At 34.2% G+C, this 144179-nt stretch overlaps 3 protein-coding genes across 4 annotated transcripts; 2 read left to right on the top strand and 1 right to left on the bottom strand.

The window, feature by feature from the left end:
* Positions 1-36074: 36074 nt before the first annotated feature.
* Positions 36075-108185, bottom strand: LOC131039498 (disease resistance-like protein DSC2). Of its 2 annotated transcripts, XM_059209909.1 has the most exons (10): positions 107716-108185; positions 107262-107333; positions 96541-96664; positions 94735-94810; positions 94089-94650; positions 93748-94002; positions 92979-93623; positions 91247-92876; positions 37055-37476; positions 36075-36968 (listed from the first exon to the last, which is right to left on the bottom strand). In XM_059209909.1, the coding sequence occupies exons 2-10, from the start codon at positions 107292-107294 to the stop codon at positions 36273-36275; spliced, it is 4443 nt and encodes a 1480-aa protein (XP_059065892.1). In that variant the 5' UTR covers positions 107295-107333; positions 107716-108185; the 3' UTR covers positions 36075-36272. The 2 variants fall into 2 exon arrangements, with proteins under 2 accessions (XP_059065892.1, XP_059065893.1); XM_059209910.1 differs by lacking the exon at positions 96541-96664 and having other exon boundaries at positions 107716-108184.
* Positions 108186-109790: 1605 nt separating this feature from the next.
* On the top strand, positions 109791-110447 carry LOC131857806 (uncharacterized). The gene is made up of 2 exons (XM_059210531.1): positions 109791-110126; positions 110253-110447. The coding sequence occupies exons 1-2, from the start codon at positions 109791-109793 to the stop codon at positions 110445-110447; spliced, it is 531 nt and encodes a 176-aa protein (XP_059066514.1).
* A 2652-nt stretch (positions 110448-113099) lies between these two features.
* On the top strand, positions 113100-114503 carry LOC131857805 (uncharacterized). The gene is made up of 3 exons (XM_059210530.1): positions 113100-113489; positions 113642-113758; positions 113901-114503. The coding sequence occupies exons 1-3, from the start codon at positions 113100-113102 to the stop codon at positions 114501-114503; spliced, it is 1110 nt and encodes a 369-aa protein (XP_059066513.1).
* Positions 114504-144179: the final 29676 nt, after the last annotated feature.

Below are 144179 nucleotides of genomic sequence, written 5' to 3'. Positions count from 1 at the left end.
GTCTTCATGGAAGACCCCTCTAAAAGAGGGGAGATGATAGGAGAAAATTAAAAAGGTATTTCAAACCCCATATAATATCGAGCCCAAGATGGAACATCCTCATCTCCAACAATAAGCACAGAGAAACACCACAAAGGTTAAAACACCGAAGCATACCCCTCAAAATATTCATTACACATAAGGGCCTGAACAAAAAAAATATGTATCACACATAGCAAGTGTCACAACCCTCAATTGATTATATTTTATTTTGTCGAGTTTCTCTTATTTAATAAATTTTAAATACACCTTTTTTTTTGAAAATGGATAAATTAATACTAATTATGTCGAGAGACATCTTCAATGACATCAAAATGTCCGTAAACAAAAATCCATTTTTGAAACAATTTGACATGCAAATGACGGGGAAATGCATGAAATATGCCATGTTTCAGCTTTTGTGGAGGTGTTATTTTGTTACTCCAAATAAAATAGAACCTTGGCCACTTGTCTCCAGCTAGATTCACAGCTTTTTGCATGCATGAATTTAATGGATTTGTATTCTTCCCTCCGCATATTTTACATATATTTTTAAAATATAAATATACTAGTAATATATATGACTTGTTTGATTTTAAAGTGTACAAAAGGAGAGTCTTCCATAAAGAAGTCAGTTACCAATTAGCGAGATGCTGGAGGTAGTTGGAGTTAATTATAACACATTCTTAGTGAAGAAGTCGATGCATAAATGTAGGCATATGTGTAGATGGGTCGGTGAGAATTAAACCAGAAAGCTAAATTTAGATTTGCATGCTAGCCACACCCATAGTAAAACTGCTCCTTTTTTTCAACCTTTTCGGCGTAACTAGAAATTGGAGTAAAAATGAGATACAAAGTCTACTCATCACACCCAAAAAGGTCAGTTAATTTAGGGGAATATAAAGTTGAGCCTCTCAAAAAACTGGAGTAATCTTTGCATGGAAAGGAGAAGCATGCAATCAGATCATGGAGAGGTATAAGGAAGGATTGCTGAGAGAAGAAGCTCGTGGATTTAGCCAACGAGAGAAGAGTGGCTGAGATTCTCAATTGGAAGGAACAATAAGAATAGAGGTGCGTTGGGTTGACACTGCATTGTGTGGTTGAGTTGAGGAGCGTACAGGTTGCATGATATATTAATTAGGCCACATTTTGAGACAAATTCCAAGTAAGTACCAATGAGTTTATGTTTTTTTTTCAATATCGATTTCCTTATGTTGGATTCAGATCACTGTCCATGCTCCTTGCATCGACCATTTAGAGGCCCAAAATCTTCATTTTATTCTATTTGCAAAGTTAAGGAAATAGACTTCCAAAATTTCACGTTATAACCAATCAAGAGAATATTGTGCCTTTTCCATAGTGGGTTCTTCATCCGGGGTATCATCCAAAATGAGATTCTTTGCATCTTCTAATTCTGTAAAAACTAGAAAGATCTTGTGAGAAAAATAACAAGTGCAAAAAATTTGCAAAGAAGAATAATAGCATATAACACACAGATTTACGTGGAAAAACCTGATAAAAATATATCAGTAAAAAACAACGGGTAAATTTTGTCTTTCTAAAGTCTCAAAAAAATTTGCGCACAATCTATTACGACACAACCACTGCTAGCTAAGATAGACATGATGACTCAACCAGTGCTAGCTAAGAGTCCAATTTGAATTTCACATTCCAACACATATAACATGAACAAAAGACTTTTCATTTATTTTAGTTGTAGTCATGCTCTTACTCCAATACATACTATATTAAAATTTAGGAATGCATCCCTAGTCATAGCAACAACCTAATTGTAGTCCTTCTGGTTAGTATTTGGAGCGATATGCGTTTGTAATTAGCCACCATCTGTACTAACTTTGGCAATCCATTCTTTCATTATCTTGCTTATTTATGGACTCATTGTTTCAATGTGGGCTGAAACCTCTATTGCAAAACTAGCGTGATTATACCATGCAATGTATGATCAGAATTTCTCTATATATATTTGCTTGAAGCTTTCTTAGCCTTCTGAACAAATCTGAAATCTGTGTTGTGCTTATCTTGCAAGCATTTGGCTACATAAATCTTTGAGGCATTCTATTAAACTGTCCACATTCCTTGTCTATGCTTGCACTTTGCATCTATATCTACCAGTGCATTTTTAACTCTAATATTTGACAAAAATTCCCTTCTATCATCTTTTGGTGATGTCCCTTGGTTTTAGTAATTCAAGATATCTAAAACAATGCTCATTAATGTCCACTAAGTGGAGGAGATCTTTTAAGGCATCAATGTGCTTTAACTTATTCTGAAATTAAATGCCCAAATGGAACACAATTCTCAATACAAACAGTAAAAGTGTTGAAAATATGGACTATGATAGATATTCCTACTATATCTCTAAATCGGCGCGCATTACTGTAGCTTTTAGATTGTTTCAATTTAGCATCACTTGTAGGGAAACATGAAATAGTTTTTTCCACATTCTTTAAATTTGTTTTGTTGAGACCATTACTTTAATGAAATATATACCAATACTTTCCATAGGATAAACATCTTATATGAATGGTGATATTCATGTTAGTAAATGTTTTTAGAGCCTACTTATTTAATTAGATGGATAGGTGGAGATTGATGTCATGGAAATGGGGACAAGGCAACAACAAAGTTCAATGTTAATAAGTTAGTTTCAACCATAAAAACAAAACAAAGAACTAAAAACCATTCCAAACATATCAAAAGAGATTTCAAAAAAGTATGAAAGAAGTTTAACAAAATAAAAGAAAGGAGAAGAGCCTCCCTAAGATGCTTCCATGATGCCTTTTGATGCTTCTCCCTTGTTTCTCCCCTCTCCAAGTCCCAAATGAGTGTAGCTCTCAGCTTTTAGCACTATCCATGGATGCCATATGGAGATTCAAGATAGTTGAATATGATAAACAAATGTTATGCAAGTGTAGATAGTGATGCTATGAAAAAGCTCTATGCTAATGCCAGTATAACAACAATACTCTAATGCTTCTTTTTTGCTTGAGGAGAAGGGTTCTATTTATAGAAGAAATGAGAAATGAAGGGTTAAGATTGAGTAATCTTAACAAGGGTTAGGATTGAAAGATATTCAATCCATGTGAGACTTTCAATCCAATCCCATGTTGACAAGTGTCACCATGAGGAGGCTTGAGAGGAGAGATAAGGAGCATTAAATGCTTGAGGGGACATGATGGTTACCCTAGTCAAAGAAATAAATGCTTTGAAGAGACACATGGGTTACATGAGGGTTAAGTTAGGGGTCAAAGTCCTTAACCATGTGTGCAAGTGGAATTAACCAATAATGGTCATGTAAGAGCCATAAGTGGTTTGGAAGACTTTATAGGCTAATTTGTTGAACACACAAAGCATTAATTGCTTTTCAAAGACTTTGGAGTCTTTGAGAAGTGACTCCAATTTGCTTAGGAATGTGACAATATTTAGGGGATGGATTAGGTTAATTAGGAAGGGTTTAGAAGAATCTAGAAGGAGTTTAGGCATGCAAGTGGATTTTGTAGGAAAATGCAAGTGGGAGGAATTTTGGTATTTTCAATTAAAATAAAATCATTTATTTCAATTAAATGGTGTAATTTGCATTTGGATAAATATTCAAATAAATATTAATTTATTTAAATGAGAAAAAGGAAGATAAAGCATTAAAATGCTTGAAGACTTTGAGGGAAACCATTAAAGGCTTGAAGACTTTAAGGGAAGCAATTAAAGTCTTAAGAAAACTTTTAAGGGAAGCCATTAAGTTTGAAGACTTTAAGGGAAACCATTAAAGGTTTGAGAAGACTCTAGAAGGAAGCCATTAAGTTTGAAGACTTTAAGGGAAACTATTAAAGGTTTCAAGTGGGTGAGGATAAATAGGATTTTAAATAAATAATTTATTTAAAATAGTTGTGCAACTTGCATTTGTAGGAAAATGCAAGTGGGTGGAGGATAAAGGTGATTTAAATAAATGATTTATTTAAAATAGTTGTGCAACTTGCATTTGTAGGAAAATGCAAGTGGGTAGAGGATAAAGGTGATTTAAATAAATAATTTATTTAAAATAATTGTGCAACTTGCATTTGTAGGAAAATGCAAGTGGGTAGAGGATAAAGGTGATTTAAATAAATGTTAATTTATTTAAATGTGAGAGGTGGGATTTTAGGGGATTTAAATAAATATTAATTTATTTAAATGTGAGAGAATATTTAATGGTCTGAATTTGTTAAGTGAATTAAATCAAATAAATTGAATAATTTATTTAATTAATAAGAGAAGAGGGTTAAGATGAATTAATTAAATATTAATTAAATTAATTATTAATTGATGGTTAAATAATCAAATAAATATTAAATATTCATTTAATTAAGTGGACAGATTTATGTGATTACAGGGACCACTCAAACTTTCATAAGAAAGGGAATCTACTTTACACAAAACTTAGCTTTTACTTAGCTTTTACTTAGCTTTTACATAAATGAGTATGAAGGATTAATATTTATGGGTTGGAAAAAAAAAACATTCTTTCAATTATAAAGAGATTTTGTTATTATTAGATGTGGAAGATTTAATTGTGTTTCCTTAAATTTCAAATATATATATAGATATATATGTGAGATTATTAATATGTATCTTTGATTTGGGAATTTTGGGAAATAATATAGAATGATAGAAACATGTTTTTCTTTAGTTATTAGACAACTAAAAATATATAATATTTTTTTATGTTGAACAAAACCATGGAATTGTAAAGTATTGGATTATTAAGATGATTTAAACGTAGTAATGAAGATGGTTAGCTCTTGTGTAGATTTTCAACACTATTGTCTTTTAGGGTATTCGAAGAAAATTTTAGAATAAAATTTAAGGAGACTCATTAGGAGTTTTATGCATATTATTGAACCTTGTATAAGCCTATCAGTAGAAAGGTTTGTTCTTAGAACTCACATTATATTATTGAATGTAGAGGGAATAGTGTTGATCTTATATGTAATCATGACAGATTTTTAAAAAATGAATCATCATAGAGTGTACCACCTATATCTTAGATGATTATTCTTTATATATTTTTGGAATATTCAAAAACTAATAATCAAGAGATGTATAATAAGTAGACTATCTTACGTAGAACCTCCGAAATTGGATAAATAATTACCTTAAATCCATGTAAGTAGGATGTCTTGTAAAGGAAAGAGCCTTTTAAAAATTAAAGCAAATATGAACAACTATAACTGGAGTTGTTTTCTAATCTTGACAAGCAAGAAAGTGGAATTACTTTGACCAATGGTATTGTATGCTTGTGGAAGTTCATGTAAACATATGAGTGATTTTATTGACTTGTAGATAAGCTTAGTCTAGTGCACTTGAATGCACTTATGTGATCTTGTTTTCTTTTGTATGCTCTTTTATTCTCTATGCATCATATGATTCTTATACATTGTGAATGCCTATGTATTTGCAAGTAACCTTGTGTAAGCTCTTGTAACCTTTATATGCTCCTAAATGTATTTGTGTTCTCTCATGTGCTATTGAATGCAGTTAAGCATTCTTGTAGATTTATGTGCTCATCTATGTTTGTCCAAGCCATTAAATTCATGGTTGTGTGCTCATTGTATAAACCTCAACACCTAGTTTACCTGCTGGTATTCGACAAAATCTTTGGCCAAAGTAATTACAATAATTTACTATTGTTGTCTTCATGCTATTTTTTCTTTTAAATGTGAAGAACTAGCATAATGTTTTGAACTATTAGGTCACTAATACATTTGGCGTAAAACTCTGATGGAGGTTTCCGACAGAGGAGATATATTGTGACCAAATTTGAATCAAAATTCCGACGATAATTCAACATTTGGTTTCGACGGAGAAGGAATTGGCAATGAAATTTGTGTTTTTATAGAAAAAGTGCCCCCATTTGTTGAAATTACGACGACCGCAAACATTACTTAAAAAAAAAAAGACCAAGTCATTTGATAAACATTAATCCCGCCTCTTCATCCCATCGACCTCTACCATATTAAAAAAAAATTGGGCATTACAAGGAGGGAAACAGTTCTGGATTGGGGCGCCCCCAATATCCTGTTGAAGAAAAAATCGTTATGTTTGTGACAATGTGTTGAATTCGCTTGACATAGTGATGAATTTTTTTGAATTTTACATAGGAGGTTGCATTTTTCTTGGATCATGATCAAGTTGTATCCTTCTTATAATGAATTTTACTGCTCATAGTTTTTTTTTTCCCTAGCTCATATTCATTATCTGGTAGAAAAAGAGATAAATAAGATTGAATTGGATGGTTGATCAAATGAAATGATCAATTATCCTCTTTATAGGTATAACCTCTTAGGGTGGACCCTAATTAAGAAGCGGAATGACCTAAACCTACGTGATCAAATAGGGAAGAACCATAGATTGTGCCACTCTTGTATCTGACATCTATTGGAAGTGGCTTGAACATAGGCTCTAGCTGAGGAGTTTACCTTGGGTATGGATGCTGGTATATATGGCTGTGATAGAAACTCCTTGTCGTAGGACCATGAGACCGCTATGTAGTGATCGAGTGCCATCTTTTGTCACTGTTTTGGAAGGGAGGATAAGTGTACCGTGATAGGAAGGTGGTATAAAATGGAAGCTGAGAGGTATAAGGGTATGAGGTGTGGGTTAGGATAAGATAGGGAGGTAAGTGATGAAGGATGTAATGGTGAAAGAGCAAGTTAGGATATGTTAGGGGTTTGGAAGGTAGGAAAGTGAATGGGGGGAATCAAAAGGATGTGAAGGATGGAATGAGGCTAGGTAGGTGAAGTAAAAGTAAATATGTATGAGGTTAAGGTTTAGGATAGGACGTAGGAAAGTGAAGGAGGTTAAGAGAGGGGATATGAAAGGTAGATGGAAGGTAATAATGATAGGAAGTGAGGTAAAGGTTATGAGGTGTGGATTAGAAAATAGGGTGTAGGAAATGGAAGGAAGGGTCATCCATGCCGTAGTGCTTCAAGAGGAGCACATTCACATGAGGAACAAAGAAGAGTCATATCACTTTGAGAGTTTTCACCAAGATGAGTAGCCCGAGTATGGACCTCAAATCTTACAAGCCTTATAGAATTTGATAGGTGTGATACAGGATAGGTTTTCACCCACAACAGAGACACCTCATGAGCATCCACTTGTAGTAGAGGAGCATATACTTGCATCTTGGGAGCTTATTAGGAGTTCGCCTTGAATTTGGGAAATACACATAGAGGAGATAGAAGATTAATCAATACACATTACCTAGCCTCATCATGCATAAATACAAGAGGTATCTACTATAGCAAGCACATATCATGAGCCAAAGGATCATATTCGAGAGTTGCTTCATCTCCAATCCTCTATAGTTTTAAGATCCACAAATGGGGTTGAGGCTAAGTCTTGGTTACTTAGCTTGGACTTATGCTTTGGGTTGCATCTATATGTGAGCAACCTAAAGGCATAATTTGCAATGCAATTTTTGAGAGGACTTGCTTCCACCTTATGGTATAGGGAGAATAAAATGCACCAAATCACATTGGAAACCCTCTCATGGGATACCATTTTGGAGTGCTTCAAAGTGTGTTCTATTTCAAAATATTTTTCACAGAGATGCATAGATGAGTTTCATAATTTACATAATGAGGTTTCATAGTGGCTCAACATGAGAGTTAGTTTTTGGAGTTCTTGTAGTTTGTAGATTACATTCAAGACAAGTTACTTGTCAATTATTTCATTAGGGGTGGAAAGCCCAAAATTTTAGTTTTCCTACACATGGCCAATCCAAATGACTTTAGGGTTGCTATGGCAAAGTCTCTTATGGAAAAGGAGGTACATGGGAGGACATAAGAGGCATGAGAGAAGTTTATAACCTTGATCAAGGGACTAAAGTGTCCATAGGCCTCCACATCCTTCAAAGGAGAATTTAGACTTACTCTAGGATTTCAAAGAAAAAACCAATAGTATCAATATTAGGGACAAAGGTCTAGAGCATAGTAGGGGCCATAGGGTAGTCACATGTGACCATCATCGACACAAGGATATTTTATGTATGAGAGACTATAGGACTATCGAGCTAGGCCTTCTATGACTCAACAACCTTTTAGGGGAGAATCTAGTGTTTTTAGTAGTTAGAATCTTCTAATTATGGTGGGGCCTAGCCTACATAGGTTTATATGAGAGGCCCATGTTATGTATATGTTAGTATTAGACAAAGAGTGCCCACAAGGTTTTAGAGTAGGTGGACACTATCCTAGGATGTCAAAGTAGATAGTTGATATGTGGGTATTTACCCTCCCAACCACTCAACATATACCACCATGGGTCTTTACCTTCCCAAACACCCAAAGGTCAAAGGAAGATTCACTGCTGCAACACTCACTTTTGGTGACAGTCTCAAGCACTTAGGACAATCACTCCTTTCATGGCCATTATTCTTCACACAAAACTCTCTAACATTAATTATGATGATAGTGTACCTCCTTAAGCCTTCCACCAACACCAAACTCAATATCAAAATCTTTCCCAATCTCACTAATGGAATAACTCAACTCACTGTCAAATTGTGATAGTCAATGCAAGGTTTAGGACAGTAGTTAGGATCTTCTAATTATGGTGGGGCCTAGCCAACATAGGGTTATATGAGACAAGGTTAAGTTCAATAGTGATGTGTATTAGATTGTCATCAAAGTTTCCTGTTAGTGTTACTTTGTATCAGCATTAACCACTTATTGTCATTTCATTATAATCAGTTTGTTATTCCTTATAAGAATTTGCAGTATTACCATAATTTGCATAACTTGAATCTGATTGTATTATGTATTCTTGAGATTATGTGCAGATATATATATTTATATGTTATGTCTGGCAGTAACGTTATGTTATTTTAATGTTGTTTGAATAAATAGATAAAATTTACCTTCTTAACTTAATATGATATTAACTATCATTGACTTGATTAAGAACATCTTAATTTATATTTAATGATGCATAAATCTGAATTTAAATATGTATATCATACTGGCTGATATATAGTCTAATGCTAACTTAAGAAATTCATGCTTATATGTACCTAGCACTGAACTTACCCCTGTCATTATCCTTGCTGGCAGACTATCATTATTCATCTTGTATGCTCTCTGAACTTGGGCATTAAGGTTGTCCTATGCATTATCACATGACTATTTTTTCTTGTTCTTAGGGCTGCCTATTGCTCTAAACATGATTAGGATTTTTCACTATGTTGACTACCACCTTTAATGGACTTCCATCATGAAGACTTATTACTATGGCCCTCTTTGATTGTCAGAAGATGACTAAAATGTTTGCATAGGTGACTAGATCTATTCATGTGAGTTCTCTTCATAATATTGGTAATTGCCATACTTTAATCTCTATGTTTGGCTGCTATAAAACTTCTATTTGGATTGTAACATTTGATGCTCCATCTATTTTTCATCATCTTCCCATTGTTCTACTCGTTGTCTTCTACCCAATGGATGACATCTATGTGGTTTCTATGACTATTAACCCTTGGGGGTTGTCATCATATCTCTGCAAACATCTTATTTTGGCCCTCCTTATGTAATATTCATAAATTACGATCTCTCCTAATTAATTGATAACGATTATATATTTATCAATAAACAATCTAAATTGAATGCAAATACTTTTTCCTTTGCAATGTAAGGTGTTGGATTTGGGTTGAAATCCTACCTCAATCTCTGATCTTGGTTGAAAACTCTTCTTAACTTGCTCTTTGACTGCTCGTTGAATCTTTGGGACTGCCCTTCATATGCATGATTCTTCATGTGGTTCAGATTATTGCCATTTTTGTGGCTTCTTTGGTGGTGCAGTAGGCGTATAAGGGTTTACACACAACATTTTTTAGTAGTTAAACTCATTTTCACAATGAAGGAGCCCAAACAGGAAGAAAAGTTGACATGAACACAAAGATATCTTGAATGCCATGTGAAATGATGATGATGATGGATTTTAATAACGTCCAGGAGGCCAAAGCAGTCCATGGGACCCACAAACAACACACACCCTATAAATTCAGGGCATTATGACTTTAAACAACATTTAACCTCTTCTCAATATCTGCTCTTCTTCAATGAATTTTAATTAGCAAACTTGTCATTTTTTTGAGTTTTGTTTCCTCAAAAAGCGTGTTTAAATTATTTATTTTCAAAATGTCTTTGTAAATGGCACAAATGTCACTATATGTTGAGCATTTCATGACAAAATGGTGCTCCATCTCTAAGTGTTACAGAATAGGCACATTCTTTTATCCCAATCTTCTTTAGGCACATAAGGGATATAAATGATGGAAGAAGGAGATACGTGGGGGGGAAAGAGGTTTAGGATGTGGGCAGTAGAAGGGGTTGGAGTTAGGATATGTTGGGGAATAAAGTGGAGTGGGAGGTATAAGGGGGTAATGAAAGGGTAAAGGGGATGTAGGTTATAATGCGAGTTATAAGGGGCAAGGAAAAAGGGTAAGGGGGTAGGGTTGTAGGTTAGGATAGGGATAGGATATGGGTAGGCTAGGATGGGGGTAGGTGATAATATGGAAAGGGTAGGTAAGCTTAGGGAAATAAAGGAAGTAGGAATTATGGGATATGGGTTAGAATAGGTGATTTTAGGGGAATAAAGGGGTAAAGGGGTAGGTATTCTGGAGGGGAGCGTGAGATATATGTTAGGTCCAACCAGGAAAGATAATGTACTGAGAGGGGAGGGGTGAATCAGTACTTCAAAACTTTTCTTCAACAATAATTTTACTGATAAACATAAACTAAATACTGTAGATCTCATAATATATAATGCTGAAACATAGTCATAGAAATAACATTCATACACATTTCACTCCATAACACAAATATTTTGATTACGCAGAAACTCTTTGTTAGAGAGAAAAACTGCGGTGGGGATGGCACCCACAACTTCACTACTGCATTAATAAAGGTTGCTCGGTTAGAGCTACATGTTTAACTATTTCTGATAGCTTACCCTATTAGGAGTATCAAGATCACTAGATCTACCTTGCTAAAGGATTTTACAAACACTTTTACAAAATGTTGCACCTGGTTAAAGGCTTTACAATTTATAGACTTTGTTAGAGTCTTTTACCTTGTTAAGGTTTCTATTACAACTCAAATAATACAATCAAAATCTTTACAAGTATCTGCAACTTTACATCTGAAATGTTATAGTAGACTCTATGTGCTCAATATGACATTACCTTGTTCATAGCATACCTCGATAATTGATAAATCAACTCGGTAAACCCTACTATGTACTCTGTCCCATAAACTGTTCTCTGAAGACTTTCTCAGTGACCTCTGAATATCTCTGTCAGTCTTAGCAGTCACAACACATTGTCTCTTCACCATTTTAGATACTCAAATCATTCTGTATAAATAGATCTCTGGGATGGTGATTTGTTCATGCTTCGATCTTACAAACAAGATTCATCGAATGAATAAACATAGAAATTATTTCATTGGATAAACTTCCTCAAAATCATACAAAATCTTGAAGTGCAATTTCCTATGTGATAACGGTTAGATGTTCTCAAGTTTTGTAACACATTTCACATATGTGTCCAGGTTCATTGAATCTGGTAACACGTTTCTACTCGGTTAAGATTACTCGATATACCTTCTTTGCTGCTCGGTAGACATAGAACTTTACTCGGTACACAGCTCGGTGTATACTTAACTTTGTGACTCCTTTCTTTTGTAACCGACTGCATTAGTGCTTACAGACTAAATATTTCGGTAGTATAAACCGACTAGAGTATATAGGATGACTTTGGACATAAAACTAATGACAACTTAGTAAATAATAACAATCTCCCCTTTTGACATTAGTTTGGTATGTTTGACAAAACTCCTTTCAAAGTCATAACTCAAAATCTATATACTTACAAAATTTGACTAAAATGACAGTATATACAATTGTCAATAAATAGTAACATACTCAAATATATACTCCCCTTATCAATATACTGTACATAACTTAGTTTGCATGCTCCTGTGATCAATGCTTGGTGTTCACTGCTCTGTGTTCTATGCTCCCCCTGTCAAATTCATCTGTACATTCGGATACTCTGTTATCCTCGATACACTCCCTCTTATACTCAGTACACTCCCCCTTTTTGACAAACATCAAAACTAGTTACCACTTGGTGGGGGCAGCTGATCAAAAATAGATTTATACTTAGTGCGAGCATCATTGAGAGCATTGGTAAGTGCACCCTTGACACTTTCCATTAAAGAATTCTGAGTTGTAATATCAGCTAATAGTGAGATCAGACCATCTAATGTGCTTCCCTCGGCTTGAGTGGGTAGTTGAGTAGCTCAGTTGATCTGCTCTTGTACTGATGACAGATGGGGAAAAAATAAAGTCTGAAGAGTCATGATATCCATCCTGATTTTGTGCTCTTCATTCCGAAGTTCTAACTGTTGAGCCATAAGAATTTGCAGCTTGGTATAGAAATTCTGAACAAAATTTGGCTCGGTGGTCAATTTATTGGAGAGATCGGTAATCTCTTTTTCAATGACTTCGGTCTTATGCTTGATATCCTTAATATATAATGAAAATGTACATAATTTCTGGAATAAATAAAGAATGTGCTTGAGTTGAGGGGACAACTCAGTAATGAATCCAATAAGCTTGACTTCGCCTATAGCAATGGCTTTCTGCACTTCTTCAATCATTTTGGCAGTAAGCTCTTTGTCCTTTCATTTGCTAAGGTATTCTGATGTGTCTACTCCTGATGCTTCTAATTTAGTGAGTAGTTCATCCAGTTGTATATGGATGGCAGCATCTTTATTCACGGTAGCTTCAGGTAGCATGTCTATCAATAATGCTTTAACCTTCTAAAGTACTCGGTTCTTCTTCTGAATAGCCATTTGTCTTTCTTATTCTGCTTTGGCTTTACATAGTTCTCCGAATTCAATAAGTGCTTGCCCTTTCAGTTTTGAAATGTCAACATTTGGCAACACAATAGGCTTAGACAGATCTACCTTGAAACTATGCTTCTTCACTTTCTTTTCTTTGGACGATGAGGATTTCACCGGTTGAACAAGTACAATAGCTTTGGAGGCTTGTTCATCCTTGGTAGGTTGCTTGGTAGAGGCAACGCTTTTGTCGGTTCCCTTAGCCTCTGATGTGTCCTTCGGTGTTTCCTTGCTTGGGGTCTCGGCGTTAATAGTTTCAATGCTTGTAGGTGCTTGAGAAGTTTGTTCCCCGGTGGCCTGAGAAGTAGATTCACCTTGTGTAGCTGACTGATCCTCTTTGCCTTGTTCGGTGTCCTGAGGTTTCTCAATTGAAACTTACTGAGTTAGCGGAGGATAGGACTTGACTTGTTCCAAAACTGATTCACTTGAAACCAGTTTGGCATATGCATTCCTTCTATCATCTCTTGTTCCTATGCCTCAGTGTCCATGACATCCTCATCTTGTTGAATAGTTAAAGCAGGATCTTGCTTGGTGATGTCAACAATTTCCACTTCCCCTTGAGGCTCTTTAGTCTGAATGCGGAAAATTTCTTTCCATTTTTATTTTGTCTCCTTTTCTACTTCAAGGTAGAGTCCATTCATCATTTTCAGGGCTCTTTGTTTCACCGGAATGTTTGTCTGGTAGTTTTTCAAATGTTTTCTTATATTTTCTACCGACATGTCTAGAAAGAGATGTACCAAAACTCTTTCTCTTATTTGCTTCTCCGAGTCCATAGCATATTTCCATTTGTTGTCAATATGAGAGTATAATGCTTTTGGAAGAAAGTCAGTTACTTCCAATGGAACTACTCAGAATTTAAGAAGTGTACATACAACTGACTCTTCTATTTGCCTCTTTTCTTCTTCTGTCTGGGAGTCATATTTAACATACCTGAATGACCCGAATCCTCCATATTGTTTCAATTTGGCACAAAAGTTGTCAACACTGTGTACATCTTCCTTTGTGCTCTTAACAATCTGAAATTTATTTTTGTCTTCAGATTCTGTGTCACTTGACTCCTTATTCAAAATGAGTCTCTTGGTTGACTTCCTATAAGTCTTTGTAACTTTAGGCAATTCAACATTTTTCTGCCTCTTCCCGGGTGACATTGTAGATGATCTAGTGTTAGGTCGTTTCACTGGTGGAGTCGGTGATACGTTAGGTGTATCTTGTTTCTTCCTTTTCAATATTTTGCCCTTTGGCAACTCGGTGCTCAGAGTAATTGCTGCTTCTTGAGCTTCAAATTCTTCCTCAATTGAGAGTATATCATTTGTCCTACCTGTTGACTTAGTATGTGTGGAGGTAGAACCTTCTTTAAATTTCTCAGTTAAGTCTTTTATCATTTTAGTGGCTTTTCTTGTAGCCTTCGGTACTACTATGCTCATTTTTACCTTCTATTTTACCTCTTCATATGTACCATATCTGAGCTTGGTAGAGTGCCTTGGAAGTGCCAGAAAGGCATCTATCTGTTGTTGAGAAATATCAGAATCAATCTCATAACCCATAGGTGGTAAGGATTGAGTTCTGGGTTCTACTGCATTGACATAGCAGTAGTCGGTGTCTACTTCAAAACATATATCATCCTTATATTTCTCCACTAGCTGAGGTGGGATTCTATACCTGTTATGCATCTTTTCTTGAAATTTGCTGAAGTAATCATCCATTATATCATTGAAATGATCACCTACCTGTTTGATAAAATCATTTATTTGATGGGTGATTGGTCGGTGTAACTCCCAGACAACATTATCGACTGATGGGAAGAATTTTTGAAAATAGAAAAACATGCACATGAAGAGTGACCCAAACTTTAGTGTGTTACCTGAGTTATTCTTCTTAGGTTTTCTTATGGTGTTGAGATTTTCAAATAGGTTTTTCAACAACACTTCACATAGATCAATCTTCATGCCTTTCTTCACAATCTTGTAGGCCAAATCTACAGCTGCACATGGTACACTGTTTTCCCTTGCCGATTGAAAGAAACAATAACCAATGACTAATAGAAAATTTTAGCTCTGCATCTGTAACATTATTCAACTTAAGACCTCTGCAATCAGACTCAACTCCGATTAAAGTTATCAATTCCTTTTGCGAAATCATCTTCTGTGCTCGGGCATGGTCGAATATAGGATATCCGGTTATTAAGTGAATAATCTCCTCGGTGATTTTGAACGATTGCTCTTCTAACCACATAAAGTCATCATGAACTCTGCTCAAAACAAATTTAACCCACTGGGGTTTGAAAACTCGAGGGTAGGTTAGGGCTTCGGTCAATCCCTTTACTTTGATATGCTCATACTTACTATCTAGGTTTCCATCAGTGCATAGCTCATCATACATGACCTTTATTTCGGTATGACCTAGTTCTTCAACACGACACTTAGTGTAGAATCTAACATCCTCAACTAATAGAACCCTATTCAGAATGAGAGAAAATGCAGTTTTATCGTCGGGTTCAGATGCTACCTTAGGAGGTAAGGAATACTTTACTGACGGCTTCTCAATGGTCTTAACTACAACAACATTCTGCAACTTATGAGCCATTGCAAACTTGGATTTCTACTAACGAAAGAGCTTAGGGTTTTAACTAACTAGAAGACGCTTTATACTTAGTAAATATAATGCAGATGTTTACAACTGATAGAGACCGGTTAACGGACTTAAAAATGCATTTGAGATTCCTGTATAAATACCTTGAAATTCGCTTGGGAGATTGTTTGATTGCCTTTGAATCACTTAGCTCTGCTCTTTGATAACTGGTAAGTGTAAAATGACCGCGCAAAGGACTTTAAGTACACATTTTACCTTATCAGGCTTCGTGCAGTTAGGTAAGAAAGCATTAAATGCACTCGGTTCCACTAAACCAATTACCTTCCTTTTCTGCTATTACTGACTAAACAGGTTTCCTGCATTTACCGACTACTCTGGTTTTCCAAAAGACTAGATAGAATTTCAAACTTGCTATTGCATCTTAGCTATGTAGATCTTGAAATTAAGTACATGATTAAATAGGAACTATTAAAATATAATCCTTGAAAGAATGTAGTCCCTTTATACCTTTACTGATTAAGTCAAGGTAGATGCACCTAACTCGGTAGGTAAGGTGCTTTCTTCATTAGTTGACACATTTTCTTTCTTTTTCCAAAATTTCTAAAATGTGCTTCTTATCTCCTCAGTATCTCCTCTGGGTTGATTTCTGCAATCTTTAGCCAAGTGTCCAACTTTGTGACAATGAAAACATGCCATTCCAGGATTTCTCCATGATCTCTGGTTGTTCCTTCCAAACCTTATCATACAGTTAGCACTTATATGTCCATATCTTCCACAACATTCACACCATATCCTTATATTGTAATCCCATGGTATTGCAGTATATTGATGATTAAGATCTGTGAGAGTTCGGTAGCTTCTGGCATTTGCTCGGTGTGGAGACCACATATAGTTATTCTGCTTAAACCAACACTGCTTTGTATTGTGTCCATATTTATTGTAGTTTTTGCAAAACCCCTTGAATTTTGCCTTCTGATAATTGTTAACCAACTTAGTCCTACATTGATTAGATGTGTGACCATACTTATTGCAATTGTAACAATAACTATCAAAACCTAGTGACATTCGGTTGCTTACCTTTTCTGATCCGGCAAATGTTGGCAATATGACCTTGTTTTCCACAGTAGTTGCAAATAGGCTTCTTATCCTTCATCTTGTCTTTGTTTCCAGCTTGCTTTGATGATTCTCCTCTCTCGGTGGTGTTGATCCCTTTCTCAGTGGAGTTCTTTCCTTTGTAACCGAGTCCTGCATCTTTGTTGGGTCTTCTTGTATTTAGTTGCTCATCCAACATCCTTGATGCTTCATAACTTTTCTTTAGTGTTTCTTTTGACTTCTTTTCTGTTTCAAGTTCATTGGTCAATCTTGATAATTCAAGTTTCAATGTTTGGTTCTCATTTTCTTTTAGAGTTGCCTCATGATGTGCATAACCCAATTCATCAGACATATTACTTTGAATTCCAGTCATCCTTGTGATTTCATCATTCTTTTCAGACACCAATGCTTCTAGCTGTTGTTTTTCTCTTTCTATATCTCTTATGTTATCCTCAGCTGTTCTCAATGCATCAAGATTTTCAATCATTTGTGTGCTGAAGTACTCATGTTCTCTTTTCATTGCTTTTAGCTATTCATTCAGTGCTTTGTTCTTTTCTTTCAGTTCTCCAATCATTTCTTCAGTCTCTTCTGATATACTGTTATCTGATGATGTCTCAATTTGTTCCACCAACTCTTGTGAATCCTGTAAATCATCAGATAACCTTCTTCTGACTTTCAGTTATCTTTGCATTTGTCTCTGCATATCTGCAATCACATGATTAGCATGATCTAATTCTTCTTGAAGATTCACAATTCTCTGAGATTGTGTGTGGCCTTCCATTGATAAGATCTTTCTCTTTAGGCTGTTAAACCCTTTTACAAGAGAGAAGCTCTGATACCAATTGTTAGGTCCAACTAGGAAAGCTAATGTACTGAGAGGGGAGGGGTGAATTAGTACTTCAAAACTTTTCTTCAACAATAATTTTACTGATAAACATAAACTAAATATTGTAGATCTCATAATATCTAATGCTGAAACATAGTCATAGAAATAACATTCATACACATTTCACTCCATAACACAAATATTTTGATTACGCAGAAACTCTGTGTTAGAGAGAAAAACTGCGGTGGGGATGGCACCCACAACTTCACTAGTGCAATAATAAAGGTTGCTCGGTTAGAGCTACATGTTTAACTATTTCTGATAGCTTACCCTATTAGGAGTATCAAGATCATTAGATCTACCTTGCTAAAGGATTTTACAAACACTTTTACAGAATGCTGCACCTAGTTAAAGGCTTTACAATTTATAGACTTTGTTAGAGTCTTTTACCTTGTTAAGGTTTCTATTACAACTCAAATAATACAATCAAAATCTTTACAAATATTTGCAACTTTACATCTGAAATGTTATAGCAGACTCTATGTGCTCAATATGACATTAACTTGCTCATAGCATACCTCGGTAATTGATAAATCAACTCGGTAAACTCTTCTGTTTACTCTGTCCCATAAACTGTTCTCTGAAGACTTTCTCTGTGACCTCTGAATATCTCTGCCAGTCTTAGCAGTCACAACACATTGTCTCTTCACCATTTTAGATACTCAAATCATTCTATATAAATAGATCTCCGGGACGCTGATCTGTTCATGCTTCGATCTTACAAACAAGATTCATCAAATGAATAAACATAGAAATTATTTCATTGGATAAACTTCCTCAAAATCATACAAAATCTTGAAGTGCAATTTCCTATGTGATAATGGTTAGATCTTCTCGAGTTTTGTAACACATTTCACATATGTGTCCAGGTTCATTGAATCTAGTAACACATTTCTACTCGGTTCAGATTACTCGGTATACCTTCTTTGCTACTCGGTAGACATAGAACTTTACTCGGTAGACAGCTTGGTGTATACTTAACTTTGTGACTCCTTTCTTCTGTAACCGACTGCATTAGCGCTTATCGACTGAATATTTCGGTAGTATAAACCGACTAGAGTATATAGGATGACTTTGGACATAAAACTAATGACAACTTAGTAAATAATAACAATATAAGGTATGAGGGGAAGGGAGATGCTAGGATAGAATAGGGGTATGGGTAAGGTGGAAAGGAAGTTAGTGGAGGGAGGTGAGGGTGTAAGATGGAAGGGTAGGTTTAAGTTAAGATGTGAAGGAGGTTAAGGCATGGGGTATGAAAGGTGGTTAAAGGATATAGGATAGGAAGGTAGGTGAGTTAGAAGGTATGGTAAATAGAAGTGAAGAGTGTCAGGGGAGGTGGAAATAGGAGTGATTGGGTTTGGGCACCCACTGACAGGATTGACAGAAGTGGAAGGGATTATGCCTTGGCTGGGCAAAGGGAATGTTAAACCTCACTTCATTTCAAAGAGAAAGAGTTGGCCAACCCCTGAGCAACTATGAACAAAAGGTTAACAACAAAGACTCGACAACAACCAACTAAGCTAAGACAACTAACCTAGAAAGCAAAAACATGTGTTTTGGTGAAGAAATATGATGTGAGAAGTTTGGTACAGAGGCAAGGGTAGAACTCAATATTTCATATTAGGACAACAACCACATTGATTAGGCAAGTCAAATAAGGTCTCTCCAATGTTTAGGATACACATGGGCAACATTAGTCATGTAAGTATGCATGAGCATGCAAATGGATAGTTACTTCCCTTTTAGAATAACTTGTGTCTATGACTCTCTATAACTTGGGTCTATGACTAACTTGGGTCTATGACTCTCAATGGGCATATTAACTACTCTAAATCACCACAAAGCCATTAGATATGTTTTGAGATGAAAAATAAGAGTTAAATGGTTTTGGTTAAATTTGCATAATTTCTATGTTCAAGTAATTTTATTTGGTATATTATATTGAAACATGATTTCATAACTAACATTTCAACTTCTATATAACTAGTTCTCTAGTCCAATTTTTTTGCCTGTGAAGAAAGGCCATGTCAGACAATATCAACGAACAACAAAATAAGGAGACAATCGCTAGATTGTGGTCTAACTTGAAAAGAAAAGGTGATGGAAAATGTTATTGTCCCTGAAAAATTTGTAAGGGGTTAAAGACTAGAAGACTTATAATAAAAAAATCTAAGAAACATTGTAGGTTGCATGGTCACATTGAAGGTGGACATGATTATCATCCATTGGTAAGTTTTTCATTATATCATTTTAACAATTTATATACATAAGAAATCACTTGATGATGATATCATGATCATAGTTTTTTTATGTTTATCAATTTTATATAGGTCGAGCACCCCAGAGCACATGATATGGATCAACACAACCCGAAGAATATGGTTTTCGAAGTGGAGGAACATGGAGGTGTGAATATTGAAGCTGAAGATAATGATCCCATGGAAGATGACAATCATGAGTCACAAAACATAATTGAAGATGATGGTACAAATACATTGATCCATGACACATTTAGTACTATTGCAACTGATCATGATGATGAAGATGACCTTGATGTTGTTCATGATGCCCCTCTACTTGAGAAGGCATCTGAGGCCCTTTACGAAGGCTACCAGACAACTCTTCTCTCCACTGTATTGTTGTTGGTGAACTTGAAGGTTATGAATGGTTTATCCAACATAACAATCTCACGTATGTTGTATGTCATATATGTCATAATAAATGGTGAATCATGTTGTACCATTAATATTCTTTATATTAAAAAATTATATTTTTTTGTTGTAGATTGATAGGTGATTTTTTGTTACCACCATCAAATATTCTACCTCGCTCATATTGAGAATTATCTACCATTATGAAAGATATTGGAATGGAGTATTAAGCAATAGATGCTTGTCCCAATGATCATATTCTATATCACAAACAAAATGAATTTTGAACTGAATACCCTGAATGTCATATCAGTAGATATTGAACAGATCAAATAACAATGCATAAAGATTACACATTGAGAGCAGTGAACAGGCTGCCAATAAAGTCTTATTTATTAGGGTTGGCTGGTTCGCATGTTGTTGTTTAGAGAAACAAATTTGAGGGACACCAAATTAGATGATATCATCTCATTTCCAAGTTAAATCAAAATAATCTAAATTTTCCCGCGCCTCTATAATAAGGGAATGTAACTGCCCTGGTGTGTCCCTAGTCACTCTCACATGGTTGCTTCCTCGGCCAAGGAATCAAGTAGTGGGCCAATTATAACCAAAAACCTGCCTGCTTCTTTGGCCAAGGAACCATTTATTCCACACCAAACCAAAGACCTTTGAATTCCCACACCACTCATCATGTTAACTTGGATAGTATTTGGGGCTGGACTTTTGGTGGGATTGATAGCCGGCCTCAATGCTTATGGCCTTCTCGCATATAATATTAATACTTCTCCTCTGCAATCACAACAGGAGAGTTGGGATTCATTTGAATCCATGTTAACAAGGGCAAAGATAGGGACTTCTCTGCAACACAATATGACGGATACAGAGTTATTTTGCCGGGCTTTGGCGGTTTCGTCTGGTGAAGAAAATGTGTAATCTTTATGCATTGTTTATTATTATGTGTACTGACAAGTTAAACCACTGAACTTAAATGCAATATCTCTATCAGAATAAAACTGTCAAGATAAACCGGTTGACTGTTACAACAGTTAATAGTAAACAACTTGAAACTTCTCAATCATCCAGATACTTTTACTTGACATAATTAAAACATTATTTTAGATTAATATGGGTTAACATAACTTATCAAAGTGATTTAAGTAGTTAAGAAATTCAATCATAGAAACATAACCATAAAAACATTCACCACTTGACACAATATTTTTGATGTGGAAATCCAAATGGGAAAAACCACGGTGAGATGAGACTCACAAGATAACTATCTGAACACTTCTGAAGTTCTCCCTGGTAGGAGCCAAGCCTGTTAAAGCTTTTACAAAAAGTTATGTTAAGAGCAGATCCTGTTAGGGACCACCCAGTTAAGGGATTGACTATAATGCCTTGTTAGAAGCAATACTTTGTGAGGAGTAACCTTTGTAAAGGATTTAGAATCCAAGCTAATGGATCACCTGGTTAGAGGATTTGAATAACACAAAGCTTGTTAGAGCTTACTCGATTAAGGGATTTTACTTCTGTAATTGTTAGAAAATAACAGGGGTTTTCTGATCTGTTAAACTAGCACTTCACTTGCTTGTTCAGATCCTTTTCATGCTCTTATTTGATTTTACACAAACTGTAGATATATCATTTGGTTCGGTAACCTCACACTCAATTCAACTTTTCCAACACACTAAACAAAAACAACTCATCGACCTTATAAACAAATCAATTAGGTCGGTAACACAACAAAAACCTAATTCTCTCATAGAGATTACAAACAAGTCGGTTCAGGTATGATTGTTGGATTACATAACAATCTCTACATATCATTCAAGAAAGCCTTGACCGCTCCTTGATTACTGCTTCATCGAACTCAGTAACTCATCAAGCATTTTGCATTACATGCAAAATATTTGCACATTCCCAAGATAAAAAAACATTAACTCAACGTGCCAAAACTCTCCTCATACAATATGCATACATATCATAATCATTACCGCTAATCATCAGATCATAAACCAATATAACCAATTCACCAAACTTAATTGGTTAGGGTTTATCAAAACAACATGTAGGGTTTACCGGTTCAACTCTCCAATTCTTAGCAATACAGGTTCACTCCACAAACTTACCTACTGGTTACAGTTCCTTTCACTTAGCTCTTCCTACCAGTTACAAAACAACATTATATCAATAACATTACCGATTTATTAACGTCAATGACAACATAAAAAATCATTAATGCAATCTTCATGCAAATGCCAATAATCTCCCCCTTTGGCATTAATGGCAATACAACTATCAATACCATTGATTTGTAGGATTGTGAATAGGAATCTCGGTTTACATTACAATTCTTCACCTTCAAAAATCACATAATTCTTCTCCCCCTTTGACAATAATGCAAAATTGAAAGTAAAACACGCAATATCAAACTCACTGATTAACATCAACAACTTGATGCCCCCCCTATGGAATAACTCCATTTCTACACCAATCCTCCTCCAAAAATTCTGCAAGTAGCTCCGGGACTGATGTAATCTACATCATCCTTAATTGACCTCATGAAGGGGTACAACCTCTAGCTGACTTCTAAGATACTCAAAAGTAGTCTTAGGCAGAGGTTTAGTAAAGATATCTGCAAGCTACTCCTTGGTATAAACATGCTCTAAGATCACATCTTTACTCTACACTTTTTCCCTCAAGAAATGATACTTCAATTCAATGTGCTTGGTTTGTGCGTGCAAGACAATGTTCTTTGAAATATTTATGACACTGGTATTGTCACAAAAGATCTTTATAGGTTCTGTAAACTTCATCTTAAGACCTTCCAAAATGTGCCTCATCTAGATAGCCTGGTACAATTCATATAAGCAGCAATGTACTCAAGATCAACAACAGACTGTGAAATACAACTCTTCTTCGTGCTACTCCATGAAACAAGTCTTCCTCCCAGAAAGAATGCTCCACCGGTTGTGCTTTTCTGGTCATCAACATTACTTGCCCAATCTGCATCTGTGTACACCTTCAAGTCAAATTTTCCTTCATATGGATACCATAATCCATAGTCAACAATACCTTTGAAATATATGAATGTCCTCTTGGTTGCTACCAAATGTGTTTCCTTAGGATTCTTCTAAAATATAGCAACTACACCAACTGCATGAGCTATATCTGGTATGTTGTGAATAACATAGTGCAATTTACCAATCATTGACCTATACTCTTTTTCGTCAACAGATGTGGCATCATCTTCCTTAGACAAATTACAACCTGTAACCATTGGTGTCCCAACTAGTTTACAGTCACTCATACTAAATGTCTTTAACACCTCTTTCACATACTTAGACTGTGTAATGAAAATACCACTCTTCATTTGCTGTATTTGCAAACCTATAAAAAATATTATCTCTCCCACTAGAGACATTTCAAACTCACTTTTCATTTCATGTGCAAAGTCATTTCTCATGTCATCGTTTCCTCCAAATATGATATGATCCACAAACACTTCACTAATCAGTATCTTTTCTCTTTCAGATTTGAGGTATATGTTGCTATCTTCACTCGTTCTCTGAAAACCTATCTTCATCGAGTGTGAATGAAGCCTTTCATACCATGCTCTCGATGCTTGCTTTAATCCACATAGTCCCTTATGCAACTTACATACCATGTCCTTTTTATCAGTTAAAGCATACCATCTGGTTGCTCAATGTATACCTCTTCTTCTAGTATTCCATTCAAAAATACAGATTTCACATCCATCTGATATACTTTGAATCCCTTATGATCTACAAAAGCCAATAAAGTTTTAACACCTTCCAGTCTAACAATTGGTTCAAAAGTCTCACCATAATCTTCTCCTTCTTCTTGTGCATAACCTTTTCAAGCCAATCTATCTTTGTTTCAAACTACTACACCATCTTCATTCAGCTTGCTTCTGAAAACCTGCTTAGTACCTATTACATTTTTATTCACCAGTCAAGGTAGTAAAGTCCACGTATTGTTCTTCTCAATTTGATCAAGCTCCTCCTCCATAGCTTTGACCCAATGATAATCTACAAATGCTTCCTCAACAGTTCTAGGCTCAATAGTGGAGATCATGCAAGAGTTATCTCTAATTCTTCTCCTGGTTAGTACTCCAACATCCTTATCTCCAATAATCTGGTCAGGATTGTGATTGAGTCTTACATACCTTGGAATAACATGATAATTTTCTTTAGGTTCATCTTCTTCGTTTGAGTCTACCTATTCAGGTTGAACTGGTACATCAGTATTTTCTTTACTGGTTTCAGGTTTCATAGGTTTTAGTTCCAAAACCAAAACGCAAGGATCTTCATCGGTTTTCTCCACACTGGTTTCCCCTGAGACTTCAGGATACTCATCCACTCAAACATTAGCGCTCTCAATGATTTTTTCTATCAGGTTGTTGTAGCATTTGTAGGCTTTACTCTTGGTGGAATAACCAAGAAATATACCTTCATCACTTTTAGCCTCAAACTTGCTAATATAGTCACCTCTCTTAATAAAATATTTGCTACCAAATATCTTGAAATAACCAACATTAGGTGATCTACCATACCAGTATTCATAAGGAGTCTTATCCTTACCTCTTTTAACCAAAAGCATATTGATTGTGTAGATAGATGTACTGACAACTTCTCTCCAGAAGGTTTTAGCAACACCTCCTTGTATCGACATCCTCCTAGCAACTTCAACAACTGATCATTTGTTCCTCTCTGCAATACCATTATGTTGTTGTGTCCTTGGTGTAGAAAGCTTCCATTTGATACCATTATCTTCATAATATCTAGTAAATTCTTTAGAAGTAAATTCACCGCCTTGATTAGTCCTTAGACACATTATCTTCTTACCACTCTCCTTTTCAGCTAAGGCCCTGAATGTCTTGAATTTACCAAATCCCTCTTTTTTATCTTTCAAGAATGTGACCCACATTATCCTTGAGCAATAATCAGTGAAGATCATAGAATATCTAACCTTGAATACTTTTAGTCCTAATTGGTCCACATAGGTTTGTATGAACCAAATCTAATAGATGCTTCATTGAAAAAGACTTTCTCTTGAAAGTTGAGGATGTCATCTTTCCTAACTAACATTCCTTACATAGAGCATTAACTGGTTTGTCCAATTGTGGCAAACCTCTCACTGTCTTGGACTTACTCACTTTAACAATGTTATCAAAATTCAAATGACAAAATCTCCTATGGCAAAGCCAACAATCATCCATTTTAGCAATTAAACAGTTGCCGACATTAGGATTCGAGTGAAACAAGTTACCTTTAGTTTGCTTGTCGATTGCAATCAGTTCACCTTTGCTCCCATAGATTTTGCACACACCGTTCTTAAACTCCAATGGGTATCCTCTGTCATTGAGTTGAGAAAAACTTAAAAGATTTTGTTTTAGACCTTCAACCCAGTAGACATCATCTGCATTGCTCTTCCCATTAAGAGAAATGGTTCCTTTACCTTTAACCATGCAGGGTGAGTCATTACCAAATCTTACATCTCCACCATCAAATTCCTTCAAAGAAAGAAAGTTGCTCCGGTCACCGGTCAAGTGATGTGAGCAACCACTATCAATAATCCAATCATCAGAATTATCCATGCGATAAACTAAAGCTTTCTTATTAGATGTCTCCTCTTTAATGGCTACAAAGACAATGTCTTCATTAGTATCACCTTCATATTCCTCATCAGTGATACCACCATCAACTGCAATAAGACAATCTCTTTTTCCTTTTCCCTTTTACTTCTTGAACTTCTCTCGCTTGTGCTCATTATCACCATTAAGACAGTTAGTGGCTATGTGTCGAATCTTGTTGCATGCAAAACATTTTAAAGGTAATTTACCTCTATATTTACCGGTACCTCTGGGCAATCTCTTGGCCAACAATGCTTCAAGCTCAACCAAACTGTCTTCATCAACAATTTCTCTATTGGATCTAGATTATGATAGTGACTAACATCTCTACTTTTCCTCATAGATGGGTTAGAAACAAATACTCTAAATGTTGATTCAAATTTCTGAATACTACCATCATAACCATTTAATTCAAAATCAGTAAGCTTACCAATGATGGAGTCAAGGGTTACCTTGGTTTTGTCAATTGACTTTAGCTCCTAAATGGCTGCAACTCGAATAGTGTAGACTGGTAGCAGGGTTCTCAAAACCTTACTAAATTTACTGTGGCATCATCCATTTTACCACTAGCGCTCTTGATCTATCCAAGTATCTCCTTTATTCTTTGAGCATATTGTTGGATATTCTCACCTTCACCCATCCGCATGTCATAAAAATTCCCTCTTAGACTCTCTTCCTTGGCAATCTTCACATGTTCATCACTGCTATAAATCTCTTCAAGTTTCTTCCATACCTCATGTGTAGTCTCTAAACCATGAACATCAACATATTATGCGTCAGACAAAGAACTGATAATAGCTTCCAGTGCTTGGTTGTTTTCTTGTTGCTCTTTCTTCTGAGCATCACTCATAATCCTAGTAGGTGCAACATATTAAGTATTAACATGTTCCCATTATTGATTTCCAAGACTCTTGATATAAATTTTGATTTTGTCACTCCATATCCTGTAGTTCTCTTTGTTAAACTTCAGACCTTCCTTCTTCATCATGTTCAACAAGGTCTTTACCTCAAGGCATTAGGCTTAGACCTTAGAGGACCTGGGAAGTGCTCTGATACCAATTGATGATATGATGATATAATAAGGATCTGGTCAACTACTCAGAGGGGGGGTGGGTGAATCAGTAGATGGAAAAACTGATAAACTTTCACCTTACTCAGAAATAACCTCTCAAGTAAACTTTGAAACTGACAAGTTAAACCACTGAACTTAAATGCAATATCTCTGTCAGAATAAAACTGTCAAGATAAACTGGTTGATTGTTATAATAATTAACAGTAAACAACTTGAAACTTCTCAATCATCCAAATACTTTTACTTGACATAAGTAAAACCTTATTTAAGATTGATACCAATTAACATATCTTATCAAAGTGATTTAAGTAGTTAAGCAATTCAATCATAGAAACATAACCACAAAAACATTCACCACTTGACACAATATTTTTGACGTAGAAACCCAAATGGGAAAAACCACGGTGAGATGAGACTCACAAGATAACTATCTGAACTCTTTTGAAGTTCACCCTGTTAGGAGCCAAGCCTGTTAAAACTTTTACAAAAAGTTACGTTAAGAACATATCCTATTAGGGACCACCTGGTTAAGGGATTGACTATAATGCCTTGTTAGAAGCAATACCTTGTGAGGAGTAACCTTTGTAAAGGATTTAGAATCCACACTAATGGATCACCTGGTTAGAGGATTTGAATAACACAAAGCTTGATAGATCTTACCCGGTTAGGGGATTTTACTACTGTAATTGTTAGAGAACAACAAGGGTTTTCTGATCTCTTAAAATAGCACTTCACTTGCTTGTTCAGATCCTTTTCATGCTCTTATCTGCTTTTACACAAACTGCAGATACATCATCTGGTTCGGCAACCTCACACTCAATTCAACTTTGCCAACACACTAAACAAAAACAACTCATCGACCTTATAAACAAATCAATTAGGTCGGTAACACAACAAAAACCTAATTCTCTCATAGATATTACAAAAAAGTCAGTTCAGGTATGATTGTTGGGTTACATAGCAATCTTTGTACATCATTCAAGAAATCCTCGACCGCTCCTTGATCACTGCTTCATCGAACTTGGTAACTCATCATGCGTTTTGTATTACATGCAATATACTTGCTCATTCCCAAGATAAAAAACATTAACTCAACGTGCCAAAACTCTCCTCATACAATATGCATACATGTCATAATCATTACCACTCATCATTAGATCATGAACTAATATAAAAAATTCACCAGACTTAATCGGTTAGGGTTTATCAAAACAACAGGTAGGGTTTACTGGTTCAACTCTCCAAATCTTACCAATACCGGTTTACTCCACAAACTTACCTATCAGTTACAGTTCCTTTCACTTGGCTCTTCCTACTAGTTACAAAACAACATTATATTAATAACATTACCGATTTATTGACATCAATGACAACATAACAAATCATTAATGCTATCTTCATACAAATGCCAACAATAAGATCTTCCCTCATGGTAGGCAAACTCTTAAAAACACTAGTGATAGTGACAGAAAAGGTAAATCAAAACCAAATTAGGAAAATGACAAAAAAAATAGTTTTAAGAAAGGAATTTCTTTTTTCAAATAGAATAGACTATCTCCTCATCATGTAATGATTATAGTAGATGACAGGAAAGGCCATAATGAATATGGCTATTATTAGATCTTTAAACCACATTAAATCTTATGTCATCTTGGATGATGACATTAGATCTTATGTCATCTTAGATCTTGGACTTAGTGAATGGACCCAAATTTGAAATCCTATTAGAAAATTATTCCTCTCTCTAAGGGTGTAAAAGAGTCTAACATGTTCAAAATTTGAAATAATACACTATCATTTCTGAATGAGGTCTTTCACTATGCAACCTAGGGTAGCTTCTCCATGAAGCATCATAATTAAATTGTTAGTGTCCCCTTTAATGATGATATTTTGCAATCCTTTGTCTTTATTGATAAATATTCAATAGAAGGTCGATGCCAATTCAATAAGATTTGAAGTCTAAATGCCAATATTTTTCACATAAACTACCAACATCTTAACTTTTTTTATCCCTAATGATTCCACCCCACTCGCTTGACCCAAGTTACCCTTAGAAGAAGCACCAAAATCTAATTTTAACCAATCGACGTATAGGGGACCATGTATTTTATGTATTATTAGCATAAGTGTGCATTACATATTAAATATGAATTAAATTAAATATGGTAATTACAAAACTCCATTGCTAATAAACATAATACACATATGGAAACTGATAGTTAGAATCTGTTAGGATTCCCAAAGATACTGAGGGGGGGGTGAATCAATATCTGACCGGTAAAAGAATTTTCTTGAATTATAACATGAAAAGCATTTCAAAACTGTGTACCGGTAAACCAAAATTAATGCAGTAAATAAGAACAACAACCACAACATGAAAAGCACACCATAACACAATATTTTTAACGAGGAAACCCGGTGTGGGAAAAACCTCAGTGAGATTTGTGACCCACAATATTCACTTACTGGCCAATAAGAGAATATTACTGTTTACAATAGGGGGTCTGCACATGCAGGAAGGCCAAGTGCCTAGAGCTCACTGCTCAGTTACAAAAGAAGTCTCACCGACTTACAGAAATGGATTATACAAATCCAATGATATGTACTGCTTCAGATCAACATCTACTATGCCTGGTTCAGTACCGGTTTAAGCTCTGCAATATACATAAACCCTTATCCAATATATGCCTTACAATTCGCATGTTAGGTCTGCATTAATCCTTTCATCCATCTCCCATAAATGTTCTACAATGATCTCATACTTATATGAGTCATATTACAATCCGCCAAGTTGGCTTCCAAAAGATTTTTTCAATTAAATACAAAATATAATTACACAAAATTCCTGTCGGCCAGGGTGTCGGTAATCTTCCTTTTCGGTGCCGGTAATCTTTCTATTCGGTTTAGTGTCTGCTGGTGCCGGTACCTGCCGGTATCACATGATTGTAAGGTTGCCATCAATGACAATACCTTCAACCACCTACAATTTCTCATTGGAGTGTGCATTTCCCAACAAAATCTATATACATGTATTTTATATGCTGTTAGCATAAGATTGCACTAACTATCTGATCTGAATTGAATTAAATATTGGGACTACAAAATTACCTCACAAATAAACATAAATAAGAAATAGTAAATGATAATTAGAATCTATATACAAGTTCTATTGCCAATAATATAATTTTGGAAATTACTAAGAGAACAATGCTACAATGATCTTGTGTATGATTAATATGGTACACATTTGACCTAATGGTAAAATATTTCAATTGTAAAACTTGATGATACAATCACATGAGCTAAGAATTATTTTCGAGAAAAACACCTATCACACAAAAGAGATCAAGAAAAAAAATATGTTCTATAAAAATCTAAGTATTCCTATTATTGCACATTCGAATTATAAGAGATACATTATTGGAGATACACAAGTACATTGAATGAATGACTTTCTTTATAGAAAGAAAGAGATTCCCTAATCTTAAAATTAGGAGAACTAAAGTAATGCAAAGTACGAGCTAAATTAACCTCAACTACAGCTAGAACTAAAGCTAGAAAAGAAAACTCTACATAATAAAAAGAAATTAAAGTGAAAAAGTAATTAAAGGACCTAATTAATTTATATAATTAGATCATTGTCCTAATTACTCCAACACGCCCCCTTAAGATTGACTTAGGGGTAAGATAAAGTAATATTGAATGTAAAGTGCATGCATGCATGAGTCTCAACAACTAAGCCTGATTAGGTACCCATGTACAAACCAATACAAAGCAATGCAACTCTCACAAACAAAAAAAAAGAGAAAAAACCAGTGGGAAAAAATCCTATAATAAAAGAGAGAAAATAAATAATTATACTAGAGAAAGAATGAAGGACTCAATGTGACTACCCCAAGGAGTGCTTCTTTCATGATACTACAATGAATATGCCCCATAAGAGAAAGAAAATGATAATAAGAATCTCCCCATTGAAGAAGTAGCTCTTGTGCCAATGAAAAATTCTTGAGAACAAAACATCATCCATTGCCTACAAACAATATTTATCACCTTAGGGAAAAACAATTCCATTAGAGATAGGAAAAACCACTCCCATAAACTTGAAGATTTAGGAATCCAAATCCATATATATATGATGTCTCTGAAAACTTCTCATGTGCCATCAAGTCCTTGGATAAAGAAGATGCCACAAACCAATCAAGTACATGCCCAATTGTAATAGAAAGTGACAAAAAAGGAACCAATGGAAACTAATTTTCAGCTAACTCCAAAGAAAAACATGATATGACAATAGTTGTTCTATGGTTGTCATCAAATTGGAGAGATAAACCCTCAAATGTGCACTCCAATTTTGAAATGTGAGACACCACAAATAATGATGTAATCTCTATCAAAAAGAAATTCTAATTAGAAAGACAAATAGATGAATTATCCTTCTTAACAGGACTAAGAGTCTCAATCAATGGAGGTACAACAAGTGTCTCTACAAGTGGAGAAGGAGCAACTAGATATTTTAATGCACTCTTAAGAAGGATTTGAAAAGAATTATGTGAGAAATTATGACACAATTGAAGACCATGTTAATTTCTCCCATAATTTTAACATCTAGAACCCTTATACATGATTCACTACTTAAGATAGCCCTAACATGATACAAAAACGCACATACTCAGTAGAGACTTGATTTGCATGTATTCTAAGAAAGGAGCCCAAAAGGACAAGATTGAGACCTCTGAGTACTTGATGAATATTCTACAAAAAGGACCCGAGATTAGTATGGAGAACTTTGAGGGCTTTTTAATGATATTTGGTTGTTAGAGAACAAAGTCTAAATGTACAAGATATGGCCCTAGAAGTGTAAAACTAAAGGCTTACTTTAGAGCCCAGGTGAAGAAAATTGATTTATATTCTGACAAAAGACTCACAAATTTGGATTGTCATTGGAACTAGCTTTCCAAAGATATCTTGTTTAAATATTTTCAAGCCTATATGCTCAAGTTATGACCAAAAAACCAATTGCATGTCAACTGGGGCATGGAAAGCTAGGAAGGTTTTTTAAAATAGAAACTATTCAAAAATAGAAACTTTTTGAAAATAGAAAGTTATTGAAAATAGAAATTTTTTAAAAATAGAATGTTTCTAAAAATGAAAAAAAATCAAGAATTTTTTTAAACCCATTTTACTTCAAAGTGCCCAAATTTTTCATCTATCCTAGGATTTTGCCTCGATTTTCCATGCCCTCAACCAAATTAACTCAAAAATTCAACTACTCAAATTTTGATGAAATGACAATCAATCATAGGTATTTGGGATGTTGCAAATGCAATAGCAACCTTTGTTTGAGCCTAGCATGTATTGAAAAATCATCCCAAATAAGATCTCTCGAGCATGTTGAGTAGAATTTGACAAGTCTGCTCTGATATCATATGGAAGTAAATATTGCACTTTGGTACCATGTAGAAGTTGATGATACAACCACAAGAGCTAAGAATCATCTGCAAGCAAAACACTAGTCACACAAAAGAGATCAAGCAAATATTATATGCTTTATAACAACATGATAATTTTATATTATTACACATTCAAATTATTAGAGATGCACTATTAGAGACACATAATTACAATGAATGAATACCTTTCTTTATAGAAAGCAAGATATTTCCTAATCCTAAACTTAGGAGAACTAAAGAAATGCAAAGTAAGAGCTAGAAATTAATCTCAACTATAGCTAGAACTAAAACTATAAAAGAAAACTCTAGATAACAAAAAGAATCTAAATTTAACTTAAGTGAAAAATAAATTAAAGGACCTAATTAATAAAAACATAGATAATTGTCCTAATTACTCCAACATCAACTACTACCAAGGAAAGTTCAAAGAAAAATTAATAGTTAATCAAACATATTGCATGGCCATCAAATGGCCAAAACAAAAACAAGCATAAACATGACAAATGAATACCTTACCAATGCATAGAAGACAATGTTCTCTAATCCCCCTTTTCAAATATTATATAATCTAATAGCTCTCCTCAATAAGAGAATAATTCTAATCACAATAATCACTTGTAAATATTAATAATAAAATAATCCAATGAACTTCAATTTTATTTATATATATATATATATATATATAATACTTCCAAATTTTATATTTACATACTATATAAATAATTAATTATATTGACCATAACCAAATTATTATTATTAAATTCATTATAACTTTTTTTTCAATAACAGTAAAATAACGACTTATTACTTTTAAACTTGGATGTGATTAAATATTTAATCTAGAACCACTTGATATTGAAATAAAGTCATAGCTAAGAAAGGAGACAATACACACCCATTAAAAATCTAACAAAAAAAAATTATATACCTATTATCAACAATATTTTAAACTTCAAAGAGATTTGTTTGTAAAACGTTTGTAAAAGCATGGAATATTAACACAATAATAACCAAACATTCAACTTACATGAATATAAACAAAATCATATTTCAAGAAAAATAACAAATCTATACAATTCCATCCATATTTCATAATAAAAAACAAGCATTCAACTTACATATTGACTTGTATACAAACAAAAACATATTTAAAAAATAAAAATTTATACAATTCCATGCACACTTCAACTTGCGTCTAGATGTCCGAAAGTTTTTATTGCAAAACTCTACGAGGAAAATTTCAGAGACATGTAAAAGGAGTGCTTTGTATCATTATGCCAAAGGCATATCACACTCATATAATGGGTGTACAAATATGTGTTAATAAAAATTAGAAGAATTAAATTTGATGTGTTTGTGACACTTAAATACATAAAAAGAAAAAATATATATATTTTTTATTTATTTTCCTCTAAACTACCACTCACTTTGAGTTTAGCTATTAATCAATTTTGTCTAATTATTAATCTTTTTTTTTCTTTTTCTTTTAAAGATAAATCATTAAGTTTAATATTTATTTTAATTATTTATGTTTTTTGAGAAATTATAAATAATAATTAAAAATATTCACTTAATTTAATTATGTCAAAGATTTATTATACTCACATAATGGATGCACAAATATGAGTTAATAAAAACTAGAAACTTTTCAAATATATAAACTTTTTAGAAAAAGAAAGTTATTGAAAATAGAAAGTTTTCAAAAATTGAATGTTTTTAAAAGTGAAAAAATTTCGAGAATTTTTTTAAGCCCATTTTGCTCCGAAGTTCCCAAATTTTTAGTCCAAATTTTTCAACCAAATTAACTCAAAACTTCAACTATTCAAATTTTGATGAAATGAAAATCAATCATAGGTATTTGGGATGCTGCAAATGCAATAGAAACCTCCATTTGAGCCTGAATTGTATTGAAAAATGCAATAGAAACCTCCATTTGAGCACAAATTGTATTGAAAAATGCAATAGAAACCTCCATTTGAGTCCAAATTGTATTGAAAAATCACCCCAAATTACATCTCTTAAGCATGTGGAGTAGAATTTGACAAGTCTTCTCTGATACCATATAGAAGCAAAGATTGCACTTTGGTACCAGGCAACATTTGATGATACAACCATAAGAAATAAGAATCATCTACAAGAAAAACACTTGTCACACAAAAAAGTTCAAACAAAAATTAAATGATTTATAACAACATGAGAATTTGGTATTATTGCACACTCAAATGATTAGAGATGCACTATTAGAGATGCATAATTACAATGAATGAATGACTTGCTTTATAGAAAGCAAGATATTCCCTAATCTAAAACTTAGAATAACTAAAAAAATGCAAAGTAAAAGCTAAATTAATCTCAATTACAACTAGAACTAAAACTATACAAAAAAACTCTAGAGAACAAAAAGAACCTAAATTTAGCTTAATTGAAATTTCAATTAAAGGACCTAATTAATAAAGAAATAGATAATTGTCCTAAATAGTCCAACATCAACTACTACCAAGAAAATTCAAAGAAAACTTAATGGTTAATCAAACCTATTGCATGACCATCAAATGGCCAAAACAAAAACAAGCATAAACATGACAAATGAGTACCTCACCAATGCATAGAAGACAACGTTCTCTAATCCCCATTTTTCAAATATTATATAATCTCCTAACTCTCCTCAAAAAGAGAATAATTCTAATCACAATAATCACCTATAAATATTAATAATAAAATAATACAATTAACCTCAATTTTATATATATATATATATATATATATATATATATATATATATATATATATATATACTTCTAAATTTTATATTTACATATTATTAAAAAATTAATTATATTGAGGATGACCAAATTATTATTATTATTTTGATTATAATTTTTTTTTCCAATAACAGTAAAATAGCTACTTATTACTTTTAAACTTAGATGTGATTAAATATTTAGTTTGGAACCACTTGACATTGAAATAAAACCATAGCTAAGCAAGGAAACAATAAACACCCATTCAAAATCTAACAAAAATAATTATAAACCTATTACTAACAAAATCTTAGACTTCAAAGAGATTTGTTTGCAATAGCATGGAATATTATCACAATAATAACCAAACATTCAAATTACATGATTTTGTTGAATACAAACAAAATCATATTTTAAGAAAAATCGAAAATCTATACAATTCCATTCATATTTTCCAAATAAAAAATAAGCATTCAACTTACATCAATGACTTGTATATAAATAAAAATATATTTAAAAAATAAAAAACAAAAGCGAAGACGTATTACACTCACATAATGGATGTACAAATTAAGAAGAATTAAATTTGATGTGTTTGTGACACTTAAATGCATAGAAAGCAATATATATATTATTTATTTTCCTTTCAACATGTTTGTAACACATAAATGCATGAAAAGTATAAAAAAATTATTTTATTTACTTGCCTCTCAACTACCACTCACTTTGAGTTTAACTATTAAGCAATTTTGTCTAACTATTAATCAATCTATCTATCTCATCATACTATCATACTATCAGTTAACTTCATAATTATGTCAATCTAATATCCTAATAATAATATAAAGATATGATAATAATATAATTATTATTATTATTATTCTTAATAGATTTTTTTGCTTTGGTGAAGAGTTTAATAGAAATATACAAATATAAAAGTAGAATAAAGAACAAATATAATATCAACATACTTATATATCTCTAAGGATAGATATACTAGTTAGTTCATTACCACTTCTGTCTTTACTACAATTACACAATTTGTAAGTTAAATTTGAAATTTGAATATTTTTCAGCCTTTCTTGTAGCAAATTAGAGTACTTGGTTTTTCTCCGGCGCAACCGGTGAAACACCACAATGTTCTAGTTTTATCCACTATTCGGTCAGCAACAATAGGATAGCACTCAGCTTGTTGAGTCTCATCAGCTGCACTGTAAAGTTTGTAAAAGAGCGGAGAGGAACCACAAATCTAAAAACGGCCATGATCTTCCCACATATGTAATACAGTGCAGTATCCGCCGTACGATTCGTATAATCATATATGAATGACCACGAGATCATAAATGAATGACCATAAATGAAAGGAAAGCATATCCACAAAGTGTAAACGACGAGCAATGCGGTCCATGCGGACAATTCGGACAATTCGGACACTGGAACGGACCGTGCGGGCATTGGAACGAGAAATGCGAACAATGCGTACACGAAAACGAACAATGCGTACAATGCGGGCATGTGCAATGCGGGCATGTGCAATGCGGACAATGCGGACACCTTACCGAGCAATGTGGACACGCAAACGAGCAATACGGACCCCAAAGCACTAGATAACAAAGTGTAAACGACGAGTGCGGAAACGTAAATGAGCAATGCGGACACGTAAATGAGCAATGCGCTCAAAGCACTAGATAACAAAAGCACTAACAACAAAAGCGCTAACATTGGGCTCGCTGACTCTAGGTAGCTTTTGTGGTCTTTCATGTTTTCTCTTGCAATGTCGAGGGCTGTTAAGCCTTTTTCGTTAACTGCACCTCTGTTTATGCCATGTATATGCAGGAGCGAACGCACCATCTATAAAACGCATATTTCTAGTAAGTTAGTATTTTATGATAATGATCTGACAAGGACAATAGAAGCATGTAATAGGAATAACTTACACAAGAGTTTTCGTTGCTGGCTGCAATATGCAGAGGTGTGTCTCCACTTTGAAGACCCTGGTTCACCAGGTCTGAGAGGCCTACCATTTCTCTCAAATAATCAACAACTTCCACTTGGCCAACTTGGGCAGCTAAATGTAGCACGTTCATTCCACGATGATTCCGTATTGTGACAGCGTCTGGCCTCGACTCTATCAACTGTTTTACTGCTTCTAGATGCCCTAGTTTCACCGCAATACAAAGCGGCGTTTTTCCTTTGTCATTAACAGAACAACACAGTTCCGGTTGAAACTCTATTAGCTGCCTCATTTTATTCAAGCAGTTTTCCCTAGCAGCCATGTGCAAAGCTGTATCACCATTTTCGTACTTTTCTTGAGTTGATTCTTTTGCGTCTACTGAACCTAACACATTCTTCACCGGACCTGTAAAATAAAAGTCCAAACTTATTGTCAAGTGACATTTTCCTCTGTACAGAACAAATAATTAGTTAAGACACTGAAGTTAGTCTTGGATTAAATATGATATCATTCAAGAAGGCTATTTTATCTTTGTTAAACAGATACAAAGTTCAACCGAAATAAGAACATAATACAGTCTAATCTCATAAAAACAAAAGATAAAAGAAAATTATAAAGAAAAAATGCTGTTCTGTCATGGTGTAGTGGTGCAATGAATTTTGTTTTATTAGAAATGTCATTTAAGGAGACAATTAGTTCAAATTTAATTTTATTGAGGTCAATAGTAATTTACTTTGTCATATAAAAAATGACTATAATGGTGTCTATAATAGTGACCTTGTCATTAGAATTCTTAGTAGACTTGAAATTTGATTAAAAATAGGCTAAATTACTAAAAATAGCAACTGATTTTTTGACCTTTTCAAACTTCTATTTGTCCTATACCTTGTAAGTGTTATCATATGGGCTCCAAAACAATAAACGAGACCTATAAAACAAAAAGAAAATATAATTATTTTTGGTGATGCAAGATTTCTCTTATAACACTAGATGCTCCTACATGAGACACCTAGGATGATTTGAGAAGTGACCTTGTCGCATCTCTAATCCTAGAAAAAATCCCTGATGGTAAACCTCTTCCTTAGACAATCAAGATGACTCTTCAACAAGCCTTCCTTTCCACTTAATGAGATATTCTTCATTTTTTTTTGTAATTCTATTTCGACAACTATTCAAGATTTTTTTAACCCCTTCCTTCTTAGCAGTAGATGCCATAATACTCCACTATGCTTCTACTAATCCCTCTTCACTAACTCCATGATATTCTATCAAAACCACACTATTCAATACATATGATATGTTGATTCAACTAGGTAACCCCACATCATATACATTTTTTGGATCACATTTATTTACAATCTTGCATGGTCCAAGATTTTTCATTTTTAACTTATTATATGTTCTCACAAGGAACATTTCTTTCTTCAGATGAACCATAACACCATCACCAACATTGAATTTTCTAAACTTTCACTTTTAATTTTCCTTTGTCTGTATGAAAATTCATCTTAGTAAAAAAAATTGTGGTAGAAACAAATCCCATCACTTGTGCTTATCTCCTACTAAACATCTCAATAGGTTCTCCAAACTCCTATTTGCCATTTTTGTTTTTCCATCAATTTTTAGATGATGTTTATAACTAAACTATCATTACCTATGTTCTATGTCGCATAATGTTCCACCATGGTCCCTATCAGAGTTCATTACCTAGGTATTATCATGGTGTTCCACCATTACTGTTTTCATGTCATGTCAAAGTACATGAGCGAGAACAATGAGTGATTGTAAATAAGAAAAACATGACATTAAAGAGAGAAAAAAATGAGCATATGGACCATTGAAGAAGCTAACTAAACATTCCTAGGAAATATCGTAGCATGCAGAGACTAGCTTTTGGACCTTCTTTGTGTACTTGTCTGTAGTCTAACACAAATTTCTTCTTACATTCATTGTATTCAACTTCTTCCATAAGGTCCTCTACATGTACCCAATAAATTTGGTACCTCTTTTGAAACTATGCACTTTCCTAGACCATGTAATCTTACTACTACTATAAAAAGAACAACTCTACAATGTGAACAACATGATAAGTCTTCTATCATGGAATGGAATGTTATATCTTATAAAATCTCTCAATCACCACAAATATTGATTAATTCCCTATTTATGATCATGGTAGAATAAGAACAAAATATATATTGATATCTTTGTATGACATCTCTAGTACACATAATTATTGATATAGCTCAATGTTTTGACTTACTTCATTGGCCATCCGCTTGTTTGGTGTGGAGCTTGATCAATCTCCAAGTGTGAGATTGTTTAAATTTGGCGATTGATCGGGAAAGCACTATACACTCGTCATGTATCTTCATCGGGGTTTGGGGGCGTAGCCCTCGATTTAGCGGGGATTCGAGGGTGCAGCCCCTGAGGAAATTTTTTTTGGTGCTTTTTGCTGAAAAATAAAATAATGACATTGTAAGAAACCCCTAAAAATAACTAACTTTGAGTGTTTCCCTAAAAATCGCTTATTATAAGCAGTTGGAATGTGAAGGCATTGTTGGTATGTTGTACTGATTTACTGGATAATAAGAAAAGATTGGATGACTGTGTACTGTGGATGTAGCCCATCTTTGGTGAACCACGTTAAATCTCTGTGTTATCTGTGTTATGCATTCTTCTTCATCTTTTGTGTTTATATCTGCAAATAATTGTTAATTTATGTTGCTCCAGATCTGTCTTAACCCTAACAATTGGTATTAGAGCATTGTATTTCTGTAAATTGGCAGGGACTTTTCAGTTTTGAGTGGAAGCAATGGATGAAACCAAACTCAAGGTTGAGAAGTTCAATGGCCAAAATTATTAGTTATGGAAAATGCAGATGGAGGATTACCTATATCAAAAGGATCTGTGGTGACCACTGGAAGGAAAGTCAAAGAAACTGACCACGATGCTAGTTGAAGAATGGGATATTCTAGATAGAAAGGCACTAGGAACCATCCGATTGTGCCTTGCGCCATTTATAGCATTCAATATATCACAAGCAAAAACAACTTCAGAGCTCATGGCGACACTGGCTAAACTATATAAACAACTTCGAATAAGGTATTTCTTATGAATAGTTTGTTTCATATGAAAATAAGTGAGGGAGGATCTGTAGCAAATCATTTAAAAAAAATTAATACAAGTACCAGCCAATTGACTTCTGTAAAAGTTAACTTTGATGAAGAAGTTAGGGGTCTCTTAATTTTATATTCTTTGCCAAAAAGATGGAATAGCTTGGTTATGGCTGTAAGTAACTCTGTCTCTGGTTCAAATACTCTGAAATTTGATCATGTTGTTGGTGTTATCCTAAGCGAGGAAATATGACAGAAAAACATAGGTGAGACTTCAACATCATCAGGAACTGTTTTGAATATTGATAATAAGGGAAGATCAAAGGAAAGAGGAAAAGGCCCTGGGTATGAGAAGTCATGAGGGAAGTCAAAGAAAGGTTTCTCTCAATCTAGAGGAAGCTAGGATGGCTAGTACTACAGAAAGCTAGGAAATTTAAAGAAAGATTGCTGGTCTCAAAAAAAGAAACAAGGAGATGGAAATGAAGATGACAGTAAGGAAGCTAATGTTGCAAGTAATACTTTACAAGATGCCTTCATCATATATTTAGATAATGTTAATGATTCTTGGGTAATAGATTCAGGGGCTTTATTTCATGCTACACCCCATAGAAAATATTTTCTAGATTATGTTCAAGGTGATTTTGGACAGGTACATCTGGGTGATGATGAGCCCTGTCAGATTGTTGGAAAAGGCAGGATAAAAATAAAATTGCAAAATGGAAATGTCTGGTTGTTGCAGGAGGTCAGATATGTTCCTAATTTAAGAAGAAATTTAATTTCTACAGGTCAACTGGGCAGTGAAGGCTGCATAGTTACGTTCACAGACAATGTCTGGAAGGTCACTAAAGGTGCATTAGTAGTAGCTAAAGGTGCAAAGGTAGGCACATTGTATTTGTGTACTAGTAATACTTATTCTACGTTAGCTTCTATACAGAAAGTTGTTGCAGGGATAGCTCCAATAGATGTTGCAAGGACAAATTCAAAACTTTGGCACCATAGACTCGAGCACATGAGTGAGAAAGGGATGAAAATCCTTCACTCTTAAAATTTGTTGCCAGGATTGAAGCAAATTGATTTAGAATTCTATGAAAATTGTGTTTATGATAAACAAAAAAGAGTCAGATTTCTCAAGGTTGGAAAAGAGAAGAAGAGTGAGAAATTAGAGCTTGTGCATTCAGACGTATATGGACCGATTTAGGTATCATCTCTCGGTGGCTCTTGTTATTGTGTTATTTTTATAGATGATGCAACTCGAAAAACATGGGTATATTTCCTAAAATAGAAATCAGATGTTTTTGAAACGTTTAAGAAATGGAAATCTTTGGTTGAGAATGAGACAGGAAAAAGGTTGAAGTGTCTCAAATCTGATAATGGAGGTGAGTATTGTAGAAAATAATTTAAAGATTATTGTTCTTTCAATGGAATCTGAAGGAAAAAGATGGTTCTAGGAACCCCACAAGAAAATGGTGTGTCTGAGAGAATGAATAGGAAAATCATGGAGCCTGCTAGAAGCATGAGATTGCATGCTAGACTACCCCTACATTTATGGGTAGATGTTGTATATACTATTAATTATTTGATAAATAGAGGGCCTTCAAAGCCTTTGGATGGTGAAATTATAGAGGAGGCATGGATTGGTAAAAAGGTAAATTACTCTTTTCTGAAAACCTTTGGTTGTGAAGCTTTGTCCATGTTGATAAAGAGAATAGAAGCAAGCTTGATGCTAAATCTCAAAAATACACCTTCATTGGATGTGGAATGGATGACTTCGGTTATCAGTTATGGTATTTTGAAAATCAAAAAATAATTAGAAGTAGAGATGTTATATTCAATGAGAAGGTCACATATAAAGAAAAAATGCAGGAAAAGAAGCATGAACAGGTCAAAAAGGAATATGTGTTGCTGGATGAGATTCTTGAAAATAAAATGCCATTGGTACTTGATGCTTAGCAATAACAAAATATCCCACAAACTATTCCAAGTGTTAGATGTTCTACGAGGTTAAGTAGACCTCCTGAAAGATTTTCTCCTTCTTTGTATTCTATTTTATTAACTGATTTTAGTGAACCAAAAGGATATGAAGAATCAATGTAGGTGGACGCCAAACAATAGTGGGAGCTAGGCATGAAAGAGGAAATGGATTCCTTAATGAAGAATCAGACATGGGTCTTAGTCGCATTACCTATAGGAAAAAGAGCCTTGCCAAATAAATGGGTTTATAGGCTAAAGGAGGAGAATGGAGGACAAAAAAGATATAAGGCCAGACTCGTGGTTAAAAATTTGCATAGAAAAAGGGTATAGATTTTGATGAAATATTTTCTGCAGTTGTAAAAATGACTTCAACTAGAACTGTTCTAAGTCTTGTGGCTATAGAAGACTTGCACCTTGAACAACTATCTATGTTAAAACAACTTTTCTCCATGGGGATTTGGAAGAGGAAATCTACATGCACCAACCACAGGGATATGAGGTCAAAGGTAAGGAGGAATTAGTGTGCAGGTTGAAGAAGAGTTTGTATGGCCTGAAGCAAGCACCCCGACAATGGTATTTTAAATTTGATAGTTTCATGGTTGAACAAGGTTACCACTTCATACAACCTGTTTTGGAGGGTGGCCAGTTAGAGCTTGAGAAGAATCATACAATTGATAATCCTGCAGATACGTTCACAAAGGTAGTCCCATGAGAGAAGCTAATTTCCTCAATTTCTCTTGGCCTTCTTGACTGAAAACTGTGGAATTAAGGAACAACCAAGTCCCGGAGTTTTGTCTAGTGGGAGCTGCAAATTTAGTAGTGTCGTCCAAGATCAGTCTCCAAGTGAGAAATTGTTTGGTGTGGAGCGTGATCAATCTCCAAGTGGGAGATTGTTGATATGTGGTGACTGATCAGGAAAGTAATCTACACTCATCATGTATCCTCGCCAGGGTTTGGGGCCAGGCCGGGCCAGGCCCTAAGAGTAGGGGTTCAGTGGTGTAGTCACCGAATAAGCGAGGGTTCAGGTGCACAACCCCTGAGGAAAAAAAAATTTGTGTTTTTTGTTGAAAAAAAAGACTTTGTAAGAAAACCCTAAAAATTACCGGTTTTGAGTGTTGCCCTAAAAATCGCTTATTATAAGTAGATGGAATGTAAGGGCATTGTTGGTGTGTTGTACTGATTTACTAGATAATAAGAAAATATTGGACAACTATGTTCTGTGGATGTAACCCATCTTGGGTGAACCACGTTAAATCTTTGTGTTATCTGTGTTATGCATTTTTCTTCATCTTTTGTGTTTGTATCTACATATAATTGTTAATTTGTGTTTGATCTAGAACTGTCTAAACCCTAACACCACCATACTCTACAATTGTACATAAACTTCTTCACATATTTTTGTGACTATGGCCAATAATAATTCTCACTAACAAGAGAATTGGTATTATCTTGACCAATGTATCCAACCAACCCTTGAAAATTTTCTTTTGATTGATTAGGTTCTCTCTCATGAAATTCCTAAAAATGCACAATTGGATTCCTCTTAAAAAAATCACATCTTGGATTAAGTAATCCAGCCACTTCATACTATCTAGAGTAATAGGCTCCAAGAAATCTCTCCAATCCTTTATAAACACTTGATCTTCAAGATATTAACTCTTGAACTCATCAAAACCTAAAACCTTTATCTTCATCTCTCTCAACAAATTTTTCCTTCCACTTAAGACATCTACAATGTTGTTCGACCTTCCACTCTTGTGCTTTGAAACAAAATTATCTCTCCAATTTTTTTTTTTTATTATAAGTGCCTTTGATTTAACTTTTCTTGACTATTAAGATACTAGAAATCCTGATGATCAATATTTAAAATAAACTCCTTTGGAAACAAATGATGTCTCTATTTTTAAATAAATTATATCATAAAACTCCAAATATTATACATAATATATTTTCTTGGAATCATTAAGCTTCTTGATAAAATAGGCAAGTAGATTACCTTCCTAACTCAAAATAGGTCCTATAGGACTACCACTAGTAACACAATCTACCTAAAATACCCTACTATAATTTGAAAATTCAAAAATGGTCTGCTCCTCCTTCAACATATCAAAACCCTTGTCTCCTCCTATAGTCCACATAAAATCCTTCCTATCGCCTATGATTGTCTCTATTAGGGATACACAAATACTACTAAAATTCATAATAAGCTTTTTACAAAATTTCTCTATACCATGAAATGATCTTACCCCTATAATACTCCTTGGTGTATGCCATTTTATGATAGCCCTCTTAAGACACTCAACTAAAATAGCAAACCCTAGATACGCCAAATCCGTCACGAAATTGCATTTGTTTATATTAATCAAAACAATCTCTTCCCTCATCCTCTCAAAAATTATTTTAAAAATGAATAATGTGTTCCTCTGGTGTCTAATTGAAAATAAAAATTTCATCTAATTTTTCCAAAATTCTATCAATACCTCATTCACAAGTCACATAAATATACTCATTGAATTGGTTGGCCCAAAGGGTATGACTAACCAATTGTACAAGCTCTCTTTAGTCTTGAAGGTTGTCTTCTACTCATCCCTTTCTCATGTATAGGTCTAATTGTACCCACCTCTTCAGTTTAATCTTCATAAAGTATTGGGATCTACTCAAACAATCCATAAGGTCATCCATCCTTAGAAATCAAAATTTGTATTTGATTGTAATCTTGTGAATTTCTCAAGAGTCTATACACATTCTCCATTGTCCATCTTTATTTTTTGCTAGTACTATAGATGCTACACATGGAAACAAACTCTCTTAAATCAATCCCTTCTTTAGTATCTCTTAGACTTATCTATTCAATTAATCATTCTTCGTAAGAGTCATTTAATGGGATTCCTTATTTAGGAAACCAACTTTTAGTTTCAAATTCATCTAATGACTAATCTTCATCATGGATGGAAAGCCATCTAGTAAATTATCTAATACAATGTCATAAAAATTCTTTGATAGATCTGATACTTCTATTGGTATATCTTGATCTTATTCTTTATGAACTCTAGGAATCAATACACAACACATATTCTTGTGCTTCATTACATCCAAAAAAATTCTAAGAATGAATAAACAAATTCTTTCACTTCTAAAACCTTTTCTTCCACTTCCTTTAGAGGCTTCAATTAGTGGCAAAATTCATCATTTTGTAAATAAATAAGAGGTGGCATGTCCATCATGTACTGCAAATTGATCAAATTGTCACATCATCCCCAATAAAACACGAGAAGAACCCATAGGCATGATGTCACATAGTACCTCATCATGCTAATTCTCAATCTAAAACTTCACTAAACAATTCTCATTGACCAAAGATCTATGATTATTTGCAACCATTCAATTTGATATGGATGTGAATATCTCATACTCTCCAAATTTAATTTATTAAACATCTTCATCTAAAACAATATTATTAGTGATACCACTACCAATGATAACATTACAAACTCTATTTTCACATTTGCACCTTATGTGAAATAAAAAATTTCTTTGAAATGGATCTTTAACCTTATTTAGTAAGAATTTTTTTATAATGAGAACTTCTCTTCTTTCTACATGTTAATATCAATGTTCAAATTAAACATCTTCATCTACATGTACAACTCATGCATTACCTTCAAGTCTTCTATTAGTCCTTCCTTGATGATGTGGACACTTGTATGATTTATTTCCTTCTTCCCCACTCTGGAAATAGGTTCCATAAAAGCCTACTCTTCTACGTCCTCATCTAGACCTTCCTTTACTTCTTAGGTCACTATTATTTTTCTCACAAGGATAGTACAAATTATCTCCTTTCTATTTCTGATTGTTGTTATCTTCATCATTTTTTGTCCTCCATATGATACTTTTCTAGTCTTTCCATCATGACCTCTTCATCTCTACTTTTTTTCATCTCTTCTATTTATCTTCTCTTTTACCTATAGGAAAAACTAATAAGCATCCTCAATAGTAGTCACTCTAGAAAAATTCACCTCCTCTTGAATACTTGGCTTTATTACTTTATGTAATGGGCTAATTTCTGCTTGTTTATCTTAGAGTGACCTCTTCTAATCAATACCCTATACAAATCTTATGTGTATTCTTTACAAAATTACCTATGTCCTTCAAACCCCACATCTTATTGAACAACTCTAACACATAATCAATAACAATGAAGTATCTCTTCAAATTTTCTAGAAGATGATCTCATCTTGTTATCTTTTCTTTTACTCCTTTATTTATTTCTACTTTCACTTATTTCTATCAAATACTAGCATGAACTTTCAACTTGATCTTTGTAATTTTTGTTGGATCAATCCTCTCAAGTTGTTAGGAAAGTGAACACATGCTTCTTCCACAAAGAGAGAAAGAGAAAAATAGATGCACGAAGAAAAAATGATGCATTGAGATATTTAACAATATACAAATGCCTTTCTTATATAGGAAAGAGAAAGAAAAATGGAGAGCACACAAAGAGACAAGTATCTTAATAAGGCATGAGTACATAAAGTAGGTAGAAACACCCTAATGTAAATACCAATGAACATAGGAAATGCTAAATAATAACAACTATATCTAGGTAAGTGGAACTTAAGAAAGAGTAAATAATTAACACCCCCCTTAATTTCAACTTGGGGAGAAAAATTACAATGCAATACTAAAATGAGAATGCAATATGGGTATTGGTAACTATGTCATGGGAGGTACCCATGCATATTGTAAATGCAATTAATCTATTAAAAAGAAAAAAAAGGAGAAAACCTCATGGGATAAAACTCCTCTCCACAAAAGAGCTAATGCAAATAAAGATAAGTGACAAGATGAGTGATGTATCGAGGTCTCCCCAATATGCTCCAAGAACTACATATATGATGAAAATACAAGAAATATCCCCCCTATAGGATGGAAGTCTAGAGCCTATGTAGCCACCATAATGAATAATAACCTACAAGAATGGTACATATATTAAGACAAAGAAAGATTCACTGCTTACAAACAACTTGTCTCCACTTAGGAAGAAACAAAACTATGTATAGATATAGGTATGCTTCCCATTCTAGATAGGAATTGATAGGAAGCAGAATCCAAATGTATAATCATATCTCTAAAAGCTACTCATGTGTCTCCTTGTTCAATAAATATGACGATGCCACACTCCAATCAGGTGCATGCCCAAACAAAGAAGAAAGTGACAAAATGGAACTATGTAGCAATTGATATGGACAAAGATCCAAAGATAAAGATGATGTGATAGTATAAAGAAGTACCCTCAAGTGTCTCCTCCAAATTTAAAATGTTAGACTCCATAAACAATGAACCAATGTCTGTCAAATAGGAATCCCAATCAAGAAGACAATGATAATCCTATAGATTAAGGATGATGAACATCTTATGTGAAGCTAGATGAAATACATCTAACAAAGAATCAAGAAGCTCTAAATCAATTGCAACCTCATCATAAGTCTCAAAAACCTCCAAAGGTTCATAAATATGGGTTATCTTCTCTAAAAAATGAGGCACATTATTATCACAAATAGGATCATCCAGGAATGACTAATAATTAAGATCACCATATAAGTCATGAATACTGTGAAATGTATGAGGGCACTTAGAAGGAACTAGTGACTCCGAAGTGCATAAAAATAACTCTGAAGACTTGAGTGTTGTTGTATTTCCAAACAAGATTTTGATGAGGTCTACTAGGAAGAGAGAAAAATTATATAAATATGATAATAATTAAAGCTCATAAAGTTGAGTGATTATAAAATAAATCCAAATACACAAAGATAGAGCTAGCCCATATCTATAAAAACTCCCAATATAATAAAAAATAGTCTATGAGACTAAAAACCAAGCAAAAAACCTATTTCACAAATAATATTGGTTGGGCTTAGATAGGGCATGGTGATATAATGATAATTCCAACATCAGGGACCCTAAAGTTGTTGTGAATACAATCTCCAACAAGACTAATGTGATTCGTAGTTGGTAGACTCAACAAGGGCTCACAAAAGATGATAGGTCCTCATAATGGTCAACCTTTTAAAGAGCTTGATGCAATGTCTTAATGACTAGGCCACAAATTAAAAGTAAAACCTCACAGATTAATATGTGTAGTGTCATAAATTGTAGCCAATTAAATTTACACCTCATGTTGGTGCTCCTAATTTAGTGTGTCCTATCTCCATCCCCTCTCTAGGTCTGATTTAACCCTATTCTCCAGCTTCGATGTCATTAAAAACACTTGGTAGGCCCCATCTTCAAGGTCCCTCTATCATTTCTATTTGTATTAGTCCTATTTGCTAGAGGACTAGGGCATGGAGCACCCTAGTCTAGACCAAGGCGCCCCAAAATGCCTTGGTCAACCTTAAGAAGTCCTTAATTTGAAATGGGGTAGGCCCTATATCTCCTTTATGTCTTCTAGTCCCCATGGCTACACATGAGCATTAGAGGTAAGCCTAATCAATAATTTAGGTCAAGAACCCTATATAAACATCTTATCAATTCATTTTAGATCTAGGGCTCGAACAACAACCTATATATAATTTTCATGCATCCGTGAAGCATTCATCATCCAATATTTTCAGACATATAACGATGCATAATCATCCTTCAAGCATTATGGAGAAAAATTACATCGATCTTCATGCAAAAATGTGTAAGTGATTAGCTTTTTTCATGTTCATGTCTTTGTCATACCAGTACATTCAACATTTATCATTACATTCAAAAAGCATTGCATTGCCATCAACTAAATTGTATATCTAAGGTATATCTTCGTAACAATTATTTTAGTATTTGCATTATTTCATTCGAGGTTAATTCCTAAATTGGGTCTTGACCTAGGTAAATCCCTATCCATAACATCTTTCCTTTTCTTTCTATGTGTAGTAAATAGGTGTAAGATATGTACTCATAAATTCTAGAAAAGTTGACAGTGATGAACATGTTTAACTTTTGACAGAGGAAAATTCAAAGGACCAGGGTGGATCTATAATACCTAGTCCTGAAAAATTAGGCCAAACTTCTGAGATTATATTCTGAATCTATTATTTTACTCAGATCCCATTTTGTGACTCCATGGGACATCTGTAGCATTTCATATTCATTAATTTACTTCAATTATCACCTATTTTACCCTAATTTTACAATTGCAAATCCATTTCAACTTAGAAAGAGGGCAACTTAAAAACTAATGAATCTAATCATTTTCCTTATTTGGATTGTGGCTATATCATTGGATTCACCCATCTTCCAATGTATGGTTAATTTGGCTGGTTAGTGGTTTATTATCTTAATTGGTGAAACCCTAAATATCTAAGTTACACTATTACATTTTGGTAAACCCAACTTCTTACATGCTTATTGTGTATTCCTTGTCTTAGATATGATTTGTATGGACTCTAATATTCATATTTGTATCTATAGATCATATTTTCAATTAAATGACATAAAATTAGAGGTTAATTCATAAAAACCCTAATTGATAACTCTAAAATTGACTTGTGGGTTGCATAATTTTTCAAATACATTTTCAGATTTGATTTTTATGACATGTTATGTTAAGATTTAGATGCATTCAATCATTTTTTATGCACTTTTACAAGTGAAAAATTATAGAAATTACACATGTTTATCTCTTTTTATCATGCATTTTGCATATGTTATCATTTGAAAAAACAAATTGTTGTCTTTTTGTTTTGATTTAGTTAGTTTCATGATGCATGTATTTTATGGATGTGATAATGGATTAGCTTCTCTTGTTTCACTTTTTCCCTCTCCTAAAGATCTTACTACTCATGAGTACATTTTAGTGCAGAAGGATACCATTAACAATTCTTTTAAAACTCTCCCAGATAAGGATAAAGTTTGGAAGAATGATGTTGATATTTCTCCTAAAATGTGACTATCCCATTAGAGTACCTTAGAGGAAGAGGATGATATCATAAAAACCTTCCATACGTGGAACCTATCCTAGAGAAAAAGTGTTGATGGACATTAATTTATCCTCTCCCAAATTGGTCCTACCAATGAGAGCACATTGGTGCACGAAGAGGTTATGAATACTTCTTTCAAAACTCCCCCTTCTAAGGATGAATCTTTGAATAATGATGTTTATATTTGTTCTAAAATGTATCTCCCCCATTAGGCTTATTGGGTGCAAGTGGATGATAGTTCCACTACCTCTCCTAATGATACTATAGCATCCTAAATTATACTCACCTATAAACTTGTCCTTGTATAGGCCTCACTTTGGTGTTCTATCTTCCCAGGCCTAATTGCAATGTCGAATCTTCTCACACCACTTACCTATTCATCATTTTTATCAATTTCCTAGTTCATCCCCAAATTTGGACTCCTAATTTCCAAGACCGAGACATACCACGCCCTAGGCCTCTTAATTGGGCCCCAGATTTCACCCTCCTAACAATCATCATTGATGGAGAAGAATTTGGTTCCTATGTCAGCTTCTTGTGAAAATTCAATTTGATTTTCGATGGTCAATTATAAAAGGAGGTTTACCCCTCTTGTTTTAACCCCTAACAAATTGAAATCAAGATCTACACTCTAGAAAATTCAAGTGGTCAAGCTATCATTCATTCATCAAGCATTCAATCAAAAGTGAAGTCAAATTCAAGCATTGAAGAAGACATCCATGATCTATGTTTCATGAGGATAACATAAATTAAACCCTAATTCCTTTGTGAAGACAAACAAAACATTGTTAAGGTATACATTATTGTTTTAAGAATTTCTATTATTTGCCTCAAAAGAGGAAAATATTTCATTAGAGTCTTTCATAACACTTATCAATTCAATTTCATGGTTAATTCCAAAATTGGGCTTTGACCTAAGGAAAACCCCTATTCCCAACATATTTCCCTTTAATTTTGTGTGCAGGAAACATGTGCAGAGTTGTACTCAAGAGGATAAATAGAGTTTATAGAGAGGAAGAGGTTCAGTTTTTTATGATGACAAAATCAAAGGACCGGGGAGAATCTATGCTACCTGGTCTTGAAAAATTACATTGAATTTCTAGGAATGGGTCTTACACATCTTCTTTTACCTAGGTCCATTTTTTTGTCTCAATAGGATATCTATAGCTTACTGTTTATGTCAAATTGCTTCAATAATTTATTTATTTTCCCTAATCATCAATAATCAATTCAAGTCAATTTTGGATTTAAGAAGAGTTTAGAATTAGTCATATCAGAAGAGCGAAGTCATATCTCCTCGAAAAGATCCATTCTAGAAGGGATCATAAGAGAAATCCCTCTCCCAAAGAGGTTGAATCTGATCTAAATCTCACTCTTTTGAGGCTAGATCTATTAAATTAATTCTCCTTCCAAATGTAATGGTTAATTAGTTCATTTAGTGGTTTTATAAATCTTAATTTAAACTTAACCCTAATTTTCACCACATTATAGATACCATACATTCTTTTCACGTTAATGAATTTCTCATTATAGATGAATCATTAATGAATTATGTTTGTCATTCTCCTTATGCTTGTGTTACCCATAAAGATACCTTGGAGAAAGAAAATGAAATCATTACCAATTTCCTTGATTCTCTCCCTCCTAAAGATGTATCCTTGGAGATTAAACAACCTCATCAAGTCAATGTCATTCTTGTTTTTAGTTATGAGAATTCTAATCCCAAAAAAACCCCCCAATATCCTAAAAGTTATAAAATGCATATGTGAAAGAGGTGATATGGCTAGGCAACTAGAACAAAAATAAGGTTTTGAAATAAATCACACATTTAATGCTTGTGCCAAAAAGAAAGATACCAATGTTGTTCTCACTTCCCTTCCTTCCCCTCCTCATCCTAAGAAACATGTTGATAAGGAACCTAATCTTGTTTAGAATCTCCACAATATCTTAGCTAAGATTTCCCATTGGGATTTTATTCATACTTCACTTTCAGATCATTAGTTGATTCAAGAAGCCTTATAAAGGGTGGTTTCTTAACCTTCTAAACCAAATGATATTACATTCTCATTGATAAATTTCCTTCTATAGATGTTAAAAATACAGATGATCCCCTTATGATTACTCCATGCATTTATGAACAAAAGATAAGAGGTACTTTAATTTATAATTGGTTAGCACTTAACATTTTTTGTGTTGACTTAATAGATAAGATAAATTGGGATTATTCTTCTATCCAACATGATCCTCTTTGTGTTTGTGGCTTTGATAATGTTCCTAGAGAGTCACTTGGTATAGTCATATTACCTATCAAAGTAGCACTTGTAACTTTTAGGTACTCCTATTCATGTCATGCCCAACCATGTTAATTATAACCTTATTCTAGATAGAGCGTGTATTCATGCTATGGAAGAAGTTCCTTCTACCCTTCATTGTATGATCAAATTCATATATAATAATAAAATTTACACAATAAAGGTTGATCATAATCCTTATAATTTCATTCATGATGAAGTGGGATGTATTCCCCCCTTTAATACTATGATTCCTTAAACAACACAATATCCTACCAATAGTGCTTCCTTAGCAAGGAATTTGACTACATTATACTTTATACCCTCCTTTGATGCCTAAAAGTCTTCAAATATTTAAGCCTTCACATATTCTTGGCATCACTCCTCATTTGAATCCTGATAATTTTCTTCATCCTATAATTCTTGTAGCTTCCTTGAATACCTCCAACACACTTTTAAAACTCTTCTTTATTCCTTCTATCTTTCTCCTCTTCATAAGATAATTGCCTACACTCTTCCCTATGCAATTCTCTGGAGCAACTTGCAAGTCCTTTCCCTAACCTTGCTTCTATTTATTGATGATTAATAAAACCATTTTATGTTACAATTTTTAGAGATTCTAACCCTTGTGAGGCATGACAAATAGGCACATGAATCTACCCTTTCATTTCCCTCCAATTATCTTTTGAACTTCCTATGTACATGTTTGAAATTATTCATCAAATGCTTCCAAATATGGCACCCAATCTTCCTGAACTATATCAAACAAATTTATTTTGTAAGTTACTTCAAAAATTTAATAGAAACAAGAACTATTGAAGAGTATATAATTATTTCCTAAAAAGTCACTAGCTTTTCCCTCCACTTTAGGCACCTGAAATGAAAGAATAAAACAATCTAATGGAATGTCAATGGCCGCTTGCCTTACAGAAAAATTCCCTAAGCATCCAAATCAATTAATTTTAATTTATTTTCCTATACAAGTTTCCTCTACCATGCCAATGGACTCCTTCCAAACCTTGAAATTGTGAAATATAGTCACATTAAACAACTTAGTTTCCTTTGATTTTTGACATGGAAGCCGTCCCTTGATGACTAAAGATTTTATCCTTTCAAAAATTCCCAAGATGCTCTTGAAGATCCAAGCTACACAAAAAAAAAAAAATTGGATATCAAAATAAAATATTATTTTTTGTTCATACAAGATTGCTTGTGAGCCTAGATTCTCGTGCATGAGTGTCATATGAAAACTTTTGAGACTTCAACTAGACCTCTTTGGCTGAATTTGGAAGATGAAGACCATTACTTTCTCTAGACACTCATGAATATTGAATGAAGCCAAATGGTGAGCATTAATAATGAGGATTAAATTTTGGCTAGCATTATACATAACTCTTATGGAATGGATTCATAATAAGACCAATGTCTAACATGTTTGAATTTCCCAATGCATAATATTTACCTACATCAACCTTAGAATCTACATCAAATTAATTCCATCAATTACTCCCACACAATTCTAACCTTAATCTATAAATATTGTATGTTTATTTTGGCACGACGTTTGCAACACCAATATAATTATCATCTAACAAAACTTTTACTGTCAATAATCAGTTGACAATATTCCAACAATCTGAACTATTGAGGATGTTGAAATCTCACACAATAACCTATGATTCAGATTATCATGACATAAATGGAATATATCCAATTCTTTGTGTGCATAGAATATACATCAATGATGGGTACAAACCAATAAGACAACACCAATGAAGGATGAATTCAACTATCAAAGATATAGTAGAAAATAAATCAAGAAAATTGTTGGATGTATAATTTATATATCCAATATGATATATTCCATGGGTGTCCCTAGTAGTAATAGTACCCATGAAAGGAGTTAAATGGTGAGTATGTGTTGACTACAAATAATTAAATTCAGCCACTAGGAAGGATCATTTCTCTCTCCCCTTCATTGATAAAGAATTAGATTCATTGTCAGGGAAGAAATAATTTTCATTTCTATATGGGTTCAATGGCTACAATCAATTTAAAATATCTCCTAAATACCATAATAAAACAACCCTCACATGCTCATTGAGTACCTATTCCTACATAGTCCTACCATTCAGAATATGTAATGTCCCTACAACATTATAAAGGGTTATTTTGAGTATATTTTCATATTTTCCCATGATTAAATATGGAAGTATATATGGATGATTATACCACCTACATATTATTATTAAGAAGAACTAATAAACTTCAAGAAATTCCTTCAAAGGTGCCAAAATTACAATCTCTCTTATAGTCATGAGAAATATTTCATCATGATGGAGGACAGACTGGTTTTAGGACATTTTGTGCAAGAAGTAGAATTCAAATGGATCCTCATAAAAAAGAAGTAACCTCAAACCTATGTGTACCGTAGAATCAGAATAATATAACAAGGAGATATTTTTACAAAACAAGTCAAATTATGATATTGCTATCAGGATTTAACTATGCAGTTTTGAGTCAAACTCATTGATGCATATTTCATGAGTAGTAGTTCACAAGAACTCATCTCTCATGAGAATGAATGGTAAATTTAACAATCATTTCATGTTGGTGGTTCTCACAATGGTGAAGCATTGGGCCTTCCTAGGAGGTCACCCATCCCAATACTACTTCAACTCAAGTGCACTTAACCATAGAGTTTCCTCCAAGGTTAAACCAACTTATCTTGAAACCCCATTTGCAAAAGATTTAGTAAGTGTTGCAGCCTTATGAACAATTCATTATAGAGCCCTTTTAGCTCATCAATTGACAAGTAGGAGATATTTTTACACAACAAGTCAAATTATGAAATTGCTATCAAGATTCAACTATGTAACTTTGAGTCAAACGCATTGACCCATGTTTCATGAGTAGTGGTTCACAAGAACCCATCTCTCATGAGAATGAGTAGTCCATTTAACGCTCATTACATCTAGGTGATTCTCACAGAGGTGAATCATTGGGACTTCCCCGAAGTTCACCCATCCTAGTACTACTCTAAGTCAAGTACGCTTAACCATATAGTTTCCTCCAAGGTTAAACTGACTTAGCTTGCACCCTCATTTGCAAAAACTTCAACAAGTTTTGTGCCTATAGCAATATCATATTTGACTTGTTGTGTAAAAATATCTCCTACTTATCAATTGATGAGCTAAAGGGGATCTATAATGAATGGTTCATAAAGCACAACACTTGCTGAAGGTTTTGCAAATGGGGTTGCAAGATAAGTGAGTTTATCCTTGGAGGAAACTCTATGGTTTAGCATGCTTGAATTGGAGTAGTACTAGGATGGGTGAACTACATAGAAGGCCCAATTATTCACCTTTGTGAACATCATTAAATGCAATGAGTGCTAAATGGACCATCCATTCTCATGAGATATGGGTTCTAGTGAACTACTCCTCATGAAACATGAGTCAATGAATTTGACTAAAAACTACACAATTGAATCCTGATAGCAATATCATAATTTGACTTCTTGTGTAAAAATATCTCTACTTATCAATTGATGAGATAAAGGGTCTCTGTAATGAATGGTTCAGAAGGCACAACACTTTCTGAAGGTTTTGCAACTGAGGTTGCAAGCTAAGTGGATTTAATCTTGGAGGATACTTTGTGGCTAATTTTGCTTGAGTTGGAGTAGTACTGGGATGAGTGACCTCCTAGGAAGGCCCAATGCTTCACCTCTATGAGGATCACCTAGATCTAATTGTTGAGACATGGAATAGCTAGGACTCAAACCTAGGACCTTCCATACACTATTGGAGTGCTCTACCACTGAGCTACTGGCCCCTCTTGGACCAGTCCATCGTTGGTCCAAGTGTGGCTTATTTCCAACACCAACACCCCCCCTTAAGCCACACCTCTCGTGTTCTTGGGGCTCCTAGCTTGAACCTGGCTCTGATACCATGTTGAGACATGGACCAACTAGGACTCAAACCTAAGACCTTCCATATGCTATTGGAGTGCTCTACCACTAAGCTACTAGCCCCTCTTGGACCAGTCCATCATCGATCTAGGTGTGGCTTATTTCCAACACCAACATGTTAATTTTGTAACATCGGTCATGCTATTTCATGATTCCGATGTATTAATCTAATTACATATTAACATATATACTAATAGATTAACTATTAGTATATACGTTAATAAATGATGAATAAAACAAGATTAAATTATTGCATTTAACCAACGGTCACACCATTCATGTTATTGGGTTGTTAGCGATTCTTAACAAATCGCACTCCTTTGAATCGAGTATGTAAATGATGGTAGTTAATGTGCTATGGTGAGAGGTACGTAGGGAAGAGTTGTGTCTTCCCATGTGGGAAGACACATCCCTTCACTACATAACCCCTCGTCCACTTATATAACATGCATATGTTAAGAAGGATGAATACACTGAAATCGATAAGTGTACTGCATCCTTTCAAATCACACTTTAGCAGATAAAATACAACCTTAAGATCATATCAGGAGTATTGTAGATCGTGCCATATAAACATATTGCATATCATGGCACATTCATATAGAATATCGTGAGATATATAATAAGAAAAGAATCTACATACAGTAGGTTATAATATTTGGTGAATACAAAGGTCACACAGCAGATTGGTGACATATACAACAAGCAGATTGAATTATCCAAATTTGATCAAAACTTAACATGGTATCAAAGCTAAGTTAAGGAAGATCATATTATAATTTTGTAACAATCTCATAGACTTTCACCTGGCTCTTACTAGATCACATTCCTATAATCCTAATGGAAACCAGAGTTAGGTTTGAAGATCGATTAGATGGAGCATCAAATTTTGTATCTTGGAAATTCAAGATCATGCTTGTTTTGAAAGAAAATAAAATTGACTCCCATGTCAAAAGTGAAATTCTTGAACCCTCTGATGATATAGAGAAAATTCAGTGGAGCAAGGACAGTGAGAATGCTCATAAGATAATTGTGGATTCAGTGAGAGACAACATTGTGCTAGTGATTTCTAAATATGATACGACCTTTTAGATGTTCAAAGCACTACCTGACATTTATGAAATCAAGAACTCTAGTAGGGCTCTCACCCTAAAGAATCAACTACACCATATAAAGATGAATAAAGGAGAAACAATTACATCCTATTTCTTGAGGATTAGTGAGCTTAGGGATCAACTATCCACTATTGGACATCTAGTAGACAATAAATAACTTGCTATGATGGCCCTAAATAGACTTCCTAGCTCATGGGAATCGTTCATTCAAGGAATCAGTGCTCGGTATAAATTTCCTAAGTTTGATAGATTGAAAACCAATTGCATTCAAGAGGAATCTTGGCTTGTCACAAGAGGAATAAAAAAAAACAATGGGAATGAAGACATTCAAGTTCTAAACTACAATTCTCACAAGAAAGGAAAGAAGAAGAACTTAAAGAGAAAGAGGGACAAAAGATCAAATGGAAAGAGGTCTTCAAAGAAGAAAAGAGACATCTCTGAAGTACAATGTTTTGGATGTGACCAATATGGCCACTGTGCAATGAAGTGACCAAAAAGGATCAAGCAACAAGATTCAATGGCAGAAATTAAGAAAGGGAGTGATTCCGAAAAGCTAGTTTTCTATTCAACCCTCTCTATTCAAGTCACCTCTAGTTCCAACACATGGGTGATTGACAGTGGAGCATCTCAACACATCATTGGATTTCATGAGCACCTAGATACACTTGTGGAAAATTCAAATGAAGAAGTGACAATTGGTAATGACTCAAATTATCCAGTTATGGGAATAGGAACCTGCAATATCAACCTAAAGTCAGGCATATCCCTACAGAGAAACCTTATCTCAGTATCTGCACTTGAAGATAAGGGTTACTGATTAACCTTTATGGAAGGAAAGGTACTTTCTTGGCCAAAGAACTTCACCATCAAGAAGGCCCACACCATTGGAGTAAGACAGGGGAGCCTCTACAGACTTTGCACCACTCCACCTCTAGCCTTGATTCATGAGACTCTAGATTCGAATGGACTTTTGGCATAAAAGATTAGGGCACCTTCATTTCCATGCCCTACCTAAGATAGAGAAGATGGTGATTGGCTTACCCAAGCTAAGTCATAATTTTGAAGGAGCTTGCAAAGGGTGTGCCTTGGGAAAGAATACTAAAGGGTCTTTTAATTCTAGCAACACTAAATCCAAAAATATATTAGAATTAGTTCATTCTGATTTATGTGGACCCATGTTTGTACCCTCCTTAGGGGGATTTTTATATTATGTAATATTTGTAGATGATTATTCTAGGAAGACCCAGATATATTTTCTGAGGTACAAAGAATCTGAAGAAATCCTTTCTAAATTTAAGGAATTCAAAGCTCTTGCAGAAAATATGATAGGTAAGAAAATCATAACCTTAAGAATAGACAATGGGGAGGAATACACTTTTGATATGTTTAAAGATTATTGTATAAATGCTGGGATTAAGAGGGAGTTAATTGTACCTTATAACCCACAACAAAATGGGGTAGCTGAAAGAAAGAATAGGACTATAGTAGAAGCTGCTAGGGCTATGTTGTTTGACCAAAATATAGAAACCTCATTTTGGGCTAAAGCATCTAGGACAGCTATGTACATGCAAAATAGATGTCCTCATTCTCTTCTTGATAATAAAACCCCTGAAGAAGCCTTTACTAGTAACAAACCTGACATAATTCATCTTTGGATCTTTGGGTGTCCAGTCTATATTCATGTCCCCAAAGAAAAAAGGTCAAAGTTAGAACCTTCTGGAAAGAAAGGAGTATTTGTTGGGTACAGTGAAACCTCTGAGGCTTATAGAGTATACATACCTGGTCAAAGGAAAATTGAACTAAGAAGAGATGTCATCTTTGAGGAAGACATAGCATTCAGGAGGTCCAAAAGCTCTAATGAATTAGAACACCAAGATCCTCCTACAAGCTTGGATGAGGATTCCACCCTTGAGATTCAGAGGGAGACCCCTGAAAATGCTGAGCATGAAGTTCAAAGCTTAGCCTTAGAAGAACAGTATCCCGAAACTAGTTAGAGACCACTTTGGGCTAAAAAGATGCTTCAAGAAGCTGAAAATTATGCTGCTCCAAAAGGGACTTTTAGAGAAAGTAAGAGACCTGATCTATTTTCCATTTATACTGCCTTGATGAGTGAGATCATTGATGCAGAACCTTCCCGTGTTGGAGATGCGCTCAAGCATCAAGTTTGGAAAGATGCTATGTCATAAAAGTATCAGTCAATTCTGAAAAATGATGTCTGGGATATTGTGCCTAGGCCTAAAGGCAAATTTGTGGTATCTTCTAAATGGCTCTTCATAATCAAACATGCAACAGATGGCAGCATTAAGAAGCACAAAGAAAGGTTTGTTGCCAGAGGTTTCTCTCAGAAAGAAGGTATTGACTATGAAGAGATATTTGCTCATGTTGCCAGATACACTTCTGTCTGAGTAGTTTTTGCTATTGCAGCATCTAAAGGATGGAAAGTCCATCAAATGGAGGTCAAGACTGCTTTTCTGAATGATATGATTGAAGAAGAAGTTTATTTGGAGAAACTTGAAGGTTTTGTTATTCATAAGGCTGAATCACATGTCTACAGATTAAAGAAAGATCTACATGGACTGAAACAGGCCCCCAAAGCATGGTATGAAAGAATTGATCACTAGCTCTTGGAATTGGAGTTTTCCAAGAATGAAGCAGATCCAAATCTCTACTACAAGGTAATCAATGGTGAATTATTAATTCTTATTCTTTATGTTGATGATCTACTCATCACAGGAGAGGATAATTGTATTTCTGAATGTAAGAAAGAATTAGCCCCTGAGTTTGATATGAAAGATTTAGGAATTCTTCACTATTTCCTTGGATTGGAAGTTTGGTAGCAGGCAGATGGTATAATCCTTAATCAAGGAAAATACATCATTGATATACTCAAGATATTTAGAATGATGGATTGTAGATCCATAAACACACCTATGGAGATAAATCTGCACAAGCTAAAGGAAATAGTTGCAGAATCAGAGTTTGTAGATCATACCCTCTACAGATAGATTATTGGATCTCTGATGTATTTGGCAAACACAAGACCTGATATATGCTATGTTGTTAATGCACTAAGTCAGTTCATGTGTGAACCTAGGGAAATACATCTTGTTGCTGCAAAGCATATTTTGAGATATCTTCGAGGAACTATTGGTTTTGGTCTGAAATATAAACATGTAGACCTTTACCTACATGGATTCATTGATTCTGATTGGGTTGGAAGCATAGTTCACAGGAAAAGCACATCAGGATGTTGCTTTAGTTTAGGATCAGAAATGATCTCACGGATATGTAGAAAACAGTCTTCAGTTGCTCAGAGTTCTACAGAAGCTGAATACATTGCAGCCTCCATGGGAGCAAGAGAAGTTGTATGGCTCTGGAAATTGCTTGTAGGACTATTTGGTCATCCCTTAAATCCTACTATCATCTACTGTGACAATTAGAGTTGCATCAAGCTTTCAATGAATCCAGTATTTCATGACAGGTCTAAACACATTGAGATTCCTTATCACTATGTTCGAGATATGGTGGAAAGGAATGTGATCTGACTGAATTATATTAGTACAAGTGATCAGATTGCAGACATTCTTACCAAGCCTCTCTCCAGAATCAATATTGAACACTTTAGAGATAAACTTGGTATGGTTGAAAATGTTATTTAATTTTGATATAGAGTCTCATTTATTCTGATATACTAATATATTTAAAGATGTTTAATGTGTAAACTCTTTTATTTGTCATGTGTGTGACTCCATGAATTCATGGGCCTTCTGTGAACATTATTGAAGGGTGATGACTTTTCAATAATGAACACTTGTCTCAAATTGATATTGTAAGGTGACGATTTTACAATTATCAATTTATCTATTTTGATGCATATCATGTGACTTGATATCTGTGGACATGTCATGATAGTATATATATCTCTGAGACATTATGGTAGATATATGTTGGTTGATACCATTAAATAAACCATAATTATGATAGAGATCTTCATGGTGAATATTATGAACATAATATTCATGGACATGCCATGAAATCATTATCAGTATGGTAGGCATCGTGTGACATGATGCCAGTGCACATACCTTACTTGATAACTATGAGTTTTGGTGAGTATCATGAGACTTGATATTCATTGTTGAGCCATATCTCTGAATATCACTATGGTGTGATATCTCTTCTCTTCACAATCAATGGATGAATTGTGATGTTTTTTCTAACATGAAATGTGTCCTCCCTAGTTAAGAGGGAGTGTTAATTTTGTAACATCGATCGTGCTATTTCATGATTCCGATGTATTAATCTGATTACATATTAACATATATACTAATAGATTAACTATTAGTATATACATTAATAGATGATGAATAAAACAAGATTAAATTATTGCATTTAACCAACGGTCACACCATTCATGTTATCGGGTTGTTAGCGATTCTTAACAAATCACACTCCTTCCAATTGGGTATGTAAATGATGGTAGTTAACATGTTGTGGTGAGAGGTATGTAGGGAAGAGATGTGTCTTCCCACGTGGGAAGACACATCCCTTCACTACGTAACCCCTCATCCACTTATATAACATGCATACGTTAAGAAGGATGAATACACCGAAATCGATAAGTGTAGTGGATCCTTTCAAATCATACTTTAGCAGATAAAATACAACCTTAAGATCATATCAAGAATATTGCAAATCGTGCCATATAAACATATTGCATATCATGGCTCACTCATATAGTAGATCATGAGATATATAATCAGAACAAAATCTACATACAGTAGGTTATAATATTCAGTGAATACGAAGGTCACACAGCAGATTGGTGACATATACAACAAGCGGATTGAATTATCTAAATCTGATCAAAACTTAACAGTAATGAGTGCTAAATGGTCCATTTATTCTCATGAAGATGGGTTCTTGTGAACCACTACTCATGAAACATGAGTCAATGAGTTTGACTCAAAACTATACAGTTGAATCTTGGTAGCAATATTATAATGATGTAAGAAGTTTTCTTGGCCATTAGGATATTAGTAGCAATATTATAATGATGTAAGAAGATTTCTTGGCCATTAGGATATTACAAAATATTTTAGTAAGATAGAATCTCCCTTATTCCTCCTACTTTATAAGGAAATTAAAATTGAATAGATCACTACCTACCAAGAAGCCTTTGAGGCTCTTTAAATATTTCTCAAAAAGATATATATTTTGAGATGACCTAACTGGATAGTTTCATTCCACATTCATATATATTCTTCATTCAATGGTCACACAGGACTTCTTGTGAACCTAGGTACTTCTACAATATAGTATAGAGAGTGATAAGTCTCAATGAAATAATCATAGAATATCTCCAAACCAAATGATCCTTCTACAAAACTAGAATCTTGATTGGCTTTGTATCTAAGCCCTTAATTCTATTTTTGGATGTGGATAGGCCTATATAGACCCCTATGGAGTTGATAGGTTTCTCTATAACATAATGGAGAAAGTTTGATTAATTGACTTATTCACTAAGCAAGAGATACATTTATACAAGGATATTGTTTTGTCTATAACTTCACACTACAACTACTCATGTAACAAGTCATATAACAATGCAACATAACTAAATTCACTAACTTTCCCCCCTTATTACATTATTCGTACAAATGTACCTTTGAAAACACAAAATTCACCTTACCAAGGGACTTCCTCTTAAGACTTACATTACAAAGCTTATTAAATACATAAATACATATTTTGGAGAATAATTTTCTTTAAAGAAAAAATATTGAATCAATGGAAATCCACCAACTTTCCTTGTGACCCTTGTAAAGGTGTTCTTTGAGTTGAATTATAAGTTATCCATTCCTTTAAATCCCAAATCACAAACATCGAATTATTAGGAATCATCCAATAAATTGTCTCTTGAACCATGTAAGTGTTGGACATTGTTGATGCTAAGATATGTTGTTGTCATTGATGTCAACATATTCCTGTGATTTATTGCTCCGGTGGTTGTAGATTGGTTTATCGGGATCATGGTTTGGTATACGGAGTATTTCTAGTATTCGTTTCTGTGATCTGGGAGCTTAATTGATCATGTCATATGATTCGATTTATAGTTTGGTTCTTTTGATCAGTGCTTTGTAGAGTTCAGTATTTCCTTTGGTATATTCTGGTGTGATCAAATCTTGAATTGAGATTTTGGGAGATTTTTTGGGATGTTCATGTGTGTCTTCAATTTAGATGGATCGTGATTTGGTGCTCCACAAGTTATCTTTCCTCGTGATAGTTGTTGTTGTTTGAGTTTTCTTGAGTTTTTGATGTTGATCGATGAAGATTAGATAAGTGGTGTTGGTGCAGTTGTTACAGATGATTCTAATGTTCTTGTTGGTGTTTCCTAATCATGTCCATTTTTTTTTGGTGGTCCGCATTGATCCCTATGCATGGTTTTGGTGTTGTTTTTATTTGGTGGTGTTCTTTATGATATGAGACCTATTTAGTGGTGTAGCGTGTTACAGTTGATCTTGGCATGATTTCCGGTGGTGGTGCATGTTTGAGCATTTGATTTAGGTCCATGTTATGTCATGTATATCATTATATTGGTAAGGTGGTCAATCTTTGTATCGCATGATGTAATTTTGTAATTAGGTCTTTTGGGGTTGAGCTGACCTTATTGTCATTGTTGATGAACTATATAAATAGGTGATTTTTGTCACAAAAGATTGCACCCTTGGTGATCAGGCTTGACCACCAACCTTGTGAAACATGGATCAACCTCTCAAGTGTGAGACCTTGCACTGTTGTGAGCTTGAATCTAGGGAGAAGGCTAGCTTCCTCTTCAATCTGAAATATAGAGTGTTGGAACAAACCCAACACATGAAAATCTAATCTATGATTTGACAGGGAAAAGGTAGAGAGAGAAGGGTTGCATGAAAGAAGGGAAATAGGGTTTGCACCCAAACTGAAATAATGATCTCCTTGCCTATAATTACACAAAACACAAATGAAACCACCCAAGACATGCACAACTTTCAATCCTAATTGACACCTAAATGTGAGTGAAGGTTGGAAATTGGAAAATGGCAAGAGGAACTGAAACCAATTCATAGGTGCCACCCAAAGAGGAAACAACACTACACCAACAACTCAGTAAAACCAACAAGAAAGTATTCAAATAAAGAGGTAAAGTGTTATATAGATTAAGTGAACTAAAATAAGGAAAAATGGGTAAATTTAATTAATGAGAAGGCGAGGCAATTTTTGCAAGTGGAGAGAGACATAAGCTTTCTGCAGAAGAAAAGAAGGGAGCCAATCCTATCAAAATGTTACAAAATTACCTTTATAGTTCAGGTATAACTGAGATGATTACATTTGAGAAAACCCTAACCCCACTCAGGTTAGGTTACAAAAATCAAAGGAGAGGGAGAGATCAAATTGACAGATCTAATGGCGTACCATAACTAGCTCTAGGAGTGACCTCCACCTCTCGAAGAGCAAAAATCCCTACAAATCAGGGAAAACCCTGCATCTGAATGCGTCTCTGTGAACTGGATGGTATCTGCTAGCACAAAAAGTCTTCAAACTATGTTGAAGAGGCATAGGTGGCATCTAAAATCGGGTGTAGGCATCATATCTGGAGTGAAGGCAGGCAAATCTGGTGGTTGGAGTGAGATCAGGTCCAAAACCGGGCGTTGACCGAGCCCAGGACATCCTCAACCATAGAGTCAACAACCACCTGCCTGTAGAGCATTCAAAAACCAATAGCCACCATGAATTTGAACCTCCACAGTTGATCTGAGAGATTCGCACAAAGATGGACACAGGAGATCTTTCCCTATTTGGACCCATCGGGCCCACTAAGAGATTAAAACATTGTTGTCAGAATAGTAATCCCAAACTGAGGTCCTAATGACCCATCGGAGTAGCTAACACAAGCGGTGCAAACCCAATAGAGAAAATCATATCGATGACACTTTATCGTAAGAACTATCCCAATGACAAACTTGATAGTTTTGATGTCTATCGACATAGTCATGAACAGTCGGCTAAACAAAATTTTCCAAATTGGATATAGAAAACTATCCCGATGACACTTTATCAGAATGACTATCCTAATGGCACCAAAATTGATATTTTTAAAATTATTTCCTGATCAATAAGCCATATCGAGTTTTCTTTGTTGGCTTTCACCGTCTCTTATCCCACAAGCCACATTGAGCATCTCCTCAACATCGCGGGATAAGAGTACTCAAGTTTGCCTTATTCCTTATCTCACAAGAACACATGGGATAAGGAAGTCATCTGTTCCCTTGTATCCTTTGTTTTCTTATCCTGCGACCTCATCTATTTGGTTGTTCCAACCCTGCGGGATAAGCATTTGTTACTTTTGCTCCTTTGTTATGTCTTGTCCCGTGGCATCTGCTTGATGTCTTTCCAAGCCCACAGGATAAGCTTGATACTTCATTGCTGCTTGTTGTTTTTATCCCGCAGTGCCATGCTGCTTTTGAGAATCCTGCAACTGGAAAGAGGAAAGGGGAAACCGACCTATTGATGACTAGGAGCCCCTCCAATAGGTCAAACCTACTTGAGTTGATTGTTTGGTCCGAGCAACTTAGGAAAGAAACTGGAGCCCCCTTTACACTTACTTTGTTACTTTGCTTATCCCCATGGGATAAGAGAAAATACATTGCCTCTTTGATAAACCCTTATCCAACGACCCTTTCTTGCTACCACTTTTCACCCACGTGATAAGATTGATGCATTGTTGCTGCTCTTATCTCGGGCCACTATTGTTTCCTTTCAAACCTTACGGGATAAGCTAAAAGTCCCTTATTGGCCTTATCCCACATGACTCTTTTGAACCCGTCAAACACTTAGTCTACTGGGGCTGGCCTCGGTGCCAAATAACACGCTGCAAACTAAGGCAGTCAATAACACAACTTGGTCAATAACATGATGCGTTATTGACATGAGTTATTGATATAGCATATAAGGCACAGGGTCAATAACACATGTTATTGACGCATCATATAAACCTCGTGTTATATGACTTTGCAAGCTATGAAGAAGCAACTAACTTTGCTGAGACTGATAACAAAACATGTTATCAGTATTGACTAACACGAAATGTTAGTCACACTGAAATCTTGGATCTGAGCTCTGCTAAGGTTGGCATAAAAATTTCCAACATTTCTCGTGACTTTGAGGGGGTGACACCCTGCTTGGCACATTGATCAATAGCCCTAAAGTCCATTGGGTGTAGAGTCAAAACCTAAAGCAAAAAGATAATCTCTGCCCCTGCAAAAGTCAAAATTTTGCCATTCTAAAGAATAGCATGTACACGCACACTTCTTACAAAGCATGGAAAAACTAACTAATTTACAATAATTGGCAAATGAAAGCTTCTACCTTTGTAAAAAATAATCCCTGAAGGAGTTGATCTCCCTTAGGTCATGGTTGCATTCATCAACGAACTGCAACAATTGAAGTATTATGAATGCAAACAATAGAGCATACATGCTACTGATTTGGTGAAAAAAATACTCACCATTTACCTTGCTATTGCAGGGAATCCACACAAAATAAGCATCTGAAGCATATGGAGACAAATCAAATGCACACTCAACAACAAGGGAAGAGTATTCAAGGAAGAGGCCAGTATTAGAAGAATTAACCCTTGTAGAAGAGGAAGAGATCTCTTCACATAAGGGAGAGTCATTTCTATCACAACTGTCTTGCTCCTGGTATGAGTCGAAACCAAAGGAAAAGGCCTCAAACTCATATGAGGATGATAAGTGTACCATATCTTTGTCTTGATCCGAATCAGGAGGCTCCTTAGACATATCAAATTGGAAAATTTGAAGCTCGGGTACACTATCAGGTTGAGCAACTAAGAGACTATCTACATGATCAAAATGTTGCTACTCAACCTAAACAAACTTGGTATACTGGTCCCAAGTGAAACACTCAAGCTCAGGAACCTCATGCCTCATATCAAAAGAGACATCTTCACCTTGGATGAAGGCCTCATATTCAACATCATTACATTGAGGGATGAGGGAGAACTAGCATACATCATAATCACATGTGTTGATATTTGGCTCATCTGCACAAGTCTCAAGCTCATGAGACACTTCACAAGAAGAATTAGAATATTTAGATTGTCTCTCTATTTCTGTTCTTTCTTCTTCTTGGTGACAAACTGCAGAAACCTTGGGCTCTTGGTAAGAATCCTCTGTCATGTTATATTTTTTAGAAGGAAAATTACCTACGACCACCTCAACATTATCGTGCTGAAACCTATGTGGCAGCCTCTTCATAGGTACATCCTATTCCTCATCCTCCTGCCAGTTTGAAAAAACAAAATCTCTCTATGGTACTAAGGCTTGATGGGTACTCTCATTTCTACAAGTGGCCCGAGCAAAATGATTACTCCAATTCTTCCCTTGAGAAAGATTGCTTTGATGTTGATAGCCTTGACCTTCTTCTTGATAAGGCTTGTTGTCCTGAGATTGCTGCCTCATGACTAAAACAAACTCATTGTTAGGCCCCTTAATCTATGACGGTGGAGGAGGTGTAGGTATAAGTGCTCGACCTAAAGGAGCCATTGGGAGTAAGGGCATTCAAGGCCTAGGAGGAAGCTTCCCTGCTTGAATTAAAAACCTTTCATCTTTGATGGCAGTGTCATAAGCCTCTGGAAGGTTATCTCCTCCCAATGATTGTATCATCACAACTATGTCGCTATTTATAGCCCCGAGGAAGTATAAAAATGCACAATTGGCAGATGGCCTAACCAAAGCAGGGATTCTATCCCAAGTCTTTTGAAACGTGTAATTAAAGTCTTCCATAAACTTATAAGGGGCTCTCTTTATGGTTGTTAGTTGTTCAACTAGTGACAAGGGGTCACTTTTGTCTTCAAAATCCTTGCACAATCTCTCTCCCAGTGCATCCCAGTTGTGGATTGAACAAGATGGTAGACCCCTAAACCACTATAGGGCTTTTCCCTTGAAAGAAGAGGCAAGAAGCCTGACTTCTATATTATCCTCTATGATATTGAAAACAAAGTAGAGGCTTGCCACATCTTAGATGTGCTTAGTTGCGGTGATAGAGGTTTCCCCAGTAAAATATGGTATAGCCCTAAACGCTCCAACTAGGATGATGCTCCTTTGGGTTAGAGCTAAGGGGTTTCCACCATTAAAAGTGACAAAAACATGCATTCTAGAGATAGCCATAATTTTTTACTACTCCCTCTACTTCTAGAATCTGAAATGTGATAAAAGCATGCATTCTAGGGATAGCCAAAATACCTCAAGAAGGTGCTCATGTTCAGCTGCTTGATGTAAAATGGTTGTTTGTCCTAAACAAGAGCCTAGATTTGGTCCTCAGAGTCACCAGGTGTTGAATGTAACTGCCTCCAAATGCAAGATACTGAAGAGCACACTAAGTCTTCAACTGATTAGAGCGCTAGACTGCTTCACCAGTAGATATCTCCTTTGTAGAGTTGCTAGGTATGTAGAATTCTACCTCTAAAGGCTAAGTTGCTGACATACACACCAACTATTAGAAAAGATAAGAAACCTTGAAGTCAAGTCAAGGATCAATCTGTCCCATCAGGCGTGCCAAAAACCATTGTCACAAAAGTTTACACCCTTGGTGATCAGGCTTGGCCACCAACCTTGTGAAACATGGAGTCAACCTCTCAAGTGTGAGACCTTGTGCTATTGTGAGGTTGAATCTCTGGAGAAGGCCGACTTCCTGTTCAATCTGAAATGCAGAATGTTGGAACCAAACCAACACATGAAAATCTAATCTATGATTTGAGAGGGAAAAGGGAGAGAGAGAGAAGGGTTGCATGAAAGAAGGGAAATAACTTTTGCACCCAGACTGAAATGATGATTACCCTGCCTATAACTACACAAGAAACAAATGAAACCACCCAAGTAATGCACAGATTTCAATCCTAATTGACACCTAAATATGAGTGAATGTTGGAAATTAGAAAATGGCAAGAGGAACTAAAACTAATTTCCAGGTGTCACCCAAAGAGGAAACAACACTGCACCAACAACTTAGGAAAATCAACAAGAAAGTATTTAAATAAAGAGGTAAAGCGTTACACAGATTAAGTGAACTGAAATCAGGCAAAACAAGTAAATTTTATTAATGAGAAGGCAAGGCAATTTTTACAAGTGCAGAGAGACATAAGCTTTCTGCAAAAGAAAAGAAGGGAGTCTATCCTATCAAAGTGTTACAAAATTGCCTTTATAGTTCAGGGATAACTGAGATGATTACATTTGAGAAAACCCTAACCTGACCTGAGTTAGGTTACAAAAATCGGAGGAGAAGGAGAGATCAGATTGACAGATTTGATGGCATGTTGTAACTAGCTCTAGGAGTGTCCTCTGCCTCTAGAAGAGAAAAAATACCCGCAAATTAGGGAAAACCCTACATTTGAATGCATCTCTATGTACTAGATGGCATCTGTAGGCACAAAAAGTCTTCAAACTATGTTGAAGAGGCATAGGTGGCATCTGAAATCAGCTACAGGCATCATATCTGGAATGAAGAAGGGCAAATCTGGTGGTTGGATTGAAATCGAGTCCAAAATCGGGTGTCGACCGAGCCTAGGATGTCCTCGACCATTGAGGCGACAACCAGCCGCCTGCAAAGCATTCAAAACCCAATGACCACCGTGAATTTGAAACTCCATTGTCGATCTAAGAGATTCACACGAAGATAGACATGTGAGATCTCTCCCTATATGCACCCATCGGGCCCAATAAGAGATTAAAACATGACCATCAAAATAGAAATCCCAACCTGAGGTCTTGATCACCCATTAGAGTAGCTAACACAAGTGGTGAAACCAATTTATGCAAACCCGATAGAGAAAACTATCCCGATGACACTTTATCAGAATAACTATCCCAATGACAGATTTGACATTTTTGACATCTATCGACATAGCCATTAACAATCAATTAAACAACATTTTCCAAACTCGATAGAGAAAACTATCCCAATGACACTTTATCGAAATAACTATTCCGATGACACCAAACTTGACATTTTTGAAATTATTTCCTGATCAATAAGCTATCCTGAGTTTTCTTTGTTGGCTTTCACCATCTCTTATACCACGAGCCACGTTGAGCATCTCCTCCACATCACGAGATAAGAGTCCCTCGAGTTTGCCTTATTTCCTTATCCTGCAGGAATTCGTGGGATAAGGAATTCATTTGTTTCCTTGTATCCTTTGTTTTCTTATACTGCGACCTCATCTATCTATTGTTCCAACCCTGTGAGATAAGCATTTTTTACTTTTGCTCCTTTGTTATGTCTTATCCCACGACATTCCCTTGATGTCTTTCCAAGCCCGTAGGATAAGCTTGATGCTTCAGTGCTACTTGTTGTTGTTATCCCACGGTGCCATGCTACGTTTAAGAATCCTACGACCAACAATAGGAAAGGGGAAACTGACCCTCTAATGACCAGGAGCCCCTCCAACAAGTCAAACCTAAGTGAGTTAATTGGCTGGCCCAGTCAACTCAAAAAAAGAACTGGAGCCCCCTTTGCACTTTCTTTGTTATTTTTCTTATCCCCATGGGATAAGATAAAACACATTTGTCTTTGATAAACCCTTATCGTATGGCCCTTTCTTGCTACCACTTTTCTCCTGCAAGATAAGCTTGATGCTTCGTTTCTACTCTTATCCCACGGGCCGCCACTGTTGCCTTTCAAACCTTGCGAGATAAGCCAAAAGTCCCTTGTTGGCCTTATCCCGCGTGACTCTTTTGAACCTGCCAAACACTTAGCCGACTAGGGCCCGCCTCAGCACCAAATAACACTACAAACTGAGGTGATCAATAACATGATCTAGTCAATAACATGATAGGTTATTGACATGAGCTATTGATATCGCATATAAGGCACGAGGTCAATAACACTCAAGTTATTGATGCATCATATAACCCTCGTGTTATATGACTAGAAACTATGAAGAAGCAACTAACTTTGTTGAGACCGATAACATGACATGTTAACTATATTGAATAACATGGAATGTTAGTCACACTGAAATACTGGATCTAAGTTCTGCTAAGGTTGGCACAAAAATTGTCAACAGTGATATACTCATGTAAATTGTGAATAGGTGGTGTGTCTGCATTATTAGAGAATTGTAAAGGTGTGAACAAGTGAATACATCCTTCTGCATTGTGATTGAGAAAAGATTGAAGTGTTGCAGGGAAGACATGTGTGCTTAACCATAACTCTCATTAGACATTTGTAGATGCTATTCTTTCAATTTATTTGATTCCAGATTGTTGTCTAAATATTTTGTAATTTAGTGTGACTTCCTTGTAAGGTAGTGAACCTTCCTTAAGGATTGTAGCTTTTCGGGTTATTGTATTTTGAGTAGTAAGCTCTAGGCAATGAGTCTGAATGCATGTGCATTATCCATTGTAATTATTTTCACATACTACTGCAGAGTATCATCTAATTGTGGGTAGGTTCCTACTCTGGTTTTTTCCTTAACCGGGTTTTCCACGTCAAAATCCTTGGTGTTGTGTGTTGTGATTAAATGCTTATCTTTTTTTTTGTTGCAGTTAATCAGATTTACATTTGAGTTTAAATTTGTTAATCCAGTGAAAACTGATTCACCTCCCCCCCCCTCTCAGTTTCCCTTCATTGTTGTTTCCAACAATTGGTATTAGAGCTAGATCCTCCAAAAGAAGCTTGATTGCTTGAGGTGATCTGGGATGGCAACTGGAGGTGTTATTTTTAAGAAGGAAAGGCTGAGACTTGATGGAAGTAATTATACTATATGGAAGAACCAGATGAAGGTGCACTTGAGATGTCTTGGAGAGGATTACTGGAAGATTACAAAGGATGCCTATTATGTTCCTCGGAATGGACCAGCTACTATTGCTGAGATCAAGGATGCTAAAAATAACACTAGAGCTAAGGAAGCATTACTGAGTGCCCTGATTGATTCTGAGATGACTAATGTGATGGGACTTGAAATTGCACATGAGATTTGGGAGAAGCTTGAGACCTTGTATGAAGGAGATAAACAAGTCAAAGTTTCTAAATTGTAGAGTTTGAAAGGGATGTATGAGATGCTAAAGATGGAACAAAATGAGAACATAAACACCTTCATGGCTAAGGTGAATGACCTTGTCCTAGGTATCAGATGTGCTAGTGGAGCCCTTGAAGAAGATGATATTGTTGCTAAGGTGTTGAGATCACTATGACAAGAGATATGTTGGTTGGAAGATTGTTGCATTTGAACTGAGCGAGTTTGGTGAATCACATGAAAAGTCTAAGAAAATATTTAGAGCATTGATATCCGAAAAGAAGAAGTACGATCTAGATGAATACAAAATATCCAGATATGATAAAGAGAGAAGAGAAATGGAAGAGCAAGAAACAGAATTGGATGAGCTTGAAGCATTGATTGCCTAGAGATTGCCTAAAGGAGCTGGTAAGTATGATGGAAAATTGCCTCTAAAATGTTTCTCTTGCAATAAGATAGGACCTTTTGATTCTAGGTGCCCGAAGAGAATGTCTAAGTATGATAGACATGATAAATTTGATAAGCATGATAGGAATGATAGATATGAGAAGCATGACAAGTATGATAAGCCTTAAAAGTCTAATTGGAAGTATAAACATCACAAGAACTATTATTATGCTATTGACGAAGGTGTTTATTGCTATTAAAGAATATGGACCGGTACCTGTTGATTGCACAAGTTGCACTATTGAAGAGAAAGCTTTAGATGCTACAATTGAAGAGAAAGATGAATGGGTGATTGACAGCGATTGTTCACATCATATGACTGTTGATAAAAGAAAATTTGTGAATATGGAGAGGTATGATGGTGGAATAGTAAGATTTGGAGATGGCAAGGCTTGTGTGATCCATGGTAGAGGTTCTATTTCTTTTTATGGTCAGCTTAACAGTAATGATGTCTTGTATGTTGAAGGTTTGAAGCATAATTTTGAAGAGTTGGACAGATGGTTGACAAACGTTATGATTTGCAATTCAAGAATGGAAAATGCAAGATCCTAAATGCCTCTGATATAGAAATTACATCAGGAACTAAGACTAAAGGTATCTTTCATTTGAATGTCGATAAGAAAAGTTGCTTGATTGCTCATATTGATGAAAATTGGTTGTGGCATAGGAGAATGTGTCATGTTAGTTTTGACTCAATGTTTAAGATCAGTTCTACTCAAGCTGTTAAAGATTTGGCTAAAATTGTTAAGTCTGCTAATCCGGTATGTAAGGAATGTCAAATGGGAAAGAAAACAAGAATTTCTTTCAATGGTAAGCAATACACATCTGATAGATTGCTAGATCTTGTGTATACTGACCTATACGGACCTACAAGTATAAGAAGTGTGTAGGGTAGTAAATATTTGATGTTACTGATTGATGGTTATTCTACGATGATATGGGTTGCCTTTTTGAGGGAAAATCAGAAGCATTGGACAAATTCAAGATATTCAAAGAAAAAGTTGAGACTGAGATAGGATTGAAGCTGAAATTTCTGAGATCTGATAGAGGAGGAGAATTTTGTTCCGGTGAGTTTGACTCATTCTGTGAGAAGCATGGAATTAGAAGAGAATTATCTACTCCCAGAACCCCATAGCAAAATGAGGTTTTTGAAAGAAAGAACAAAACTATCTTGGATGCTGCAAGGACTGATGATTGAAGGTAATGTTCTAAAGATCTATTGGAGAGAAGATATTAGCATTGTTTTTTACACATTCAATCGAGTACATATAAAAAGGTGATACTAGTAAGACTTCTAATGAGCTATGGTTTGGTCATGTTCCTACCGTGAGATATTTCAGAATTTTTGGAAGCAAGTGTTATATCAAGAGAGATGAGGATATAGAAATGTTTGATGCAAGAAGTGATGAAGGAATTTTCTGGGGATATTATACAAAGAGAAAAAGCCTACCGATGCTACAATAAGAGACTGAGAAAGATAGTGGAAAGTGCAAATGCACAGGTTGATGAGAACTATGGAAAATAAATCAGAAAATAAATCAGAGTATGAGGATATGATAATGATCAGAATGTTGTTTTAACTCAAATTCAAACTGAAGAATTGAAGTAGAATTATCTGGTATAGACAATTAATCTAGATATTATTGTTGTCGATGAAGACGTATAGTGTAGTACCCCTCCTCGATTGAACTTATTAGACTCATATTTGACTATTGTTTACTTTTAGTGGATACATTTTCATTATCTGTTATTCAGACTTATATGACAGTATTTCATGCTTTATCTGGATTTGGGATTCATATTTTATTTACAGTATTTCAATACTTGTGATTTGTGGTATTTTATGGATTATTGCTATGTACTGACACTTTACTTTATCTATGCAATGTGTAATTATATGTTGCATGTCTGCGAGTGTATTGGATGTGAGGGGATGATTTTACTTCACTCACTCCGATGAGACAAGGAACGTCACAATTCTCCTTCATCGGTGTGCGTGTCATGTATTTTATATTTGTATATATGCATGTGTGGTTCTATGATGTGGGACATTGCAGGTACAAGTACCAGGTAGGTACGAGGTATTGTCTCCACCTAGCTTCACAGGTCTGAGCGTGCCTTATTTGTCTGATGGAAGTGGAGGAGGTAGTAGTTGACCCTAATTGTACCTCAGTTACACTCTTGTGAGTGTCGTCAGTTGATCGTACTTTTTGTTTTGTTCGATCGTCGAGTTGGTTTGTTTGACTTTTTCAAATTCTTTGTTTGGGTCTTCTCGATTTGTGTGCCCTAGTAGATTAGATTAATTATTTGAGTTTATGGCATCACTTTATAGTTAGCATATTTAATTTATAAATTATAATGCTTTAGTGATTATGTATTTAATTAATTAAGTGAAGTGATTAAATTTAGTTGCAAATTACATTATTTTAGAAATATAATTTTATTTAAACTTTAGTGGGAAAATAAATAAAATTAAATGCATTTATTGTTCTCTAGATTTTTAAAATAAATTAGAAATAAATAAAATAAAGTTAATTTACTTTTCTTAAATATTTGTTTACAAAGTTACTTAAATGGGCATGAGAAAAGAAAAAAAATAAGGAAAGTAATGATTTTTGGGAAATTGCATTTTCATTTGCTTTTTGTGGAAATTAGAAAATAAAATAAAATCATTTTAGTTTTAAATGGAATATTATATTTTGGATGCATATTTGGGAAATAAGGATCTGGAAGGAAGGATTGGGTGGATATCTAGTTGCATGAGCTCTTCCTCAAGATCTTCCAAGAAAGCTTCTGCCTATTTTTTTTTTTAATATTAGCTCAAATATTCTTTCCTCTCTCTGTAGTTTCTAGTGTGTATTTGTATAAAAATTAAATAGAATAGGGTTGTGTCTTCCTTTTCTGGTTGAGTTTTGGTTTTTTTTATGGTTAAATGTTTTGTTTTCAAGTTTAAATCACAAGGGTTATGTTGGCAAAATTTTTCCAGAATCACCCTCCTGTGCTTCCAGCCTATGTGTTTCTTCTAGTAGTTTATTTTAATGAAATGAGGAATAAAGCCATATTTCCCTTTCCATTCTTTTGTTGCCAGATTTATTTGGAAAGGTTCAACCAATTTGGCTCTATTGATTTTGGGTTAAAACTTTTCTGGTTTTTATCAGTCTCTGTTTGTCACAAAAAGATTTGAAGTTGTTTTGGGTAATTGTTATTTTTTTTATCCAGTGAATAAATTTCTTTTTTATAGTTTAAAAGGAATTAGTTTTGTATTTTTTTATTTAGTTCACTCTCTATTGAAGAGTAGTTAAAATTGTGTTTAGAAATTATATTGGTATTAAAAAAAAAATATTTAAGTTTTAATATTTTTTGTTATTTTAAAAGTGTATTGTAAATTTTAAATTTTTATTAAATTTTTTTAAAAAATTATAAAAAAATTTGGGTGGTAGCCTGCTAGGCACTACTACCGCATGGTAGCAGTACGACCATGCGGTAGCAGTGCTACCGTGTGGTAGTACCTGCTACCATAAGGCAGTAGTGCTACCGTGTGGTAGCAGGGCTACCGTACGGGTAGCATGCTACCCTATGGTAGCAAGACTATAGGCAGACATAAATTGTACCTTTCCTGTGCGTGCCTCCAAAATATTATGATTTGGGTTTTGTGTTTCCAACATATTTATGATTTGGATTTCATTTTTTTTAATGTTTAGAAAAATAAATAAATTATATATATATATATATATGTGTGTGTGTGTGTGTGTTTAAACTATGACATTTTATTAATTAAGAATTAAAGTATATTGTGGAAATTAGTTTTTATATATATATATATATATATATATATATATATATATATATATATATATATATATATATATATATATATATATATATATATATATATATATATATATATATATATATATATATATATATATATATATATATATATAACTCAAAATTTAGTTTATCTTCAAAAAAGCATATATTTAGATTCTTTTATTATTTAATCATGAATATATGCTAGGGGATTAATTTTTATGTGGTTAAATTTAGCATTATTGGACAAATGACAACTATGCTATTCTTTTATCAATAAAGATGTAATTTCTATTTTTCTGGAATATCTGTATTTGCAAGTATTTAATGCTTTTTACTGTTTTAAAAAGATTGCATGTTATAGGATCTTTAGTATAAATGGTAGTTTTGGTAAAAGCATATTTACGTTGTAAATCTGATTTTGAGTTGTTGTCATGTTGCATTGTTTGTTTATACCCCTTAGTTAGGTGATGTTGTGTAACCTTGTTGATATGAACCATTGTGTGTTTTGTTCCATATGGTCAATCTTGGGTTAATGATTGTGTATCCTTCACCTGTAGTTTTGTCAGGATTAGATATGACTGTTAGTTTCACCATAGGGTTCTTGTAGAGAGACCTTTCCTGTTAGTGTCCAATGAGAGAGAGTGGCTTTCGAGTGGGGGCCACACCCAAAGTGGATGGTAGGATAACCCCTCGAAAGTCAGTTAAGAAGTGATAACCTAATAATTGATTAGGGGGTGGGTAGCTAAAATATTAAATTAAGATAATGTGTCTCGCACATGGTTGAGTGCTTGTATAGGCTCAGGATGTTGTGAGAAGGCCTGGAATGGCAAACCTACCACCTTGTCTTCACAAAGTGAATGGTAGGGTTCACATGAGGCTTAGATGGAGCCGGGGGTTCGAGAGAGGTTACCAGGATAACCCAGGATGGGGGTCGGGACCTATGGAGGCCTACCTAGGGTAACCACCTTAAGCCATGCGATGACACTCTCTCCTTAGGGTCACTAGTGTTTGTGAGTTGAGTCACATGGGTTTTGCGGAGTCATGTTGTACTGTCGTACTGTCTTGTTTACTTTCTTGAGGGTTTGCTGGTATCTCCTAGCACGGTGGGGTGGTTCCATATTGGGATCACATGGTTGGGTGGTAGTGCCACTTCCCATCGGATATCCTTGATTGTACCTTCAAGTGAGGAAAGGCTTCGCTGGTGTATCTGGGTTTGTGATTCATGTACCAACTCATGTTCGTGATTATTGTACATTTGAGACCATGTGGTCGTTGTTTTAGAAATCTATGTAACCTTGGCATTATAACTTATGTCTTCAGTTGTACTATTGGAAGCCATGTAATTATTGATTATTGTAATATTAATTCATTTGAATGTATGTTAATTTAGTATCTTTACTCTTATGTGTAAGTGAACCATGGAAAGTAAATGTATTGGAACACTTTAAATCTTTCATTGTGGGATTTAGTTTTATGAGTATGTTTTAATTAAAAGCAATTAAGTTCCTAACTAGATGGATAATTGGATTAACCTTGATGTTATTATTTTTATTGCGAATTAATCTTCGTTGGTAACCCTTAGGAAATCATGTGTTAGACTTCTGCTGTGTTAATAAACGTGTAATGTGATAATTAATGCACTTAATTCTTTTTAAAAAAATTATTTCACCTTTTAGTTGCCTAGTTGTGTTGTTTTCCTTGAGGGTTCCTGGTGGGGCATTACATATAGGAACCTAAAAATAAGAATAATCAGAAGACTCTGAGGTATGTAAGATTGAATCATTCTGAAAATCATATCATTGGTGATAAAAACAAAGGCATGATGAATAGAAGAAGGCTAGCTACTAAAGAGGTATGCTTGATTTCTAAAATTGAACCTAAAGATGTTGTTGAAGCTTGCAAAGATGAAAATTGGATGAAGGCTATGTAAGAAGAATTGAATCAAATTGAAAAGAATAACACATGGGAACTTGTGCCTAAACCTAAAGACAAGAATATGATTGGTACTAAATAGACATTCGGGAAAAAATTGAATGAAGCTGGTGAAGTTGTTAGAAATACAGAAAGACTAGTATGCAAAGGATATTCACAAAAGGAAGGAATTGATTATGAAGAGACTTTTTCTCTAGTAGCAAGACTTGAAGCTGTTAGACTATTGCTTGTATATGTTTCTTATAAGGATTTCAAAGTATATCAGATGGATGTCAAGTAAACCTTTTTGAATGGTGATCTTGAGGAAGAAGTCAACATTGAGAAACCAAATGGATTTTCATTATCAGATGATGGGGACATGCTATGCAAATTGAAGAAATCTCTTTATGGATTGAAACAAGCGCCTAGAGCCTAGTATGCTAGATTGGATGAGTATTTGCTGAAATTGGGATTTACTAAAGGTATTGTTGATAGTAATCTATATTTCAATATTGAGAATGATAACATTTTGATTTTTGAAGTTTTTGTTGACGACCTTATCTTTGGAGGAGATGATGAATTGATTATGAAGTTTTTGGGTGATATGCAGAAAGAATTTGAAATGTCTATGATAGGTGAAATGAAATTTTTCTTAGGTTTGTAAACTTCATAGATTGCAAAAGGTATTTTTATATCTCAAGCTAAATATGTGAAGGAATTACTGAAGAATTTTGGGTTAGAAGATTCTAAACCAGTTGGAACTCCTATGGTGACTCCAAATTATCTAAAAATGATGAATCTCCAAAAGCTAATTAGACCTTGTACAGATCTATGGTTGATGGACTGCTATACTTGACTCAGACTAGACCTGATATTATGCATGTTGTGTACATGGCTCCTAGATATCAAGCTAATCCAAACGAGAGTCATGTCACTGTTGTAAAAAGGATATTCAAATACTTGAAAGGGACTGTGAATTATGGTTTATGGTATCCGAGGAACGATGATTTTATGTTATGTGCTTACACTAATGCTGATTGGGTTGGTGATGTTGATGATTGAAAGAGTACCTTCGGTGGTGGATTGTTTTTGGGTAAGAAATTGGCTTCATGGGCAAGTAAGAACAAGATTCAATTTCTCTATCTACTGCTGAAGCTAAATACATTGTTGCTGCTAGTAATTGCACCCAGATAGTTTGGATGAAACAAATGTTGAAGGATATCAAAGTTATCTATGATGAGTCTACTATCATATATTGCGATAATTCCAGTGCTATTAATATGCCAAAGAACCCAGTGCAACATTCAAAGACTAAACATGTATCAATCAAGTATCATTTCTTGAGAGAAAAAGTCAGTGAAGAGGAAGTTAAGTTAGAGTATGTGTCTACAAAGGAACAAATTGTTGATATTTTAATCAAACCTTTTCTTGCAAATACATTTTTCTATTTGAGAGACAAGTTAGGGGTATCCACCCCTCCTGATGGGAACTAGATACATTGAGTTGCATCTATCTAGTGGACTTTGCAATCTTATCTTCCTATCAGAATGGATGAGCCTATGTTGCTCCTCTAATGGAGTAGTCTGTTGAGCTAGTTGTAACCATGATTTGTTTATCCAAGGGGGAGAGTTTGGTTTTTTGTTTTGAGAACCTTTGTCATTGATGTCAAAGGGGGAGAGAAAGTATGTGAAAAACTGTCTTATCTGCTATTGGTGAGTTTGATCTTAGTGGGACTTTGTTGCAGATGTTTTCTTTCTTTGCATTGATTTTTTTTCACATCCATATGTTGTCATTAATGCCAAAGGGGGAGATTGTTGGACATTGTTGCTGCTAGGATATGTTGTTGTCTTTGATGTCAACATATTCCTATGATTTATTGCTCTAGTGGTTTTAGATTAGTTTATTGGGATTATGCTTCAGTATATGGATTATTTCTAGTATCATTATATCTTTTTCTATTGGTTTCTGCGATCCGAGAGCTTAATTGATTATATCATATGATCTAGTTTATAGTTTGGTTCTTTTGATCAGTGCTTTGTAGAGTTTGGTATTTCCTTCGGTATATTCCAATGTGATCAGATCTTGAGTTGAGATTTTGGGAGATTTCTTGGGATGTTCATTTGTATCTTCATTTCAGATGGATCATGATTTGGTGCTCTGCAAGTTATCTTTCCTCATGACAGTTGCTCCTATTTGAGTGTTCTTGAGTTTTAGATGTTGATCGATGAAGATTTGATAAGTGGTGTTGGTGCAATTGTTACAGATGATTCTGATGTGCTTGTTGGTGTTTCCTAATCACGTCCTATTTTTTTTGGTGTTCCACATTTATCCTTTTGCATTATTTTGGTGTTTTGTTTATCCGATGGTGTTCTTCATGATATGAGACCTATTTAGTGGTGTAGCGTGTTGCGGTTGATCTTTTGATTTAGGTACATGTTTGTTGTATGGTTGAGAATTTGATTTAGGTCCATGTTATGTCATGTATATCATTATATTGGTTCGGTGGTTGATCTTTGTACCGTGTGATGTAATTTTGTAATTAAGTCTTTTTGGGTTGATTCGACCTTGTTGTCAAGGCTGATGAACTATATAAATAGGTGATATAGTCATGGAAATTGTCTATTGGTAGTGTGTCTACATTATCAGAGAATGGTAAAGGTGCAAACAAGCGAATACATCCTTTGGTATTGTGATTAAGAATAGATTGAAGTGTTGCAGGGCAGACATATGTGCTTAACCAAAACTATCATCGGGCATTTGCAGATGCTATTCTTTCAGTTCATTTGATTTAGGATTGTTGTCCAAATATTGTGTAAGTTAGTGAGACTTCCTTGTAAGTTAGTAAAATTATATTTTGAGAAATGAGCTCTAAGCAGTGAGCCTGAATGCATATGCATTCCTCATTGTAATCATTTCACATACTACTACAGAGTAACATCTAATTGTGGGTAGGTTCCCACCATGGGTTTTCCATGTCAAAATCCTTGGTTTTTTATGTTGTGATTCAACTTTCTTATCTTAATTGTTGTTGTGGTTATTCATATTTGCATTTGAGGTTAAATTTGTTAATCTAGTGAAAATAGATTCACCCCCCCCCTCTCTCAGTTTTCCTTCATTGTTTTTGCCAACAATAAGGATATTATTCTTGATCATAGTCATAAACTATATGAGAAACAATCTATATATAGTTCAACAAAAAAATCCTTATGTGTCTCCAAAAATAAAACTTCACAATATAAGTATTCTTCAAATATCTTAGGAACTACAAAGAAACCAAAGAAAGAATTTAAAGCAAAAAATGCTTCTCATGCAAAGCACCATCACAAAGAAATAAGTTATCTAGAAATAAGTTATCTTGAGTTGATAGACATCCTCCATCCTTGGTTCCATCAACCTCCAAATTGACCCTATTACATTTTATCTATATGATATTTTAAATGAGGCTTTCAAGGCCTCATCAAATGTTGTAAAAATAGTCCCAGTTACTATAGTTTGAATAACACTTACCCTGGCACCAATAGTAATAAGATAGATTACCTAATTAGCACATATCACAATACTTATAAAGCTAATTTGAGTTGCATTTTCTCTCTCCATAAAACAACTTAGCTCAAAATAATGTAGGTATTTATGAGTTCACAAATGTTGTAAATGAAAGGAATGAATTTTTGTACCACTCCAAGTATTAGATTGTTCAATGAATCCTCATCCTATTAGCCTCTAAAAAAACCCTAGGACTGAGAGGGGGATGAATTAGTCTGAACCTTAAAACACAAGCTACACTTTAATCTTAACACACTGTCAACTTATCATTAACTTCATTAGTAGTAATAAAACATAAAACAATAAAACACAATGCACAAGAGAACACTAGATTTATGTGGAAAACCAAAAAAAAAAAAACCATAGTGAGATTTATTCATAATATATGAAATTATTACAAATCTATCTTAGGCATACAACCAAGGAAGAACACTACTATTGGAATAGAAGTAATCCAAGAACACTAAGAGGGGGGGTGAATCAGTGTTCTGCCGGTAATGAAAGATTTTACCGTATTACAACATACACATATAAACCGGTAAATGAAGAAACATATAACATGAAGTAAATAAACCAGCCACATGAATGAACACCATAACACACAGAAATTTATACATGGAAAACCTCAACGAGGAAAAACCACGGTGGGATTTGTGACCCATAATATCAATTCACTGGCCATATGAAAGATATTACATAGCATGGGGGCCTGCACATGTAGGAAGGCACACTGCTCAACACAAAAAGTCTCACTGACTAAAAGCTTCTGCTGAGATAAAATAGTAATGGTGAACTCACAAAGTGAATCTGCAATGCCAAAAAGAGTTCTGGTTATAGCTCTATTTTGTATAGGTTCATAAACCCTAAACCCTTTTACCGGTATCTCCTTTTCTCTAAGAATGTTTTACAAACCATCTCCTGATCATTGCATGATATTACTTTCGCATACAAATGATCTACATACATATCCTTCGCAACAATTTTCTTCTCCACATTGTTATGTACATGTCCTATATCAAAATGACCTAATAAAATGACTTATATACCCTTTACAAATAATATGCCTTATATCAGCTTAAAATACATTAAAAAAGATATTCAATGTCGGCTTCATACAATAATTACAAAATGATTTTACAAATAAAACTTTTCTTGAATCCCAAACTGATGTCGGCTTCATTGAAGTGCCGGTTGTCGATGCCGGTGATGACCCTGATTACTCCAATGTCAGTATCTGCCGATATCTGCCTTCAACAAAATCTTGTTGCCATCAATGACAACATATGAATCCAATGAGTGTCAATTGCCAACAATCTCCCCCTCTGGCATTGATGGCAACACTCATGTGAAAAATGGATTCCCTGCCGATTCAACTGGAACTGAAACATACTCCCCCTGAGCTGATTGACTAAGTTTGCATTTATCTCCTCCTTTGATTCATATACTCTTTGTCTGATATCCTCCCCCTAGGATTATATACATACTTTCCTTTTCATTTTATTTTTCACATACATATCCTCCCCCTTTGGCATCAATGCCAAAGACTAGTGAAAGAATTGAAAGAATTGTTAGAAATATGTGCAAAAGAATGAATAATTATTTATTATTTTACCGGAGCTTGACCAATTTCAAGATTTCTAGATAAGCTTTCTCTAGTAAATATAGGTATCCCAGCCGGTTTTGAATGTTTTGGATATGGATACAAGTCCACTCAGTAAATGTGCAAGTGATTCTTTCTCAGTGACTTCTACTGGTGTGGGCTTCACAAGCATATCCATGCATTCCCTCTTATGCACACCAAGTGACTACAATCTTGGACTCACCAAACCTTTGAAACTTCTGGCTCTTCGGATGATCTTATCTCTTTCCTTTTCAAAAGTAGAAATTTGGTTCTCCAAAGTCAAAATTTGTCCATCAAAAGAATTAGAAATATTAGGAATCTTTTCTTGTAACTCCTTTATCTTCTTCTCTACATTTTCTGTAAGAATCTCTATATTACAACAGACCCTATAAATGTTGGTGCACTATTTCAAAGAATTTTCAATAAGTATAAGTTTCTCTCCAATCTTCCTCTTTTCTGTCTCAATGATCTAGTCAAAAGCGGCTTTCTTAGCCAAAGCAAATCTTTCAAGTGCTTGCAGGTCAGAAATTTTTTGTAACGATTGAAAGTTTTTAGAGATGTGCTCTGTTAATACCTTAAGCTTGCCGAAAGGGCTTGCTTAATTTACAATCATACATTTAGGAATCAATCTATGTGAAATAGTTATTGATTGATCTATTATTCCTTTGTCTACAAATCCCTCCTTCATTACCTTTTGAGCAGCCATCATCATTAGCTATGTGGGACTCATCTTTGTGATGGATTTCTTCTCGACTTGAGAAGTATCGATTGCCAAAAGTTTTGATGAGGAATCAACTACCAGTTTAGTACTGGATGTTTGTGCAACTTTACTCTTATCAGTCTCTTTTTCCTTTTCTTTCTTTTCCTTATCCTCTCCCGGTGTATCCCTTCTCTCATCCTCTTCTACATCGGTGGCTTCGCCACTTGGTGCAGTATCTCTCACTGCCGATGGATTATTATCCACAATATTATCAGTATCTTGTACATTATCTATATTACATCACTCAGACTGTACATCTGTTGTCTCTGCCGGTTTAGCCTGTACACTCTCATTAATTTTAGGTTTATCTATCAGTGGAGTCTGCACACTCTTATTATCTACCAGTTCATTCAAAATTTGATCTGAGCTTCCCAAAATTCCTTTTTCTTTGGATCTGTCTAGAATGGTGGGAGTTGTTTCCCTAGCACATTCTTCTTGGGAAGTAAGGAAATCGGGATTCTTTTGGAAGAATTTAGCCCATCCTTCTCTAGTCTCATTTATTATTTCATTGACTCTACCCATCATTAAGCTTATTTGTCGGGGTTTGCTGCTAAATATTGTTCTATTTGCAACTTCTATACATCTTTTCATTTCCTCATTATTTATAGAACCACAAATTCTCAAAAGTTCAACTTCTTTAATCTCTCTATCCCTCTTAATTGCATCTAATCTCCTTGCATCCAACTTATTATACTAAGATAAATGAATTTCCTTCAAAATCTCTACCAAAGCCTTCTTATATATGTCTAAATATAACAAAATTGCTTCTTCCATTTCATTTTGTTCATTGTCATCTAGGAAATGAAACCTTTATGCAAAACAAATTTTGACACTAATGAAATACGGCTAAAAATGACTACAATGGGTTCCCTAGTTTGACACCATCCTTGGTAATAATGCCAAAAATGGTTGGCTCTCTCAATGGTTCTAATAACTAGATGCTAAGATCATCACTTAGTGATTGGACATTCATACTAAATAGTTATATGATCATTGTGAAAGCTCATTTTTCTATCAACCCAGGGCATATGCTTGAAATGGATCGACAAGGTATATGCAATAAAGTCTTCATTGTAGTCATTCTACTAAAGAAAAAATGTTTTTGAAAGTAAAGTGGATGGAAAAAAGTAATAATTGAAATGCTTGAATAAAACTACCTTGAATTCGGGAAGAAAAAGAACTTAGTCCATAGTGAGCAGGCAAGAAACTACTCTGCCTTCCTTGGCTATAGAAACATTCACAGGATGATTTCCAATGGTCATGGAAACACTCAATCGCTAGAACAACAAACTAAATACTGAAGGAAAATAACTGCTAAATACAAAGGGGTGGAATTCTCACTATGTTGCCCCCCCTTAGTGAGTCTTCACAAAACTGAACTTAGTACTGCAAATTGGTATATTATCAAGTTTTACTCTGAAAACACATTTTTCATCATGATATTTGTTGAAAACTCTTCTATAATAAAAGACTGAAAATTACAATAGTTGATGTTCCCCGTCCTTGAGAAGGGATTTATGAACTTATTTATAATAAAGAAACTCCTTACTAACTCTAATTATTGGTAGGTCCACTCCTAGAACATTAGGAGGATACCATTTATTATAGCATAAGAAAGAGGACATGGAGTTACACTTTGAATAGAAAATAGTCTAGTTGTTTCAACTACAAAGAAAATCTAGCTTAACTATCCCTCCTAGATTTATTCTCCTACAAAAATGAATACCGAAATTTCATAATTATACTCTTTGAGTTGTAGATAACTATCTGTTGACTCCTTCAATACTCATCATGTTGAGACTTTGTCTTCAACCAACTAACTAGCATGAACTTTCATGTTGTAAATCTTTGACCATTTCCTATTCTTCATTAGCGCTTGCATCATGACATTAGTGTACACAAAACAAAGGCATATCTATTTCATATCAGAATACATTTATCTAACTACATGCAAGATTAATATGGATAAATCACATAGCATGGCCACTTCACCATTGGTGCAGGAGAACCGACTTGTCATCATTTTGGCTTAAGTGCGATTTAGGGGTTTAGAGGATTTTGTTTTATTTTGGTCTAAATAAAGGTCCTCGATGAATATTTTGTGTCTATCTCTAATGTGTTTTCTTGTGGGGTCTATTTTTATTTATGATAATAAAATGGTAAGAACACCAACAGACAATGCTTAACCGGTGGTAACTGGAACACCAACAATCATCCAGTATGACTGTTGGTATCCAGAAATTTGATGTTACATGTGCCTTGAAAGCTAGGAGACAAAGGTTGTTGAATGTTATGTTATGGAAGGAAGACTAAAGGAAGAAACAATAAAGACTTTTCATTTTCTGTTAATTCAACTTGGTGTTTACTGAATTTCTTTTCTATTCTTATTTTTTGACCTGTATAGTCTGTGACAGTTTTGAGTTTTAGTCTAGTTAACCATGTGATGGATTAATGTCTTTTTGAGTCTATAAGTGTTTCAAGTTAAAGGAGTTTGTAGTTACTGTCATATCAGTGACATTAAAAGCTTGTAGTTAGGAACTCAAGTGGTTTGAAAGACCATAACATGAATGAACTCCATTCCACCATACTGTAGATATTTTCAAGTGGAATGGGTCATGGTAGGTTTAGTATAATGGTAGAAATAGGTACTACAGTAGAGGGTGGAGAGGGGATTGACTCTCTTTAACTTTGAACCTAGTATCTTCATGTGCTAGATTAGGAAGTGACTAAAACTAGGTGCTAGTATGTTGAAGTCCAAGATTCCTCCAAAAGGTTATTCTGTAGCTAGGGAGATTTGAGATTTGAAAGATCAACTGCTCTTGAAGGAAAGACTTTTCAAAGAGTCTTAAGAAGAAACATTGGCCCAGTTAACAACTTTGAAGAAGAATCAGAGAAGAGGAATGGTCAGTAGTGACCAAAGTGATGAGGAGAAGGAGGGTGATGGTAACAACCCTCCAGATGCGGGTCAACAGGTGCTAGAGCGACCAATGGACTTTGATGAATTCCTACCAGTTGATTATGTTGTATAGACATTTAGAAAACTTCAAAATATGAAGCAGAAGGATATGGATGTTATGTCCTATAATGAAGACTTCCACAGATTGGCTTTGAGATCCAAACACCATGAAGATGAGATGGAAAAGATTGCAAGATATCTTAATGGGATGAAATTCAACATACTGGATGAATTGAGCTTGGCCACTCCAAGACTATGGAAGAATGTTATCAAATCGCTTGTAAGGCTAAGGAAAAGATTAAAAGAAAGAAAGAACAAGAAGGAAGAGGTAGGGTAAGAAATTTTAGAAGCAGAGGAATTCATAGTGGAAGAGGACCACAAAAGGACCCAGGTGAGCAGAATACAAACCAAGAGTCTACTGGTGATTCAAGAGGGATTTTTAGTGGTAGGAGACCGAGAGGCAGAGGAAGACTTAATGGACCAAGAAGGGATTCTAATACTTTCTTAGGGAAGTGCTATAACATCGTGGTCAAATTATAACATTTGCCTCAACAAATCATGCAACACAACAACATCAATGACCACACAACAACACACAACAACTACTCATCATCAAGGATAATAGATATTGTCATAAATTAATTTGACATCAATGAGCATATTGCCAACATTCTACATCCTCCAAAGGAATCAAACAACTTATCATTCAAACTCTCTAGGCCATAGAAAATAGCATTCTTTCTAGAAGACCTAATATATTGTGTGAAAAAGTCTTCTTCAAGTCCACTTTTGATGGTTAAAGCTAATCCATACATTTCATAAAAAGCAGAAGAGGTTAGGGTTTGAAAGCTAATAACAATTATTCACTCAAATCATGTTACAATAGCAATAACAAGTTCAAGAATAGATCAAATTTAGCAAATTAAAGTGATAACAAGCTCAAAATGTCCTCTTATTGTAGGAAACCCTTACTTTAGCATAACTATCGCAAAGTGCTCAATTTGCTATGAAATTCTAATTCTAATTGAATGTGATCATCAAAAAGGTCCTAAAGATATGTTTGTTTCATCTAAATAGGTAGAAAATTGACCGAAACCAACCACTTCTCTATTATTGCAAATTGCATGTGTGATCAACTAATGGAGCCTTGAACGAGTCATTTAAACTTTGAATATGAGCCATGAATTTGACCACTTCACAACAAGATGGATATCTTGGATTGATTTGATCAAATTTTGAAAAACATTCACATATATTAAATTGGCATGGACCAATAAAAACTGAGCCAATCAAGATAACAGTTTCCACTATAGGCAAGAGTGAGCCACATTTCATAATATTGTACTCTTTTTCTCTCTTACTTACTCTTTGTCCCTGATGATGGATCATGTTGTTTGATTCGAAATATCAACAACGTAAAAAATTACACAGTCGAATCTAGAAGAATTACAAACATATGAATATGGATTATGAAAATCTTATGCATTAAATATCATACTCTAATTTTAATTGAATGTGGTCATCAAAAAGGTCCTAAAGATATGTTTATTTCATCTAAATAGGTAGAAAATTGACCAAAACCAACCACTTCCCTATTATTGTCTATGTGATCGACCAATGGAGTCTTGAACAAGTCATTTAAACTTTGAATATGAGCCATGAATTTTACCACTTCACAACAAGATGGATACCTTGGATTGATTTGATCAAATTTTGAAAAACCTTCGCATATATTAAAATGGCATGGAGCAATAAAAACTGAGCCAATCAAGATAACAGTTTCAAATATAGGCAAGAGTTAGCCACATTTCATAATACCATATTCTCTTGCTCTCTTAGTTGCTCTTTTTCCTTGATGATGGATCATGTTGTTTGATCCGAAATGTTAATAACGTAAAAAATTACACAGTCAAATCTAGAAGAATTACAAACATATCAATATGGACTATGGAAACTTTATGCATTCAATATTGTACTCTAATTTTAATTGAATGTGGTCATCAAAAAAGTCCTAAAGATATGTTTATTTCATCTAAATAGGTAGAAAATTGATCGAAACCAACCAATTCCCTATTATTGTGTGTGTGATCAACTAATGGAGCCTTGAACTAGTCATTTAAACTTTGAATATGAGCCATGAATTTGACTACTTCACAACAAGATGGATACCTTGGATTGATTTGATCAAACTTTGAAAAACCTTCACATATATTAAATTGGCATGGACCAATAAAAACTGAGCCAATCAAGATAACAATTTCCACTATAGGCAAGATTTAGCCACATTTCATAATATCGTACTCTCTTGCTCTCTTACTTGCTCTTTTTCCCTGATGATGGATCATGTTGTTTGATCTGAACTGTCAACAATGTAAAAACTTACACAGTCGAATCTAGAAGAATTACAAACATATCAATATGGACTATGGAAACTTAATGAATTCAATATTGTACTCTCCTAGCTGGATTTGGGTCCCACCATTCTAACACTGTAGAACCACACTAAGGCTTCCTTTTCTCTATGGACCACAAGGTCTCACCTCCATGTGGCACCATACTACAATCCAAACAAGCTTTGACAATTTTGACATTGTGAGTGTGTAGTCCAATCAATATGAAGTTGATCGGGACATAACGCTTACACCTCTCAGCAAAAGGATGGGGCCCATTGGACACTTGGCAAGATCGTTGAACACTACGGATTTGATAAATATGGAACCTACAAGTATATGCCAATTGTTGATTTTGCTTCGAAGGACATAAGGCCCGAGACTTGTGTATCTTCTTTATTTTGTACTCTATTATTAATATACAAAAATAATATGTTAAAATAGTTTAAATCACTGAAGAAGTAATTGAAATATTTTGAGTTACAACTACCTTGGAGTGAGTTTTCTTTCTTTTCAAGAGGAGGGAACAATCCTCATTCACTCAAAGTTCTTTGTGCTAATTAGAACTATCAATAATATAATCCTACATACTTGATATTTATTAGACTTCTCATGTCCAAACATTCACTCTCTGCCTATATGTTGGCTTTTTCATTTTCTTGAGTCAATCTTAAATTGTCAGATTGATTGCACACCACACAAAATTTACCTTTCAATTTCAAATTTTCAAATTCAAATTTTGTTTAGTCTTGTCAATGTCTTTCCCACCATGAGCCAACATTTGTATAATGCTATTTAAAGGCATTTGAATCAAATCTAAGTTTTGTATGATTCTAATTGACATTTACTGTTCTAAAAACCTTTCAAATATAAGAAATAAAAGAATTCTAAACTTAAATCATTCTTCTAAAATATTTGTTAATGAAAATTACTATCACCCATGATTAATGACTCTAAAACTAAATTAATATAGATTAGCTCTAATAATCTAATTTTAACATCCTGATCTTATAAAAAAATAATAATAAATCTAACAAATAAAGAAAAAAATATTAAGAGTACCAAATTAAATGTGACAATTAGATATATACATTATCTTTCTTATATTTACTGATTTATAGAAGCAATGGAATACGAAATGCAGCGTCACATGTTTCAAATTTAAAACTAAACGAATAATCTGAGTAGTCATTGTTTTTTCCTCTATAAAACTCTAAAAATGGTATTAGAACCTTACCCGAGGCAGCACCTGCAGAAGCGATATCCTCCTTTCCAGCAAAGTACTCTTGCACTTTTTTCAACCAATCCCGATTTTCAATAACTCCGGCCGGTGTCGGAAAAGCGATCACTTTGTTACCACGCAAACTGAGAGTAATTGAATTTTGGCCGTAAAACTTGGACATTTCTGAAGTTTCATACGGAGCTGTGATAGAGTTATACATCTTCACTCCACGGAAATACTTCTTCCCCAGCACTGCCTTGCCCTTAAGCCACCGCCACCCTTTCAATGGTTCTGGAAATTCCCTAAAGTGGAATATATCATCTTTAAAGTGCTCCAAAAAATATTCATTATCGTCATCGACCTCCCAATTGTTGGGAAAAATTCCATCATAAACGACCTCGTCTTTACAACCCCAACTCACTTGGATTTGCTTTAATCGTCGGCAGTCATCAATCCTTGGAAGTCCTTTTAAATTATCGTTGTAGAGCAGAATCAACACCTGTAATTCTTGGCATCCCAAGATATCTGGTGGATCTTCAACCCTCCTGCAATTATATAAACTTAAATTCTTCAACCTCCTCAGTGATGTGAAATTGGGAAACCTTTCTAACGTGTTTAGTGAGAAAAAGCTAACCATCTCCAACATGACACAACATGCAAGATCAGGTGGCTCCGTTATACCACACTTGCCAAGTTTGAGCACAGTCAAATTTGATAAACGTCTTAAACTCGGAAGCTGCTCTACATTCCTCATATTCCACAGCTGAAGGTTTTCCATTGCTTTACAAAACTCCAACCATTTTGGAGCTAAAGCACCTTTTGATGAAATGAACAACTCTAATGTCTTTAAAGCATTTGGCGCATCTATATTTGGACACGCAGTCACCGCATCACATTCTGACAAAGAAATTTTGGATAATTTCTTGCATCTTGCGAGGAGCGGTGGGGCAACCATCTGGCAGCAACTGTCGAGGACAACACTCTGAAGCTCCACACAATCTCTACAGTCCAGAGCCCCCTTCACTTTATCACAAAGACTAAATTCCACTTTCTTCAAATGGGGCAAACCATTTAACCTTGGGAACTCCAAGAGGGATGGACAGCGAACCTTAATCTCTCTGAGAGAAAAGCAAGAAGTAAGATCTCCCAGCTGATTGAGTTCCTCGTTGACTGCAATGTCGATCTCAAGATGTTGCAACCCTTGGAGGCTGCTTAGCTCGGGAAGTTCAAACATTGGATGTAGCTCACTAATCTGAAGCCACGCCAGTTCCAACAATTTTTCCATACCTTCAATTGCTGCTAAGTCCTGGCAATTGTGTAATGCGAGACTTCTGAGACTGTTCATTGGACCCAAGTCAAGCTTGCTCATTTTCTGCACACCTACGAGCTGAAGTGCCAATACATTCTGAAGGTACTTGGAGGCGATCTGGGACGGACTTCGATACTTGCACTGCTCTAACTTAACTACTTCAAAACCTTCCCTATCTTGTGAACTTAACCCACGTGTACTATCTAGATCACCCTTCCACCACAACCATCTCCCCATTTCATTTGCTTTACTTCGAGCAAACTCAAAATAAAGGTCGTGTATGCGAATTCCAGGTACAGATTCTTCAATAAAAGCCTTGTTACATAAATCCTTAACCTGAAACGGTGAAACCACATATAAATTAACCGTCTATTAGTTTTTCAATTAAAACGCTAAAATCACAAACTAAACAGGTTTAAAAGCAAATGATCAACTCACTGCTTTTTCAACAAACGATATCTCTTCGTTGCAATTTATTGCCAGCCACTCAGTGACTGTGTGGGAAGACATATTGGGCAGCATATATACGGTGAGAAGCATGAATATAGTGCGGTATTTGGGAATCATGCCATCAAAAGCTTTACCAAGCACAGCGAGCACGTCAGCCAGACCGTAACCGGATGGGTTTACCAAGCCATCTATCTCGGCAACCCATTTTTGCAACCTCAACCCATATTTACCAAAGAGGTGACCGCCAAAAGCTTTTAAGGCTAACGGATGAAATGTTCGACCTCTCCGAGAAATGTCACAACTAGTCTCTTTGAACGAACATCTCTTTGCACACTTCAAAACAAAACTTCGGTCCTCTGCCCCCAACCTTGACTCGTCCAGGGATGTTCTTTCCAACAGTATGCCTATGGCCTCGTCCTCTGCAAGGCTTGGGACGCGCATACATGACTTCCTCTCAATTTGGAAATGCTTTTCTAGAACATATACACTCCGAGCGCTCAAAAGGATCCAGCTGTTTTCTCCCAACTCTGCCTTAAGAAAATACTTCACTTCGTCTATACTTTCTTCTGTGATATTGTCGAGAACCAACAATACCCTTTGGCCCTTCATTCTATCATGCAACTCAACTTTTGCCTGTAATTATAAGTATATTTGGAATATGCAGAACATTTACACATATAGTTAGAATCATTTACATTACAGTCCACTTAAAAAGAAAAATGTCCTGAACAAACATAAAACATATGAAATTGTTCACCTGATCTTCGCTAGGAAGTATTTGGAGATGCGATTGAGGGCGGTGAGTGAGATAGTGTAGGGCATGTTTTAGTCTTTCGAATGAACTGCCTGCAGAAAATTCCAGATGACACACTTTACCTTCAAAATCCGCCAATTTGAAGTTGCAGGTAGCCTTTCCAAGTGTAGTTTTTCCATGGCCCGCTATTCCATACAATCCTGCAATACGGATTCCCCTTTCATTGGGATGAACAGTGTTGAAGAAATCTGCAACCTCCTGCAACCAATAAACATATAAGCATGACAATACAACAAAAGCAAAAGAATGGAGTTACATAAAAGGAGGTAGTGAAGTGTTTTCACCTGACACATTCTTTCTTCTCCTTGCATAAAAGGGACATGATACCTCCGTGATTGTTTCAGAAGTCTACAAGAAACTTCTCTAACTATTTTATCTCTAAACTCCAATTCATTGCCACCTTCACTGAACTTCAAAGCATTAATTGGCCGTATTACATTCAAAGCTTTGTGCCATTCGACCCGCGTTTCCTCGGATATCCCAAACCCTTTCCACTTTTCGTTGTCTACCGTAATTTGCTTAAGAGCCTCGGGTGCGATCATAAAATACAGAGGTAAAATTTGGAAACTGGGATTTGTATGTCTAGCTTTCACGAAAGTGGAGGCTTCAAGCATTGGCCACTTTGATTCCAAGAATTCTTTTGAAAGAAGCAAAACTGCTACTCTGCATGTCTTAGCGGCTTCAAATATACGAGGGGGAAAATCTTCTCCTATTGGCAAACTTTGAGGATCTTCGTCAAAGAAGCAGGACACTCCAACGTTTGTGAGGTCTCTGTGTAGCTGCCTCACAAAATTTTTTTGCTTACCGCTGTGACTGAGAAATACATCAAACTTCTGCCCAGGTGCACTGTTAATTTCATGAGGAGCGAGTTTTAATATTGGATTCATTTCGCGGAGAAACACAGCAACATTTAAATAAAATGCATCTCACCTGAGAGTCGGTTTGTCTGTGCCTAAATTTGTAGTCTTCCGGCTCGAACACCACCCTTGACGACCACTAGTCATCACTATGCATGTATAAAACAAATTAGAAAATTAGAATATTATTATTTTACGCTATGATCACACAAATGGTTTAAAATATGTAATTGATTGTGTTTTATTTGTTTTAGATTGAAGTCTAAGAAAGTAAATTGGAGAATGGATTTGAACCTATCTTCAATCTATTAGAGTACAAGATTTACAAATTAGATGTATAATTGCATAAATGATTTCGATTAATTATGCAGTTATGATTTAAAAATCAAGATCAAATTCTAAATATAAAATTTGAAAATAACATGATATCACAATCGAAATTCAGATATAAAAATTTCAATTATAACTTGTTATTGTATATAAGATATTCTAATAAAATGACTTTTAAAATTATATATATAATTATAATTAACCAATAAGCTTTATGTAGGAGTTTTTTTCGTAATTTATAATATATCTCAATTTGGAGAAAACATTTTATAGACTCTCTTAATTTTTTAATATCAATTTAAAAATTCAAGATTATCTTGAATATTATAAATGACTTTTTTTTTAGCAAATTTAAAAAATTACCTTAAATATTTTTTAATATCAATTTAGAATTTTTTTATTTTTATTTTACAATATAAATATCTTGAATATTATATATTTGAGATTATAAATGATTTTTCCATTTTAGAATATTTTGAAGATAAACTTTAATATTTTTTAACATACATTTAGAAATTTGATATTTATGTTTTGTGTGCAACTTTTATAATGTACCTCATTTTAGAGAAATCAATATTGATTTATACTATTTAAATATAAGGTAATAATGATTTTTTCTTATTAGAATCGAATTGTATATTTTCAATTCTCACATTTCATCTATTCCTACAAATTGTCATTGATTTTAGGGAGATGAACCTAATGAATATCTACATTAGACTTGTATCCCATTTTTTTCTAATATAAATTTGCTTCATTTTTTGAATTTAAAATGTTCGACCTCATTATGGAAATAGCTTTGTCGTCCATTTCTATTACATTGTAAGATAAGAGTTTTATATTTTTGTGAGGGTGTTGTGATTCATATGCCTATAGAAGTTAGACATTTGACTTCAAACCAAAATATTAGGGAGATGAACCTAATGTGAACCTATTGAGATTTTGTTGTACAAAAAACATGCAACTATTAGTTGTAAGCTTGTTAATTAATATAATTGTAGTCTTAAATTAAAATACAAAATTAGTAAATGTTATATAAATTATTGATTAAAAAAATATAAATTTTCAAAAATTAATTACTAATTTTACATGAAGTTTAAGCCTTGAAAAAATATATGCTTTAAATTATATTAATATTTTCTCATGTGTGTTGTCTCATCCTCCCTTTTCTAAGGATGTGTGTGGAGAAAAGAAAGCATTAGGTTGATATTTTTATTTTTAATTATTGAAAGAAAAAACAAATATTTAATATATAAAATCAATAAGCATTAAAAAATATTATATTCTAATATAATAAGTTAATGGTTATTAAAAATATGTAAATTTAGTTGTATTACTAAATTTGTAAAAAAAATATTTTTGATTAAGATAAAATGGGATTTACAAGTACACGAAACCCAAATCCAAGTACAGAAAATCAAAACTCAGCGAGAAAGTCCATAAACAACAGCCAAACAACACAAGAGACAGGGGCAAAACCCCATAGAGCCCAACTAAAAGAACAACACTAAGGCCCCAAGCATACTTGCAAAAAATGAAAGAAAAGCACCTAAGAGCTCGGAATTTTTCTCAATGAAATCCTTATTGATGGCTTCCAGCTCCTCCATGATGTTCGTTGTGGTACTTTTCTCTTTGTCCACGATCCTAGTCCTAGTAGAAAGGCTTATAAAAACCTGCACCTCTAATCCCTGTAGGTTAGTATCCTTCCTTTTATATTTAGTAGCAAATATGAAAATACTATTGATCGGCTGAGCTTTATAGATTATAATATTCTCATTCATCTTTTTAAGGCTTTCAACATTGTTATTCGTTTCTTTTTTATTGATCTCAACCACATTCCTAAGGCTTCCCTTAAGATGTTCCAGATCTTTCTCCAAACTAGCAATTCTGGATTCTTGCTCTATTTTCATGACTTTAACATCTTCAGTCAATTTCTGAGTCATTTTAAGGAGCATATTAGTTTTATTAGGCATCGGGGTCTCAGTGAAGGTATTAATAATATCATTTATTCCCTATTTAATGATGAGGATTTCACTAGTCACCCAACAAAAGCGCTTATCGTGGCTAGATGTGGAGTTTGCCAGTAGCATGTCAATATCCGCCGTATCACTTTTACTATTGACACGGTCCATTTGGTCCAAGTTGAGGGGGATATCTAGCTTAATCTCCTTATTATCTTTATCATTTAGATCCACATATTTTCCCAACTTTTACCTTTTAAAGCTATCATTACCCATCTCTTGGGATAGAGGGATTTTGTTCAATTTAGCTACATTAAAAGGGGGGTTTATATTTTCTGCTACAACTGGGGCAAGGAGTGACCTTTGGGGGGGGCGGGGTTTTGTGGGGTCATGTAAAGGCTTATACTCTAGGTCATCTTCCAGTGCTTGAAGATCACGCTAGTCCATAGACATCCCCTTCATCCTCAATTTCAATATCTGACACAACATGCACATTTGGACTAATCGAGGATTTGGGATTACTTTCAAATTTTAAAAAAAATTAATATATATGAATTTTTTTCTATTTTCATTAGAAGTATTTTTTCAATTTATATTTATTCTATGAAAAAATTGGTGTTTTAGATTATGTGAATTTAAAGCAATTATTAGCATATCATGAACATTTGTTCCACTCCTTTGAGATACTTTACATCATGAATGCTTAAGCATTAGATGCTAAACAAGTTGACAAATTTAATTTTCTTCTACTATTTTTCATGAGATATTTCATTGTGGTCTAGATAATGGCATCCTTAAGTGGTGGTAAATGGAAATGTCTTAGTAAAAAGAAAACAAAAATGGCTTGGCCAAAATGTTAAAGGAAACAATTGGAGTAGCAAGAGGAGAAGGACCCCATGGGTGAGAGGAGAGGATATTTCTTGAATTTTATAGATAAGGAACTTATCAAACCCAAAGTTAAGAATTTGGTTGAATAGAATCTACGCTCTTGATAAACATATGAATGAGCCTCTCAATTCATATCCAAGATGGCCCATCTAATCTCCTCCTCAATCCCTATGAATCTATGGAATGAAAAGAAAATTAATGTGGTCATAGTTTTGGGTTTATATATAATGCTCTCCATGGAAATCATAACCTATTTCCTACATGATAGTATTGATAAGACTAAAGTCTAGGATGATCTACTCTTCAACTATAGGTTGGGGAAAATCTTGGGGCTTTTGGAGAGCTTATAAAGGATTCACTTTTCATTGGAGGAGATATTTTTCTTTTGAAGAAAAAAAAGAAATCTATAAATGGTTGTGAATTTGATTTAAAAAATAATCTAGTTGAGATTCTACTCCATACCCTAATGAACAATGTGCTAAACGTAATATTTTTTTTAATTAAGCAAGAAAAGTAGAAAAGTATAAAAAAGTGAGCCAAACAGACCTCATAACAAATTCTCAACTACAAAACTAAATTCTAAAAATGGACCATGAGACAACGAGTAAACAAAGTGAAATATTTGTGATAAAACATAAGGTTCATAGGATAACTATCAAGAAACATTTTTAAAAACAATATAAAAGAAAAAACAACAAACTAGGACATCAACAGACATGAGAAACTTAATATTATGAGGTTTTTGCTAGGCAAGAGGCAATCCAAAGAGTCCCCTAAGGCCTCTCTCTCATTCGTTGCATGATCATCTTCCTTATCTTCAACATCCTTAATGCCATATTTTATTTTTTAAATTTTTTATCTTGGAGCTCCTTGGGACTACCCCATGACCACTTTATTCATAATAAAGCTGGTAATATCAATGATTGTGTAGAGGTCATCTTCAAGTTTGATGAACTTTTTATTTTTTCTACTCCATTTTTTCTTCAAGATCAATCATTTGATTTTGAATATTTTTAACTTGATTTTTAAGAGTGAGAACAATGGCATTCTCCCTATTGTCTTCCTTTCCAATTAAGTGATAACCAGTGTTCTAATTTTCCATCTTCTCCCTCTCCTCATTCATAACTTTATTATCATCTTCCTCCTGCTCTTCCTCTTCTCTTTCTTGTTCACAACTATCTTCTTCTTCATTAACAGTGTCTTCCTTCTCACTAGACTTCTCTTCCTAATTATCCTCGCTCTTAGTTTACTTATTTTCTTGATTATCATCACTATTTATAATGTCTACCTTATCAAGATATTATTTATCATTAGTTGCTTTAGCCATTATTTTCAATCTTCTACCACATTGATTGCCAACATTGCTCAACTTTTTTAACCTTTATTAGGCTACTCAATTCCTCATTCTCTGTAATGTCCACAATAATTTGAGGTTTGGTATTTTTCAAATCAAATTTCAATTTCTTGGGGTGGGACATGACAATAGGCAACTGGGTTTTCCTATTTTCAAGGTCATGTATGAAAATGACTACTACTTTCCAATTCATGAGGATGAAATGACTGTTTGCAAGTTGAGATAATTTATGGGTCTATTATAATACATTTTCTAATGCAGGAAATTTGCTACTTCAAGGATGATAGATCCTTGAGAACAAACTATGCCTCTGATGCCTCCTCGAACTGGTGCTAGGATGAGCCAAGGGATAACAGAGTTATGCTAAGGTGTCAAAAATCTAAGAGGACTCTCTGGAAGGATCTGCTGAGCCTTTGTCCTTGGGAGAAGCATGTAGAGATGGGACACCAGCGTGGCACGTTGTCATCCTATACAAACGAAGTGTAGAGTCTGAGTGGAAAGCTCTTGACGTGTTGACAAAATGTATTAACTAATAAAAAGGTATTAAAATAAAGCGATAACATAGAACATGAGACTAAACCAAGAGAAAAAAAAGGAATGAGAGAATGTTACACATGGTCCACGCTATGAAGCCTCCTACAAGTTAATCTCTTCCTCATGATAATGTACCTACACACATGCAAGAGAGAAAATCTTGGGGGTTGTGTTTTGGAGCTTTCCTAAGTCAAACCCCAATTTTGGTGTTTCCACCTCCACGAACAACCCAAGAAGCCATGGGAATAATAAAGTGATAAAGATAAGTAAAAAGATGCAATAAGAGATACTTGGAAGGTAACCCAAGGAACCATGTTGATTGCCAAAGGTGACAAATTGGGCAGCCTCTATGTATTTGAGGGTTGTGGTGAAGTGGGAGCTACAATGGTGGTTGAAGATAGCAAAGCAGGCCTTTGGCATAATAGGCTTGGACACACGAACCAAAAAGGGTTGAATGTAATGCTTACACATAATCAACTTCAGGATCTCAAGGCCGTGCATTTAGGCTTTTGTGAACATTGTCTTTATGGCAAGCAAAAGTGACTTAGCTTCTTGAAGACCGGTAATGAGAAGAAGGGTACACCTTTGGAGTTGGTTCATTCGAATGTCTTTGGACCTACCGAGGTAACCTCCATTGGAGCACCTAACTATTTTGTCACTTTTCTAAATGATTATACAAGGAAAGTGTGGATTTATATGCTTTCAAAGAAATCTGAAGTTTTCTTAAAATTTAAATCATTCAAAGCTCTTGTTGAAAATCAGATTGGACACAAGATTAAGTGTTTAAAAACAGATAATGGAGGAGAGTTTTGCTCCTTGGAATTTGATTCATTTTGTGTTGATAATGATATTCGTAGAATTAAATTCAATTGTTTTATACCTCAAGAAAAGGGAGTTGCGGAGAGGTTGAATAGAATGATATTGGAGAAGGCAAGATGTATGCTTTGAAATGCAGATTTGGGCAAAGAATTTTGGTCGGAAGTCTGCAATACAACAGTGTATTTGATCAACTGGAGCCCTTCATCTCGGTTGGATTTTGGTATTCCAGAAGAGGAATGGTTGGGCGAACGAATCTCTTACTCATATATCCGAGTATTTGGATGTGAAGCCTATGCACATGTACCAAAAGAAAAAAGAACCAAGTTGGATCTCAAATCTCAGAAATGTATCTTTGTGGGCTATGGTGAAGACCAGTTTGGCTTTCGATTATGAGATCCTATTAATCAAAAGATTATACAGAGCATAGATGTTGTTTTCAAAGAGACAACATTCCCAGCCCTGCAAATTACTACATTACATACTAAGGAATATGTGCCACTGTTCTTTGTTTGAAAGCAATCCCACACAAAGGTTATCTGGCAGTCAATTACACACAGTGCCTTCAGTCACACCTTCTACACCGATCTTTATTCTAGTTCCTCCATTTCACTCACCAGTGAATTCCTCAAACACTGCAACTTCAACAGCAAATAACGTTACCCAATCTAGCAGCCGTGACCAACAGCTAGACAACCCGATGCCGTCTTTGAGGGAGTCTTCATGTGGGATAGCCAGATAGCCCGATGACGATTTTGAGGGACAGGATAGACAGAGGGTTGAACAAGGGAAAGCGCATCATGTACAAACTGCCCCTCCCGATGCAAACTTCCCCCTCACGTTAGAACAGGGGATACCCTCCCTCCTGTCACACACTCCCCTCCTGTCAGAACAGGGAATAATGGGTAATGATTTTGCAGGTGGTTGGGAAACTTATACAGCTCCTCCCATCACAAGGGCAGAGACTATTCACGGGTCTGCCGATATCCATGACTGGGATGTAAACAATCCCAATCTAAGAACATTACCTGCGGTTAAGGTTACACCGCTAATGAACAACAATTACGATGGAGAGAGAGACTCAATTAATTGCAAAGACTATCTCTCTGATCATAGACATGACGTTGATGGCCCAGATGATTCAAGGGAAACCAGAGAATTTTAACAATCAGTGTCGGCCAGTCTACAAAATTCCTCTCAAAATGTTACTAATCATAATCATGGTGATGAGTTATGAAAATCCACACGACAGAGACGAATTCCAACTGAATACTCTGATTATGAGCTATTGTTTGTTGAAGAGGCAGAACCCACCTTATTGATATCTGAACATACAGAGCCCGCGAACTTTAAAGTTGCTATGAAGGATGCCAACTGTGATAAATGGCAGGGTGCAACGCATGAAGAAATGGACGCATTAATAAGAAATCAGACATGGGAATTGGTGCCCCTTCCGTCTAACAGAAAAGCATTAAGAAATAAATGGGTTTACAAATTGAAAGAAGAAGATGGAGGTGGAAAATGCTTTTTTGCCAAACTAGTTGTCAAGGGGTATGCTCAGAAGCAACGCATCGATTTTGATGAAACTTTTTGCCAGTGGTAAAAATGACTACCATCTGAGCTGTTTCAGGATTGGTTGCAGCATGGGGAACAGTTGGATGTGAAGACAACTTTTCTACATAGCGATAATGAGGAATTTTATATGCAACAGCCTGAAGGGTTTGTCAAAAAGGGTCAGGAACATATTTATTGCAAATTGAAGCGAAGCTTGTATGGGCTTAAGCAAGCCCCAAGACAATGATATCTTAAGTTTGATAAATTTATGACTGAGCATGGCCTCATACGATGTGAATCAAATCCATGTGTTTACTCTAAACAACTTTCAAATGGTGAATTTGTGATACTTTTTCTCTATGTGGATGACATGTTGGTAGCTGGAACGAGCATGAGGATTGTTCACGAACTAAAGAAAGAATTAGCTACCAGATTTGTAGTGAAGGATTTAGGGGCAGCGAAGAAAATTCTTGGGATGACCATTTCTCAGGATAGAAAGAAGAAAGAACTCACGTTATCTCAACAAGATTACATTAAAAAGGTTGTGGACAGATTTGGTATGATGGACACTAAGTCTGTATGTGTTCCTTTGGCCTCTCATTTTCAGTTATCTTCTAACTTGTGTCCAAAAACACAAGAGGATCAGGAGTTTATGAAAAACATTCCTTATAAATATGTTGTGGAAAGTCTTATGTATGCTATGGTTTCCACTCGTCCGGATATTGCTCATGCAGTGGGAGAGGTGAGCAGATTTATGTCTAATATGGGTAAACCACATTGGGAGACAGTCAAATACATACTATGATATCTGGAAGGCACTTCTGATTTTTGTTTATGTTTTGGAAAGGATAAGGCATAATTACAAGGCTTTACCGATTCTGATCTTGGTGGGGATTTAGACAAACAAAGATCTACTTCTAGTTATTTTTTCACATTTGTTAGCACAACGATCAGTTGGGGTTCTAAATTGCAACATACAGTTGCTCAATTATTTGTAGAGGTTGAGTACATAACTCTCTCCAAGGGGGCCAAGGAGATAGTATAGCTACAACTCTTGTTTAGCGAATTGGGTTTGAAGCAATCAGATTTTTCTATGTTTTGTGACAGCCGCAGTGTCATCTTTATGGCTGAGCATCATACATCTCAGTGATGGTCTAAACACATTGACATATGTTGTCATTATATTTGACACGTGGTTGAAGAAGGCAAGCTTCATGTAGACAAGATTGACACCGAAGAGAATCCAGCTGATGTTCTCACTAAGCTTGTTACATGGGAGAAATTTGAGTTCTACCAAGCTTCTCTCGATCTTTCAAAAATGTGATAATAGGATTGAGTGGGGGGATTAACTTTGAGCAGCATTGGGTTGGCTTCAAGTGGGAGATTGTTAAGGAAATGAAGCCCAACTGGCAGCTTCACCGTTGGACTTTTGGCCTTCCAATTAAAGGTTTATTTATTATAAATATCTTATACGTAGCTGCTCAGGATGATGTAATTTTTGTTCAGACTTTGATAATAAAATTCCCCAGCTCTTAATGTGGATGCAGGCATTTAAAGCCAAACCACTATAAAACATTATGTCAATCTTTATGTGTTGTTTTTGGTCTTCTGTTTTATCTGTATTTGTCTACTATTTTTGGTTCGTTTCTCATTACATCTCAAGTCCCTTAAATCTCTTGGCCTCTTATGGTATATTTCGATCCAAATTTACATACATAATTATGTTGAAGTATGATCATATCTTAGCTGTCATCTTGGAAGGTTAATACCAGTTAGTATCATAAAATAAAACTTTATTTTACAGTCATAAAATTGAGGACAATGTCCGATATGGTATCAATCTCTATATTGCCTCCATAAATGATTTTAGCTAAGCTATAAGCGTAGAACATATAAAAGAAGAGAATATAAACAATGTAGTCTAAAATAACTCATTTTGAAATAAACAATATAAAGACTTGGACTATAGAATCTTCATTATGTAGTTTCATAGCATCTTTGAAATGAGTTAGAATCTTTTTTCTATGAATGCATCTTATCATGATTTTGAAGAAATGTATTACATTTATTGTGATTTAATTTAGAATGTATACATATATATTTTTTCATGTATATATTATTCATACATACATGTCTTATACTTTTTTTAATAAATATTGTTTACTCTTCAAGTTTAAATGATGAAATCTTCATTATAAGTCTGTATGATTGTAACTAGGATGACTTATGAATATTTATACTTGGATTACAACTTGCAATGGACTACATGTCACGTGAAAGAGTTCATTTCTAGGTTTGTGTAAATGCATTTTTAGGTTTTTTTTTAGCTTATAACATAAAAGAATTCATATGTTTTTGTTATTTCATTTTAAAATCAGATATTATATGTTTAAAAACTTTAGTAATAAGTTGGGTAGAATTTCTATATATTCGGTGATGCAAGATAGCTTTAGAAATTGAAAGTATGTGTTCTTTGTATTTTGAAGTTAGAGTAAACCCTTGGCAGCCTTGAGGCTTGTTGTTGGAGTAATTTCTAATGTTTTTTGTTTTTTTATAACAATTATGAGAAGTTTAAAAATTCTATTGAGAAGTTGCAATTATTTTGATATCTTTGAGCTCCAAATTAGGGGTTTTGTTTGATGTAATTTCAAGCAAGTGTACATTATGTTGTTTGATGCATTTGATAGAAAAAGATGATGTAATACAATGTTTAAACTTGTATAGACATTATACATCAATTTCATAAGGTTGGGTTAAAGTTTGTTGTGTTTGTAGTGAACATTTCAATATACTTGATTTTTGTATTTTCCATTCTTTGCAAATATGAAATCAGAAGTTGAAAGAAAGTCTTCAAATCTAATCTAATATTTGTAAATGGATAGTACACTAACTCAACTATGACATTTAGTTAGCTTAGCCACTTCTACACATTTATAAGAATCCATTGTAATATTCCAAATATTTTGTGGGGCTTGATTAACAACAAAAAATATCATAAAAATCTCTATTTATCAAAACAAATTGCTAATGGTGCCTACTGTATTATCCTACCTTGATATAGAAAACATTGCAAGTAGTGGAAAGTACAAAATATAGAGACTAAATTATAGTTGTGCAAACATGATTTATTTGAAATGATATAACTATGTGCTATAGCATCCATCTTTAGTGCAAAGTGTAGATACAATCTTTTGAGTGTAATAAAGTCTAAATTTGACATCATGTACAAACCCCATTGAAATCCACCATATTTATGTCAATGAAATTAGAGGAGCCAATGTGATCCTCTAAGAGAGTCCTATTCACTTCTTTCTCAAGATAAAAGAGGTGTTTGTTGGTATTCTCTATACGATTACAAATAAATTCAAGTATATTATTGACTAAAGATATGTACATCACTATAGATTTCAAGAAAAAAATCCTTGAAATAATTGTTTATTTACATGAGAGAGTAGAGAAAGCTATATTGATTCGCTTAATTTTAGCTATGCCACTAGACAAAGTGATTATTACTTTTTGTAGGATTGCTATCATCCTCATATTTTGGTGATGAAGAGTTAAATGCTTCTTCAAGTGAATGTGAGCATGATCATTCAGATTCCCATTTCCTTTGACACTTGAATCTCCCAAAATAGAGATTGTAGATGAAATCCTTGTAGGAAGAGCGACCTATTGGGACTCAAATTTAAATTAGGAAAAGAAATACCTAGAGAGGAAGTTTCAATTACATTAGGTACCAAGAGGAAGATTTAATAACAAATAGAAATACTAAGAGAAGAAGTTTCCCTTACATTAGCTCTAAGAGGAAGATTTAATTTAGCTACAATGAAGGGATGTGTAGATGGAGGAGAGTTACTTTGAGCGACATTATCCTACCAAGGGATTGCAGATTTTTAGAAACATACGTGAAAGATGATAATAGTGTGAAGATCAAATTCAACAACAAGGAGAGAGAGAGAGAGAGAGAGAGAGAGAGAGAGAGAGAGAGAGAGAGTTGCAAAAAAAAAATGATGTGGTCTAACTTAGCAAAAGAAAATATGCTAGGAATGAGCAAACAACAAGGAAAACATGAAAGGAGACCATACATCCAAGATAAGTCCAACCTAGCAATAAGCATGTGCAAAAGGATAATGAATAAATTCTTGTGGTAGAGTAAAAGGGCAGGCATATAAATGGAAGAGAAGGTTAGCTATTACAATACAAAAATGAAAAAAAGCACATAAAGAAAACGATGGAAGACAAGGGAAACATCAAAGAACATGTGATTTCATGAGAGAGAAAGGAAAAAAGAGGGAAATATTGGACAAATAAGGATGGGGAGGGCAATGAAAATGGTATGCAAATAAGACTAGAAAAGTAAATACAAGTTGCAACATAGGGGAAAAGAAGTGGAAAAGGAAAGAAAGCACAAGCATAAGAGGTGAAAAATAAAGAAAGAAAAGGAGGAAAATGTCTAAAACTAGCTAGAGGAAGAAGGGGAAAAAAAAAGTAGAATGGCCACCACCCTAAAACAAAGAAGAATCCACATTCAAATTAAGTATCTTGTATAAATCTTCAAAAATATTGATCTTGCTAATTTACTCTCACGATCACCTTTGAAAATGTAAAAATTTAGATTAAATCTTAATTGGAAAGATAATGTGACACCATATTCTTGCTTGTTTTAGTGTATTCAACCTACAAAAGTTGAGGTTTGAAATAAGTGTCCTCAGCTAAAAAACCTCTGAAGGTATCAATCAGAGACCTACCAAAATCCATTACCTTTATTAAGACTTGAAAATCCCTTTCAATGAAATATTCTTGAAACTTAGAACTGCTGTCAAGAATTACACCCCTCAATCACTTTTTCTTTTATAACTGAACTCAACTATTATTTTATTATTCAATATATATCTCAATGTATTATGATTTTAAATTAAGATATTTTTTTAACTTCTTTAAAGTAAACGGAATGTATATAAAACATGATGTATAAAAACCATTTTAAAAATACCTTAAATTTTGACACTCTAGATTAACTGCTAATCCTACCTTGAACATTTTTCCATCCAATAACGCATAAGGAGGGTCCAAGAAATAATGATCTACATTCCCATTACAGTTATACAGCTGTAAATGGTATGGAAGAACAGGGAATTTTTATAAAGACTAGTTGTTACGTACCGTTGATATCAACATTACTGCTTTGTTTTTCATCGAGTAAACACTTCTCTTCCATCCCTGTTGATTCTGTACCTGTAGAGCCAAACAAAGCCAGTTTCTTCAAACCCTTATAACCAATTAATATAAAAAAGCCTCATAATAGAGAATTAATAACTGTACTAAAAATAATGTATAGAAAAAGGGTACTCAATGACATCTACATAACACAGAGATGATGTATAGAAACCATTTCTTAAATACCTTAAGGATCTGGGCAGATCGTTTCTTAGGTATAAAATTAAAGCTTAAGTAACCAATAATCAATTAACTGCTACTTGTATGTTGAACATTTTTTCATCAAATAAAGTTTAATCAGATCCTAAGAAAAAATTGATCTACTTTTCCCATTACAGTTATACAACTATACAGGGTATGGAAGAACACAGATTTCCCATAAAACCTCGTTGTTAAGTACCTTCGGTATTATCACTACCGCCTTCCTGTTGATCGATTAAGCCCTACTCCTCCATTACTGGTGATTCTCCACCTGCAGAGCTAACAAGAGCTATTTTCTGCACGGGAAACAAGGGAAAGGCAGGGCATTTGTCCCGGATATTTCTGCACGGGAAACAAGCGAAAGGCAGGGCATTTGTCCGGATATTCCTGCCTAAACTAGCGAAAACCAATTTAAATTAAGTCTCGCAAATTTTAGGAAGCTTCCTCGACGATCGAGAAAAATTTCCAGGAAATTGCCGGTGACAATTGCTTAAAGTCGCGCACATTGAAGGAAACTACCGCGACGATTCACACATTTCCTGGCAGGTTCCGGTCAGAATTGCCAAGTAGCGCAAATTTCTCTCTTTTGTCGGCACGATAAATCTGGATTGAGTGTGGACCACCGACCTACTCCATGACAGCAACATTTGCTCCACTAAATTACTGGAACCTGTAATAACAAGAAGTTCTATAAAGTGAAACGACAGAGTACGTAGATAGAGATAGACAGATAGATAGGGGACAAGGAGGGAGTGGTAGAGAGAGAAATGTAGAGATATAGCTCAGGAGGGGGGAAATTGCTTTTAATTCCTTAGTGTTGATAAAACAATATATTCCACAAACACTTTAGATATTACAACTTTCTATTTTGAATGAATTAGACAACTTTTTATCCTTTAATTTGAGAAACATTGGTCTTTAGTCTTTCAATAGCTATCTAAAAAAAAAATCTAGACATTAATTGAAGGAGGAGCAACATATATATTAGAAGAAAAAATGCTTCTCATAGGTTGCCTATCAATAGTATTGTCTTTAGGTTCCATTGAAGATTCAGATCAAGTTGGATGCATTGAACAAACAAGCTCAGTCACATCCCAACACATAAATTGTGAATGCAAATTATAATAGTACATAGATTAAGGTCCTCTTGAACTCAAGTCAATATGATACAGTGTATTTACATAACTATCAATGCATGTGTTTTGAAGAGTTTTTACCAAAGTTTGTAAGTAATTATGCTTTTGCATTTATCTATGTAAGATTTGATAATGCAAAGAGAGCACGTTATGGCGCTGGTGGGGGTGGCTGCAATTTTGATATTCTTTGTTACCAATGGAAAAGTTGATCCAAGTTCTATTAGTGGTTAAGAAGACACATCATTAATGATGAGGGACATTCTATAATGGCAGCACGAGGTGGAGAGGAATGGCATGTGTTAATGTTAACTTTTATGTTTTAACTTAAATTTGACAATTATTCACATGTCAAGATATTAATATTAATAATAGATATAATATTTTTAAAATAGACACACTTTTCTATTAAATTTGACAATTATTCACATATCAAGATATTATTATTCACATATAATATTTTCACATGACAATATATAAATATGAAGTAAAAACAAAGATATTTTTAAAAAACTACAATTTCATAATTATATTATATTTCAAATAGTTTTTTTAAAATTATTGGTATAGAATAACTAATTCCATTAAAATATACATTTTATGAATTTTTAATATTTTTAATAATTGTTTTGAATAATGATAAGAAATTTAGAGTTTAAATTAAAAAAAATTAGATGTTAATTATCAAATAATAAACTTATATTAGGAAAAAAGAAATAATATAGGCACAATAAAATTTAAATGTTTTGTATGTAGTAAATATAGTTTAAAGTAAAATAAAATAATTTTAAGGTAAATAAAATAGTTTCAATTGATATCTCTTGGCATCTTTTTAGATAGATATATTTAAGATATCTATACTAGTATGTAGATCCAAGTAAGTACATAAAGTGAAATGACATCCCTTTTATAGAGATCTTGAATGATGTGATCACTAATATGTTTATGGAGCAAGAATTCACCAACCCTACTTTTAATGCATTGTTATCTATGAAAAAATGTTAATTATAAGAGACGGGTTTGAGAATTATAGAATGAGTAATAGTGAAGTAGTCAAGTGAAGCATTGACATAAAAAGAAGAGTTCTTTATAAAGTATTAGATATTTTAATTTGATTGTTTTATTCAAATATTATGTAACTATGGTTGATTTGGAGAAAGCGATAGTGGCGGGAGATTTCAACGCCATACTCAATAACGAAGAAAAAACTGGAGGATTAAGAATGAATGCCCATGTGATGGAAGATTTCCGAGATTTTGTGACAGATAATAACCTTTTTAACGTTATCCCTAAATCAAGAAAGTTTACATGGACTAATACAAGGGCGAATTTTAGTAGAATTTCAGAGAGATTGGACAGAATATTCACTGGAACATATTGGATTAGAGGACAGTTTCACTTGGAGACAATAATTCTGCCCTTAACACTCTCGGATCACTTCCCAGTTCAGTTGAACTGTATCACATCAATGGCAAAGGTGAAAGGGAATTTTAAATTCTTGAGCATGTGGTGGAGAGATATAAACTTTAGAAAAAACATTGAGAAGTGGTGGGAAGAATGTATAGATTATAAAGGTACTCCAAGATATTGTTTTGTTAAGAAGATGAAATATCTGAGGAACAAGATTAAAATATGGAATGTCAAATCCTTCAAGAATATTTTTTCAGAGAAAATGAGGGTGGAAGTGGAACTTGACAGGGTCAATAACTTGGTGATTGAGAAGGGGATGTCAAACAAAGAATTTAATATTGAGAATTCTCTTAAAGAAGAATTGGCAGAGATTCTTCTGAGAGAATAAATGTTTTGGCGAGACAAATCCAGAGAATTATGGATCGAAGATGGAGATTCAAATTTAAAATTCTTTCATGCTTCATTAAAAGCAAAGAGGAACAAAAAAATAATAATCATTTGATGGATGATTCGGGTAGATTGGTTGGTAAAGCAGAGGAGTTGGAATGCATAGCAGTAAAATATTTTGAGAAAATTTTGGGATCTGCGGTGGGGGAGAGTGATGAATCTGTTGGATATCTGCTAGATATTATTGACAAGAAGATTATGGAGGAGGATAATGCTATACTAATGTCTCCAATTACAAAATATGAAGTTAAAAAGGCTACATTTGCATTACATCTGCATAAGGCTCCTGGACCAGATGGGGTGACCATGGAATTTTATCAGAAGTGTTGGAAGTTCATGGGTGAGGACATATGGTTGGTGGTGGAGGAATTTTGTAGGAAAGGAAAATTCATGAAAGAAGTGAACAACACGCTTATAACTTTGATCCCAAAAAAGAAAAGTTGTTCGAGCATTGCTGATTATAGGCCTATATCTTTGTGTAATTCGTTATACAAAATAATATGGGCAAGTGCAAGGTAATGAGTCACAAATTCATGGAAGTCCATGCATTGGAAAATGCGCTCTTATAAATGGGGGCCCGTTTATGCTTCGGGCTCCCGAGCCGAAAGGTAACGGGGGCCTGAAGCAAAAATAAACGGGCCCCCATTTTGTTCTAAAACGGGCCCTCGTTTCTAAATCGCATTTTTCCTTTTTTTTTTCCACAAGCCACCCTTGTTTGAAAACGGGGGCCTATTTTGTGGAAGTTGATTCCACAACCCGCCACTTGGCTCCGGATTAGGCTCGGGATAGGCCTGGGATGCCCACACCTAAGACATGGACCTGCAAATTCAAATCTCCATGAATGAAAGCACAAATATGAACTTCTGAAATAGTTTACGTGCCTCTAATCAGAGAATTTTTGTACGAAATTAAAACCCATTTCAGATTATATTGTCTAGATTCTAAATATGTAAATTTATTTAAAAATTGATTATTTTAACTATTTTTCATTTAATTTATACTAAATCGGGTCCATAAATTTGAAATATTAACTAATTTTGTTAATTTAATAACTTTTTTATTTTAAAGAATTTTGGAAAAAAAATTATATGTCATCAATCTACACAAAATTCTTTTGTATTTAAAAATAAATAAATAAATGTTAAGTTTACATCAAATTATGTGGGTCGTCAATGTCAAATTTTTAAAAAGATAATTACGACCATTAAAAAATTAATTAAAAAAAATATTAGAAAAAAAACATAGAAAAATATGCTCATCAATCTTCAGTGTGTTACAAACCATTTCCCAAAACGGTTTGAGAAAATAATTTTAATTGTGTCAAAAAGTGTGGGTCGTACACATGCATGGTATGGTCCTGAAACAAGCATTTTTAAAACATAGTTTTTAGAACTCCATTCAAAAAGTTATTTTTTATTATGTGGGTATTAAAATAAATTACATATTTGGAAAGTACACTCAGAGGGCTATCTTTTATGTTATTGAATTTTTCCAAGATTCAATCTCTAAGTATTTCAAAATTTAAGCTCAAATGAGACAAAATCTGAAAATGAGGGAAAACACTTCCACTTTTTGGCCAAAAAGTGGACTCATCTTCTTGCACTGACCCATATCTAAGGTAATGGTTAATAGGCTGAAGCTTGTTTTGGACAAGCTAGTGTCTCCAAAGCAACATGGATTTACCCTTGGTAGAGAAATTGATGATAGTATAATCACAGTTGCTGAAACCATGCTTTCGATGAAAAGGAGCAAGATGCAGGGGATGGTGGTCAAATTAGATGTCAGTAAGGCATATGATCGGGTGATTTGGTACTTCCTCTTTTCTATTCTTGAAAGATTTGGTTTTGATTCTAGTTGGATAAATTGTATAAAGCATTGTGTTACTTCAGTTTCATATTCTATTATTGTAAATGGATCTATATATGGTTTTTTTCATGCCACGAATGGTCTTAGACAAGGTGACCCCTTGTCTCCATTTTTGATTGTATTAATGGCCAAAATTCTGGGAAGAAATATTAAAAAACTTGTAGAAATGAGATTGTGGAAAGGTGTACACATCCATGACAATATTGATCCAATTTCCCATTCTTGATTTGCTGACGACACAATTCTTTTTAGGGAAGCCACTGAGAAGGAAGCTAAGGTAATGAAGATGTTACTAAATGATAATGAAAAAGGGTTGGGACAGAGCATGAACACTGATAAGTCAATGATATATTTTTTTAATACTAATGTAAGGATGCAAAGTAAAATTGGTGAGATATTGGGATTTTCGATTGGCAGTTTTCCTCTGAAATATTTAGGGGTGCAACTAGATCCTGGTAGATACCAAAACAGAATGTGGGAGGAATTGATTAATAAATGTCAAGTAAAGGAATCTTCATGGAAGAACAAATGGTTAACACAGGTGGGGAGAATCCAAATGATTAAATATGTTCTATCAGCGATCCCTATATATCATATGTCATGCTTCAGATTATCATACAAAACTGCAAAAGAGCTAGACAATTTGCTTAAAAAGTTCTTATGGTAAAGGGCGCATGAGAAAAAGAAAATTCCACTCATAAATTGGGATATAGCTTGTCTTATTAAAATGGACTTGCACAATTTGGCTCTAGGTGCTAAGTTAGCATGGAGGATGTATGAGCAACCTCAAAAAACCTGGTGTAAGATCATGACTGCAAAGTATTTGGACTCAAATGATGCTGATAGGATTTTTACTGTGGCAAACTCGATCAATGGATCTCCAATTTGGAAATTTATTTGGGAAAGCAGAAATATCATAATAGAGCATTTAACTTGGAAAATTGGCAATGATGGAAAGGCAAAATTTTGGAGAGACTCTTGGAATGGAGACATTTCCTTAGCTGAGGAAATTGATGATCCAGTGTGGATTAATGAAGTGGAAGCACTAGTTGGTCCTTTTGTGACTGATTACATTTTGGAAGGGCAGAAGGAGGCTGAGTGGATTGAGTGGAAAATTGTGGGTGAATGGAAGATGGAAAACTGTATTAAGCTGAAGGATATCTTGAGCAAAAAGAAAAAAATTATCTACTAAAAAGAAGTAGATTGTTTATTATGGTGTGCATCAAAATCTGTAAAATATAAGGTTAACTTGGGATATGAGATTCTTAGAAGCAGAGCACAGAATGTGGATTGGCATTCGGTATTGTGCTGGCACAAAATGGTACTGCCCAAGGCAGGGGCATTCCTTTGGACATCATTGAATGGTCGTATACTAATAGGGGAAAGGTTGAAACTAATTGGAATTGCAGGTCCAAGTGTATGTATACTATGTAAGGAGAATAAAGAGACTGCGGATCATCTCTTATTCTAGTGTTCATACACTAAAAGAGTTTGGGATTGGCTATTGGATAAATTGCAGTATGGATAGGTGAGAAGTCAATCACTAAAAGGTTTTTTATTGGCATGGCCTACCTACTATAAGAAATCAAAATGGAGCATTATGTGGGTGGTTAGTCTGGCCATGCTTGCATGGTATATTTGGAAGGAGAGAAATCGAAGGGTGTTCAATGAGGAAGCTCTGTCTTTTGAGCTTCTAATCCCAAAAATCAAAGTAGCCATTGAAGAAGTTATAAACATCAAATTAGTCGGAAGGAAGTATTGCACTTATTCTTCCCGGGACAAAGAAATGGAAAGGTCATGGAATTTGACGAAGAACACTAGTTACAAGTTTGTCGACAAGAAGCAGAACAGAGGAAGTATAGTTTGGACTCCTCCCTCAGCTGGAAGCTTGAAGGTTAACTTTGATGGGGCTAGCTGTGACAATCCTGGTAAATCAGGCTATGGTGCCATTATAAGGGACGAATTTGGTAATTTTGTTGGTGCAAATTTTGGTCCCTTAGGAGTCACTACAAACAATATGGCAGAAATTGTAGGGTTGTTAGCTAGATTGGAATGGAGTGTGGGCCAAGGATTTCGCTCCTTAGAAGTAGAAGGTGACTCTCAAATTGTCTTGAATGGGATAATCAAATAGAAATTCAAGAATTGGAAATTAGAGGCGTGTCATCCCAAGATCCAAGGTTTATGAGATAGCCTAGACAAATATTCTTTCAAACACATATATCGAGAGGGCAACTCGGCGAAGGATTGGCTGGCAAACAGTGGAATTGATTGTGATGGAACAAAACAACTATCTAATGTAGAGGAATTGTCGGACAGTTTATTTTCAGCCCTTGCTGCAGATAAAGCCGGGATTCCAAGATCTAGAATCGGATAATAGAGATCTTGTTTGAGATAGGCAATTTGCATCGAGGATAGGCGATATGGTATTAGTAACACGATTGCACATAGTGTTCGAGGTCTGTCAAATTATAGATTCGCCATTGATTGGGAAACTATCTTAGGGGGTCGGCAGACTATGTGATTATTTAGATGCTGAGGTGAGTGTGTGAAGCAACGCTTGTGTTTTGGCTGGCTCGGGTGCTAAAAATGACTTCTGCAACGGAGGATATCAAAGGACAATGCTTGAAGGACTGCAGAAGATATCTTCGACAGGGGATTGGATAGCATGGCTATGACCTTTTGGTCCCTATCGGCTACTAGGGTATTGTAGTGGCAATTGATAAACTTTGGCGAAGTACGAATTGGAGGCTGAAAATAGGACATTGACTCTTTGGCGGCAGGAACACATGGCACCCGAGTAGTTCATCAAGATGCTTAGAAATTGCTACTTATCGAAAATAGTATGTTTGCATAATGAAAGATCCTATCAGGGTATGGACAGAATGCACTTGATTGATATCTCAGATCACAACTTCTTATGGTGAATTCGGTGGGAAAAGGTAAAACAAGAAAGTGCGAGAGTTGTTTAGGGAGTGTTGTAGTGGAAATTTTTGGCAATGGCGTACTTTGGAAAGGTCAGTTGTGTAAACTGTGAAAATGCATTGAATGTACAGTTGAGAAAGTTGTTTTGCATTAATGAGTATGTATATGACTTTGTGAGGGGGCTCGTGGGCACTATACTAAATTATGACAGACACTGGTGTAATGCTATGGTGTTGGAAGCCATTCTCAGATTCAGATTCAACACATGTTTCGAGAAGGGAACAAAGCAGCAGTCCAACTGGCTAATCTGGAGATTGAGGAAGGTATGGTGAGAGAATTTAGTAGAAAGGAGATAGATCTGATAGTACACCAAGAATCCTTGCCGATTGTACTCCACGAAATCATTGCAAGGGATAGGGAATCTATTACGAGGACTGGAGTTGGATAGACAGGATGGCTTTGACGGTGTTGGCAGAAGGTGTTGGGCTCAATAGAGTATACCCAGTGGATAGAAAGGAAATCCAGGAGAGGTAGTGGTAAGTCCCTCACAGCCAGTGCACAAGTTTTACTGTCACTTGGATCACCTCAAGCTTCATTGGAAGGGGAGCATTGACGGAGGTCCATCGAGAATAGTATTTATCGAATCAATTAAGGATTCATTTTCAGCACTTAGAAGAATGGCGAATCATTTAGGAATTGTTTGTAAATGCAGCAAGATCATTGGGTTGGAGGAAACGCTCGAAGAACAAATGGAGCGGTTGTTTAAAAAGGCCAACGAGTAGGAGAAAGTCACAGTGGTAGACATTTTGGGCCCTGACTATTGGGTCGAGGGACATGTTCACGACGGTCGTCTAATGGAGGATTTGTTTCAGCCAATTATTCAGGTGTTGGGCCACCCCATCTCAGCCAATGGTATCCTGCGCAAGACAGTGGATGAAGGCATTTATCTTGAAGTTATGAGAGCCTTGGACGAAATAGTCTCTAGCCCAGCAGATGGTTGTATGCTGGGGTATTTTGGCTTGCAGGTAGAAGGGAAGAAGAAGAAGATGCAGAAGGCCTAGACCATTTTCAAGGCAGGTATTGTTAAGGAGAATATCATGGAAAGGTTTGAAGCTCTCCTCCAGGAAAATATTGATTGCTTTCCTGATGGAGTAGGGGATAGGTTGGTGGCTATGGGCAATGGGATTAAGTATTTGTATAATTGATCCATGTGGGATGTAGCCAAAGGAGTTCATCTCCATCACCCTTTGTAAGGTTTTTTTTTTGAAGGAAATATAATGGTTACTACCCCCTAGGTAGAACTTGATTAAAAAAAAAAAAAAAAAGTCACTTCGGTTTGAAATTTTTGAGTATTTTTAAAGGGTTGATTTTTTCTATAGTCAATCATTTAATTAAGAAATGATTCCTAATTTTAAATACTATACAATATAATTCTTAAAAAGTTGTTATATTAAAATATCCACATTGATAAAATAATGTAATCATCGTGAAAGGGTTTGTTATATTATTAAAGATGTATTATTTAAGTGGATTAGTGGGAGAGTTAATAGAAGTTTTAATCATGATTTGATTACTTTAGTGGTGATATGCTAGCTAATATCCAACAATTAAACATAATAACTATCATTACTGATAAAAAAAATTTAAACACATAAAACTAATATAAATCTAAACTTTTCTAATATCATAATATTTTAAAACTATATTTAATAATTTATATAAGTTAAATTATTTATGATATATAATAACAAATAGATATATTTAATTTTAATAAAAATTTAAAACTATTTAACAAACATAATAAAAAATTCAAATCATAAAATATGATCTATATTATTATTTTAATTTATATAATTTATAATATAACAATTTTATTAATAAGATAATATATTATATTTGTAATGTATTTAATATCAATATACTTATCTTTAAACTCAAAAAAATAATATAAATAAAACATAATTTAATTTAAAATTTAATTAATTTTATTCTATATAAAAAAAATGAAAAATAATTTTAAATATAAACCAAATATAATTCAACTAAAAATTTATAAATTTGTTGCCATTAAATAATATAGGTCATTGGTGCTAACAAACATAGTAAGAAGCATTAGATAATGATGATCATTTAAACACATTACACCTAGTTGCTCTCGCTGACTCTTCATAACCTTGTATGGGGATTTTCACCACGACTCATTCATGATGAAATTTTATTTACCCAAATGTCTAGGTTAACTACTATCTTTTCTCCTATCTTGAGATGGTAACAATTTAGAGCTTCAATATTGCTCTACCTCCACACTAAAGAAAACTAAACAAAAATAATTTATGTAACAAAAGGAAAGAAAACTATATGATGACCCAAAGAGAAGCGATCACCTTGCATTGTATTTAAACAATAGTAACCCTCAATCATGCAATTTTTCTAGTGTGTTTCATATAATGAAACCCATCAACATAAAAAATGATGACTAAAAGTGTTGGGTAGGTGAAGCCTAACAGTCACATGACCATTCAACTTCCCCAAACTATTCATTTCATACCTGAATATGAATGTATAAATGGATGTGTGCAGTCTATGTACTGTATGTAATTGGATATTGGTTTATAGATGATTCTCCCTGCTTTTAGTGGATGTAGCCATTAATTGGTGAACCACGTTAAACTCGTGTTATGCGTTGTTATGTGTTTTTGTCTATTTTAGTTTAATTTCACTATATTTTCTCTACTCGTTTCACTAACGATTGGTATCAGAGATTAGGTGAAGTCATTGAGCAGAGACGGAAGAAGATAAAGCTGATTATGTCATCGGATAATTTCTCAGCAATTTAGACTCGAAAGGGAGTGAAATTGTGCAAGTGAAAGCTAAAACAATTCACCATGTACATTGGTGGGATGGCTGGAAAGATGAAGAAGAAGATGCCAAGTTTGTGGACAAGATCCAAGAATATGATGATGAAGAAAGAGGGATGAGAAAAAGAAGTCATGAGAAGTCACAAAGAAGGTCAAGCTACAAACCTACAAACCTAGAGATGGTAGTTGTTGATATTGTGACAAGAGAGGTCACATAAAAAAGAATTGTTGAAATTATAAGAAAATAATAGATCATTCAGTTGAAGAGGGGGAGGATACTCGATGTGTTTCTTTCCCTACTCTTGATGTAGCCATGGCATATATTGGTCAAACATTTGATGACCATAAAATTGATGTCGTCCCTGCTCCTAGCAAAAAGAGACAGCCTAGTTCGCCTGCGCAGAAGGCTCAAGAGGTTAATCAAGTGAACGGGCAGGTGAAGAGTCGCAAGGTGCAGGAGACCTGTGAGCTGAGTCTCTATGATGGCGACCTGGATTTCATGCCCCTTCACGAGAGCAGCTGTGAAGATGAGGCCGAAGCTATAATTCCGACGGGTGGGCTGACCATTCATTCATTGTCCACCTGGGGCAATTGTTTTGAGAGGGGTAAGGACAGAGGAAAGGCTGTCAGAATTGACCCCGAGACTCCATACGGAAGCGTTGGAACATTTGACAACATTTCCCCAGACTTGGCGATGGTTGTGAAGGCAGAAGTGACAAAACCGGCGGCAGAGACCCAATCGTATGATGACTGTGATCATGGAGACTGCATTAGAAGGGACCGTGGAACTGATAGTAAGGCCCGATATGACTATAGTGAATAATATGCCAGTGATCTCCCTAGACTGAAGAATTGGGACATGGTCGCCAAACAATTGCAGGCCAATCTTCCCTGCGTGTTATTCTCGTCCGCAGTTTGTAAGGCAAAGTACGATGCATTGCGATTCAAGTGTAGCGGGACGTCATGGTTGGAGGAGCTGTGATAGCTCAGGGTTGAGAAGTTGTGGAGGGAGTTGCAGTGGTCGGATGACTCAATTGAGTCTCTGCGACCGAAGTTGGAGAGGTTGCAGGGTGAGAGCAGAGGGGGTTCGAAGGTGTGTTCGGAGGGGTCCAAGGACCGATCTTCCAGGGGAAGCTTTACGGACGTAGCTCCCAAAACTGCAGCAAGCTTCGTTGTAGTTGATGAAGATAGAGATAGAGGGGAGCAATGACCAAGAGGAGAAGACTTAGAACTGCACTACAGGGGAGTGAGGAAGAGGCCCAGGGGTCGATTTGCAGCAGAGGCCAGAGATCCTACTAGAAAAAGAAGAGTTTGGCTTGGAACATTCGACACTGCTCAGGAAGTAGCCATGAGTTTTGCTGCAATGTCAGACAGGATGCGACGAGGGCATTGAGGAGGACAAAGTAGTGGCTGACTTTGTACATGCAAAGAAAACTGTAGATAATTTGCCCACCCTTGATGAGTTGCAAAGGACGCTACAGTTTGAGGATCCTATTAACATATCGAAACATGATACATATGATTATTTTTTGGGTGCTCTGTTTAGGGGCATTAAGCAGATTGGATTAATAACCGACCTTTCAGAGAAGATTGAAGATCTGAAACAGATGATGACAGAATTACCATTATCTGAAGCTATGCAGTTTGTTAATGATAAGAATGATTTTCAATGGAGGCAATTCGAAAGAAGCAAACGTAAGCACTGGTTTTGACCAGCCTAAACCTGCTAATGATCCTTTAACTGGATTTTACAGTTATAGTTTTAGTGAGGAGGAAGTTGTTTTAAAAGTAGAGGATGTTCGGGTGTTAGATTTTGTTCAGTCCGATAAATTTTGGATAAGATTGGTTTGCAGTGTTTGTGAACAGATTTTCGTGAAGTTAAAATCTTCCATGGAGTCTAGTTCTGTAAGTTTCAAAATGCAGAGGAGGGGATGCCACAGTGCATGGATGTGCCAGTTGGTCTTCATGGAGGAGATTGTTGGGTATGTGAATCCCAATGGTCACATGACAATTCGACTTCCCCAGACTATTCATTTCAAACCTGAATATGAATGTATAAATGGATGTGTGCAGTATGTAATTGGATATTGGTTAATAGATGATTCTCCCTGCTTTCAGTGGATGTAGCCATTAATTGGTGAACCACGTTAAACTCGTGTTATGCGTTATTATGTGTTTTTGTCTATTTTAGTTTCGTTTCATTATGTTTTCTCTGCTCGTTTCACTAACAAGAAGTCTATTAATAAATTTCTAGCGACATTTTGAAATGAGTACTTTTTCACCCTTGCACACATAATGGATCCCACAACATACATCATTACTAGCTAGAAGCTAGAACAATAGCTATAAGCAATTAAGTTTTATAAAGAGACAACTAAAAAAATCGTTGAAACTCAATGTATTGTTTAGGATCTGTGGGTGCATGAAGTTAGCTATAAATGGTTATTGATACTCTTTCCCTATATTTTAATGTGAGGTAAGGAATGGTAGTATTTTATGCCCTTTTCCATTGCATAGAGAAAGATATTAATAGATGAGTAATTATTTTCAATATTTAGTGTGGACTTAATTAGTAATAAATTTTATTTTTTTAAAATTATTTGTAAGTTCGTATTATTCTACCCACAAGGAACAAGATTTCATAGATTTTACTACCTCTATCCAAACAAATCTATTTAGTGTTTTTGTTAGAGAATGGCACTAGCTGACATATTGACTCCACCATATAGCACCTCCATATTTCAATGGTATTCATATAAATTGACACGTAACCGATTGACAACCAATCCATATCCTCCCATTACACCTATCTCCACTGCTAGCATTCTAGGCATATCCCTTCAATCAATCCTTATCAAGAAAATAATGGAGTATCATTTCTTCAATCCTTATCAATGTCATAGAGAAACAACATCTCACATCATTTCCACCTACCAACAAAATCAACCAAAAGTATATTTATCCAAAAATGAATAAAAAATTGTTAAATAGTTTTTAGGGGATATTTTTGTGGTTAATGCCATGTGCTATGTTATTTTCCCTTCTTAAATTGGTTCCTTTTTGTGTTTTCAAACTTTTAGATGTTTTAGGGACTTTACACAAGTTTATCTCTTAGTTCCTTAGTTTCCCTAGTGACTCAATTTCTTGAAAACTTTAAAAAGTGTATTTAAAAATGGTTTATTAAATTCTATGTTGTTAGGGGTAAATTTAATATGACTCATGTTTAATATTCAACTTAATGAGGTTGTCTTGGATATGTGTAATTATTTGTCTTTTTTTTTAGGCTTTAAATTTTTGTACATACTTGGCACCTTTGCATCAAGTGCCAAGGTGTAAAGTTAACCTTAAAAATTTGATCCCTAGCCTCTTTCATTTCTTTCCCTTGTGCTCTCATAGTTTCAAACTTCTGCAAAAATGTAAAACCATGGAACCCCTTTTCTCTCTAAACCCAAAATTTTTGAAGATTCTAGGGAATCTTTCAGTTTGTGCAATGGTTCTAGGCTTCCCTAAAACTATGAGTCCTTATCCTATCAACCACCATTTTACATTCTTGTTGGCACAAATCAAGGATGGGGATTTTTTACAAACAACCCATCCAATCCAAGGAAAAAATTCAATGCATACAACCTCTCATGCAAGCTATTTAGATTATTTTTAATGAAATAGATTCAAATTTCTAACACTTTTGCAACTTAACAAAATATGCAAGAAAAAATTCTCTCGTTTAAACATAAATTTAATTTCAATTTGTTTTACCAATACAAATCAAATTTATTATTCAAATGAGCAACACAAAACTTGTGTAACATCTCTCAATCCTTCTTTTTTGCAACCTCTTTCGCAACTTTAACTCTAGCTCCTCTTCTAGTAGCTTTACTTGATCTCTTCTTGATGTTGGGTTTTCCTCTACTTGGCTACAAATTAAATATACCAATTAACCGCAAAATAAGATTTTTGAATCCTCTTACATGCATGACTCAAAAAATGAAATTAAATTTTATAACTCTCATTCAAATTGATGCCTCTAACTCCTATAACCACCTATTATTAACCTGGCACCCCAAATTATCTTAGCTACACATGGGCATTTTAATTTATACCCAATATTAAATTACATTATAAAAATTTATTCTATTCCCAATTCCATTTTATTATTACAAAAAAAGAAATCTGCACTGAAGAAAGGGGAAGTTTATTTCCTACCAAAAGTAGTTGGGAAAATGCCCAAGGAAGAGAACCCTAAGGAATGAAACTTCCGTGATGGTGCATTACGAAAACAAAAGCAAAGGTCTACTTCTTTCAATCATTCAATGCTGACAATGCATACCGACCCTTGATTAAACATGTTGTGAAATGAGACAAAAGATACTATCAAACCCCTGAAACATGCATTCAATTTTGACTGTAGGGGAAGAGAACCAGTAGCCGTCATAGCTAACTTCGTGCACCCAAAGATCCTAAATGGTACATCAAATTTTGAATTTTTTATTTTGGTTGTCTTCACATGCAACTTAACTTCTTAAACCTATTGATCTAGCTTCTTGGTAGTAATGATCCGATTTCTACAGGTCATTATGCGTCGAAAGGTCAAAAAGTGGTCATTTCAAAGTGTCACCCAATACTTGACCTCTTTTACACCAATACCCGCACACCAAAAGGCCAATATCCATTTATAAAATACCTAAAAAGTAATATGTTTTTCACCCTTTTATAAAAAATAATTAACCTAAAAAATTTATCACATGCATATAATTAAAAATAATATGAATATAAAAATATTTAAAATGGGTGGTCAAAAAACATGTTGACCACCCATAACCCCCTTCCTGCATAGGTATGGCGGCCCCACGTGGCATGAACTCCCACTATCATTTTTGCCCTAAAAACTTAGGGAAATGAAGATTTTTTGTCACATTTTCTTCACTTGCAACCTCCGTTTCTCCATCAACGGCCTCCTCTACAACCTCCTCATCGGCTTGCTCCCAAGTAATGGTCACACTCTTCCTCCTTGCATATTGGATGTCCAATGATGGTTTTTCTCCTTTGCAAATGCATTATGCTTTGTTTATTGATGATTTCTTCGTATGTGGTTTAGGGTTTCATTTCAATATTCTATTACAGTTTAATAATGCCAAAATCCTTACAAATAATGGCAAAACAATTGAATATCTCTTTGTTTGCTTTGAAACCCCTTCATTATTTTTCATTTCATTTTTTGGTTGCACTGTTAAATGTGTTTCTCTGTTTATAATGCCGAAATCCTCACAGAGAATGGCAAAATAATTGATTATTGTTCATAATTGTTCGAGACCCCTTCATTATTTATCATTTCTTTTTATGGATGCACTGTTAAATGGTGTCTCTCTATTTATAATGCTGAAATCATTACATTGAATGTGAAAAAAATTGATTATTGTTCATAATTGTTTGAAACCCCTTCATTATTTATCATTTCCTTTTTTCTGGGTGCATTGTTAAATGGTGTCTCTCTTTTTATAATGCCTAAATCATTACAGTGAATACAAAAATAATTGATTATTGTTCATAATTGTTTGAAACCCCTTCATTATTTATCATTTCTTTTTATGGGTGCGTTGTTAAATGGTGTCTCTCTATTTATAATGTCGAAATCATTACAGTGAATTCAAAAATAATTGATTATTGTTCATAATTATTTGAAACCCCTTCATTATTTATCATTTCTTTTTATGAATGTGTTGTTAAATGGCGTCTCTCTATTTATAATGCTGAAATAATTATAGTGAATGCGAAAAAAATTGATTATTGTTTATAATTGTTCAAAACCCCTTCATTATTTATCATTACATATATACCTATATACACACACATATCTGTGTGTGTGTGTGTGTGTGTGTGTGTGTGTGTGTGTGTGTGTGTGTGTGTTTGTGATTTTTGACATATAACAACATGTTGTTAATGGATGCACTATTAAATGGTGTCTCTCTATTTGTAATGCTGAAATCATTACAATGAATGCAAAAAAAATTCATTATTGTTCATAATTATTCGAAACCCCTTCATTATTTATCATTTCATTTTATGGGTGCATTGTTAAATGGCACCTCTCTATTTATAATGCCAAAATCATTACAGAGAATACAAAAAAGATTGATTATTGTTCATAACTATTCGAAACACCTTCATTATTTATCATTACATACACACACACACACACACACACACACACACACACACACATATATCTGTGTGTGTGTGTTATTGTCAACATATAACAACCTTCTCACATACATGTGGCATGAATTCTAGCTATCCTTTTTGCCCTAAAACTTAGGGAAATGAAGATTTTTTGTGGCATTTTCATTGTTTGCCCTGCTTTCAATTTGTTAATGTACTCACTGTAAATAATATTATCAGACATACCATATATTACTTCCAATAAATTTCATATGAGAAATACAACAACATCATTCAACCATTTACTCATTTGAGAAATGAATCTACATCTTAATACTATATCAACAATATCCATTTTTTAATCACATCATAGTTACATCTTCCACTAATGCATCTCGTGCTTCTAGTTTCTCTCCTTGTTATATAATGTTTCAAGTTTTGTACCTATGTGTGTGTGTATATATATATACACACACACAACACCATTTTTTTTTTAGTTCTCTGGCTATATGGTTATTGTTTATATTATCATGCATATAGAAATAGAGCCACAATACCATTTTATTTTATTCAAAGATGTTCAATGATGAGGTACATAAATAGATTTTTTTTTCATCATTTATCTCAATGGCATTGAGGGTTTCATTTCAATGATCTATCTCTATATATATTTATACAAGCACACATGGTAGCATTTTTATTTTGTTGAAAGATTTTCAATGATGAAATTGTTCACTATCTAATAGAATATCAGCAATATCCAGTTTTCAATCATATCAAAGTTACATATTTTACTCGTGCATCTCATGCTTTTAGTTTATCTCCTTTATATATACAGTTTCAAGTTTTGTGCCTATATGGTTATTGTCCATATATATGTATACACATACATATATATACACACATATACATATATATGTATATGTATATATATACATGTGTACATGTATGTACATATACATGTGTACATGTATATGTATACATGAAGAAACACACACAATAACATAATATGTTCTATAACGATGGTTGTTTCGAGTTCTCTGGCTATATGGTTATTGTCTATATATATTTTTATATGTATATAAACAATAACCATATAGCTACAAAACTTTCTATAATCAACAATAGTTTCCTTATTCAAGGGCGGTCATTCAAATTGGTACACACTGAATAACTAAATTCCTTCTACAATCAATGTTAAATGTTATAAATCTTTCAATTTAAATTATACTATTTTCAGTAAACCAACATTTCTTTCAATATAGTCACTGTAAATAATATTAACAGCCATATTGGATGTCCAATGATGGTTTATTCTCCTTCGTAGCTACATTATACTTTGTATATTGATGATTTCTTTGTATGCAGTTTACAATTTCATTTTAATGCTCTCTTACAGTTTAATGTGCCTATATGTTTATTGTCCACACACACAGACACACATACATATATGTTTATTGTCCATACATAGACACACACACTCACACATATACATGTGTGTGTGTGTGTGTGTGTAGAAGAAAACTAAACAATTTGAAGCAATGGATGGCTGCATATTCAATATGACATGAATGACTGTTTCCCACAAAAATTCAAATTTGAAAATTGCTAGCTACCACAATTGATTGCATTGCACATTCAAATTATATCATAAGACAAAATTTTCTATGTCACTTTCATTACAATCCAATTCATTGCCTATTTCTGAGTTTTGCAAATTCCCTTTGCACATTCCTTAGGTAACTATTTGTTTGCAATACGTATGTATGTTATACATATGCATATGCATATGTTTGTATATGTGCATATGTGCAATTCTATGTACATGTGCATATGTATGTAGGTGGATATGTATATGTATGTACTTATGCATTTGAATACGTATGTATGAATGTGTAAGGATTGTATGCATGTTGTCAACTGTTAAAGACCGTCAAAAAGTTGTTCTGCATTCATTAATGTATGGGCGATTTGTTGTTACAACGTTACGCTACCCTTGATTATTACTATTTTTTGTAGGCGTGCTAGAGAATCGAGGGAAGAACCATACTTGTGGAAGATCATCATATCAATATAAATGTGTTTATTAACACACTTCAATTCTTTGGATATTATGCCTTTAATGCTTCCATTTTATATTAATTTGTGTAGATATCATAGGTAGTTATGCATTTCTTATTAAATGTGTTTCTTAAGACACTTTAGTTTGTTTTGAATTTTGTTGTGATTGTTATGGCAGTCAATGAACTAGGAGTCACTATGTCAAAGACAACAAGCATTCCTCTCAGGTAAAGTCGATATGACTTTACTTTGGCAATGATCTAGTAGACAATGCAATTTGTGAATTGTTTATGTTTCAATTTTTGAATTGTTTGTGTTTCAATTTGTTTAAATTCATTACTTAATTCATATGTTTCAATCTTCTCTTTGTCGGACCTGCACTTTCACAATGATCTAGTAGATAATGCAATTTCTAATTTGTTTATGTTTTAATTTTTGAATTGTTTGTGCTTCAATTTTTTGAAATTCGTCACTTAGTTCATATGTTTCAATCTTCTCTTTTCCTTGGCACTTGCCACCCATCCTCTTGTGTGCATGGCACAAACTCAGGTTCATCTTCAGTTATGTGAACTTCCTCTTCGCAATCAGTACCATCTTGTTTCTCCTAGTTGACTGCATTGGTGAAGTAATGCATCACATCTGCTGGATCAATTCCTGGTAGACTTGGCATGGAAAGGGTTACATCATCATAGTTGGCTACTTCTTGGGTCCACTCTGGTATGTTAGCTTGTGTTGGCAAAGACATGTCTGCTAATGTACTTTCATAACCCTCATTTGGCTAGCTGGTTTGTGGGGGTAGACCTGCTTTAGTAGTTTGTGGTATCAAACTTGTACCCTCAACCGTTGCTTGTGTTTCCCTATGGCGCTCTACAAAATCTTAAATATCTTCCTCATTAAAACTAGCCAACCACTAGCAAGATTTTGCTGCCATATACTCTGGTTCTTGATCCCTTGAAGCATCACCATGTTCTGTTCCAACAACTAGTTGTATATCAACTGCAACCTCAAATGCCTCACTTAGTCTCATACATTCTATAATGTGTTTCAGTTAAGTGGCCAAATCACTGTCCTATAGAAGCCACTGATTATATTAGCCCATGTTAATGCTTGGGCAAAGGCATTTCTTGCAAGAGTCTCCAACTCTTCTCTTCCAATTTCAATTTGTGGGAACTTTGACATCCATATACTTCTCTACTATTTGAAATAATTCTTGAAATGTGAGAATACAGAGACATCAAGTGGCTATAGTTTGTGGCTTGTATGAGCTAGAAGGGTTACCAAATCTATACCTATTTGCCTTGCTTCTTCAATTGTATTGAAGGCTACATCGCTGCCATGACCATCGAAGATTAGTAGGGCCCTATGTGAGGGTGAAACTCCACTAGGGATTGAACATGCAAAATATTCCAACCAATTTAAGAACAACTCCTTTATCATCCATGCATGTTCTTGGACTGCCATGCATGCTCCTAGCTTGCAGTTCACAATGTAGTTTCAGATATGCCTCTTAGATTTGAACAAATAAAATCTAGGAATATTGAAACTACATGCACTAACACATGCCAAAATAGTGATCCACTCTCTACTCTTCGAAATTAGGTGTGGTACACACCTCTTGCCCAATTTGGCTATCACTCTCATTGCACAATTCCTCTCATCTCGCACACCAGTCTCATAACAATTCCAAATCTGATTGCTACCATAGTGATTAAGGTTGTACATTACCTCCAATTTTCCATAGAAAGAGGTAACAATAGAAGGTCGAAGCATAATAGCCCTATCGGAATCAATTCCTTCTGTTGTTCTTATCGTCAGATCAGGGTGCCTTCATTTAAAACTTGCCCACCATGACCTCCCCGTCATCCCATTTTTGAATCGATTAGGCCTATTCTTGGTAATTTGGGCAACAATTTATAGAAGTTGACTGATTTGGAGACCGTGACCAATTTCAGCCATGACTTTGCACCATTGGACAATTTCATCCTCCTCCTCTGCTGATAAAATGGTGTGTGGACCCCTCACAGTCGTCGTTGTAGTTCCCATCAGCCATGCCCTCAAAGAGCCAATGGGGGTACCATATTTGATTGATGTGCCTCTAAGAGACATGTGCTTGTCTTCTATGCATGATATTGATTCTTTCATGTCAGATATGCTCCATTTTGGTTTGAGAGCCTTTGAGGCCACCTATACTTGTGGTATTTTTGGAATAGGATTACAATCTATAGTAGGATGGTCATATACAACAATAGCTTCCACATCAATTGCATTGTTAGGTGAATTGTCATCTACATCAGGAGTCGTTAGGTCTTCATTTTGGACAAAACTATCTTCATCAGGGAAGTGCGCCCAACGAGTGACTATAACTCTTCGACGTCTAACATACATGTTTCCCTTTCTACCTCGTGCCATTATGTTCAGTGAACCTGCAACGATAAGGTACCCATGATAAAATGCAACTGTGTGTGCCTATATAAATATATATACAGAGATAGATCATTGAAATGAAACCCTCGATGCCATTGAGATAAATGATGAAAAACAAATCTATTTCTGTAAGTCATCATTGAACATCTTTGAACAAAATAAAATGGTATTGTGTCTCTATTTCTATATGCATGATAATATAGACGATAACCATATAGTCAGAGAACTCAAAAAATCCATGTAGGAGTTCAGTATGTAACTGTGATGTGATTGAAAATTGGATATTGTTGATATTCTATTAGATAGTGAACAATTACATCATTGAACAAGTTTCAACAAAAAAAAATGGTGTTGTGTGTGTGTACACACACACATAGGTACAAAACTTGAAACATTATATAACAAGGAGAGAAACTAGAAGCACGAGATGCATGAGTGGAAGATGTAACTGTGATGTGATTAAAAAGTGGATATTGTTGATATAGTATTAAGATGTAGATTCATTTCTCAAATGAGTAAATGGTTGAATGATGTTATTGTATTTCTCATATGAAATTTATTGGAAATAATATATGGTATGCCAGATAATATTATCTACAGTGAGTATATTAACAAATTGAAGGCAGAGTCAACAATGAAAATGCCACAAAAAATCTTCATTTCCCTAAGTTTTTAGGGAAAAAATGATAGCGGGTTTCGTGCAACATGGGCCCATAATGTGTCCACGGGAAGGCTGTTATGAGTGTTCAACATATTTTTTGACCACCCATTTTAAGCTTTATAATAAAAGTTGTCTGGCCTGGTGTGTGTGTGTGTGTGTGTGTGTGTGTAACCATATAGCCAGTATATAGTCACTATAAGTAATAGTATCAGACATACACATTATTGTAATGATAAATAATGAAGGGGTTTCGAATAATTAGGAACAATACTCAATTTTTTTTGCATTCTCTGTAATAATTTTGGCATTATAAACAAAGAGACACCATTTAACAACACATCCATAAAATGAAATGATAAATAATGAAGGGGTTTCGAAGAAAACAAAGAGATATTCAATTGTTTTTCCATTCTTTGTGAGAATTTTGGCATTATTAAACAGTAAGAGAGCATTTAAATGAAATTGTAAGTCGCATACAAAAAAATCATCAATACACAAAGCATAATGCAACTACAAAGGAGGTAAACCATAATTGGACATCCAATATGGTTGTTAATATTATTTACAATCACTATATTGAAAGAAATGTTGGTTTATTGAAAACAATATAATTTCAATTGAAAGATTTATAACATTTAACGTTGATTGCATAGAGGGAATTTAGTTATTTTGTGTGTACCAACCTGAATGTGCACCCTCGAGTAAGGAATGTGCAGAGGGTATTTGTAGAGCTCAACAATATGAAATGAATTGGATTGTAGGGAAAGTGACACATAAAATTCTCTCTTATAATATAATTTGAATGTGAAATGCATTCGATTGTGGTAGCTAGCTATTTTCAAATTTGAATTTTTGTGGGAAACAATCAGTCATGTCATATTAAATATGCAGTCCTCCATTGCTTCGAATTGTTCAATTTTCTTCCATGCTTTGAATGAAACTTGGTTTTTTTAATTTGATTTTATGCAAATTCTTGGATATTGGGGAGCCTTACACCAGTTGTTGCAAATGCAGGTACCAAATGCAAATCCATTTAATGCATGGAATTGTGAAGTGATATTTGGAAGAATGTACACTTGAGTGTCTAAGAAGTTTAAAATTGATTGTTTTTATGTCATGTAATGCACCAATAGCTTTGCATATGTAATTGTAATTGGAGTACATTTGTACTTTTAAGCCACTTGCATAAAGTGGCAAATGTAAACATTAAGTTTTTTTTTTTTTTAAATGTTTATTATTTGTGCAAGATGTTTTGTATTAAAATAGGAAATGTACCAGTAGTTGTTTATTTTTTTTACTTTTTTGTTTTCAACTACTAATTCGTTTGTGAACATTTATTGGTGTTAAAATAAATATTTACGGGTATTTTTTTATTTATGTACTGACAATTTTTTTTTATGTTTTGGGGGGTCAACATGGTATTAAGGTGACAGTTATTGGAACTATTTCAGCTATTGGTACTCTTCCCCTAATGTTCCATCATGATCTACATCTCCTAGAAACTTAATGATCCCACTTCAACATAAGTTGTCAAATGGGATGAAGTTACTTACCACCAAACCCATGAAACATGCTAGGTATCCAATTTGGTTCTAGGAAATTGCCCATGAGAGTGGACTATTTTACTTCTAGACAATTTGTACGGTATGATTTAAACAAACACGTAGCTCTCTGGATTGAACATGCGCCTTCTATCATTGGTTTTTTATGTGAGCATTTCCATTCAAAGGGATACATCAATAGAAAATATCTTAACAAAACATATAAATTAACATGTAGCAATGAAAAAGGTTCTAAGAAGTCTTAATTTGTAGTTGATCTTTTTAATTATATTATATCATTTAAAAATTATTTACAAATTTTAATTAGATTTCACTTTTTAACAAATGTGCTATTTAGTATTATAATATGATATTTATTTTTAATGTTATAATTTATTGACTATATATATATATATATATATATATATATATATATATATATATATATATATATATATATATATATATATATATATATAAAATCTAAGTTTCCAATATCAACACATTGGTATAAGCAATTCAAGATGTCTATCCTATCAACACAAAGAAGAAGAAAAAAACTAATGAAACTTGTGAAACTAATAAAAGCTCAACCTTGATTAAAATGGAGATGGTAGTGAATTTTGTTTCTCATCTAAGTGTCTCACAATGTTTCCAAGGACAATTCATATCCAAAGAACATATTTGTACTAATTCATTAACTAAATGTATATGTTATTTGTCTAAAAAGTAGAATTCATGTCAGTAAAGGAAAAAGTATAAGAGGTTAACAAAAACCTATATTTTTTTATTTATTCAATTTTATAATTTAACCTTTCTTAACATATTTTCTTTGAGACATCTTAATAAATAAAAAAAATCACACGGTACGTTTACACATGCATGTTGTTAGTTGACATTGCCAACACTTAGTATTACAAAGCTTGCTTTTTTTTTTCATAAATCTAATTTTGAAGTTTGGCTTAATGCTCTAACCTATTACAAGGGTCCTTATAATTTTTTGAATGTATGATACAAACCTAATGATAGTAATCAAAGTATCACAAGTCCTTCTATCAAACATTGATGGTTGTCATAGATGTCCTAGATTCCTATCTATAAGGCTCTATCAAGTCCTAGGTGAGTCCTCAACCTAATTTTAAACTAATGATTGACTATGTCAAAGGAATTTATTCTTCTCATGTATCTTTTGACTGCATTAAAATGGCAATCAATAATATTTATTCTATGTTTATATTAAGATTGTATATTATTATTAAAATGGCATAATAAATTCTATTGAAGGATATAGCAATCATGAATACTTGACAAGAAAACAATTTTGGTAACAAGTAAACATAACAATTTTCATTAGAAAATGAATGTAAAAAAATGCTTATTTATATTGTTTACAAATCTATTACATGAGAAAATAATCAAATTCAACTGTAATTGATTGCACGAAATGTAATTTTATTACAAAATTTGATCCTAAACTAAACCATGCAACTAGTAGCTAGATTAAGATACAAATTATTACAAACTTGCACCTTGAACTCACATCTCTTGCATAAAGATAGATCTAATCATAGAAGAATAAACAATAACTAAGTTAAAGCTAAAAATATCAAGTGCTAAGAACTGCAAAAAAAACTAAAAATAACACAACTATAAATAGATTTGACTAAACAGAGTGTGTCAAGATATGCCCTTCTACTTTAAAATACTAAGAACCAAAAATAGTTTGTTTAAAAAAAATGGCGATGAATGACAATAGAGAGTTGTTTAACATGGGCTAAAATAAACTTATATATTTCTCTAGCAATTCTGAATGATGGTGTTAAACATTTCAATCATTGCAAATCTTTCAAATGTCTAATACTTTGGCTATCTTCTTGATTTCTTGTCATGACCCTTCCCCAAAATAAAAATAATAATATTTTGGGTGGGCTCAATTATCGTATTTTCAACAAACACCATTATAAATATTATTCAAAAAATGCGTTTTTGTTTTAACATTTTATTTAAAATATAGGTTAAATAGTAGCTATTGGGTGTGATTTAAAGATAATTTCAAAATACTTGGAGGTAAAAAGAAAAATAAATAAAGATTAAAATATATATGATCCCAAAGGTAGTTCCCCTATAAAAAAATGTTAAAACTTATAATTCATTGTCATTGTTCATCTTTATCATTTTCTATTTTAACTTGAATCAAATTCACATTCAAGAATGGAAACCTTTGGTTGGAAACATCTCAAAATTAAAACTATTTTGGAATCTCTTTTGATTTGAGAGCCAAAACCCCCATCCCCAATAGGACATTTCTACACAAGGATCACAATTGTATTTCAACTAAAATGATTTATATTTGCAAGCAAATTTCAACAACTTTATTGAAACTTTGAATTTGTTCTTACATTATTGGTTTTCAAATTTTTATCATTATTATCAATTATTTGTGCAAGATTTATTATGGTTTTAATTGTTGAAATAATGTTAACCATCATTATCATTCGATATAATCTATTGAAAGTATTTTAATATCAAACTAATCTTAATGAATGTTTTGTTGAAAGTATTTTAATGTCAAACTAATCTTAATGAATATTTTGTTATCATTAGCACATTGTGATACAACCAATTTTATTTATTGTTGCATTCATAAAAAGGATTTTAATATGATAGTTCTATTTCAATATTTTATTAGGTGTTGAAAAGCCTAACATAACCTATTAACCAAAAGGAGTTAATAATTGTAACATGTCGTGGGGCTTTAGTAAGGCACATGTGAGTCCTTTCCAATTTAGTAGATTGCATACAAGTTGATTCTTTTTATTAATATATTATTTAGGAATTGCCTTTCCTATTTATATTTCATAATTATTAGTAAAAAATAAATTTAATTATTATTTATGATATTTTACAATTGTCATATAGAGGGTATGTCATTGATCTTTTGGTTGTTTGTGTTTCTAATATTTTTGGTATTATCCATTGCCATTTTAATATTTATTCTCATGTAATACCACATGATCTCTTGAATATGTCGAAGGAATTTAGTGTTCACACAATGGATGTTGATAATGGCGGACTTCTCATGTATCTTCCCATCATTTCAAAATGGTAATAGATCTAATGTATTCTATATTTATATTAAGATTTTATATTATCAATATCTATATGTACTTTGTTAAAAAAAAATTGAAGGGTGAAAGATAGGAGTTATATATGAAATCGACCTTACTAAAGTAGACAAGTCTATGAAATAAGACCACATCCTTGCAAAGCTTTAAGTTAATAAAAAACACTTCACAATATTCAAACACATGCAACTTTCTATGTTTGGAGCAAGATGCTACACTTTCTTCCCATACTAGATCAGACCAATTCATTCATGGGAGTTAATTATTAGAATGAAAAAATGGAATTTTCTATTATCTCCTTGGGTAGAAAGATGAGCCATGGAAATATCATGCAGATTGTACAAAAGTTATTTTGAGGGTCAAAACTCAAAAAAGTTTCAAATTTTTTGGAAAGTCATCCAAACTAGCCCCTCGATTTGTGGGATCCTTCAAAGTTCTTGGAGTAATTAATCAAGTTGCTTATAGAATCATTTTACCTCCAACTCTTGCCCAAAAGCATAATATTTTTCATATTTCTTATTTAAAGAAGTAAATATTGGTTTTAATCACATACATGATTGGAATGCACTACAAGTATAGGATCCAAGAGTGGGAATGATTGAGCCTCTCAAGGTACTTAAAGTGCATACGCTCCACTTGTGTAAGGGCCACAAATATGGGAGACCAAAAAGGGGTCCTAAGATGCCACTATTTTTCTAAAATCAGCAAAGCCTGAACTTCGACAAGAAAGTGAAGATAGTTACACTCAAAATATGAGGATGTAGCAAGAACAAGAGTTATAGTGATCCGATTATACTTTCTATATTACTATTTTTTTTAATGGTGGAGATTAAGGGTTTCAAAAAGGGGGAGCAGCACACAAAATGGTGTTGTTTTTCAAAAAAGATAACATAGCACTTGGTGTGCTACACCTAAAATGTCAATTTTTATTTGGAATTTTAAAAATTGCTTTGATGAGAAATTAGCTAACACCATGTAGTTTATGCCATTTTTTTTGACTAATTTCATAATGAATATATAATTTTTTACTAATTTTCGAAGTGGACACATCTTAAAAAGCATAAATTTGAGCGTGCTCCCCCTAAAAATTTGTGAAAACTAATCAAAAATCATTTTTTTTTTCAAATTGTGTAGAATGGAGTTTAGTTTCTAAAAAAGTAATATTTTTCAAATTTCGATAAACAAGTAAAAAACTATGGCCAAAATACGACATGTTGGTTTTTGACAAAAAATAGACACACTAACAAAAGAAATTATGGATAAAGACCTTAACATTATCAAACTTTGAAAATAATTATATGGTAGGATAGATAAGAGAGAGCTTGATGATTGTATAGTATTTTTTTATTTCATTGAAACACGTGCAAACCTAATGGAAAGAACGAACAAAAAGGTAAGAAAATTTTCAATATTTGTTGGAAAACATGTCTTAGGCCTGAGAAGGGCATTGATGCCCAAGGTTTAGTTTCAATGTTCTTTGGTTGCCAATGTTTTTCTTACAATTACATATTGATTGTACACCTTTCTTACGATTACAAAACTTGTATCTATTAATGGGCCAAATTATATGCCATATTGTTGATGGTTGTTTAGATGTATCAATTGCAAAATATATTATAAAATACGTCTCTTTAAACGAGTGATTCTCCCCGAAGCTGATATCACTTTGTCTAGGCAATATTTTTAAGCCATTGATAGCTATTTTTTGAAGGAGGCTTAATGGTGTGCCCCTCAAATAATTATACATGAAAAATTGGAATCTCAAGAATTCGTTGTTTGCTAGTGTCTAAGAACATTAGAACACAAAATATAATGTACACTTGATCCAACATACTCTAACCATATAATCTAATGTAGACTTAATCCAACCTACTCTAACCAATATATTTGGAAAAAGTCAAAAGAGAGATGGGTAGGGAAGAAAGAGTGGAAATTTTCTTTTAGATATGTATCATTGAATTTTGAGAACCTTCTTGAACACTGTTCTCAAAGCTTTATGAAATCCATCTAGATGGTAATTAGCTTAGCACAAGATAAAATAGTAACAAGATGGGATCTCACTCTATTTGTTAAGTCTTCAACTTCTTTAAACCCTTGTATTGAACCATTTAAATTGCGTCCGGTTTGGGATTGCCTTTCGAATCTACCTCTTCATTTTTTGAAGCATTCTTTCTACCAGACTATTGGTAACTCTATTGGCTATTTCTTGAAGGTTGATGATGCTATTTATTCAATAGGCCACTCCACCTTTTCTTGAATTTTAGTTGATATTTACATCTATTCGCCTCTCTTGGGGGATGTGTTCTTATGGTTGGGGATTGGCCTTGGATTCAATCATTGGATTTTGAGGGCCTCCCCTTTTGCTATTAGAAATGCTTCTCTACAGGTCATTTAGCTTTGGATTTCTCTCTTTCATGTCGCAAAGGTGCTACTACTTGGTGTAAGGATACTACAATTGATCACTTGGTTGTCAATGCTTCTGATTTTGATTTTGTTGGCTCCTCTTAGGAGGATGAGATCTCCTCCCAGGATGAAGTGCCTCTTACTGTTGTTGAAGCTACTATTGATGCTATTGTTGTGGCTTCTTTCATCCCTGAGGATTCAACTCTTGTTGTTCTTGTTTTGCAGCAATATTTTGTTGACGTTATTGATTGTAACCCTGTGGGGTCCTCTCTGCTTGATCTCTCTTTTGGTGGTCTTATTGACAATATCGCCTAAACTATGGTTTGTCACAAGGGGAAGGAGAAGTCCTCTCCCCTCCCCCAAACCCCTTCTTGTCAAGGCTTGGTTGTCTCTCCCCTTCCTTGAGTTAGCTTTTGGGTTGTAGGTGATAGGTTTTTTCCTTTTGATTTGTCCAACCTTTTTTTTCGGGGCTTGCTCTCTTATTTTGTTGCGTCTCTTACTACCTATGGGCTGTTGTATTAAGGGTCAACACCCTTGTTTTTTTGTTGCTTTCTTAATAAAAAATATACAATAGAGCTTTGGATCCCAAAAAAGGTTGCTAATAGATTCAGACTCAAATTGTAATAATACAAAATTCATTATGACAACTTCAAATTGTGTAATAACCCACTTTGCTTAACCCAACAAAATTTGACCACTCTTTTTTTTTTGTTTAATTTAATCATTGTATTTGATTCAATTGCATACTCTAGGCATCCATCCATTTGGATTAGGCATTCATCCATCTTGGATGTGCATCTAACCATACGGGTTAGGCATCTATCCATACAGAACAAAAAGGTTTCATCTATCCAATATGGGATAGGCATCTACCCATATAGAGTAGGCATCTATCCAATTTGGGATAGGAGGTGCTTTGGCCAGAGACTTGGACTCATCGGGACAATTTGGGTCTTGAGTCACTCACTAAGCACTACACTCCTCTAATAGGAGTGCATCGAGGTCGCCATCCTTAGGAGATATCAAAATAAAATAATACAAGCTTGAATTCTACCTTAGAATTTGGCTTAAATCCTCGGGAAGTCAAGCGAATCCATACGGGATTCCTTCTGAGTATGCATTGAATTACTTTTTCCTTTTATTACACTTATCTTTCAAATTAGGACTCTTCGTAATCCATCTTCATACCAAAACCTAGACCCCATCCACGAATGCTTGAGTACTAGGGACAACTCCATCCCTAGACTGCCTACATACCTGTTTCGGCACGGGATCAAGGTGCAAAGTATATAGTTCTATTTTCTAATCTATGGTTTGATGTAAACTCATTTGGTGGGTACGCAACCCTTTCTAGAGTCAATGTCCTAGACATTTTCTCTGTAGTTGCTACCCACAATGGCAGCACTTAAACAAAGGCTCAAGATGGCCTATTGTTTGTGGCCTAAAATAACTAGATCCTAATACCTATCATAAACGTCACCTTTGACCCAATTGCCAATCATCAACAACTCTTCGAGATTAAATCAATTTCATAAAAGCATTTCACTCAATCAACCCTAAAGGGGGTTTACTATAGTTTAAATCAACGGATGTGAAATCATTTAAGGATTATCTTATTAGATTATCGATCCAAGGGGGATTACTTGCCCCTTGGATTTTAACTTACAAGTGTCCCTTATTACTCCCCAATGATTTATAGGGACGATGCCACAAACATCGTTGATGCAGTTTTATTAGGCATTAAGTGCAGTAGTTCAACACGACGACATTACAAAGGCACCGTAAATACTGAACGCTGCTAGGTTTTGGTTTTCCAACTACCTTTATTTAGTTTTCTAACTAAGAAGCTATGAAAAACATCATGCTTGAAACAATTATGAAATGAATGCACATAATTGGACATTGCAAAGTTTAATTAATTGAAATAACTACTTTAATGGCATTCATGTACCACTTGATAAAAATACCATCCTTCTACAACTAAACTATTTAATATTAAAATATAATTGCATGATAATGACAATTATGAACTCACATATTAAAATGTGTAACTTGCATGAAGATGATGAAAATGTAACTCGCTCGTCAACAAATGCAATTAATGTATAAGAAAGTCGCATGAAGCAAGGATAGTGTAAGTTACATGCAAGGTTGAGCAATGTTTTATTTCTACCATGAGAATAATCACTTTTAGAGTCACTGGTTCAAAAATAGCAATTAGTTTAGACATTTGACAATTTTGGTTCAAATCATATTAATATGAATTAATTGTTTTTAATGAATCTAAAATGCCAACTAAGTGACCCAATGAATCTTAAATAGATTGAAAGATTCTAATTATAAAATTTAATATAATTTAATTTATAATTATAAATTTACGAAAGTTAAATTAATTATAAATTCACTAAAGATAATTATAAATTTACCTAAGTTCAATTTTTATTAAACTAAAATTAAATTTTTTTTTTACAAAATCCAATTGCCAAGAATTTAATGTTATTTAGTGGCTTATATAGCCGAGTGGGAGTGGGGGCCATGGGTCCCATCACCACTGCGGACCTGTGGGTGCAGGCCTGCAGTGATGAGGGGACAGCCGTGGTCCCCTCCACTCCCTCTATGGCCACTGTCGTAATAGTGACCACAGTGGTAGTCGAGGGTACCACTCCCCAATGGTTGTCATAACTCTGCCCCCCTGCGTTGGCCCGATAATTTATTCAAAATAAATTTCAAAACCACTTTGTAATATCATTTTGTATAAAATTAATTATATATATATATATATGTGTGTGTGTGTGTGTGTGTGTGTGTGTGTGGTTTTTATTCTAGTTTATTTAATAATATAAGAGGGATATATATATATACATATGTATATATATATATATGTATGTATATATATATATACATACATATATATATATACATATGTATATGTATATATATATATACATATATATGGGTCAGTGCAAGAAGATGAGTCCACTTTTTGGCCAAAAAGTGGAAGTGTTTTCCCTGTTTTTCAGATTTTGTCTCACTTGAGCTTAAATTTTGAAACACTTAGAGATTGAATCTTGGAAAAAGTCAGTAATATAAAAGATAGCTCTCTGAGTTTACTTTTCAAATATGTAATTTATTTTAATACCCACATAATAAAAAATAACTTTTTGAATGAAGTTCTAAAAACTATGTTTTAAAAATGCTTGTTTCAGGACCATACCATGCATGTGTACGACCCACACTTTTTGACACAATTAAAATTATTTTCTCAAACCGTTTTGGGAAATGGTTTGTAACACACTGAAGATTGATGAGCATATTTTTCTGTATTTTTTTTTCAAATATTTTTTTTTTAATTAATTTTTTAATGGCCGTAATTATCTTTTTAAAAATTTGACGTGTACGACCCACATAATTTGACGTAAACTTAGTATTTTTTGAATTTTTTTTTTTTAAATTGAAAAGAATTTTGTGTAGATTGATGACATATAATTTTTTTTTCAAAATTCATTAAAATAAATAAGTTATTAAATTAAGAAAATTAGTTAATATTTCAAATTTATGACCCTAATTTAGTATAAATTAAATGAAAAATAGTTAAAATAATCAATTTTTAAATTAATTTACATATTTAGAATCTAGACAGTATAATCTGAAATGGGTTTCAATTCCGTATAAAAATTCTTTGATTAGAGGCACGTAAACTATTTCATTTCATCATATTTGTGCTTTCATTCATGGAGCTTTGAATTTGCAAGTTCATGTCTCAGGTGTGGCCATCCCAGGCCTATCCCGGGCCTAATCCCAAGGCAAGTGGCGGGTTGTGAATTCAAATTTTACATAACGGGCTCCCATTTTATAAACGGGTGCCCATTTATAAAACGGGGGCCCGTTTCATTTTTTGCCCTTTGGATTTAACAACGGGCCCCGTTTTCAAAACGGGGGCCCGTTATTAAAATAACCGTTACTGTAAAAAAAAAAACAGATTGCATCGATTTACCACACTATCATTGAAATCCGTACTGACAAAGATTTTTTACATCATTTGGCAGTACTTTTTAATATTTTTTACGCGATTTTTTGAAGACAAGTTTGTAAAAATGGGTTTTAAGCAACGTCAAAAGAAAAAAAAGAGGAAATGACAGTGGACGAAATTCAAGCACAAAGAGAGAAGGAGGCAAAACGCTAAAGAGATCGAAGATCACAACAACGACAATTGAATAACACTTCTCAAGCATCTAGTTCAGTCCCTGTTGTAGATGAGACCATTGAAGACATCATGATGGATGCAAGAAATGTAGAACCACACACGGGTATGACTGTTGATGCAAATGTTGATGTGGATGCGAATCCTGGTATGTTTTTAAATCCTGATGACTATGATGCCAATCAAATTGCTGATTTAAATGAAGCTGGATATAAATTTCATACACCAATACGAAAAGAAATAAAAATTGAAAATATTACACCACCATCTCTAAAAGAAAATGAATGTAATTTGTTTACTATTGATAGCAATGTGCTAGATAATCTTAATGGGTTAGTTTCTTGGAGACAAATCAGAACACATGCAAACAGATTATATAAACAATTTTTCTATAATAAAAAGTTAGGATTCCAATGTCAATTAATGCTACAATTAATAAAAATGTTAAAAATGCGTAAAGTCATGAAAAAAATAGGTATTTATGCAAAACCAAAAAGAAAAGATGAATCATATAAGCAAGTTGTATCTACTGTTGCCAGTGCCATCGATTCTATAGGAAAAACAAGTCGATCTAAAGATAAGAATGCAGCACGTAGAGTTATAACGACTGCTATAGTTGACAAAATGATTGTTAATAAAAGAATGTTAAGTGATATAAGTGGCTATTTGAACTTACATCGTAGAACCTTGTCAAGAGCGGCCAAAAGAAGAGACACAATTGAAATTGATCCACTAAACCATTGTTGGAGTTTTAGTGGTAGACTTCAAAGGTCGGGCATGAAATTAAATGATGAAACTAAACAATTAATTACAAAATTTTGGCATGATAACACTAGAGTTTCATCAAATGTTAGAGATGTTTTAAAGTTAAGGGTGGGATCAAAAATTTGTGATCCTCATCCAAAACATCTTCTTGACGTGACTCAAACTGAATTCTTTAAAAAATTTAGTGATGAATCTGTGTTAATGAATTTACGAATTAGTCAAAGATCATTTGAAAAATGCAAACCCTGGTATGTTAAAATCAATAAACAAAGAATATCTTGTTGTTGTAAAACTCATGTCCAGTTTCGTTACTATTATGATGTTTTTCGATATATTCGTTGTATGTTGCATGGTAATGATCTTGTGCAGGATTGTGGTGTTTATGTTCCACTTGAAACTATAAAAAATTTTATTGGAAGTTTATTTTGTAAACCACCTAATGAACAATTATTTCTTTCCAGTTCATGCATTTATGGTCTTTGCAATTTATGTGGGAACTATTCTTCGATAGGTGAATGTTTGCATGAACATGTTTCATCTGAGTTTGGACAAAAAATGGTTGATGTTAGGAGATTTAAAAATATAGAATACCCTCTAAAGGATGGAAAGATGGGGAAACGTTTAGAATTGATTACAGAACAGAATAGTGTGAATGCATTTATTAGTGAGTTTAAAACTCATATTGTTCCAAAATATGTGAAACATTCCCAACATGCCCGATGGCTTGATGGACAGTTTCGCATATGCAAGAACACATTTCCAATTGGAACAATAGTCTCAGTTGTGGATTTTGCAGAAAATTATACTCTAAAACCACAAGAGGAAACTCAATCACAATACTACAACTCAGTGCAAGTGGCCATATTTGTGCACATTATATATAGACATGACCATGACGGTACAGAAGATAACAGAAAATTTTTGAGGGAGTATCATTTCTATTTTAGTGATAATCGATTACACTCTTCAGAGTTTGTCCAACATTGCTTCGAGGTATTTTATGATAATCTTAAGGAAAGAGAAATTGACATGAAACAACATATGATATGGTCAGATAATTGCACTCGACAATTCAAAAATGCAAGAATGTTTTATTGGCTATGCAAAGTTCACAAGATAACCAATGTCCAACATTTATGGAGTTTTTTTTAAGCGGGACATGGTAAGGGGGAACACGATGGAGCCGGTGCCTGTATAAAAAGAGCTCTTGCTAGAGAACAATTGAAATTCGAGGATGCAGTGAAATTCAGAGATGCTCATGCAGTTGTAGATTGGTGCAATTCAAAGTTGTCAAAAGGATCAACTGAAAACTCTGCAATTCGACGTTTCTTTTGGTTGATAGAGGAAGATAGTATTCCTATTCGGCATGATTGTAATACCATCATTGGATCAGCTAAATGGCATTCGTTTAAGAGTTCTAATTCAAACACATGGACTATATTCACAAGGCAACTTGCTTGCTTTTGTCAGTTTTGTGTTTCCGGAGATTGGGAATTTTGTGAGAATAAAGAATGGGTTGAAGAATGGCAACAAAGATCATTGACACCCATAGATGCAAATGATCCGCATGAAAGAACTGATGAAGATATGGATCAAATGTTTGCATCAAATGACTATGATCGCATTTCAGATCTTATACAACAAGGTAAAATTATTTTTGAAATTTGTTTTGATTTATTAAATAGTACATAAATTTATGAAATCTTACAGTGTATATTTTTGTTTTTATTTCTCATTAAATATTAAAATAAAATTGTTTTGTGCACAGGACATGTCTATGCTATTGTTGCACCAGAGGACAATGAAGAGGGGACAGAGTATTGGTTGGCTCGATGTGTAGAGCCAAAACATAAGCTAACTACTCCTCGAGTAGATGATGATGGTTATGACTATCCAACAGGATTTGTGGTTGTTGTTGGCACTTGGATACGCAAATATCTAACAAGAAAGAATGGATTGCCCGCATTTGAAGATTATGAATTAGAGAAAAAGATTATACATTACTCGCATTTGGTAGTGGCAACTAATATAAAATTGGATAGATATCATGGCAGGCCTGCTAATAAACAATTATGGACTCTCTCTATGGAAGAGCACGAGACAATTATAGATGCTTTGCAAAAGAGAGAGGATGCAGATGGTATAACGGAATGAATCTAGTAAAATTTTATTTCAGGTCTACCACAAGTAGAAGGCATCAATGAAAACAAAGTTATTTAAATAGACTGTTTATTTTATTTTAGATATGTCTTCTTGATTACATTTTGTGTACAATATACATAAATGAGAGACTACTGGTCAAATTTATGAATGAGATAATTATGTTTTAATCAAGTTCTATTCATTATATTTGTTAAATGATACTTTTTAATTTAGAATATGTTATAATTATAAGATATGTTTCGATACTTAGTTCATGATGTATGCACATGTAGTTTATCTAATCACAAGAACTATTTAAATGAAATTCCAAAAATAAAATTACAAGTCCACATAATGCCTATAAAGTTGTTTAAGCACAACTTCCATAAATAAAATTTCAAGTCCACATAATATATAAAGTATGCGCAAAATTTCAAGTCCACATAATTTCAAGTCAATATATATGATCTAATGTGCACATAATTTCAAGTCCACATAATATCTAATGCGCACAATACACATAAAGTATGCACATAATATATATGATC

This window comes from Cryptomeria japonica, chromosome 8 (assembly GCF_030272615.1).
Source record: "Cryptomeria japonica chromosome 8, Sugi_1.0, whole genome shotgun sequence".
Taxonomy (NCBI): Eukaryota; Viridiplantae; Streptophyta; class Pinopsida; order Cupressales; family Cupressaceae; genus Cryptomeria; species Cryptomeria japonica.
Note: the sequence above shows the minus strand (reverse complement) of the source record. Positions and strands in the feature narration are given on the sequence as shown.

What these genes read in the sequence shown, in the direction of transcription:
- LOC131857805 (XM_059210530.1), top strand. Translation starts at nt 113,100, where the DNA reads ATGGACTTGCACAATTTGGCTCTAGGTGCTAAGTTAGCATGGAGGATG. An exon ending in AGTGGATTGAGTGGAAAATT is followed by an intron (nt 113,490 to 113,641) that starts GTGGGTGAATGG and finishes TGAGATTCTTAG; the next exon opens with AAGCAGAGCACAGAATGTGG. An exon ending in CGTATACTAATAGGGGAAAG is followed by an intron (nt 113,759 to 113,900) that starts GTTGAAACTAAT and finishes CAGTATGGATAG; the next exon opens with GTGAGAAGTCAATCACTAAA.
- LOC131857806 (XM_059210531.1), top strand. Translation starts at nt 109,791, where the DNA reads ATGGTTGATTTGGAGAAAGCGATAGTGGCGGGAGATTTCAACGCCATA. An exon ending in GTATCACATCAATGGCAAAG is followed by an intron (nt 110,127 to 110,252) that starts GTGAAAGGGAAT and finishes TTTGTTAAGAAG; the next exon opens with ATGAAATATCTGAGGAACAA.
- LOC131039498 (XM_059209909.1), bottom strand. Translation starts at nt 107,294, where the DNA reads ATGAAAAACAAAGCAGTAATGTTGATATCAACG. An exon ending in CAGTAATGTTGATATCAACG is followed by an intron (nt 96,665 to 107,261) that starts GTACGTAACAAC and finishes TTAGAGGTGCAG; the next exon opens with GTTTTTATAAGCCTTTCTAC. An exon ending in TACTTCCTAGCGAAGATCAG is followed by an intron (nt 93,624 to 93,747) that starts GTGAACAATTTC and finishes TTATAATTACAG; the next exon opens with GCAAAAGTTGAGTTGCATGA.